Consider the following 144,179-nt stretch of genomic DNA (forward strand, 5'->3'; position numbering starts at 1 on the left):
TCCCTGGGACCCGTTCAGTTTATTTGACGTTTTTGCATTGGCCTGGCGTTGAGCTTTGGGTCCCCCGGTGACCGTGTACTATGTGATGTCATTTCACGTGAACTGGCACGGGGGGGTCCCAGAGACCCGTGCTGCGATCGAACGTGTTTGGACAGGCTAATACAAAATGTATATAAACTAACCAAGTCCCCATGACACGAAGGACAATACAAGGGTTTTAAACAGCTTGGTTGGGATAGGGTCTAGAACACATGTAGAAGACCTCATCCTGCTAATTATTTCACTGATGGCACTGTCTTCTGACATCATTTCAAATGATGACATCATAGCTGCAGGCCCAAGAAGGGAGATCCTTGGGGGTGTGAGTGCCTATATGATACCGGCTTTAAAAGAACCATGTTTTCTTGAAGAAGAAGCAGCTTCTTTGCATTTAAGGGTTAATGAGTTATTATGAAGATAGTTATTGACCGAGAGATTTTTGCCGTAGTTAGTTTTTTATAGCTGAAGGGAAATACTCTACTTTCCAACTTGAAATGTGTTTCTTGATTGTTGTGTTGTTGCATATGGATCACTCTGATTCTTTCACTTTTATTAATTAAATTTATCCGACTGTATTAGTAACTTGAAACATTCACAAAGGTTTTATCCTTGTTTTTGTGATGGTATTCTGTGTCAAAGGTGCAGCATCCTTAAGAGGCTGGCCATCTGAGTGTCTAGCTCTCATTAGATAACTGACACTGAAAGATTCAGCTTTCAGCCTGTAGAGAATATGTGGGCCGTGCTTTTTACATATTCTATAAATCACCCTTGCTGGTGTTGCAATATTGTTTTATCACATTTGACACGTAGATGGCTGGTGAGGTAGTGACAGCACACTCTCCCTAAAAAGTACTTTTCCGCCTCTAGTCTGTCTTACTGAAGATGTAAATCTTGGTCACAAATATATACACTAGTGTTATTTAAAAAAAGGCTAAATCATTTCCTAAACCAGCAGCGCAGAGTTTTCAGCAATCTGTCTATCTCTCTATCCATCCATCCATCCATCCATCCATCTATCTGTCTATCTATCTATCATACCCACGCCCTGGCATCTTTCTCCCCTCTAGTCTGGATCAACGCTACATTTTCAGGATAATTTACATCATTCCGCGCGTCCCTCACCTTCCGCTCTGTGTTGCCGTTCTCAAACCATATTCTCTTCAGGGAAACGACAACAAACGTCGAGCTAGCAAGCTACACGCTGAAAAGTTGTTGAAGAAAAATTGGATCATGCGACAAGGCAGGCCTGCTTGGTTCTTCAATCGGGGAATGATTGTAAAGATGAACAAAAAAATATGTTTACAGCATTTACTATCTAACTGGGATGTTTTGGGACCGTTTGGGAGGGATTGCTATGGACGAAGTACAGATGGAGATACACTGTAAGAGCAAATTACGTTTAACCATGTATCCAGCCATGTATCTCACCTAAGCAACCTCCCATGTGTCAGTGTGTTCCTAAAGACGTCACTCCTTATTAAGTATGACTTCGATTAGATCCTGCTCTGTGCTCTGTAATGATACCTGGGGGAATGTATGAGGTGTATGAAATACAAAGTGATACAGAGACAGGGCAGGGAAGACAAAGGCACAGCAAGGAAGATGACGGAAGAATAAGGAGGAAAAGAATGCCTGAACAATGAATGTACAAAAGGGAACAGAATGTGCTCCCACTAATACTTTGAGTGTGTGCGTGTGTGTGTGTGTGTGTGTGCGTGTGTGTGTGTGTGTGTGTGTGTGTGTGTGTGTGTGTGTGTGTGTGTGTGTGTCAACACTGGTGTTAGCTATATGCAGCTATTTCTTTGTGTCTCGGGGCCTTTTTAAAATGATTCATGTTCCAGGCTTTAGAAGCAATATTCACTGTACCCTTAGCTTTCATCTGTTGTCTTCTCCTTCCTCATTCACCACTGGCTTTGAATGAAAAAGCTCCCTTGGTTCCCATAATGGAAGGCTCAAACCTAGCCAAACCATATTTGTTGGGGGTGATACAAATACTGTACATTTATCATCACAGTAAAAAAACACATGCCAATGTAGTAGCTTATTTAAAATGATCAATGAAGACTCGAGTCCAGAGACATTATTCTTTTTATGACCTAGGTGTTTTCATTAATTTCTCCTTCCCGTGTAGTCTGTTTGAAATACTTACTATGTGTTAGCTCTATGCCATATAATTCTATTCTACTACTAGCAAAAGTGTTACTTCCTTTTATGCAGCCCTTGTGTTACAACAAATCCTCCAAACCATACGATAATATAGGTTGTTTATTTCTACCCTCTAATATGACCCATAGGAGCATTTCATAAATTAACGCGCTTCGCAGTGGCAGGAAAAACGACCCCCAGTAGCGTTTTCCGTCCTCATATCTAAATGTTAGAGTTTAAAATGCTTCGTTAATGTCACAGCTTTGTTAGGTTTAGGAAAAGATTGTGGTTTGGGTTCAAATCAATACATTTACATTCTTTACATACTTTGAACAGACAATAACGTATTATATTATCTTATTTTTTTTACCAGCAGAGTAGAAAGACATTCAAATACTGAATCCCAAAAAAATTGTTGGACAAATTGTATCTGGTGGTCGCATTAGAGAATACAGTGAATACATCAATATGCTTAAAAAGTACTATTTTTTTGCCTATAAAATCACCATCCATATGCATGGTTTTATCAGTTTAACATGTGAGCTGAAAGACTATGATTCATAATGACTATAAATGTGGTTATTCTGTGTTTCACTTTTGTAAGTGCTGTATCCCTTCACTTGACAACCAGTGGAATGCATCAATATGATTCCTCTTGGGTAGTCACTGATAGGGGCTGCAGCTACATTATTTCCGTGTGTTTTTCAGAGCCAAATGCCTAAATTGCTATGCTTAGGGAGCTACAGGCACTGTGTCAGACATGGATTTGGTTTAATGTGTCACGAATGGCTTCATTTCATTCTCAGTCCCTTTTCAGAAAGTTGGAGTCTTCTCAAAAATTGAATTATTGAAAGGCATGAGCTTGTCACATCCAACCCATGAAGAAGGAATAGGAATAACTTTGAGTGCTGTGCTGTATCGAATGGACTGGGATTTGGAATTCAAGTCAATTCAATTTAACTATAAATTTGAGCCGACTCTGGAATGTATAGAGCAAACTCTTTACCCACTGTGTATCTATCAGTTTGGTCATTCATCAGAGGAAAAAAAGAGGATGCATGTGGTTCATTTTGACAGGATTAAATGGGATTCAAATTTTAATTCCCCCTTTTGACGTTTGTGTATTTAGATTTCAAATCTAGTATAATCAGAGTATGGGTTGTATTTTCTAGTACTGACTATGCGAGACTTAATTCAAGGTAATGACACTTGCCTTGTCTTGTATGGCAATTTTATTGTATTTGGTACAGCACCATCAACAAGAAAACTTTTTTATGCAATACTTTGGTTTGTGACCAAATACCTGCAAAACTAATGACATTCCCATCAGCCTTTGCTGTACTCTGCTTACTGCTAATGAGCAAATGTAAGTATGCTAACAAACTAATCTGCTATACCTGCTAAATATCAGGATGTTAGCATTGTCATTGGGACCATTTAGTTACAGTAGGGTGGCCAGACGTCCCCGGTTTCCGGGGACAGTCCCCAGTTTCGCTGAACTGTCCCCGGCTGTGACTGACAGACCCGAAATTGGAATGAAAGAAAGAAAACATTGACCAAACGTATAGTCGCGCACCCTACACGCGCAGGCTCAAGACAGCTAGAGCAAGCGCTGCTCAGAGCTCATCTTCGGTAAAGTTAGAAAGATATTCACAGATTCGAACTTCCGGGATCAATTACTCTACAGTGAAATGTTATTAAATCACAAACGACGCATCTTTCCTACCGTAGTAAGGTTAACAATGGGCTACAAACTCATTTTCATCAAAACGAGCCGTCCTCCAACCAGGGGAAATAACATTGGTCTCTACGAGCAGCCGGCGGTGAGACGGCTGTAAGACGAGTGTTTAGGGACCGTCTACAAACTACAACACTTAAAAGAGAGAGGCTACAACAAACATATTTATTAACTTAATGATTAAATAAGGTGTCTCCAAACTTACCTCAATTATAACTTGTCTCCTGTTAGTTGTACTACAGCACTTACTTACTTGAATAAGCATATTCATAATTTTGGGGAATATTTTTTGCCAAAAACATTTAATATTTTAATAATTAAGTACAGTTGTGTCTCTAAACTTACCTCACACATAATTTGTGTTCTGTTGGTTGTACTACATCACTTACTTTTCAAAAATAGGCATATGCATAATTTTGGGGAATATTTTTTGTCATAAACATTTTTTTAATATATGTCATAATTATAAAGAGGCATGTCTCAAAAACTACCCCCCCCCCCCGCTGGTTGTCTGAATTTCTTTTCAAAGTGCACCAGATTGATGCATTTAAACATTAAAATAGACAAAGTTTTCTTACAGGGAACCATGCCCATGGACCCCCCTAGGGGGGCTTGTGCCCCAGTGCAGCTCTAGGCCTAGTGACGCCCCTGGGGCAGTGTCCCCGTTTTAAGTTTACAAAGATAAAAACATTACCTGTTTTGGAGGTATTTATGCTTCTGAGCTGAAAATGTCTCAGGATTTTGTCTCAGAAATCTGGTCACGTTAAGTTACAGCCTCGGGGCACACATATATTAAGGTTCATTCCTCGGCACAGAAGGTCCAGGGTTTGAGTCTGACTTCCCTCTCTCTCTTTCATGTCTGAGCTGTCCTATCATTAAAGGCGGAAATGCCCAACAAAACATAAATTATGCATTGGATCAAATGTTTACTCGTGCCATAACCTGCACACAAAAACTGCATACACATCTTCAATTAACTTCAAAAAGCCTTTTAATCCATGATAGATTCTTAGACTTGTCGACCTTGTCAACACAACCATAGTCTATATCCACTTCTAGGATTGCTCCGTTGCCACAGGAAATTCCATCGGATTTCACTCATACCGGCAGGATGTCCATTAGCTTCTGCTTTCTTTGTGTTGGCATTTTAAACTCCGGTGGATTTACGAGGACTATGGTTAACTGCTCCTCAGATCTCTGCAGGGTAAATCCAGACAGCTAGCTAGACTATCTGTCCAATCTGAGTTTTCTGTTGCACGACTAAAACAACTTTTGAACATACACGTTCTGCCAAAACAAGTTCCTTCCCGAGGCTTTTTTGCAGCAGCACCGCAGCTCTGTCCGGGGCTTAGCTCCGCCCATGATGATTGTGATTGGTTTAAAGAAATGCCAATAAACCAGAGCACGTTTTTCTCCCATCCCGGAATGCTGTGTGGACTAGCCAGACCCTCCTCTGCAGCGCTGTAGAGGAAGGTCTTCAGCTTCAGCTCACTTGATGGACTACATTGAAAAACAGGCATACGGCGGAAACACATTCAAGTATTACAAATTTAGATTTACCACTGAAGATGCTAATTACAATTTCATGTGATTGTTTTACTCAAGGAGGGTCAAAGTGGGCAATGTGTGTGTGTGTGTGTGTGTGTGTGTGTGTGTGTGTGTGTGTGTGTGTGTGTTATGGTGTTAGCTCTAAATACAACAAGTAAGTAAGTAACTCTACACAAACAATGATATGGGTGTTTTCAGAACATTATTCACAATACAGCAGTGACCTCCATCAATCTTTGCCTTTAATTCCACTGTTTTCAATCTTACATTTACATAAATATGATCAACCATTAAGTGTCACTTTCATTTTCCAAAAGATGACCAAACAAAAAAGTTACAGCAATTTAACCACGTTCTGGAATCTCCAATTTAAACATTTCAGTGGCCTCTTTTAATGAAACCTGACAATCCTGTTGGTTTATATGAACTCTGATATACAGTAATGTTATGGTTTACATGATGTTTGTAGGAATTCATATGCTGACCAAGGTCTTGTGTGAACAGTATATACCACCACTTTGGCCTAGACTGAACTATATAATTATAATAAATACCAACTTTTAGATGGATCATCATGAAATCTGGTACACACAATTATGTTTCCCTTAAGAGTAATTGTGACAACTTTGGTTAGCATCTAGCGTCATCATCAGGTCAAAATCTCAGTTTGTCCAATATTTAGTTAAACTAAGAATGTCTTAGTGTGACATCCCCAAAACAAACTGGGATAGTCCCAAATAAGAAGCAGTTTTCTAGAATCCTGTCCCGTTTGTCCTAAATTTTAGACTGAGTTCTGATCAGTTATAGCCTAATAAACATTAAATACTGATCGTTATGAACATTATGAAACATTATTTTGAGTTTGTCCACTTACGGACACTGTTATGTCGGTAACCTACATGAATTATAGATAATGTAGTTTTCTTTGGTTGTGTACAGTGGTGCCGCAAATTGATGAACAACTATGCATAGCGGTGACACATAGCTATGATGTTGAATTAAAAACTTTTACGGAGGGAAATTAAACCATCCATCGCTGGGATGGAGCACCAGAGTCCCGGGACCTGGTGAACATCCAGCGCAATAACATTACTACAGGTGGAACGGGAAGGGATCCAAAGAATGCAAGTCCGTAAAAAATAATTTGGCACGTTGCACGGAGGTGATCGGCAGGCGTCACACTGTTAAACACAGTCATTGTGTTTTTTTTCCTAAGTGTTAAAAATAATAATAATAATAATTGTGTTGACTTTTACCCATTCTCATCTGGTCACCCCAGTGTGTGCATGTTTGCATACTGACATTAGAATTTAGCTTGCTGTGCAAAATTACAGCCTCACAGAGCTGCTAGCATGACAGTTGACTCTTGTTTCCACCATACATTAAAAATAATGGACGAAGCTTCCAGTTCTAAAAAGGGAAGCCAATGCAGAAGGGCCTTAAACCTGCATTTTATCTAATTTCCAGCAGGGGGTGACTCCACTGGTTGCAAAAAGAAGCCCGTTTCTATAGAATAGGAAAATGGCCCTACTTCTCACTTGATTTGTTTTAACTTGATTTATTACCCCAATCTATTTACAAATGAGTTTATGGCCTCAATCACTACTTTGAAGTTTCCTTCAATACAGCATGATGTTCATTTTGTAAATTATGGTCCCACTTATTTAAAAATTGACGATAAAGGCTTAGCAATGTGTACCCATGGCACTGTGTACATTAAAATAGCTATGAACTTGTTTTTGGGTGTTGTCTATGTCAGTGGTTCCCTTACTTACTTACAGTGGTTCCCTACTTATGTCTAAGAAAAGCTGATCCCCCCCTCCTGAAACCGAAGTGGAGGTAACTCCCGAGATATAGCCTTACCTTCTTTTTTGATACAGAGGAGTTATCTGCACTTTTACGTTTCTCCGCCATGTTGGCAGAGAAACGTAAAACGTCATCAGGTCAGCTAGCAGCTGACCTGATGACAGCAAGGGCCACAGGTTAAGAGGTCCCGGAGGTTTGGCCTACTAAGTAGCCTGCCTACAATTTTAAGCAAGAACAAAAATATATAGTTTTTATACCGACTTTTGTATACATTATATATTTTAGTGTATTATCATAATTTGTTTAATGTGCAAATATTTTTATTTACCTCAACCTCAAACCAGATGAAGACTTGCGCCCCCCAACTGATCTTTGCTGCCCCCCTGAGGGGTCCCCGGACCCCAGGTTGGGAACCACTGGTCTATGTCATCCTCTAAAACTTTGACCCTCTCACTGTGTGTGTTCATCAAAGTTCATTGGATAATTTTGGTCACCTAAACTTGTTTTGTTCAGCGCTATGCCAAGCTAGCTAGCTAGCTACTGCTAGCATTAGCTAGTAACTTAAGGGACCGATTTTTTTGTACTGCCATACGTGAAGATGAATGGCGGCAGAACCAGGAGGTCCTCGTTTACCTGCCGTTAATCTCCACTGGATGACTTGCTTCAGAAGGGTTGAAAATCGGCAATTTCCCCCTTTAGTGTTTAGCTTAGCGCAGTGCCATTGCAACCATAAACAACAATGGCTTGGCTGCGGCATCCTCCCCAGCTCCACCCTCCAAAAATCATCGCATCAGGTTTAAAAAAAAACAACAACAAGATGGCAACGCCCGTATCGTCAAACTCTAGGCTTCAAAATGGCAGTCCACAAACCAATGGGTGACATCCCGGATGTTACATCCACTATTTCTTTTTAATTTTTTTTTTTTTTTACAGCCTATGGTTTTCACACAACCAACACTATTATCAGTCCTTCCAGAAAAGAGTTTTATTGTGATTGTTGCGGGCAAAATTCCTTGATTATGCGGCACGTTTTCTTAAAAAAATGATGCGATGGAATATGCGGGATATTTATGCAATTTTATGCGATGAATTTGCAGGAACTTGCAAAAACTGCGGTTTCATCATGGCTTCATCGCGGGGTTTGCAGCTTTTCGATGATGTTCACGTCGCGTAATTACGTCACTACATAACGTTCCCATGGCAACAGGGAAAAATGGCTGATCTTGAGTGAAGTAAACGCAACATTTTTCAACTTTCTGCTAAGATATATGTGACTTTTTTGCAACGAAAATGTGGGGATTATGAAATCATGTAAGCCCCGCATATTTTGCGCGGAAATCTGCAATTTATGCGCGAAAGTGTGGCGTATTTGAAAAAGTGCGGCCCCCGCATAAATATGCGGACTTTGGCTGATTATGCATTGAATTATGCGATCACTTCGGTTTTTCTGGAGGGACTGACTATTGGTCAAACACTGGCTGTCTCTGTGTGTGAAAGTGATATAAGAGAAACAGGCTGAAAGCTTTCTGAGTTGAACAACACTGAGCGTTAAGCTTTAGTGAACAGCGTTAATCATGCCATGGCTGCATACCTCTATTATTCAACTACCATGTTTAATGTAACTAATGAAGTAGAAGAGAGAACGCTGTGCAATTAATTGTAGCTCTTTTAAATGTACATTAAATGTCACAACACACTAATCATTCTTTTAATGGAATTTTTCTGCAAGAAAGTTTCTGTCCTCCAAGTCCTTCCAAGCAAATACAGAAACAGGATAAAGATGTTAGATTAGGTAACACAAAAACTCTGGCATTCAAGCACATCAACAGATTGACAAGCACAAGGCAAGTTTGGGACTTTTTTTTATTTCCTTTGCTAGTGGCATCTGCCACGATATTTAGCACCTTACTTGGTGTTATATTTCAAACTTTTCCCAGATACAACTTATTGCCACACTCTTCTCTCCTGCTGTTGTACAGCGCCTTTCCATGGGCAGCTCCCATTAGCCAGCTCTCCATTAGTGCATGTATAGGTACTGAGCATGTGTGTGTAATTCAGGCCTGTGTGTAATCACAACAGAGTGAAAACATTTTAATTTCCCCTTGCGGGATTAATAAAGTATACATCATTATTACGTTGAATCCATTTCAGAATCTTATTATATGCTGTTTCCTCTTTTTGTTTTCCTATGCTGAAAGCTAAAATCCTACTGAATCCCTAAGAAAGGTCTATGTTAACACAGTCTGGCTTAACGGATGTACATTGGATGTACATTGCGGGGATAAAGCCTGACATCCAGTGCGTGAGAGACAGATGTCAGGCTAAAACACAAATTAAAAAAAGCCACAAATCTTTGATCCATTGCGTTGATAACTGGGATTTTAACTGTATAAACTTTGTCTGTAGGCTACAGCACAACAAAGTAGTAAATAACAACAAAAAAACATAATTAAAACAGACAAAAAAGGAACCATTTTATTACGTAGCCTATTTACTTTTATCAGCGCAGTGCCCGACTGTTCGGAAAGGTGGTGGTATTGCTGCTTGCAGCTTTTTTGAGAACTGGACATACAAACAACTTCACACTTGACAAGGTGTGTCCTTGGGATCTGAGCAATACACATCAGCACATAGTCTAGCAATGCTAGAGTCTAAAGTCGCATTTCCATTACATGGTACCTGCTCGACTCGCCTCGACTCTACTCGCCTTTTTTGGTTTTCCATTATGAAAAAAAGTACCTGGTACCTGCTAACAGGTACTTTTTTCAGTACCACCTCAGTCGAGGTTCCAAGCGAGCTGAGGCGAGCCGAAAAGGTGACGTGAAAGCGACAGACGGGGGTGTCCTGAACAAACCCGCTATTTTTAAATAGTTTAGCCAGCTGTGTTTTTTTTCGCTGCCTCCAGCTTCATTTGAAACTAAATGTGTCTTCTGGCTGTGGCAACAACACACCTTCCACGTTCTGTGTGTGTGTGTCGCGTTAAGGTCATGACAGTTTCCTGCGGCGCCGCTTGTTTTACAGTTCTGCGGAGGCTCCAGGCAGAGCTTTCGCTGTAGCCTACGTACACACACACATGGCCGGCTCGACGCACGCACCAGCGCACAAGTATAAACATCAGGCCACTTACATAGGCTACGGCGAAAGCTCTGCGTCAAACCTCCACAGAACTGTAAAACAAGCTCAAGTGACCTGATGTTTATACTTGTGCGCTGGTGTTTGCGTCGAGCCAGCATATAACGACCAGCCACGCTGAGGCGGTACTAAAATCTGCAATGGAAAACGGACGCAGAGTGTGTCGAGTCGAGTCGAGGCGAGTAGAGTCGACCAGGTAACATGTAATGGAAAAACGCCATAAGCGCCATTTGGGTGTAAAAGATGACACTAACTTTTTTTTATTGTTTAAATGGAGTCAAAGCCCCATGCAATTAGTATGGAAAAGCCCCAGATTTAGTAAATAGTGTGACTTAAGGCATAGATCTTCAACAAGGGGTCTGGGACCCCTGGGGGGGTCCTCAGAGTCACTGCAGGGTGGCCACCAAATTATTGTCAATTTTTAAAAGTTTTTTCAAAAATGAAAATGTACCGTTTATGTGGACTGTTTAATCATTTAGTTAAACATATCCTACCTTTATCTCGTCAGCACCTCTTCATAAACAACATGTCTAAGAAAGCGGTCATGACAAAGCATGTTTTATGGGAAGATGTTGTTCATATGGGTTTAGGGCGATGCGAGGAATGATGAGCAGCATTGACACCAACCACAGATGTTGCAACCAAGAGATGTGGCAGGATCTGATCGATAATATACCTTGACCATGGGGAGCCATAACAGACAGGGCAGAGGGTAAATAGAAATTCAGGTGGGTACACATAGTTACCCTCAGACTCTGCTGTGTCCACAGTGTTGCAAACATGCTCCTCTCCTGGAATTTTTTTTCTCCAAATTTCAGTTGGCATATCCAGCAATCATGTAACATTGGTAGCAGTAGAAAGTGAACCGCAATCAATGAACTTGCTACGGATGTGGCAACCCCACTTCCGCTGCTGTACAGAGCCTTGTACAACCACGTGCTGCGTGTGACATTTGTTGTGCATGAGTCCATGAGTCCAAAAAAAATTTTATTAAAGAAAAGGTACTTTCACAGTTTATCAATGTTGCGTGTTTGGGTACCCAGCAAGGTCCGCCAATTGTGAAGTAGATCAGATTTCAGAGATCAGACTTGCGAGATAATTAAAAGACAACAAACACACACACGCACAAACACACGCAGAGGTTTCTCGATTTATAGTTAGACGATAGTAGCACAAATATCCAGTAAAAATTACCAAATCAACAAAATCTGCAAGTTGGGCAGGCAAAACGCTCCGCTTTTGAAATGCTCCTAGTGTGGTGTGACGCATGGCAAAAGACGGAACAAAAGTGCAGCACACTCTTCATAACATGCATTAGGGCACAGTATGTGTTTTGTAGGTGTCCAGCATTTTTGCATCACCCCATAGCCACCAATAGCCTACTAGTGATGGCCAAATGACGCTTCATGAAGCGTCATTTGGCCGTCACTAGTTAATACACAAATGTGTGTGTAAAATGGAAGAAAATAGACTTGAAGCCCAAATAGTCGCCTATGTACACAGTTGTATTGATTAAAATAGAAGTGTATCTGCTCCCTTACACCCATGTGAGACAGACAAAATGTGTGTGAAGCCCCTCCTGTGTAGACAGTGTCAATCTAAACATTTCAAGGCCTGATCCTATCACAACTTTCCATTTGGCTCTGCAGTTGTAAGACATTTTTGACACTTTAGGCGTCGTCAAAGCAGGCGGACAGCCTGGCGTACAGAGACAGAAGCTGGGAAAAAAAGATTTGTTTGATCACGCTGCATGTGGAAACATTGCTTGTCTGCAGACAGCAACTACTCCGCAAAAGTGGTAAAGGAGTGTTCAAACTACTTGGGATTTCTATTCAGTGTTTGTCTACACAGTCTGACAACCTGACACAAAACTTCCTAGACTACCGTGTTCATTTGACTTTTATTTCCAATACTTCTTTCCCTGTCTGACTCTCTACACAAATATACAAACTGTATCATATGTATAAATTGAAATTTCAGAAAAACAAGGACACCTACTGTTCCATACTCAGTTGTTTGTCACTAGTAGAAAACCTGATTCATTACACAGACCCATTTCATTCAATTTAAAACTCCATCCACTGAGAAATTTTATTTTAACATTTCTTAAACTTATTTTCTCTCATATTTTCTCCTGATTTTGAATTAATACACAAAGGAACTTATTGTCTTACTGGGTTAATTGTCACATAGTCTCGCTTTGCCAGACCTTCTTCCACAGCGCTGCGGAAGAGGGTCTGGCTAGTCCACACAGCATTCCGGGATGGGAGAAAAACGTGCTCTGGTTTATTGGCATTTCTTTAAACCAATCACAATCGTCATGGGCGGCGCTAAGTGCCGGACAGAGCCGCGGTGCCGCTGCAAAATAGACTTGGGAAGGAACTTGTTTTGGTGGATCATGTGTACGTTCAAAAGTTGTTTTAGTCGTGCAACAGAAAACTCGGATAGTCTAGCTAGCTATCTGGATTTACCCTGCAGAGATCTGAGGAGCAGTTAACCGTAGTCCTCATAAATCCACCGGAGTTTAAAATTCCAACACAAAGAAAGCGGAAGCTAATGGACATCCTGCCAAAAAGAGTGAAATCCGGCAAAATTTTCGGCGACGGAAGCAAACGGAAACGGAGCGATCCCGGAAGTGGAACGTTGTGGATATAGACTAATTGTCACAATAAGCAATGTAACACCTAGTTATAAAAATGATGGTTTCCACCCTCACATTTTAAATCAAAGGATAAAGGTGTATCCTGCTATTGGGGTAAATCTGGTAAACAGCAGCGTGTGCAGCTGTGACTTCATATCGACTGTAGCATGGCAGGGCGACAGTGTTAGGCTTTAAATTGGATTAGATTTATTTTTGTCCATTTTAGAACTGAACCTTCTCACCAAGCTTTTGGTTTTCGCTCAGAACAGAATGGCTGACTAGAGCTGCAAAGATTAATCGATTAGTTATCAACTAGTAATTAATCGTGGAATATTTTGATAATCGATTCATCGGTTTGAATTATGTTTTATGAAAAATAGTTAAAAAAAATCTTATTCCAGCTTCTTAAATGTGAATATCATCTAGTTTCTTCACTCCTTTGTGACAGTAAACTGAATATCTTTGAGTTGTGGACAAAGAAGACATTTGACGACGTCATCTTGGTCTTTAGGGAACACTGATCAACATTTTTCACCATTTTCTAGTATTTTATACATCAAACAAGTTATCGATAGATTAATTGACTATGAACATAATTAATAGTTGCAGCTCTATGGCTGACTGATGATGTGTAGAAGAGAACCTGGAGCCCCTCTACTAGTGTTCTTCCATACTATGCACAAATGCGTACTGCATACTATCTGTTGTAATTTCATCTTTATTCATCATCATTCATGATGTTCAGCTAATTATCTCAAAAACTATGCTCAAAGAAAAATTCGGAAAGAGGAGCAGGGGGTCATCATAATCCTGCATCTTGTCCCCCAAGACACCCATCCTATTTGATTAATCAGTTAAATAATGAATGAATGAATGGATACATTATTTATTTATTTATTTTCACATGTAGTCACTTAATTACAAGTTAACTAAAATCTTTTTTCCTTGTCAAATCAAGAATGTTAAAGGTATTTATAATGTGTAAGATAATGTGTGTAGCTATTAAAACATTAATTGAAATTTAAAAACACATACAATAAAATCATGAAAATAATAAAAAGAAGAGCTAGCAGAAATAAAGTAAAAGACACAATATTGAAACAATACAAACCATCTCACTATTAATATGCAGGAATTGGAAGTGTTTCCATGGCAGCAAAAAAAAGCAGCGCTGACTTGGTTGCTAGTTAGGAACATTGTGTGTGTGTGTGTGTGTGTGTCAGGCTGTACAGTGTGTGAGATAAACTGCCTATGCATGACAGAGGGAGGGGTGAAATAGTTTGTCAGTAAGTGTAAACACTAATAATCTGCATATTTGTGTGTGAGTGTATTCAACAAGGATTGACAAAGTGCATTATCACCTGACAGTACTTATGCCTTCTAAAATAACTAGTGTTCCTTTTTTAAAGTTGAGTAAGTAATTACCCTGGAGTTCCAGTGGTTTAAAAATGGATTTATACTAGGACTGTCAAAAGATTATTTATTTTTTAATTGCAATTAATCGCTGAATTTCTATAGTTAATCGCATGTTTTATCACACGATTAAAATTCTATTATTATGCATTTCAGAACTGTTTTTAAGTACATATTAACAATGGAAAGCAATTCTTACCAGTGTATCTTGATTGGGAATCAAATGAATGCAAAGAAAGTGACTGTATGAACTTGATTTTAAGATTTGTATTTGTTTATTATTTATTTATTAATTTACTGTAAACAAAAGAAAAATGTGTGAATCTAGTCACACATTTGAATCTAGAGTCAATATAGTGTGCAGTAACTCCTAAATTATTTTGATTATTCACTGACGTCCAGTGATCACCTTGCATCACTTTGCAGCAGTTCCAGTTAGGCTGCTTTCTCCGTGTCGTACAGGCTGTGTATGCGTGAAACTACTGTCCCCCTCGACGGCAATGAGACGTGTCAGAACATGCCAACCGTAGTACGTCCATAAAACCCGAGTCTTCTACGATGCTGACAGGTCTGCAGTTAGTTGCCACCCATTTTGCAAGAGCTGTAGTAATTTTTTGGGATTTGGTTTCATCCGCAGGTCGGCAAGTAGCACTCTCCAAAATAGTGCTTTGCCTGAGCCTGCTAGCATCAACCTGAGTCACGTTAACTGTACTACTATGCTTCGGTGATATTTTAATTCGGCTTTACACAATGTCCATATGGCTTTCGACCTTTCGACCGGGAGTTTTGGAAAATAAAAAGTGCCATTCAGAATGTCGTTGCTGCTGTCTTTCTCCATCATGCCTGCAGCCTGCAGCAGCAGGATGTGTTGTTACGAGGAAGTATGGCAAAGTGCGACAAAGGGTCAAAATAGTAGCCTGTTAGGCACAACGTGAAGCTGAGTGAAGTGAAAATAAATTAATAAATGGCGGCATGCGATTAAAATAAATTAACGCGTCATGCTCGGCCCTTAATCGCATCGCGTTAATGCCCTAATTTATACGTGACGCATGGCCTGCATGTCAGCTGCGCCATTGCTACTGGTCAGCTACATGTGAAGGCTCCATAGCTACACTGTTACCCCTTATACCATAGTCCGGGTGAATACTTGATTCTGATTGGCTGCAGGGTGTCCATAAAAAAGTGATGTAGGACACCTACTAAAGGAGTTCTGGTGAAACTGACTGTTTACCTGAAGAAAGAAAAATTGTAAATAAAACAGAGAAACGGCACAAGGAGATAACACCAGGAGAATTGAATCAAATAGAAGACGAAAAAGATGAGATCAACACACAAAAAATATGAAATGGGCAGTAACTACACTCAGATATTTTAGTGTTCAAAAAGAAATGGACTCCAGCTTTGAGAAATACACCGCCGATGCTCTGAATGAGAGCCTGCGGTTGTTTTATGCCGCTGTCCAGTCAACCAAGGCAGGGGGAGAGTACAGCATTTCAAGCCTAAGGAGTCTGAGAGCCAGTATCAACCATCATTTAACAGAATTCAATATTATAACTGAAACCAGATTCATGACCAGTAATGCAGACAAATAAATCTTAACTCCACGCTGCACAATTAAACAAATATTAATCGCATTCAGGATTTTGGCTTCCCATGATTTTTGGCTTCCCACGATTTTGGCTTGATATGATTGAATAAACATGATCGCCTACGACAAGAGTGTCAAACTCAATTTTACTATGGGTCACATGTGTATAGTTTATTGACATGCTTTTATTTATAAAAAGTCAAATATCTTTGACTGTATTATTTCATTCTCATATAGCTTTCTCACTTACAGTTTGGGCCTCATAAAGCCCTAAAAAAAGTTGGAAAAAAAGTCCTGAGTCATTATAGAAAAAAGCGACAAAATAGCAATAGCAAAATAGCAACAAAATAGGCGTTAAAACAACAAAAATGCCAGAAAAGGTGTAAAAATTGACCAAAAAAAAGCCAAAAACGTTGGAAAAAGCGACAAAAACAAGGTGGGCCAAAATGTGATGAAGCTGTGAGGGGCCAGATTTGGCCCTTGGGCCTTAAATTTGAGTGATGCCAGTGATATTGATACTTAGCACAGCGGCTTGAAGTGGCTTTGAGTGAAAAGGTGGAGGGAACAAACAGCTCTGTGAGGGAGTAGTGTAAATTCTCATCGTTCCACTCTGCTCACATGCGCTGATGGAAACAACAACAATTGTGTCCAATATCAGGCAACCTGAAAAAGTACCTGCAGTGATGGCAAATGAGTGGAATGTGAGTTGAAAGTGATTGACCCCACTTAACTCTGGTGAATCAGGATGATAGCCATGATAGCCAGGATTGTAGCCATCTCACCTCTTAATCATTAAGAGCCGTCAGCCTTTCTAGCCTTTAGTTATACACTTTTGACCTGAATGACTTTTTTGCTGACAACACTGGGAAGATTTTGTGTCTTTCAGTCAAGCTTCTCTTCACAACTCTCAACTTTTCATCTTTTGCTGAGCTTTGTTAGGGATTTTTAAACTGTCAGCATCCTGCATGTACCTCCTACATATTTAATATTCCTCTTTGGAGGAAAAATCCATTTTCCCTCATTGACAATTATTAAAATGGGCACCAATTTTGTTGAGCCAGGTCATTTTCAGTGTTATTTAACTAAAATGGATGGAGTCTCTGTCTGTCTATATGTATGCGTCTACGTAACATACTGGACATAATTAGGGCAGTGTCGGCTGTGAAGTTGTTTGCATGAGCGGTTCTTGAGCATCAATCAGCCCATTCCAAACAGGCAAGTTTTCAATGGGCACTGCACTAGTTAAAAATGACAATGCTCCACTTCTGAATTGTTCCTGATGTGATATGACCCACGGTGGAGGACAGAACAAAACCACGGCCTAGCCGGAATGCGGCGCATCTATACCTGGTGGGATCTCGGTGTTACTGAACATAAATATACCCTTCCCTTTAGAGGACAGACAAAGAATTGCTTCAGATGGAAACATTTTGACACTAACGCCAGGAACACACCGGATGCTGAAGCACCGTGAGTAGCCATGAAGCGTAGAGTCCTGCCTGATCACGCCCCTGGCTGTTTATACCAGATGCGCAGTTCTACGTGCCGGTCACAAAGTGATCCTTCTCCTCTCCACTCTACAAAACGTCTCTCTCTCTCTCTCTCTCTCTCTCTCTCTCTCTCTCTCTCCCAGTGAGTGTTTTTTTGTGTGAGTGTGTCTGTGTCCGTCTCTCTCTCCGTGTGCCTAATCGCTTGTCTTGCTATAGACGCAGCTAAGAAGTCAAGACAGCCAAAATCACCATAAACCTGGGTGTTTTATTGTGAAATTTGGTTTATTTTGTAAAGTATCCGGCTGCACTGTGGCCTTCCTGTATGTGATTACCTGCCTGGCTTGACACATTTGCGATCGTGCGAGGGCAGGCACGGCTGCTCCGCGCCTGATCACAGCCGGTGTGGCCGGACAGATTGAATAACATGGGCACCGAAATGAAATAGCTCCGCTTTGCGGCTATTAACGGCGCTTGAGCACGCGGTGTGTTTCTGCCGCAAGCGTCAATTGTTCCCAGGGTTAATGATTCTTTGCTGTGTCATTTAACTTGTATGTTAGTAGTCTTGTATATGTGGACAGAGAGGAAGTTAGTTTTACGTTGGTTACAACCTTTGTGGCAATTGTGCTTGCATTATCTCTCTTCATAGCAACAATCTGATTGTACTTAATACGTAATACTACATTCCACTATGGAGATAGATAGCCAATCTGTTTAACCTCCTGAGACCCACGCTTTTTTTTTGGTATGCGTTTTAAATATGTCTAGCTATTTGGGATTAGTGGGACCTGATAAGTATAAAAACTAAGCTATGTCTTTGAACAAGTGAGATATATATATATAAAAGAAAAAATATAAAGATGTCCTCATAGGCAATGGGTTTATTTTACTGTATAACACAATAAAGTCACCAGTGTGTAAAACTGTTTATTTCAATGCCTAACCATGGCTGTGCAAAACCATTTTAAACAGTTTAACAAAAGGTTGCCAGTTCCAAACCCCTGGTGAGATGGCACAAAAACTTGGCCTAATCACAGCTGGCCAGGCAACCCAAACACACACATTTCATTTCAACATTCATGGGGACATGTATTAAGTAGAGGGTCCTCCCTAAGAGATTTCTTAGCATTGAACACTTATTTTCCTGCATTCTGATGAATTGTCATGCACCTATTTCTACCCTTTTCTGCATCAATTTATGGTGAACATGTCTTTATTTATGCAAAGGTAAACACAGGTGACAATTCAAAATATAAATACACAATAGAATAAAATGCAGTAAGGCTCTCAGGCATTCTGTATTGCTTCCAAATATGTATTCTCTTGTAGATTAACTTTTATCATTTATCTCTGCTGAGTCAACCTACACACATGTAGGCATGATTTACGCTTCTCTCCCCTTTTGTATCTTCTGTTTGGGGAAGAAACCTCTTTAAATGTGCATGTGGCACTTATTTACCTTAATGGTTAATTAATTAATGTATAAAGCCCTGGACTGTAATAGCTTAGATGTGTTTCAGCATGATTTCTGCTAATGTTCATAACTTTCTGCACATTTAAAATATAAATTATCCCATATGTGTTCTCTTAAAGGTGCAATATGTAATACTGACAGCTAGTGTTTAAAATAGTTACTGCAGTCCAAATTCAAAATACTGGAGAGAGTCGTCTCCCCCGCCCCTCCTCCCCAGACTCGAAGTTCACGGATGTTGCCAGGTTTAGAACACTGCATCAATGTTGCTAGACACTAGTCTTACATAGCCAGACATTATTCCACAGCACAGCGGAGTAGTTAACGTTAGATGCTGGATATGTTGACAGTCATAAAAGCCCATGCTCACACGGTGCTCTGTATCCGACTGACAACCACCATATCTCGGTTTAAAATGACGGCAACAGCCGCTAACACCACCACTACCTCGCCGTCCTCTCTACCCGACTGACAGACACTGCTAAAAACAGTGCAAACTCACGGTCCTCTCTACCGATTTACAGCCACCCTTTCTTGGATTAAAATTACTCACCGTTTGTTGGCTACGGCCGCTAACAGGCTACATGTTGTAAACTTGCCTGGTCCTCTAGTAACGTTAGCAGTTAAGGCATGACCAGTCGGGATCACTTCACTGGCTGTGGCTCAATTGTTTTGCAAGTAACTAACTCGAGTAACGTAACTCTATTAAATTCAATGTGAGCACACAAATTTTGAAATGACTACAAATGCCCGTCCCTAGCAACATTTGCCGTAATAAATTAGCATGAAGCTAATGCTTACCTGTACAGGAGGAAATTAACCAAGTCTGCGTCCTTTTGGGCTCTAAGCTGTCTCCATCTTTCAAATACATGTCCAATATTTACCCGGGGTTTGTTACGTCTCTGGTCATGCAACTGTTAGAAACATGCCTACCTTTTTTAGGTCGGGTAGAATCTATCTCCATTGATGCCGTTGTTTGTAGCGTGCTGGGTTTGTGTTTTTACAGACCATCTGGCAACCTGGCCCTGGCTGTCAGAATGGGCAGTTGATACCAACACACAGGCCAAAACACAAACAGACATTCCTTCACGGACCAGAAAATTTCAAAGGAGAAAATACTGGCTTTAGCATTGTTACATAGTATTTCAGCTTAGCATGTTACCTTAATATCTGATGACATATTGTGGTCATTTTTGGATTTAATACAGTAAATATATTACATATTGCACCTTTAAGTTTTGGAGAGTTGTATATTTTGAGAAAAAAAAATTATTCTCATAATATTATGAGAATAAAGTCACTATTTCAATATTTCAAGAAAAAATCCACCTACCTGAAACTGCATTTGGCCATCACTAGCAATATTGGATTCATTAGACACAGAGGGAGACCTTTGGGTCCTAGACCATTGGCAAAACGCACAACCACTTGCCCAAATGTAATTACACATCGGTCTTATGGGAGCTCCTTAAAATCCCTAGTGTGAAATTTGCCATTATGAAAGTATAAGTTGAGTGTATCATTGAGGAGGTATGTGGTTTTCTTCTCATTTATCATAATTTTGGAATTAAATAATACTATATTATTATATTATTACTCACCCCCTCTGGAGTTGAGTTGTAATATATAATATCTCATGCTTGCCAATTTATAAAAAATATAATTCAATTAAGTATGGCATACTTATAGACTTCAACTTAAAGGAATACGCCACCGTTTGTTGAAATAGGGCTTATCATGGTCTCTCCTAGATGTACATAGGTGGGCAAACACATTTTTTGTCTCAGTGCATGCATTGTCTTAGTCCGGCAACGCCGTCGCTAGCTTAGCTGAGCATAGTGAATGGAATCCTTTGTTGCAGGTTAGCATGTCGTGAGTAAAAGTGAGCCAACAACAACAACAAAAAAAAAACCTAATTGCTTTTCTTGGCCTGTGTATTCACGAGTACAAATAGCAATGCAGATTGAAGACTAGGCGATTTTCTAGGCAGATATTTACTTGGGACTATATTGGGGCGAAGCACAGCCGAGGCACTAATACTTGGGCGCAGAGATATCACGCAACACCTGAAAACCGCCAACTTCCGTCAACATACCGCTGTGACCTGCACCGAGTATCTTCGCTTTTGGATTGTGTTGAGTTTCAGAAGTTACAGCTACAGTTACAGCAAACATGGTAATTACCTCCATAGCAAAAGGTTGTGAGAACAAGCAAAGGACATACACGAATGTCATGTTTCACAGAATTCCATTCAATGTGGAACGGAGAAATCAATGGCTAGCTACTCTGGGTATCTTTACTTAAACACCTCTCGACAAAATTAACCAGTATCGTGTTTGCACTATTTTGCACCAGAGGACTACGTTGAAAAAATGCAACATGCGCCCAGAAAGACGGTAGTACGTCTCAAGGTTACGGTCGTCCCATCCATTTTCAAAGCACAGGCAAAACAAAGTGCACCTGTAAGTTGTCTTTCATTACTCTTCCTTATGTGAATCTGTGTCTTTATTCAGGTGTAAAATGAGAAGCTGAGAATCTGAGAAGCTGTATGTAGAGTATGGTTCAAATTGCCTCCTCTAGTATAACCTCGAGTTCAACCTGTTTAGCATGAACAACCAGACTGAAAAAGTCGCTGTTATCGTTACCTGTGAAATGAAATGACTGAGGGCTAGCTATATTTCTCTCACTGAGTTAGGCTGGTTCTGTTGACTCAGGAGTTGTAGTATACCTACCAGGTTTTTTTTTTATTTTACCTTTATTTTACCAGGGAAAAATCACATTGAGATTAAAATCTCTTTTACAAGTGAGCCCTGCCAAGAAGGCAGCACATAAAAATTTAACATACAACAAACAACACACAGACAAGGATGGACAGCAACAATAAATAAGAAATAAAAACTGAAAATCACATTTTAAAACAAGCGCAAACATGTTGATATATTTGATGTAGGCAGGACTTGAATTCAGTATGTGAAATAAAAACCTGCAATTTTAGCTGATTTTGTAACTCATTCCATGAAGCACTGTAACAAAAAAGCATTTTTTCCGAACTCTGTTTTAGTTTGTGGAACATCATACATTATGTATCTACTTGATCTTAGATTATGTTCAGATCTACTAGATGTAAAGAGTGTAGTTAAATATGAAGGAGTATGTCCAGTTATTGACAGTGTTGGGGAGTAACGGAATACATGTACCGGTGTTACGTATTCAGAATACAAATTATGAGTAACTGTATTCCGTTACAGTTACAATTTAAATAGTTGGTATTTAGAATACAGTTACATTGTTGAAATCAATGGATTACATGACGATACTTGTCTGTTTCACGAGTTTATTCACTCTCGCATTTCCCAGAAGCCCCAATATGAAAACGAAAAAGTGAGCTATTTGCGTGATCACTGATAGAGGTAGAGATGGAGCCGGAACCGGCACAACAGAGCCAGGGCAGGAATGCGTTTCTATCTTGGAAATTCAAACAGCATTTAACATTAAATAAAGAGAAGGGAGAACGAAATATAACTGTGCAGTGCAACCTCTGCTTGCCAGCAACCAACTTCCTTTCAGCATCCAAATTCCTCCACCTCCAACCTGAAGAAGCATCTTAAAGTAAGTTTTTTTTTTTTTTATTAGCCAAGGGTAGTCGTCTGCTGTAGTTTTACTGGTCACCTTGCTATTTTGTAGTTGACATGCAACTTTACATTCTCCTACGTGCTGATTTACTATCCCCAGAGCCGTTGAAAGACTAGCCCCGTTTGACATGCTAGCTAAAATTAGCTCGTGGTAGCTTAGACTGCAGTTAGATTTTTGTAGTATGCAGTTCGGGACTACAAATACAACAATCTATCTGCTTGTTTAGGTACACATTCAGCCAGTTGGAACAGAAGAACACACCAGAATAGGCCTGTTTAGTAGGCTGTATGTGATGGCCGCATTCCTACACTTATAAAATGCAATTCAATGTGGAAGTAATCTAAGTATTCAGAATACGTTACTCAGATTGAGTAACGTAATGGAATACGTTACAGATTACATTTTTGGGCATGTATTCTGTATTCTGTAACGGAATACGTTTTGAAAGTATTTTTCCCAACACTGGTTATTGATTTATAGACAAAGGTCAACCAATGTTTGAGCCTTCTTGTGTTGAGTGAGGGCCAACCTACCATTTCATATAATACACAGTGATGGGTAGAGTACTTTGCATGGGTTATAAATCTCAGTGCTGAATGATACACAGAATCCAAAGATTTCAACAGGGACGTTGTGGAGTGTCTGTAAAACACATCTCCATAGTCTAAAATTGGCAAGAAGGTAGATTCAACCAACTTTTTCAAGTGTGTAGTCTACGTGATATGCAGGTATTGAGAATGGAGAGATGTTGTCACGACACAGCGCCCCGCCCCCTTCCGCCATTTTGGGAGGATACCCGCCAGCATGGCCAGCACGCGTTCAATGTAAATAATCAGTACTTTTAGCGTGTATAGAGCCAGCATATTTCCACATGTAAATGGGTGAATTAAGGGTTTATTTCAACCAAACCAGAGTGGTGATCGTTGGAACAGTGGAAAGACGAACCAAGACAGCTTTTTTGAAGTTTAATTTTTTTTCTGTCCACTTTGAATGAAGTGTTTTTTCCGATGATAAAAGCACTGAACAGTCTGTTTATGTAAAGTTTCTATTATATATCCTGTCCTATCAGAGAAGGTGAGTCAGTTGACTGAGTAGTAAATGAGCACTGGTATTAACTCTCGAGACTGTAGGCAGCTACCCAGCTAATGCAGTGACTCTGAATTATAGCTGGAACCCTTTTCTTCCTACATGAAACACTGATAGTGTCCGGTCTCTAATTTCATAATGCCTAATTAGTCCTGTGATACTACCTTCAACTTGCTCTAATTAATGGCAAAGACTATCTAATATGACATTGCTTTCCTGTGCTTTTGAATCCTGTTCCTGTATGTTTTGCCCTCTGAATTTAATTTTTTTTGCCTTCATTGAGTAACAATTTTCATTTATTGTGATATTCATCAATCAGGGTGAGCTGAGTGATGTACAGCAAGAGCTACCAGAACCTGAGGAATCCTTTTGCCTTTTTGCGGGTTTACCACAATCAACCCCCCAGAAATCCCAAACTGCCATGTTCAAGGTTGCATTGCCTTTGCAGCTGACAAGTTCTGCACAGATAGCAACATGCACTAAGCCATGTTTTGCCCTTGCACCCACATGGACACACCAGTCAGTAGGCTAATGAACCCTTTCTCATGTTATAGTTACATGTACTGTACGAATGCAAAAATTCCTAAATAACATGAAATCTATTTGTTTTGCAGGACACAGTGTCTTTGTCCACCACCGGTCCAAGAAAGAGTATAACCTTTGATGTGAGTGCCCAAGTTGCGTGATATCTATGATCCATGATGGAAGTTATGAAATGGTTACAGTTATTGTCATTCTGTTGGCATTTACGTGGAACACGTTCAAATGCAGCCATAGAGCAGTCAAATGATTGTCAGTTTACTCTAAGTCTGTTTTATGTGAGGTGACTAACACATTTTACTCAAACACTGGAATGCAAATTTGAGTAATAACAAAATATTTCAATGTGGATTTGTAAACAACAGGAACCACACCATATTGATCCTGCTGAAATGGACATCAGCTCAACATCTGCCTTTGATGTCAGCATGACATCAGAGCCGGCTACTGACCCAGCGGACATCAGTTTTGTTCTTCTGTCATGCCCCTCCACCTCTACCACAGGAAGCTCAGTAAGCCTGTCTGGACCACACGGAGGATGGAAGGAAAGGAAGTGGATGGTAAACGAGTCCAAACTAATGGAACTCTTTCAAAATTGTACAATTTGCGGAGTAGCAATGTGAGAGCTCAACCACAACATAAAAAAAATTGCCAGCAGAATACATGGAAATGCAACAATGGACACACTGGGGAATGGGAGTCATGTCCCAATACTATATAATATAATATAATATATAGTGTTGGGAAGGATACTTTCAAAACGTATTCCGTTACAGAATACAGAAAACATGCCCACAAATGTAATTTGTAACGTATTCCGTTACGTTACTCAATCTAACGTATTCTGAATACTTGGATTACTTCCACATTGAATTCCATTTTATAAGTGTAGGAATCACATGCAGCTTTAGTAAAAGGCCTATTCTGTTGTGTTCTTCTGTTCTAACTGGCTGAATGTGTACCTGAACAAGCAGATAGATTTTTGTATTTGTAGTCCTGAACTGCATACTATAAAAATCTAACCGCAGTCTTGCTACCACGAGCTAATTTTAGCTAACGTTAGCTAACATGTCAAACGGGGCTAGTCGGTCTTTCAGCGGCTCTGTGTCTAGTAAATCAGCACATAGGAGAATGTAAAGTTGCACGTCAACTATAAAACAGCAAGGTGACCAGTAAAACTACAGCAGACAACTACTCTTGGCTAATTAAAAAAAATAACTTACTTTACTTCTTCAGGTTGGAGGTGGAATAATTTGGACGCTGAAAGGAGGTTGGTTGCTATATTTATAGCTTATATTTCATTCTCCCTGTTCTTTCTTTAATGTGAAATGCTGTTTGAATTTCCAAGATAGAAACGCATTCCTGCCCTGGCTCTGTTGTGCCGGTTCAGGCTCCATCGCTACCTCTATCAGTGATCACGCAAATAGTTCATTTTTTCATTTTCATAATGGGGCTTCTGGGAAATGCATGGAGTTGCCATAATCTATTCAGAGAGTGAATAAACTCGTGAAATAAAGAAGTATCGTCATGTAATCCATTGATTTCAACAATGTAACTGTATTCTAAATACCAACTATTTAAATTGTAACTGTAACGGAATACAGTTACTCATAATTTGTATTCTGAATACGTAACGCCGGTACATGTATTCCGTTACTCCCCAACACTGACTCGGGGAATGACTCAAAATAACCTCCTTTCAGCAGCAGCCACACTTCTCACAGGTGCAACATACACAGACATTGCTGACTGGGCTGGGCTATTGAATCTTCAGCTACCCCACAAAACCACATTATACAACAAACAGTCAAGCTATCTCATTTCTGTCATCAGCGAAGCCTACAAGAAGCAGGAAAGAATCATCAAAGCCAGACTCATCTGCCAGACTCTGGATGGTGAGGGTGTGCACGTCTGTGGGGATGGGAGGAGCGACAGCCCAGGCCATTCCTGCAAATACACCACATATTCATTCATGGATGACTCTACCAACCAGATTGTTGTGTTCGATTTGATTCAGGTAAACAAACAAACAAAAACAGTCAATAATGGACACAAACCTTCATTAAATATTGTCTAAAATGTCATCATCTGTAACCTTGTCCCCCTTAGGTCACCCAAGCCAAAAATTCTGTCGCCATGGAACCGATGGGTTTCAAAAAAGGCCTGGATAAGCTTTTAGATGACAGGATTGAGGTGAAAGTGGTGACCACAGACAGACATCCCTCCATCAGGAAGATGATGTGAGAGGACTATCCTTACATCACACACCAGTTTGACCCATGGCATGTAGCAAAATGTGAGTCTATTAGTCTAACATCATGAACAACCCCTAACACTTATTCTGCTTTGTTGTCTGTGATCTGTGTTTGACAGGTACCATAGGAGAAAAACCTTTTGTATGCACATTGTCTGCACTTTCATTCTAACATTTTTTTGTTTTAATTCAGGAATAAAAAAGAAATTGGTTATGTATAAAAATAGCTATAGTAAAAAAAAAATAAAATAGTTATTATTCATGCCGGTATGTTGACGTAGGTTGGGAGTTTTCAGGTGTCGTGTGATATCTCTGCGCCCAAGTAGCAGTGCTTCGGCTGTACTTCCACCCAATATAGTCCCAAGTAAATATCTGCCTAGAAAATTGCCTAGTCTTCAATCTGCATTGCTATTTGTACTCGTTGTGAATACGCAGACCACAAGAAGTAATTAGGTTGTTTTTTTGTTGTTGTTGTTGGCTCACTTTTACTCACGACATGCTAACCGGCAACAAAGGATTCCATTCACTATGCTCAGCTAAGCTAGCGCCGGCATTGCCAGACTAAGACAATGCTTGCACTGAGACAAAAAAATGTGTTTGCCCACCTATCTACATCTAGGGGAGACCGTGATAAGCCCTATTTCAACAAACGGTGGCATATTCCTTTAACGTGTATAAAGAGGAGGGAGATGTTGGACTTGTCTCAAGGGGTAATACTGTCTACAGAGAGAATGGCATAATTTTCTCTAATATAACGTAATACATAAAAATATGTCATGTCAGACATGGGAGAAAGGCATGCTTGAGCAGAAAGGATTCCAATGGTACCCATCATAGATACATTTAGTTGAAGTTTTGGGATCACCCAGTTTGTTTTGTTGACTATAGAGCATAAATGGGTGAAGGAACTTGTTTTGGTGGAATACTTGCACCCCGCAAAAGAAAACGCCATATACAATATTAAATTAAGTTAACTGTTCACACAATACAGTAATGGGAGCTATTTAAATTAGCTGTATACATGGTTAAATGTAATTTACTCTTACCAGTGTATCACTGTGTGTACTTTGTCCATTACATTTCCCGCTTCACACTCGGCTGCGAACCGATCCAGTGAGTCAGAATAATATAAATTAGTATCCCTAATACATTGATCGTAAAGTTGAATATGGCCTTAATATAAAAACAGCTGAATGCAGAGCTGCATATAAATGTATGTATATATGTATGTATGTATGTATGTATGTACAGATGCTGCAGCTATTTATACTCCAAGAGAGTGGGGTGAAATTAATGCAGTGGATATAGTGGTGACAAATGTCATTGAGAACAACAATGGCTGCAGGGAGAGCACATCAAAGCATTCTGAGGTAATGGGAGGAGTTTTGAAACTATTTTACTGCACTGAATCAATGTTTATTTGCTAAATCAAACAGGAAATAAGAGAGAGGAGATCGGACAGATATAATGTATGTAGGGTATCTCCAGTCTTAGCCTTTGTGCCTGTGCTGACTGGTATTCTCTGACCTAGTTTGTCACACCCAAACACAAAGAGATCCATCATCATCCCAATGCCCAATACATCTTAACAAGGCTACAAAATGACTACCACCCTGTTGTACTTACCCTTGTGGCAATTACATGTTTAATTAAGTACTCCCATTTAGCATTTCACTCCTACAACATTGTTTGACCCATGATGGACAATGTAAAAAGAAAAGAGCAGCAGAACCAGATATAGGCCTTTTTATTCCACACATTCTAATTCCTTTTCAAAATCTGCTGCCTACACTACATACAATGCAACTTGATCACCAAAAGTTAGATACAGATTCATCAATGATGCCTTTGCACCTCCACATGTAGTTAGGACTTTGACTTTCAGTAGTGATTGCCAAATGAAGGTTCGTGAACCATTTTCTTTATTTTCTGCGCCCACTAGATTAAGCTTTTGGTTTAAAGAAAAAGGCTTAAGGAATGGCAATTCAATGTGCTTTCAACCCTTTGTTGAACAGAGAGCACCATCTCTAACTTTCTGTAGACCCCAGATACTGCAGTCACACATCACAATCAACCATCATTTTAAACACAAGGACTCCCCAGCTGTACTGCTTGTACACATACTGTATGTATGTGTATGAGTTGTGTACCCAACACAACTCCAACATCATAATTTACATCATCACCTGGAGCCTCATTTACAACCATTGTGTACGCACAAAAAAGTGCGTATGCCACTTTCTAGGCATAAACTGGGATTTATAGGAAATAAAACTAGACGAGGAAGTGTTTGTACTATGAAACTTTGACTCATGCATACGCACATTATGCAGGCAGAGGGAAACAGCGACTATGCAGGCAATATAGTGAAATAAATAAAATATGTTCTATTCACAATTTCCCTTACTGATTTGGACGCCATATAATTTCCCAAATGTAATCGTTTGTCTGCACTCATATTGCAATAAGGGTTGTTGACGAATTTCCTTTTGTAAATCAAAAGCATTTTAATTTCATCAATGTCCAAATTATCTGTGATGCAAATCTGATTCTGATTACCTAATGTAGCTTGATGGCCTGGCTCCACACATGAGCCATTTCTACTAAGACACATCGGTGTAGAGAACAGACTTGAAGCTGGAGCTGTGCATGATGGTTGACTACTTGGTGGTTGGCCCAAGTAGTGATGGCCAAATGAAGCTTTGTGAACCGTTTTCTTTATTTTCTGAGCCCACTAGATGGCGCTCTGAGTTCAACAAAGCACACTGAATTGCTTGAGCCTTTTCTTTAAACCAAGATCCCCATCTAGTGGCCTCAGAAAATAAAGAAAATGGTTCACAAAGGCCCAAGACAAAGAAAATCATCAATGACCCCACCCACCCTAACAATGGCATCTTCCTCCAACTGTGGTGAGGGAAAAGTATCCTGAAGACCAGACAGAGAATTACAGAAGGAGCTTATTTCCTCAGGTCATCAAAATTGCCTTGGGCCTGCACGTTGGCCCTTTAGGTCAGAACAGGGAAAATGCCGTACACCTGCATTTACTTGAATAATAAATGGAGCATTCTTGCTGCCCTAATGCCATGGGTGCCTGCCACAAGTACTGTACATCTGTATATACACTGCATCTGGCCATGAATATTTCAATACATATTGTGTCACACAATTTTGTGTTGTCTATCACTTACCTTCTGTACATACTGTATTTGCTATTTTATAATGGTTTTTTTTCCTATGTTGTGATTATTCTAATCTTCTATTGTGACTTTACATGTATATGTTTGCTCCTTGTACTTAGCATAATCAGAGGAGAAACTTAGCATTTCCATGCACAGTGTACTGGCAGGATTGTGTCAGGATGTTTTTCACTAACTGCAGCATTTTTGTTATCCATAAAAAGTTGCTAAACTAGTTTCTGTGGCAATGTGGTGCATATTTGATTGAGTCAGTTGGATGAGGCACTCAAACATTGTTTGATTGGATTAGGCTGGGAACCAATAATTAGACCAACGAGTCTTGAAAATAATATACATCACACACTCAGCAAGCCAAATTTTTGCAGCAGTGGACTCAAAAATTGTGTGCTTTGTCACCAGCTTGAGATACTAATGATTCCTGTGGGCATATTTAAATGCGGCAGCAGTAGAGAGAAAAAATAAAGTGATGTCTTGTGATGGTGGCTTTAATCCCAGGAGAAGAGGCAATCATACGTCTGTGAGACATTTGGTGACAATGTGGTTGTAAAGAGAAATAAAAACACCTTTGATAATCATAACCAAACTCTGTGTTGGATATGATGAAACCGTCTTGTAAGCATGATGCAGTCCCTTCCCTGTCACAGTTGAAGTGGAGACAGTGAAAGCCAAGGTGACAGTGACAGATTTAATCTGCAGCCAGCCGCTAACTGGCTTTTATCTAAATACTCAGGGGTCCTGTGATGAAACAGGCCTCAATGTTCTCCCCGGTATCAGTCGTCTCTCCACCCTTTGTGCTTCTCTTCGCACCCATTTTTAACCTTAACCTTTTACTTATGCTCTTTTCCTTCTACCTGTTTACTCCATTCTCACACTGCAGCTTTCCTTTCTTCCTCCTTTCCTCCCCCCCGTTTGACTGCAGTCCTTTTTTATCATTAGTCTTGTTTGTCTCACTTTGTCATATCTTCCCTTTTCTTTTCCCTCTCATTTTTCCCGTTTTCACCTTGTATTCATCCTTTGCTTCTTCCTTTCTTCTTGTTTAACTTTCCTCCTTCCTCATCACTTCACCTTCCTTCTCTTTCCCCTTCCCACTTTCCTACATTGTTCATCGTCTTTCCCCATCTCCTAACCCTCTCCTTTTGGTCGTCTCTGCTTCCTCTCACTTTCTCCTCTTTTTATGCACAAAGACAAAATGCACATAAAAACAGGCATATGGAAACTCACTTATTGTCTCATCCTCCCTACCTCCTCTTCTCTTTTTCAGTCACATCCCTTTCATCCTTCCTCTTTCCCCTCTCATGCCTGTCTTCCCTCATTCTCAGCGTTATCTCTCATTCCTCCTCCCTGTTGCTCCCCTCCTTCCAGTTAGGCTCCAGCAGACTTGATCAAACAGCCTCCCAACTCTTTCACCATTCTGAGCTGTCACTCCCCCACTATCACCACTCCGCACCACTCCTCAGGCACGGAGTTTGTACGAGTGAGTTGGGACATGATGATGATTTAATGACACAACATGATTGGACGCTGTGCACATCCACTTAATTTTGTTTGTGTGTGTGTGTGTGTGTGTGTGTGTGTGTGTGTGTGTGTGTGTGTGTGTGTGTGTGTGTTTGTGTGTGTGTGTGTGTGTGTGTGTGTGAGTAAATGAGTATGTATGTGGTCGCCAGTGTGAGTGAGTGAGATCCTTCCTGACATTTCAGCAAAGGTTAATGGAGAACTGCTTCACACCTTCTCTCTGCACATCAGACAGAGAGAGTGGGAGGGGGAGAAAGTAGCTAGAAAGAGATAATGCAGGAGATGCAAAGACTACAAGAAAGATTACAGTAAAAAGAAAGAAAATCAAATGTAAACTTCAATGTGAGTGTAAATACACAGCCCATTAGATTTCTTCTGGTGGCAACCCAACATATCACACATACAGGCTCCTTATGCTGCAGAGAAGGCACACATGCAACCTTACAACTTAATATTTGCAGACACAAATTATTTGAGTTTTAATCATCATATTTAAAATACATGGCTCAGTTGTGAAATTTTGGTAGAAAAAAGAAACAAGACTTGTTGCAATCAAAAACCGTTAGCTTTCATTTATTGATGCAGTAGTCTAGCCTGGGTAAACCCTGACGAACTTCTGGCAAATTTGAGATTTGCTCTGCAAGTCAGTCTGGCGAAGAGCCCATTCAAACCCATTTCCAATGTCTCCGAAATCGAGGCACCAATCACAACCGCTGAGGTGGGCTTTACACCAATCACAACCGTTGAGGCGGGCTTTACGTGACGACGATAGCGCAGTGACGGCGAGCAGGTTTTTGTTTACATTCAACATGACGGCTACCAAAGAGCAGCGTCACCCGGATCGTTGGTCTGATTGGTTGGACTATCCAAAGCACCCAGAGGCATTTGAGCGGTGTCCGTTGGTGACACCCCTTTGGAAATTAACTGTCAATGAACCTTTCCCAGACCCACTCTCAGTTACAACTAAGAAGGGTCTGTTGTCAACCAGACTAGCAGTAGTCTATATCCACCCATACTTGAGTAAAAGTACAAGTTCTCTATCAAAAAAGTGACTTGAGTAGAAGTTAAAGTGCTCTTTAAGCACCACACTTAAGTAGAATTACTAAAATATTCAAAAAATGTTGTACTTAAGTAGTTTATTTTAAAATGTACGACTCAAGTACTGAAAGTAAAAGTACAAGTATTGTGTTATGTAGCTATTAAAGAAAGCAGTCAAAAGTTTGAATATCATATTGTTTATATAATGTCAAATGTTTAGCCTAAAGGACATTCACAATTCCTTTGGCTGTAGCCAAAAGAATTAACAAATATTAAATATATTATGAACATCCTCTCCAGCACAGTAATGATTAAAGCCCCAAAAAACGTATCACACACTAGCTAGTAACATGTGTGATGAACAGTGGAACGTTAGCAAGCTAGCAAAATACAGATAAACTAGCAGCTTCACATCACAGGATAAAACGGTTAACATTCAGTACTCATTGCAGACTGAAATAACTCAGGAATAGCTTAACAATAGCTAAATAGAAAGAGTACAAACTTACATCGTCTCTGACTTCTGAACAGGCGACTGTAATGAAAATCTTGGGGATTTCTTACGTAATTAGCGTATGTAACTAACGTAGCCATAACTACACACACACTGTAACCTGCACAGTCTCCGTAGCATGACAAATTAAAAACAGTAACGAGTAACGATGCAGCACATAAATAATTTATCGGAGCAAAAGTATTAAACTCATCGAAAATATGTACTCAAGTAAAAGTGGAAGTAGGAGAAAAAATAATTCTCCAGTAGAGTACAGATATAGCCTTTTAGTACTTAAGTACAGTAGTGAAGTAGTTCTACTTCGTTACTATAAATCTCTGTCGATATATTGCTAGACAATCCTATAATGATACATCACGATATCTGTCCAACTATGAATACAAAATGCCAGTGAAAAGGTTAAGTGCAGGTTTTCTTTCTTTATTCTAGTGCTTTAGTGCAAATCCAACCTGTGTATGCAAACCTGTATACAAATCCGTGATATTTAATCAAGGTGCTATGTTGCTATTCTTACGTTAAAGCTTATATATCAAATGTAATGACCAATTTTCATTTTTATACAAGTCACATTCCCAGTCATTATATTTTCAACATTAGGCTTCATTCACAACCTCTTCATTAAAATAAAATAGGTGATATAGAAACAAATCAGATTTTTAATACTTTATGAGCATGCATGATCAATAACTTACCTGATAAGAGGGTAGCGCAGATAGCAGGCTGCTGCTCGAGAAACCTGGAGAGTATCTTGTAGGCGCTGTTCCAGTGGACAACAACATCAGTAATGAGCTTGTGTTGTGGAAGCTGCAGCATTTTCTGGTTTCTCTTCAGCGCATCCGTGGATATGCTGCTTCTGTGGAAGAAGCCGGAAATCCTCCGAACTTTGGCAAGCAATCAAGCAACAGCTGTCAGTTTTAATGCACGCTGTGAATTATGTGCGCAAAACACCTTGTGTTCATTTCCAGTCAGCTCAACGGCTACAGCCATATTCGAAGCATTGTTTTTTCTGTAAGCCTTCTCTATCACCTCTGCGATATGAGCACCAGTGTAACGGTAGGGTTCCACACAGCGAAACACCAAGCGAATTTCGGCCAGTGAAATATTGCCTCTGGGGTGTGGTCGCGAAAATAACATGCCAGACCGCAATAGAACATCGGCTGCTAGGCAGCTAGCAGAGAGGGTTGAAGCTAGGTAGCATAGGTAGCTAGCAGGTAGCTTGCTAGCAAGCTATCATTGCTATCGTAGCTTGTGAAATCTGTGTTGATACAAGCGTCAATGTTCGCCAACAAAACATGTAATCAAACAAATGCACAAGTAGCCTAGCTGCCTGGCTAGGCTTACAATGAAATCCAATGTCCAAACATGCTAGCAATTAGCCTGCCGGCTAGCTGAAAAGTTTCAGTGTTTAAACTAACTAACATAATGTTCGTGTAGAAACATTTTAATCACATACAAATTTTCATGATACAGTGGTGATAATCTCCGCCATCTTGGTCAGACTTTTTTTGTAACTCCCGCCTCCAAACACAAACACGCGGACCTGATTGGTTCTCAAGTGGTCCTCATTTGAATAAAGTTAAACTTTCGTCAACTTTGTTTCGCTTGCCTCAGCGATTCGCTCTCATCTATCCCAATCAGGGTGATTTTCGTCTCCATTCATCCTCAATGAGAGCGAAGCGAAATTTCGCTGTGTGGAACCCTACCGTAAGTCTCATGCATTGCCCTTGTTTGCAGCACGTAGGAGTGCATTTCCCACTCATCGTTATCAATAAAATGGGCAGTGATTGTCACCTAGGACTCCGTGGGGCGTGAGGTCCAACCATCACAGGTGAGCGCAACCCTCTCTGCAGACCGGAGTGCTTTCTCAACCTTACCTCTCATCTCGTCATAAAGAGTTGGAATAGCTTTTTCACTGAAATATTTTCTTAGTTCCAGTGTTTGCAGCATATGGCGAAAACCTTAATTTTCTATCATGCTGTATGGAAGAAGGTCCTTGCAAATAAATACAGCAATTGACTTCGTAATACTGGCAGGAAATTTAACTTTAAACATTGCATTCACAGCTGCAGGTTGATTCACAACTTTAGCATAGCCCCTTTATCGATGAGATCAAGGTGGTGGCGTTGCAAGTGGCTTTGCATGTTCGTGGTATTACCCATGTAGTTTACTTTTACCAGGCAGTTCTTGCATATCGCGTACTCTTTGTCTAGTTTGTTTGTCCCGTTAAGCCGAAGTGGGTCCAGACTTTGGACTTAAACGTGGCGGGGGCATCTCCTATGTTATTTTCTTCACCCTGCTGTCTGCCATGTTGAAAACCTTTTTCTCTTTGGCTAGTTAACGTTAATGTTCAAGTTTCCCTTATTCATGTGTTGCGCTCCACCTTGTGGAGCCATGAAGTAGTGACGCTGGGAGCAAGAAAATCTATTTAGAGCACATTATTTTATAAATTAAAATATCAATATTTGGCGCCAGCGTGTCAATTCTCGTATCGCTATTATACAGACACAGGAAAACATCCATCAGCACCTTCCACCTGTGGCACTCAATGACACAGCAAATTCAATCGCTTTGCAGCACCATCACCAACACAAGAAATCACACTGGCAAACATCAATAATAGGTAAGAAAGAAAATATCTTATCTTATAAATATCTTATGAGTGAACAGTCATATTGAATATTTTATATACGGGGTGAAGTTTTCCTATTGTTGCTGTGGTCAAAGAGTTTATGAATGCCTTTACATGGCCTGGAACCAGAAAATATGAAAATAACGTTAGCAGAGCGATATTGTTCTGCGCCGCAAGGCGGGGGTGTCGGCTTCCGGTGGGGAGCCCGCCTCTGTGTCGCCTTGAACCCGGGTGAACGGGGTGTAGCGAGAGACCGGCACCTTGAGTTTCCCGGGCTGGGAGAGAGCCCGTTTGGACGGCGGTTCCTGGGTGTAGACATCTCCACTCCAGAGGCCGCGAGAAGGGGCTGGAAGCTCAGCCGGGAGCGCTATGCCTCTCTGGTCCGCCGCCTTCTTTCTGATGTCCCGCAGGTCCAGGAAGCTGAAGCGGTGCCCCTGGCCGTTCCGGAGATGGGGAGAGCCGCAGTGGGAGTCGATCCCTATCTCGTGGTCCAATTCTCCCAGAGGGGAGGAGGGAAAACCGGTGAGAGAACCGTCGAGGACATCCTCTTCCAGCAGATCCAGGGTGTCGACGGTGTCTCGTCGGTCTGCCCAACTGCCGTCCCCCTGTCCGGCGACCTCGCAAGCCAGAAAAGTTTCCGCCCACCGTTGAAGCTCTTTAGGTGGCAGGCGGGCACAGAAGTGGCAGGAGGCTTCGGCGGTGAGTGCCTTGCTGGCGTGAGTGGCAACGAGGCAGGTCTCACAGCAGGGGGGTGGAGATCCGGTGGCAGGATGTAGCCGGTCCGGCAGTTAGGGCAGAGGCGAACGCTGCTGGAGATGGAGGTGGAGGTCTTCATACTGCACGCTTGAATAAAAAGTGGGAGATGAACAACGGGTCCGCTCTGTTTATATACAGTATCTGCGGACGTAATTGAGAAAGAAATCTTCACGACTGCGCATGCGCGAAGGGATAAACCAAATAGCGTAGCTTAGAGGGCGAAGCCTATACGAAATAGAACAGAGTGTACTGCATGTTGTTGTAGTTATCTATCCATAGACATAGAACCAACCAACAGATTGGTGTGTCGTCTCTGGTGAAACAATCTATCTGCGTCACGTCAGTTGAAATTCCCATATCATCATATCAATATTTTACACCCAACAGCTGCATGCCCGGATTATCCGTAAGGGCACTTGGGCCAGTGCCGAGGGGCACCAACCATTCACCTATTTTCCTACACTTTGCACTTTGTGCAATAAATCCATATTCTTAGATCTCATATTGATAGTCTTTTGTCCATATCTTATTCATTTTCGGTCCTTTTATTGTCGTTAGCTGTGATGCTAAAGCAGTTTTAGCTTTCCCATGATGCTTTTGAAAGTTTTTGAGTTGCTTTCAGGGCCCGTGAAATAAAGTCGGAAAAATACATATTTGACCGACCCACAATACTGCAATATATAGTATTGATTTTGGCTTTTTGAATTGATAGACGTTTTGAATTGAGACATTTGAATATAGTGCTCACTGCTGATATGCCTACATGTATGTAGTTGGATAAGTTAGTAAATTACATTTGAGAAATCCCCTTGATTATGTCTGATATTTTTGCCAGGAGGACAGCACGGGTAAAGGGGGTGGTAGACGGGAGGTAGACAGCACAAAGTTGTTTCCAAATAATAGATTCACAGCTGGATTCAGATTTCATAAAATGCTTTTGACCCTAACCATATAGTGAATTCAGGTAGAGTGGGACATCAGGTTGAGTGGGACACTTTTTGTTAATTTTGTAAGCCAATCACAACAATTGTTACTGTGTTGTAGCTGAATGTCTATTGGATATGAAATAAAGGTTGTGATTGTGACATCACAGATGTGGTCCGGTTGTTATTTTTCAAATTGCTTGACTCCTGGGACCGCACCGTAAGCCACCTGGCAAGTGTTCTGTCACTTATGATGTAACAATAAAACGTTTTCTTTTACATACATTTATACTGTCTGTGTATTAGAGATTAATAACAATGAGCATCTAACTGTATAAAATATTTGTGAAAATTAGATTCACAGCACTGTCCCACTCAACCTGACAGTATTAGGTTGAGTGGGACAGTGCATTTCAGGTTGAGTGGGACAGTTTTAGGGCTAATGCTAGCAAACACAGTGCAGCCATTTCATGAACAAGAAGATAACATTTTAAAGTTATAAGTAATAATAATGTGTCTGAATATAACATTTTTATAAAATGTATATGGCACCCATACAGAGAGGAGAGGGACAGAGAGAGAGAGAAGAAAGGAGTGACAGGGCAATACAGAAAAGGAAAAGACAGCAAAGTAGGAAAGGAAGAAAACCAGTGGAGTGAAGAGAGAATGGCAGGGGCTATTGAAGAATATGAGCAGGAGGTGACTGAAGGACACAAACCAAAATTAAGGTTTTTAGCCAGGGCATGGAACATCCCAAAATCAACACTGCAAAGGCGAGTGAAAGGGCTAGTGAGTGGCTACCGCCATGCCTCAGGTAAGAGCCCCCTGCTCTCAGCTCAGGCTGAGAGTGAATTGGCTAGCCTTGTTAAACTGTTAGCTGAAAGGGGGTTCTCCCTGGAACGCAGTGATATACGGCGTATTGCGTTCCAATACGCCAAAATTAATGGCATCCCTGGTTTTTCTGCGGAAAAGCAAAAAGCCGGTCACTACTGGTTTGAGGGGTTCATGAAAAGGAATCCAAACCTGAGCCTCCGCAAGCCAGAATCACTCTCAGCAGCAAGGGCCTCTGGGATGAATCTCACAGTAGTTGAGCAATGGTTTCAGACCTACACGTCACTCCTCCACCGCCTACAGATCCAGGAGATGCCATCTCACCTGTGGAACTGCGATGAATCCGGACTGCAGGACCATTTCATCTCAAAAAAGGTTGTTGGGGTGACTGGCAAGTCCTGCTTCCAGGTAACATCAGGGGAAAAAGGAGAAACGACAACAGTCCTGGCTGGGTTCAATGCGGTTGGGACTTACACCCCCACAATGGTAATTTTTAAGGGAAAGAGGCTCAGGGCAGAGTGGCTGAAGGAACGACCAGAAAAAGCAATTATCCGCGTGTCAGATAATGGCTGGATAAACTCCCAGCTGTTTCTGGAGTGGGGCCAGCGGTTTGTCCAGCAGCTGCCTAAGGAGGATCCAAGACCCCATGTCCTGCTCTTAGATGGCCACTACAGCCATGTCTTCAATCTGGAATTCTTGGAGCTCATGAAGAAAAATAATATCCATGTAGTGAGCTATCCTGCCCACACCACCCACGCCCTCCAGCCAGCAGACAGATCGCTGTTTTGAAGCCTGAAACACCACTGGCAGGAACTGGGATGCAAGTGGACAAGGAAGACAGTCGGGAAGAAGCTTCCAAAACAATTCTTTTTTTCTATGTTCAGCCCCGCGTGGAAGAAGGCCGCCACTGTTGAGAATGCCCAAGCAGGTTTGACTCTTTTATTAATAATTAGTTGTCTTTAATTATTTGTATAAAAAGATTAGCAGTAATTGGATCATTGTTCTTATTTACATTGCATCATTACATTATACATATTACTCTTCTACAGGTTTCCTCAGGGATGTTCCCTGTCTCCATGGAAGTCATTCCAACTAACCTTTTCAAGGGTGATTGAGGAAACATCAGAAACCCTTCTTTTGTCAGAGGAGGACATTTTATTTTGCTGTGGAAGAAGTGGTGGTAAACAGCCAGCCTGATGAGCATACCTCCACCCTCACAACTGGGCCAGCCCCCCAGGTCTCCACCCTCACAACTGGGCCAGCCCCCCATGCCTCCACCCTCACAACTGGGCCACCCTCTCTACCCAGCACTTCAACAGCTGAGTGGGCTTCCATTGTAAGGTTCTTATTGAAGACCTTATTGAAGTACCTACAAGAGAGAGGGGAAAGAAGAGGATGATGGTGAGGCCACCCAGCTACCACCTAACAAGCCAGGAACACTTCAACTTTGTCCAGGCCAAAGCAGACAAAAAGAAACCAAAAACAACCAAAGTGCGTACGCCTGCTGGTGTCCGCCCCCAAAAAGCTGCCGTTCCTCCCCTGCAAACAGTTCAGGGAAGTGCCCCCTGTACTGGTTGCAAGGGGGTCTATGGGGATGCAAGCGACCCAAAGGCCAATGAGGAATGGGTGGCTTGCTGCCACTGCCAACGGTGGTATCATGAGTCCTGCGGAGAGCACAACGGACTTATGGATAACGATGACTTCATCTGTCTTGGATGTGTTCACTGAAGTTGTTAAAAGGTGGTAAAAGGATGTAGGCTTAATGAAAGTTCCATTAATTGAATGTAGAGTGAAGTTTACAATGTTTGCATTAGTTCCAGAAATGCATTTTTTTTAAATCCTTCCAAGTATTAATTAATTGAAGGTCTCAGTTGTTGTATTTTGCGCTTCATAATGCGCCACACATTTTCAATGCATGTATTCTGGTTTTATTTCGTTTTACGTCCCAACTTCATTGGAGTTGTATTTCTCATGTTCATTTTAACCATAAAATAGTGTCTCACTTTCCCTAACAAAGTGTCCCACTCAACCTGATTGCTTCATGTTTGCTGAAGAGGGTGTCAGATGGTGTTTAAAGATGAATAGTTTGTTAATAAATACATAAATTGGGAAAATTTCACCATAGTGGCCTTCATTACAATCTATTTAAACAAAACACATACAATTTTAATACATTCTAACTGATTTAGGTTGTTTAAAATGCAATTTACCAAAAAGTGTCCCACTTTACCTGACTTCACCCTATTCAATGGAAAAACATACCAAGGCACAACAGATTATTTCTTTTTAACAGAGATTTTATTTCAAAGTTATAAATTCTTAAATTGTATAATTTTGTCTGTAAATGTACCATACAAACTGTTTATATACTGTCACTCACAAATACAAAGTTTAGGACTTGGACATGGGACTTGCTGGTCTTGACTTTGTACTCCATATATATGGTGCTAAAACAGTCTCAACAAGAGTTTGTAACTTGTAAAACACAATTCACAAATGAATACAGAGTGATTTGTATCTGCAAATACAATTCACAAATGAATGCAGTGATTTGTATCAGCAAATGTGTATCTGTGTCTGTGCATCTAATTTGTAACTCGTATTTCATCATTTGTAAATGAACTTAGTACTTTTCAATGTAAATATACGTGTAAATCTCCTTCTACGTGTGTGGGTACTTTTGAGACTGTTTTTCCGCGGCGTTTGTGGTCAGAAGCAATTTGTAACTCAGGTGACGATCCCAGCACTCTCCAGTAGATGGCGGTAATGCAACTCTTATGGATTCCAACTGCTGTTAAAATAAATTAAAGCTGTGAAGAAGCCTAGCTACACTGTTCGCAAAATCTACTTGATCCTTCGGGTAAGTTGATATTATAAGGACTTTGTCGTCAGATAAATTGTATTCATGTTTTCAGCATCATCGTTGCAGTGCATTTAGCTACAATTCGCTTTGCGTTGTTATGGCGGCAGTGACAGTTCGCTACTTTTTAGAGTATGCTAACATTCACGTTCTTGTACAGCTTGAACAGCGATGCTAACTTAGCTAGCTAGCTAGCTCGTTAAAGTGTAGTGTATATATCTATGGTTAAAGTCAGCCGTGTAACATGGGCTTGCTTGGTCTTTGTATGGCAGTCTGAAATATTATTAAGCGCAAAGATACATTAGCGTTGCTATTATTTAGTACAGTTGATCATATTGTGTTTTATGTTTCACGTTTAATCCCGTTTATTCATTGTTGGTAACAGGGTAGCCAAAGTGTGTGCTGGTTGGTATATTATAGCTGACGTGACAGCAGTATGATAGTTAGTCGGTCAGTTGGATTGTAGTTGTGAGCGGCACCTTTTCTTCAGTGTGCGTAAATGAGAATAGTAAGTATATCTGCTGCATCGTGATATTGTATTTATTTATTAAACCAGCTGTTATTTCTGCTATTTGATGTGGACGAGAGTTAGGAGTTAAAGGGATTGCTATGCGACCATTGTGCTAATTATATCCACGTTCGTACATGCTAGTTTATCGCCTTCGGCTCACCCGACTCGGTACGTCGGGTCTAAACATGTAACATCGTGTTTAAACATGTTTATACTTTTACTACTTGTTGTTAGGATTGTTCAATACTTTTGTGGTTGAGTAAAATAAGAAGTAAGTAACTTAACAGATGGGTGAAAATGTCTGAGAATCCCATATAATAAGCGTTTGAATCCTTTTTCTCTGCTTACATTATTGGAGTTTGAGATATATAGCCATATTCCGACTATTGTTTATATTATGTTTGGTAATGTATATTACTGCTTAAGGCGGAATGAGTGTATACATACAGTATGTTTCCTTTATTCATTTGTATTATGTTTCTCTTTTTATAGGAACCACATATACTCAAACTCAAACAAGAAAGAGGAAGAAATAAACAGAATAAGAACCATCTCTCAGCTCTTCATTTCATACTCTGGAATATTTGCCTTAAGTGGTGTTCTGGCCGACATACCTGAGTGAACCTGGTGATAAACCCAGAACTAGCACCTTCACTACACTGCTCCTTTATTCAAGACTAAATGTATGTGCAGTTGTACACCGTGATAAAAAATGATAGCCTAGTTCAATCTAACACTGAATCTGCTGTGTTTTACTGATCTGACTGACCACTGATGAGGTGTACTTGGACCCACCAGACTCTCCTCAAAGTATGAGAAACCATCCGGAGGAAGTTATTGCTGGTGTCATACTTCTCAACTGCTCAGTAACTAAAGTATCAACTGCTACTGTGAGGACTGTACTGTGTCAAAGGGACTCGTTTCACAAAGTAAGTAATAGAATTACGGACGGATAAAAAGAAGTTTATGCTTACTGTCACTATTACCTGTCTTAAAGGATTACATTTTTATAGTCAGGATGTTAAATGGACTTAGTGTTTGACCCTTCTACATGCATGAAATCAGACCTATCACCTGTTTAAACAGTGCAATTACAGTATTCGTGAAAAAACATGTTATATAACGCTTAAGGAGCCTTACTACTAAACTTAAAAATGACCAAACCCTGCATAGAAATAAAGCACTTTATTCATAGTCAATGAAATGGAAATATAAAGTGTGTATACATAATGCACAGAGTAGTACATGTTAACTGTCCAGATCATGTCCTCAACCAGACTAAAGTGTTTCTTTTCTACTGAGGATGTCAGCTGGTAATGTAGGCTCTCAGGTCACAGAAGTCATCCTGTGGATACTGAATCTTTCCTGATGCTGCTGTGTTGTCTTCAGACCATCATCACTTGGCAGAAGTATGGCACCTGTCCCACAATACCTTCATACTGTGAGGAGAGTCTTGTCGGTCCAGGTAAACCTCATCAAACAGGTGTTCAGGACAGCATCTGATCAGTCAGATCTGTAAAACATGGCAGATTCAGTGATTAAACTATCAGTGTACAACTGCACATACATTTTGTCTTACAGGAGAAACATGTATTTAACCCAGTGTGTGGCAAGTACTGTACTAATAAAGATGGTTACAATATGTTGAGCAAATGTTACATTTAAATTCTTTATAGTTTAACTTACAACATCATCGATTGATTCCTTAGATCATCTAGTTTCATATGATAACCTACCAAAAATATTCACTAGCTTTACAACTGGGCCCACTAACAGTTTTAGCAGCGCTTTATATTTCAGACTGCAAATTCCTGACTTTAATGAGCTAAGTTAGCATCGCTATTTGCCGTTAGCACGCTCTAAAAAGTAGCAAACTGTCGCTGCCACCATAACAACACAAAGCAAATTGTAAATGCTCTGCAACAACGATGCTGAAAACATAAATGTAATTTATCTGACGACAAAGTCTATGTTGCAAACCGTCTCTCTGAAACATTTGACAACAAATTTGACGTCACCTGAGTTACAAATTGCTTCTGACCACAAATGGCGTGGAAAAACAGTCTCAAAAGTACCCACACACATAGAAGGAGATTTACACGTATATTTACATTGAAAAATACTAAGTTAATCTACGAATGATGAAATACGAGTTACAAATTAGATGCACAGACACAGATACACATCTGTGTCTGTGCGGATACAAATCACTCTGCATTAATTTGTGAATTGTGTTTCACAAGTCACAAATTAGAGACACAGATACAACACAGATTTACGAATACAAATCGCTGTGCATTCATTTGTGAATTTGGTCTTATGAGACCATACCATAGTACTGATGGTCCAATGAAGCTTTGTGAATCATTTTCTTTATTTTAAGGCTAAAGGAATGGCAATTCAGTGTGCTTTTAACCCTTACAGCAGAGAGTGCCATCTTCATATGGCCATCACTTCTTGATAGTCAAGACTTGACACTTACTAGTGACCAGTGTTTGGGAGTAACTAGTTACATGTAATAGCATTACGTAATTTAATTTCAGAATAAAGGTAACTGTACGGATTACAGTAAAAATGTCGATAATTACATTGGGGGTTACATCTAAATATTTTCTGTAAAAAGCATGGCTATATGTTGAAAAATATAATTTTGTTTGCTTGTTCCACAGCTATCAACCAATTTCTTTATTTTTAAGCATCAGGGTTCTCATTTATAAAACTGTGCGTAGGATCCTTACTAAAAGTGTACGTACACCCAAAAGCCCAAAATGGCGTACGCCAAAAAACATACAGATTTATAAAACTGTGCGTACCGTAATTCCTCAAATAAAAACCGGTAGTCAATTAAAAGCCGGCCTCTGATAGTGGCCAGGGGCATGGTCAACACGGGCAAATAAAGTGTGGATAATCTCCTAAGTGCCTTTCATATAATATTAAGTAAAAATAAAATTCAAGTTCATCGTAATGTACATTTCTACCAATTTAATTTAACAGATTCAACAATATATTCATGCTTTTTTCCACACTTTGTTTTTCTGGATTATGGTACTCATGTAAAGTATTATTGTCCTACCGGTATTTTAGTCAATGCGGCTGTATGTGTTACTCAGCCAAGTGTAGTTTGTAGTAATGTACAGGTGCCAATAGATGGCAGTAGCTACATTGGATGTAACACAGGTCTCATTTAGTGCTAGCAGAGAATGACGGGCTCTGGTGCTAGTGACGGACTTTTCAACAACAAAACGAAAAGAGTTTTAAAGTATGCTGAGGAAAACTCGGATGAAAAAGCTGCGAGAAAATTCTACATTGACCCCAGGAGAATCCGAGCACAGCTAGCTAGCTGGAGGTGGGAGGAAAAAAGTTAGCCTGGAGCTAGAAACAAATAGCTACCGTCTGTAACGTACACTGGCTCAGTTGGTTCATGAAGCCAGCGTAGAGAGAGTGGGAGTCTGTGGTGCACCCAACGGCAATCCTCTGCATGTAGTGCCATATGTCCAGGCGTATCAGCATAAGGTCCCACGTCCTGAACAGTCTGGGCAATTGTGTGGATCCGCAGCAGTCTCGGTCCACATAAGGCACCTCAGGAGGCAGCACCCCAGCGTCCCTGTAGCGGCTGATGAGGCCACCAATCAGTGGCCCGAGGCCATAGCCTTCACTGGCCGTCGGCACGGACATGATCACCTGCCTGTGCTCATTGCCAATGTTGGTGGCCCATGATGCTGTGGAGTGGTGTGCCAGCTTCTTCACAATCTTCTTAGTTGAGTCCATTTTCAGGACTCGCCCGATAAGGGAGGTGGTGCTCGACCACTTAAAGAGGGCCTTTGAGATCCACTGCTGGTCTAGGACTGGCAAAGCTGGTATCCAGCCAGCAGGAAGACAAACTGCTCTCTATGAAATAGAATAGAAAGAAGAGATGCAGTGTAAGGTTCCTGTTTTATATATTTATGTGAAATGTCTGAGAGTATCTTTGTATTTATTGTTTTCTGCGCATTGCATCAGCTGTGTTTATGTAATCTGTATATGTCGTTTTACTACTATTATTGTTATTACTACTATCTCACAAAAAAATGTAATGTTGTATCTACAGGCATGTCAATAACATTTCATTTCAATCAAACTGAATTGTATCTCATGTGTTGCTATCGCCTCCTCCACATGCTCTGCTGCCATGACCAGGTCCCTGTCATCCATGGCACACGGTGGCTCCAATCCACACGACACTGCTGCTGGGACTGATGGACGGACGTGCTCCGATGAGCCTCGTGCTGGCACTGCTGGAATGGCTAGAGAAGACAATAATGATTGAGTTAAAAAAATAAATAAATATATATATATGTATCTGTATTCATGTTACTTTTGGCATCACACACCTTTAACTACATCAGACTTACCCGGCTGAAACCTGTTGGCAGAAGAAGAGACAAGTCTTCTGACCGACATGTCAAGGCTCCTTTGGCTCAGACTCTTTCCCACCAGCAATGCACGCATTGACGTGACCGGCACACGCATGGTGGAAGGGGCACCACTAGTGGATGGCAATGGGGACCAACTGGTTGATGCTGCAGCAGAGGCTGAGGCACCGCCCGTTGCAGCTTTATGGAGATAGCCTCCCGGCCCTCAGGGAACATCTCCATGTAGCGTCGGAAGGCTTTCTTGTTGACGCTGTTGGTCAGGGTGTCCTTCACCTCACCCCTCTCACTCTACCTGATTATGGAAGCCACCAGGTACTCACCATACCTAAGAGCATTCTCCAGGACCCACCTGAATGTCTGCCCCCTGAAAACACCGACCTGGAGCTTATGCAGACCCAGCACACAGACCTCATCTTCTGCGTCGAGGCCTTGCTCAGCTACAGCTTGCTTGGCCGACTCCAACACCTCATCTGGTGGAAGAGGACGCGACCATGGCTGGGCCCTGCTCTTCACCCGACCAGCATCATGGGAGTCATTTAAATTGACTGTCCCATCAGCCCTCTTTCTAAACTTTGGCTCCATATCTGTCAGTAAGGAAGACTAAAACCTCATGTTTATCTGAGCACCTATCAGCAGATTAGCCTAATGATACAGCTTAGAGACTATTAAAAGTCCAGATAGCGCTAAGGCTATATATGAACCACCCAATATCAATGCAGGTAGGCTAGCTACTTCAGCATATCAGGTAGCCAACATTACAGGGGAAAAAAAGAGAATGACACTGTACCGAGATTCCCACACACACACACATACCTATAGAGTGATGCTATTATATAGTAATAAAGGCTTTGCTAATAAAAGTCCACCAAAAGTGACGATGACTAAAGATAGAAAAATAGCGCGAGCTTCAAGCGACGACTCTGATTACGTCCCGTTAAGGTAGCCGCTGCAGGCTAATTTAACACTTATTTCTACCTGGCTTGTCCTAGCAGTGATTTATCATCAATGGTAGGCTAATGCTAACGTTTTGCCAAAAAAACAATAACAAAAAAACAATAACTTTCACTCAGTCAAGCTTTATGAATGAAGCAGAGTTCAGTCTGTCAGTGATCAATCGTTTTCAAGTGGGGGAGGGGACCCTTCCGTAACTTTGAACTTTTGAACATGACACTTACAATACAGTAAAAAAAAACGTAAACAAACTTACCAACAAAGTCGGAATCTTCCTCCGCAGAAATGAAACTTGCCGAAAACAAAACTGCAAAATACTCGCTGAGGTAAATAACCGTAGCGTACCTGTGCAGATAGTACAGGTCCAATTCGGAGCTAGCGCCACTACAGGGGGTGAGGGCGGGACGTACCCCATGGCAACGGTTCTCTGATTGGCTCATGCTTGACCTGGCTCTTGGATATGCGGACCGCTCAGGGACTGGCTGTTGCCAGGCTGTCACCGGCTGCAAAGCCGGTCTACGGAAAGGCATTCCACTCCCTATTAAGCCCCATTGTACCGAATTTGGTTGCAGTTCCACCGGAGTTCCACTCTCCACATAAAATGAAGGGGACTCTAGCTAGACGGCTAAATTTGTCTCTTTCGCCTGATTGTCGTTGAGAAATCTCAGATTTGATTGTAGTTTTGGCAAGTTCAACATGGATTATAGGTTGAAAGTTGAATGAACGAGTATTTATGTCCTTTTGATTTCTTATATGTTGAGTCGTTGATGCCCATAACACGCTAGCATTCTGCTAATGAATGCTGATTGGTCAGTGAAGGACTGATTACGATCGGAGATCCCGCTTGACGGCATCCGAAGCAGAACCAGAATGTCAGAGTGAATATTTCGGCGTGGTCTTTAAAACATTAGCAAACCTCTTTCTAGCACGTGTATTAACAGGGAGAGGCTTAATCTGTCAGCTGTGTTGTCGATACCTCGAGAGAAAAAAGGAAGCGACTCAGAGATTGCCGTAAAGCAGTATCTCTGGCCGTATATGTGTATGACGTCACTGACATTTTAAAAGGCTTTTTAGAACAAAAAAGCCACTTTAAAAAAATCTAACACCCAGCAGTGTGTATTTTCTTAGCCTCCCCTTTCGAATGCAACATTCAAATTACTAGACAAAAAATTATATCCTGAGAAAAGTGGATTTTGAGGGGTATAGCTCCATAGAGTCCCATTCATTCTGCACTGGCCTGGGAGCGCCCCCTATATGGAACTCTGGTGGAACTGCAACAAGTTCAGAAGCCAGAAGTAACGAGAGAGTGCAACTTCTTCCCTTATTAGAAATTCTTTTCCGGCTGTCACTGGGGTAACGTTCCAGGGGGAAACGCGCCTCTTCATTGGCCATTTCTAGGTAGCTATTCAAGCTGTCATTCACTGGCCGTTGCTCGACACACAGCAGGCCGTACGCGTCAACGAGGCCATGGAAGCTCTTGCAATTATTGAGAAAATTACGGAAAGACTAACAATGCAGTCGTTAAACTCAATAAAAACAATGTATCTGCAAACCCAAATACTCACACAAAGACTAAAATCAACCGTAAAAATGCTTTGTCATGACCCCACGCAAAAGACATGACAAAAGACGGGAAGCAAAGGCTGAAGGAAATGCAAGACTAAGAATGACTACAACACTAGAAATGATAATTCAGGGACAGTGGTAGTCAGTTTAGTCAGTGGTGAATGTGTATGCATGGATGAGTGTGAGGTATGCTGTCAGAGATTTACGCTGGACAGCGTAAAAACAAACAAAGATGAGCGGGAGAGGTGCTGGACTGAGAGCACCTCTAGGGAAATCACAGATGCACAACCGATAATGAAACACTACTGAGTGAATTTGCTCTGAAAATAAAGAAAATGGTTCACAAAGCTTAATTTGGCCATCACTATTAACCACCTAAACCTGGTAAAAGGTATGAGGTACTCATCCATAGCCAGTGAATTACCTACTGTAGTTGGTGATTGACATACCAACGAGGCTTGAAAATGTGCACATGGTGATTCGGAGGAGATGTCACAGTTGAAAGTGTGAAGTAACTTAATTTTCTAAAATGTCTGCCTACAGTGCCAACAAGAGCTCTACTCAAATATTACAGGGTAAGAAATAACTACTCAACTTCACAAGTCACTGTTGATCTCGGAAACAATGATAGACAACACAGTCTTATCACAACGCCCACTCATATGCTTGTTCCAGAGCTTTCGACCACCTGCTTTATTTTTAAGCATCATTTGTGCTTTTTTTGTTATGCAAATCTTCTGGAAGTCTACTTTTTAAGAGTACGTGTTCCACGTTGATTTTAAAACACATGCCTCGTGTGAGGCTTGAACTCACGACCTTCAGATTATGAGACTGACGCGCTGCCTACTGCGCCAACGAGGCCACGGAAGCTGCTGCAATTATTGAAAAAATTACGGAAAGACTAACAATGCGGTCTTTAAACTCAATAAAAACAATGTATCTGCAAACCCAAATACTCACACAAAGGCTAAAATCAACCTTAGATGCTTTGTCATGACCCCACGAAAAAGCCATGACAAAAGACAGGGTACAAAGGTTGAAGGAAACGCAGGACTAAGAATATAACCACAACAAAAGAAATGATAATTCAGTGACTGTGGTAGTCAGTTTAGTCACTGGTGAATGTGTGTGCATGGATGAGCATGAGGTGAAAGAGATTTACACTGGACAGCATTAACCAAACAAAGATGAGCGGGGGAATTGCTGTACTGAGAGCTCCTCTAGGGCAATCACAGATGCACAGCCAATAATGAAACACTACTGAATGAATGGTGGTGTAGTGGTAATGTTTCCAAATACAAGTTCAGCCATAGACAGACACATTTTCCATTCTTAGTCATACCGTGACTTGCAAAACCATGACTTTGTCCCACCTCTACTAGAACTCAGTCCTTAAATTGACTTTTCTGTCAAACAATGGAGCTTGGTTTAAACAGATTTTCTGGTTAATTCTATAAAACAATGAATACATAAGTGAAACTACTAAAACAACAACCTTGACCTGACTTCCTCCAAGTTTGGAGTGAAACAGCAAAATTCTTTAAATTACATACATGTTGAAGTAATTAGCACCTGACCAGGAGGAAGAGTTTTTAAATCCAGATTATTGGAAAGATTTGGCCATGAATGTAGTATTCTCCTATGTACCTACAAAATCCTCTTGGTTGCTTTCAACAGTCCGTCTTTCAACTTCATTGTTAACCTGATGCACCAGATGGTTTGTTAACGCAGAACCATCTTAGAAGCTGTGAACTGTTTGGAAAAATGCTGGCACTAACAATTGTGTTGGACGGTGCTAAGCGCTGGACAGAGCAAGGGTGCCTCTGCAAAATAGCCTCGGGAAGGAACTTGTTTTGGTAGAACATGTGTACGTTCAAAAGATGTTTTAGTTGTGCAACAGAAAATTCAGATTGGACAGATAGTCGGCAATCGGCAGTAGTTTCGGCGAGCTAACCATGACAGTATTGTCGCCCACAATCAACTTCTGCTGCTAAAAGCAGTCAACCTGCAGTGATGTTTGAAATGGAGAAACGTGGATGTGTTAGCTGTCGTGGTTAGCTCGCTGAAACTACTGCCGAAGTTGCTGGCTGGCTACGCAACGTTAGCTAATTCCGCTAGCATACGTACAGGCTAACTATAGCCAGTTAGCTTTGTGTGTAACGTAACAAAAACCCACCCATCTCGTAGGAGCGAAGCTCAACATTTCATTCAATACAATTATGGTACAAAAGGAGCACTAACGCCACATGGCTTATGTAGAGAACGTGGACGCAGATATAGGAAACTCCGAAGGCAGTCGTAATATTTACCTAGCCGTCCAGGCTAACGCTGTTGCGCTAACGTTAGCAAAATGTTGGCGTAGCGTTAGCTAGCTGTCTAAACTTGTGAAAAGCCAAACAGCATCCCCGTCCAAGTAATAAATAAATACTAGGCAAATATTTTGTTACTGGAGCTAGTAGGCTACCATCAAAACGTGAGATATCTCGTCGGGGGATTTCAAAAACACCTCTTCCTCATCCCAGTCAGTCACCATAGTTCTAGTACTAGGCTGAGGCACGTCTCCCCAACATGACGTCATCACCGAATTGCGTTAAAAAACCCACTAATACCAAAAACGACAAAAACTGGCCTTTAACACTATTTGGAGACATTTTTAACAATGATATACATATGTTGAGTGCTTTATGTATCCATTAATCAACAGTGGTGGTTAACCTGCAACATGGGCTTTAATGCTTAAGAAGATCCCAGAGGCTGAGTTGAAGAAAGACACATACAGGGAGGGGGTTGAGCGGGGGGGGGGGGTGGTGGTGACGAGGGAGGAATGCAGCTGAAGAGGTAGCGAGAGTTAAGGGGAGACAGGTATAAAATAGAGGCAGGAAGAGGGACTTTTAAGAGAAGTGATGACCAACAGGTAATGATGGCCAAAGGAAGCTTTATGAAGCCCACTCTGTTCAACAAAGAGTTTAAACCACACTGATTTGCCATTCCTTGAGCCTTTTTCTTTAAACCAAAAGCGTCATCTGGTGGACTCATAAAATTTGAAAACTGGTTCACGGAGCTTTATGAAGCTTCATTTGGCCATCACTAGTGAGAAAGTTCATGAGAGGAAAGAAAAACTATAAAGGAACAAAAATACAGAAATACAGAAATGGTTTAAGAGAGACTTCAACCAAGAATTGAAGAGAGGAAAGAGATAAGTAGAACCTGAGTGAAAGAATAAATACAATTGTTTTTTGTGCTCTAAGCCCTTCAGGCGAATTAGAGCCAGGCATGGGCGTAAATCTGATCTAACAGTAGGGGGGGACAATAAACATAACATTTCTGAAGTGCAATTTTTGAAGAGGACACAAATAATACAGCCACAATTATATAATTATTAAATTATATTATTATTTTTAAGTTGTTTATAATCATGCCACAAAAATACCTTAAAATATAATGACTTATTTTGAAAAAGTGTCACCATATAAAAGAAATACAATGCTTTTGTACACTTGTTAAATTAGCTGATCATAATGTAAATTAGTGAGCCACTGGTAAAGCTCATCTGCTAACCCTGACAGACACACACCTCCAAAAATATGAACTGAGCTCAACACACTTACCTGAGACTCTACACCTGACTGTCCCTGGTCTCCCTGTTCCTTACCTGAGACTCTACACCTGACTGTCCCTGGTCTCCCTGAGACTCTACACCTGACTGTCCCTGGTCTCCCTGTTCCTCAGTTCTTTGTCTCCTTTGCCTGTGACATAATGACGTTAGTATTTCCATAAGCACCCATTCTTATGAAGATGTTACCAAATTGTCTTGATATGAGGACTTAATGTACTTACTTGGCGTTTTGGTGTAAGCCTACTGAAAAAGGATCTTATGTCTGTTTTTCTTTTCTCTGTTATTTTTAACAACAACACAAATCTTTAACGTCAGCTGTCTAAATATGAGTTAGGTTCATAGGTTCACCACGTGGTCACATTATAATTATAAAATGATCTTGCGTCCGCCACATAAATATTAGGTTTCTTCTGGGACAGAGGATATATATTTAACTGATCAGCCACTTAACTTCATATTGAGCAAAACACAACTGTAGATCTTCAATATTAACACTAATATCAGTTCACACACATAACGTTAGGCTTATCGCCGTCGTAACGTTAGTTGTAGTGGGTGCATTTCTATCCAACAAGCTGTAAGCTAGGTAACGTTACATTATATTACACTAACATAGCAAACTTTTTTGTCATGACTAATTTATTAATTAAAAACACTACTGTTTCAATTGTTTCAAACAGGATTGTGTTTCAATTATTAATTACTCAGCATCATTTCTATTTGAGAAAAGAACCCGATGAACATGCGATGTTTAATGTGAATAAAATAGCCTTGAACCGCCTACTTACTACATACCTGTCACTACCCGATGGACTGTGAGTCTAGCGCAGATCCTACAGCATGCAGTGGATCAAACCACTGTGAGGCAAGGGAGGGGGGACTCAAAATGTTTCTAAACTTAAAAAGCATTTTTGGGGGTTTGTATTGTTTTTCTGCTTACACAGATATTTTAAGTATACATGATTATGTTATTTACAATACACAGCATTGTTTCAATGATATTTCTAGGGGGGGGGGACAACCCTTGAGTGGGGGGGGGGGGACCCCCCTGGGATTTACACCCTTGGAGCCAGGCCTTGTGCAGAGAAACCTGACTGCCTCTCTTTGATCTTCCCTCTAATCAGATTGGAGCTCAGGGTTTAGGGAAAATACATAATATTGTATTGCCTCTTTGCTCTTTGAAAACTGTGTGTGTGTGTGTGTGTGTGTGTGTGTGTGTGTGTGTGTGTGCAGCGTTGTTTTCTGGTGAATAATTGGAAAGGCCGCAGAACTATAACTGGCCCCAAAGGCATTTAAAATAAGTCTTAAATAAATGTGTATGTTAGACAGTGTAGAAACTCAGTGTTCGCACAAAGACAGACATCCAATGTATCAGATTTATAAAAGGTGTGCATATGCACATTACAGAACAGGGTCCACACAATCATTTGGTAAATTATCACTTATGAGACAATAAGATTATGACTATAAATGCAAAGTTTAAATTGTTTGAGATGTCTGTGTTATGACAACTTGACATTACCCAAGCTGTGTTAAGCGAGACAACATAACCTGTCAATGTCTTTGTTATGACAACTTGCTATTAACCCTAGACAACCTATCATGACAATATTCATTACATAATTATAATAGTCTCATGACAGCCAATGTAAAAGCCAAACACTTATGACAGTTCAATGTAATGTTATGTTTTCTTGCTTAATGTCCAGTTGCCATAGCACAGACATTTCAAACAAAGCAGACTTTGCATTAAAAGTGTCATAATTTACTGAATGACACTTAATGACAACAGTCATAAATAATCATAAAGACTCCTTCGTGTTCATGACAGGTGTCATGTCATGGTAAAAAATATCATACACAATCAGTGATTTCTTTTAATCCCTTAAATAGCTTTACTGTATTTTACTACATTGCAGTGTGTATCTGCAGTATGCACAAGGTGTGTTCAATCTCACACATCTACAAGTTGATGTGTGGGAAGATGTGTTTGCACGTATTTATTTTTAATTTTTTTACATCTGGTTTCATACTGACTCTCAAGTTAGGTTGGCTGCTACAATCTGAGGAAAACAAGAGGAGTGTTATTTATACAGTTCTCTATATTACTTAGACAAAATGTCCAAAATCTTGTGGCCCTATGAAGTCTTATTATTATTTATCATATAGTGTTGTTTATTGTTATTTTAAGGAAGTATTATTCTGCTGTAGATATAGTGTGACTTCTACAATCAAACAAAGCAAGGCAACAAACAGGGCAGCAAAAAAGGAAGTGACTTGTTTGGCTGCATGCTGCAGGAGTTTTGGAAATGTAAACACTAAGTCCCCATGTACTTTAAGAGGAAGCTGAGGTAGAACTGCAGTATCTGTCTCACTGTGCTTGTAACGGTTGTGCAAATTTGACCAGAGTTTCAACTTTGGTGTGACTTAAAGATTGTTATTCTGTGATGAACTATTGCTTCAGTTGAACACCTTGACGATCACCAACTTTAATTCCAAGTGTTCGACATGTGACGTACTTGTATTACACCATTTCACTTTTCAGTTCTCTCCGTCCCTCCTAGAAAGGGTCTGTTCACCGCCCCAAGAGCTATAACTGATGATGCAAGCCCAGGCCAAATGATGGCAAGACTCATTACAGCCACAAGACCTTTAATCACTCTGTGAGATTAAAAACTCAGAAAGCACAGAGACTTAGCTTGAACTTTACAACAAGGCAAATGCAATGTGAACCGAATTTATATAACCCTGTGCATTCAGGAAGTTCCCAGACCCCTTCAGTGTTTTCTGTTTTGAAATATTAAATTTGTTTACGTTAATGTTTTTCCTCACCAATCTACACTCAATACCCAGTACTGAAAAAGTGAAAACAGGATTTTACAATGTTTTGCAGATTTATTATGAAGAAGAAACCTGAAATGTCACATTCATATCACACAGGACGGAAATGCATTCAGTTTGTTAGGCCTCAAAAATGCACACAGTGCATTTTGGTGAGAAACACTGAATGTAAACAACACTGTCTTTATAAGACAATATATTAGATAACTTTAGTTAATTCCAATTATTTGTGTATTTTTGTCAGAGCACAAGTCAGCTGAACATGCCAAAATATGCAAGAATACAATTCAACATATGTACAGAATAAAGTCTCCGTAATGAATAACAGAAGATTCCTTGGATTTGAATTAGGCACTCCTCTTCAATGACAACTGCTTTAAACCCAACACAGCTATAATTGTCTCTGTCTCTATATAATTGTCTCAATCTTCCTTTTAATTTTTACGAAAGTGCATCTTTCTCTCAAAATAAAGCTTTAACATACAATATATTTAAAACAAATGCAGTGTTTTTCCTTGAACCCTACAGCTCAAGATCTCGGAGCAGTTATGAATGTAAACAGTCGGCTTTTTTTCAGGTTTAGCAAAGAATGGGATTTATGCTTGAGTAACAGAGAGAGAGCGAAAGCAAAGAATATGATTAAAGAAAATCTTCATGAGAAAAGGTTTATCGACCAAAATGTTTCTTTTATTATCACACATGGAGCCCTCCTCATTAGCATATAAAGAGATGAAAACATAGAATAGGTTCATATTTCCGAGTGTGTGTGTGTGTGTGTGTGTGTGTGTGTGTGTGTGTGTGTGTGTGTGATTAAATACCAACCACTCCTAAACACCATCTCAGAGCAAGGCTATAGGTGCCGACTATTTTTCATATTTGGCAACGCAGGACACACACAGGCTGGATGTAAAAGGGCTTCATCAGCTTGGGATGTTTAAAAAAGAGGGCTTAAACGGCTAGCAAAGTACTGTGCTCTGTCTGCTATCATAGGCAGCCGCCATATATGGCGAAGACGCTGTTACTTATACCCATAAGAACAGAGGGGTATGCTTAAAGGGATATTTCACCGTTGGAAAGATGAATATATCTTTAAATTGGGTCACCTATGTAGTAGAAATGTGAAATTTTAGAAATTGGTGGCTTCTACGCCGAGAAAAGCCAGAAAATGTGTTTTTGGCTCATGTGGATGAAAGACACCAAATCCCAGAATGCACTTGCTTTGCTGCTTTAGCGTCTACTCCCAAGCCATGCCTACCGTTACAAACAGACAGTGAGACAGTCAACTCAACTTTAGTGTGTTTTATTGTAATTTCAACCATATACACAAAACGTTTCACCGTGGCTCAATTGGTTACACAATTAAAATATATGAAAACGACATACAAAACAGGCTACATTTAGTGCACACACGATATGCTCCGTAAAATTCAGCTAACACATAGCTAGCTACTAGCATTAGCGCTTGGTGGGCTGTATCACCGAGTATACAAATTTGCGTGTAATGTAGAATGTGACTGTTAAATGCCGACCAAACTCCACCAGCAGTTAGCAGTTAGTTGGATACAAGCACCCCCATTTCTGCACCAGGCAGTCCGTGTTAACACGGCTCACCTCCACTAGCTAGTCTTACCCGGCGACAGAACAGCCAGCCTGGTAGCTAGCTGGATAGTCCGATACAGCAATTGTTTCCACAACAACAAAAACACAGCAGTCTCTAAACTCACGTTGGGAGTTTAGTTTAAGTTGGATGTAGTCCAGTTTGTTGTCTAATGAGCGGACACTTGCAAACAGGATTGATGGAACAGGTGGCCGGCTAACGTTAGTTTTCCACCCGCAAACTCGTTCAACATCCCCCGTTGATGATGTCCCTTTACCGGCCAGAGGCATCGAGCAACACTGCTCTCCATAGCAGGCGGGCGAAGCTGTGTCGAGTATTCCGTCTGTAATAAAGTGTCCTGCATATTCTCCGCTCTGTACCAATATATCCCGTTGGTACACGTGTGCGATAGTTTGAATGCACATAATTGTTGTTCTAAAATTTCCTTCGGGATGAATAAATCTGTTTCTGCTGAGAAGCTAAGCGATGATTCAAGATGGCTGACACTCGTTTTTACCTCGGCAATCTCCGGAAAAAGCCCGGAGTCCAACCCCCTATGGGCTATGCGGAAGTACTGGCTGTAGTCCTTTGCCTCTGGAAAAATTTATACTGATGACTTAAAATGACGATTTTTGCGTCATCGGTATACATTTTTCCAGACCCACAATACAGAGATCTCCCCTCTCACGGGGACATGAGGGAGGGAAGCACGGTCATTCAAAAATACTACCGTGTTTCTACTGATACAAAGCTTAATGCTAAATCGGTGAAGTATCCCTTTAATATTATGAAGACCTGCTGTATGCCAATGGACCTTGATTTTATTTATGTATTCTATAATATTTATGTCCCTGTAAATTATTCTTTTTAAGTGGACTTAAATTGTTAAAGAGTGTGTGTGTGTGTGTGTGTGTGTGTGTGTGTGTGTGTGTGTGTGTGTGTGTGTGTACATGGCATTTAGAACCATAAGAGTTTATTCATTCAATGTAACTATTTCTGTGGATTGTCATCAGAGCAAGGCAAACATAATTTGTCGTAATAATGTCCTGGAAGTTGGAATTGTGTTTGTATCTTATAAATTGTAGCAAATCACCGATTGTCCAGAATAAATAGAGAGTATAGAAATGAGAATAACTTAAAAACTAAAAACTAAAAATCTGTATAAAATCTTTAAGAGTGGTAACAGTATCTATTAGAGCAGAGCTTGGTGTGTCTAGTTCAAACATTTGGAAATATTGAGCTCCATAGGGTTTAATGGAGTTGATCATGTACTCCTCACTTTACACATTTTGCTTTGCTGGGGGACTACGGGGATAGGACGCGGGGGACGCGCGACCGTAACGGGATGGCGGAGGTTGGGTTTAGGAAAAACACTACAGGGAAAGGACGCCTCACACGCCGGGAGACGGCCACTGGGGATGTGCGTTAACGGGACGGCTGTGATTAGGAAGACTCCCAGGCTCTCCAACTATGATTTAAATATTTCATATTTCAACAGCGAACACTATCTTTGTGAACATCCATTTTTATTAAGTCAATTTATGTCACACTAAAAGTATTGTGCAGTTCCCAGTAGAAAGGACAACAGAAAACTAAATGGCATTCCTTCTCTATATCATTGAGATGGCATTTGGCCAATCTACCCCTCTTCTCCCAGAGTGACATACGGTCCAGTAGGAGACATACCAGATCTCATCTTGGCATATACAGTGTCATGATTGTGAGTTCTGTTGTGTTCTTTTTCCTGTTTTATTTTGAAGTCTGTCTTGTCTCCCTTATCTTGTCTAGATTACTTCCTGTCTAGTGTTTCCCGCCTTTTTTGATTGTTCTCCTAGCCCTAATGTGTTTCACCTGTTCCCAGCCTAGTGTCACCTGTTGCTTGTTTCCTAATTTACTTTGTGTACTTAATCTGTTTTCTCCTTTGTGTCTTGTGGGAGCATTACTTCTGTTTTGTCGTTCTGTGTGCAGCATGTGTTGCTGCCTACTGGTTTTGTCTGGAACTATATCTTGTAAGTTTTTTTGCTCTGGCAGTCGCCTGGACGCTCTTTGTTGTAAATTTTGTGTCGTTAAATTCTGAGCTGCATTTGGGTCCAAGCCTCACCTCTTTATCCACCTGAGGATCGTGACATACAGATTTTTTTTTATTTAAATATTTGACACTGATCCTTATGTCAGGAAGCAATCCAATGAAATGAAAGAATTGATATGATGGAAGACCATCGACATGAACTTGTGGTGTGAGTAAATGGTAAGCTAAATGTCATTTTGGATGTTTAGATACTAATAACTTGAGAGAGAGAAAAGTGCTTGTGTAGCAACATCTAAGGAAACATTTTAAATAGCTTTTTTTTTAAACATTTTTAGATTTTTTTTATATATATATATATATATATATATATATATATATATATATATATATGTGTATATATATATATATATATATGTGTATATATATATAGTGTATATATATATATGTGATATATATATATATGTATATATATATATGTGTATATATATATATGTGTGTATATATATGTGTATATATATGTGTATATATATATGTGTATATATATGTGTGTATATATATGTGTATATATATGTGTGTATATATATGTGTGTGTATATATATGTGTGTATATATATGTGTATATATATGTGTATATATATGTGTGTATATATATGTGTATATATATGTGTATATGTATGTATGTGTATATGTATGTATGTGATATGTATATATATATATATATATATATGTGTATATGTATATGTATATATATATATATATGTGTGTATGTATGTATGTATGTATGTATATGTATATATATGTATATATATATATATATATATATGTGTAGTTCTGCAGTCAGGCTAGTTTTTAACGCAATATCATGCTATTGACATGTGACTTTTTTGAAGGCTAACATTAGTGTTTTTAATTTTGCTTTGTTTTCTGCATGGATGTTTACAGGAAAATGGACACAAGGACATTTCATGGTAGAAAGGAGCTATCCTACGGAGTCAAACCAACAACAGATTTTGTAGTGAGGACCGTGAGCTTGAGGGAAGTGATAGTGATGAAGAACGGACGCCAGAAAGGTTTGCGAGGCAGAAAAAAAATGCTGTGCGTTTTTAAAGCCTTCTCATATGCAGCACCTTCTAAATTAAAGGCCTGTTTAAATCTTATATACAGTAACTCCTGAAAAAAAATAGGATTACAGAAAGGGAAGATGTTGGATGGAGGAAGGCAAATCAATCAGCATCGTAATTTGCAATTAAAGGTGCACTATGAGTTCCTGCATGGTTCAGCGCGATTTCAATTTTGTCTCAAATCGTAGGCATCTCTCCTTGATTTCTCCCTCTTTTTGTTTTCGCAAGGTTAAATCCTGCCTCATCCACATATATAAATTAATGTTTAAACTGCAGCATCCATTTGCAAGACTCTCTGAAACACAGTAAAAGACAATAGGATGCTAGTCAATATCTATTGCACAGTATTTTCTTGTGCCAGAACATTATGAGCAGTGCACAATACCAAACCATAGTAAGATGAACAATACATACCTCCACATACTCATTGCGCAGATGTTTCACTCTCTGAATTTCTGTCAAATGGTACCCGATACAGTTGTTTCATACAGATTTGTTTTTTCTTGAGGATTCAACCGAATGTTGACAGAGACTCGTTGGAATATTATTGAAAATATGGTCATCATTGATGATACTGGCTTGGATTTCTCGCAGCCTGATACAATTATTGGTCAAAACCATGTTCATAATGGCGGCCTCTTGTGCACGAGTGAACATAAGGCCCCTTCCACCTTGGTGTCCTCGACCCTCAATCCTATGTAAAAAAAGATGTATGAAAAAAAATACACATGCAGCCTACTGTCAAATGTCACAGTACACAATATTGATAAGTACAGCAAGCTTCAGTTTCAATGTACTGTGTGGTTAGTTTACCCGTTTTCTCGATGAAATGTCCGAATTACTGACGCAACACTATTTCTGCTAAGATTTGGCTGAACTCTTTGTTCAGCTTCCATCAGTGTCAGTCCATGGTCAAATTTGGTCCTCGTCTTCTTTGTTCAGGTTCTATCAACTCTTCAAGTCCTTCTCTTCCTCTACCTCCTTTTCCTCTTCCTAGGCCTCTTCCTTCTTCTCCTCTGCCTCTACCTGGGCCTCCTCCTCTACCTCCTTCTCCTCTTCCTCCATCTCCACTATGAGCTCCCCCTCTCATTCTCACTCTTCTTCTTCTTCTTCTTCTTCTAGCTCCTTCCATTTTAGTTGAAGACAGGTGAACTCACCTGCTGCCTTTTATAGCACACCTGAGTGCTGCGTTTTCAAATTAGCACGTGTGCTTCCACACCTGGTGGATGTGATTATCCAATTTGTTCATTAGTGTGGTCATTGGCAACCCGAGGCTTTGTAATGACACTTATCGGTGTCTAAGGTGTGCAAATGTGTGTAGAGTCTTACAAATCACTGTGCAATGTTTTGCAAAACGGGTGAAGCAGACATTGTGTGTAATGTTCAAATCTGTGGAGGTGTTTTGCTCATTGGAGTAGAATTTAGCAAATTGTGTGGCCATTTTTATTTTAGTGTGTAAACAATTGTAAAAAACTGTAAGAGTGCCTCACAGGTTGGCACTCTAGTGGACACAAACAAATGACTATGCACTATGCCATCGGGGGACACGAAGCAGCAACCTCATTGCATCATTGTATACTACCTTCAGCCTCTGCATACTCTTTTTCTTCTAATCAGACCACAGTTGAGCAGTATATACCGGTGTGATGTAGGTTCTAAACAGAGAGCACTTCACAAAGTCAGAGCACATAGAAAACCTTCTTACAAGCATGTTAATGTGGCAGTACGAGTGAGAATGACGCGAGTGACCGATGACACTCGAGAAACTGATACTTCCGACAAATGACCGGGCCAGAATGGAACCTTGATCCCTGGGGGGGTAGAGCCCGGAGTGAAGCTACAGTCTGGGTAAGTTGGTTCAACTGTTCTTGTTGACGCTTCATCAGATCATCGGCTCACTTACAGTAGGTTCTGGTGGGGAGACCCGAGGGCTAGATTGAATACGACCCTGCACACCACACTAAAGGCCAAAAGCTGAGGGCAGCGAGCAGCTACGTCCTGGCACACCACCCGGCAAACCCCCACGCTCCCACCGCATGGCTTCAGCGCGGCATTCCATCATAGCTATCGTAGGATCCCGACGAACAAGTTGTTTAAGCTCACGGCGAAGAGAGCAGTCAAGGACATGTTCGATGAATTGGTCCCGGAGCAGCACATCAGCATTGGGCATACCATCTGGGGCTTGCTGTTTAACGCGGGCCATTAAAGACATGAGAGCTAAAGAAAACTCCTGCAACGTTTCACCCTCAAGCTGTCGCCGGGAGAAGAAAACCTGTTGCAAGGTAATGTAGGACTGATCACACTCATGAAGCTCATTCAAGATGGCAAGGACTTTAACAGGGTCCTTTCAGTCAGCACTAGAGCGGAACTTAATTTCTTCTTTCGCCTGTCCCTCCAAATGATCAAAGATGAAAAGCCTGTTCAGCAGCCGTTACGGGCCGGGCACGCATACATGCCTCAACCTCCTCGGCCCATTCGACTATTCCCAAACCCGTCCTACCGTTAAACATCGGGCCCCTGCGGTCCCTAGGACTCTGTTACAGCGGGGGCAGGGGATGGTGTACCGCGGAATGGGACGCACCACCACCGGGGTCCGAAGAAGCGGCACGCTCCTGACGGAGTCGCCCATTGTCCGCCTGAAGCTGTGAAATGAGTTCTTCTAGCTGCTGCACCTCCTCGTCCATGATAGATGAGGAAGCTGAACCGAAAGGGTGAGGTTTTCCCCTCCCTCTTACCTGTGCACGGGAGTGCGCACCAGTACACCTGGGGCTCATCCCCTTTGACTGGGAGAGGTGGGGGCTCCATTTAAGTGTGTGTGTGTGTGTTCCATTCGTTTTCAGTCTTCTCCTGCTGGGTGCTTGTGGAGACACGTCCAGGTTGGCGTGCTGTACGTTTTTGCCGCTGCCCGAGGTCGTCAGTTTGGTGCGGTGTGAGCCGACCCTATCTTGGCTGTGGATGTCCCCACGTAGGTAGATGTACATCTAGGCTGCTGGCGTTGGGTGTCTCGTGTGGGCCGCTGTGTGCGTGGGTGCCTCCGCCGGGGTCTGAGGGTGGCGTGTCCTGTAAATCGCTGGACCAGGCCGCAGCCTCATACATGCTGCTGCGGGGCTATTGTGGTGCCACAACTAATTAAAGGGCCAGTACTCCCCGGCGCATTCTTCTCCCGCTGATGCTGTTCTGGAGACTGCAGACCTGCCAACATGTACGCATTTTTCATACTCGGCACACATTTTGACCCTTAAGTAGGCCTGTACGATTTGGCCGCTGAGCCACAGCGTGTAAGTGGAGTGAAAAGCTTTCGGGCCAGAGTACTCATAACATTTCGTCAAGGTTGGCAGGTCTGAGACTGGTAAAAAAGTGTTCTGGAGACTTGTACAAAAGTGTTCTGGGTACTGGTACAAAATTGGCTCTGTAAAGATTTGTATTAACTGTTGTATGTGGGTTTTTGTTTCTTTTCATTCTGGTTGATTTGTTGTTTTCTCATTATGCATGCTCGATTGAATTGTTTTGTTTATTTTCCTAATATCATTACCTATTCCTTTTTTAACAGAAGATGGAACCATTTTAGCATTTATAATAAATAAAATTGTATATTTTATAATTACTTTATTGTCTCTGGCCCCCCTTATTTTGGATAAACGGATCTGTGTGCTTGAGAGGTCTTGGGCCTATCCCAAGTGGCGTTGTCGGAAAGTTTAGCTCCTCGAGTGTCATAGGTCACTCACGTCATTCTCACTCGTACTGCCACATTAGCTTGAGAATAAATTTTACAGTGCTGTCGATAGAGGTCTTTAGATTGATCTTAACAAGCCACTTAACCTAACCACATCCGAACTGGAGCAGTTCTTTGCCACTGTCTTGTACATGTCCTTGTTTGGATTGCTAGCAACATGCATGTTTTGGTGCCCTGCAAGCAGAATTTCTCAAGTAGCAGATGCACTGTCTCTACACAGATGTGAATAAATCAAGCGATTCCTGCATTTCAATGATAATGATGATCAACCAGTTCGATCTCATGACAATTTTGATGAGCTATTCAAGATCCGGCCTCTGATTACTCATCTAGTCTCTAAAATGAATGTCATACCCATGTTAGAGAAGCTGAGTGTTGATGAGCAAGTGGTCCCATTTAAGGGACGCAATCGCTTTGAACAATATCTGCCCAAGAAGCCTATAAAATGGGGGTGTAAGGTTATGGTCCTGGCTGGCTCTGATGGTATTCCACACAACATTGACGTGTACACTGGGAAAGTAGTGCAGCCCCCCCCCCCCCAGGTGGTAGATGTAGGAGCCAGTGGGAATGTTGTCCTCCACCCCGCTCAACCAGTGCCACAACACAAAAACTACAAGCTGTACTTTAACAACTGGTTCACCAGTGTCCCACTACAACTTGAGCTAGCTCGTCAAGGGGTGTCACTGTCTTGGCACGGTTCACTCCAACAAATTACCAGGCAGCAGCTGTGTTTCTAATGCTGAGCTGAAAAGATCGGGGCGTGGGTCTTTTCAAGAAAAGACAGCCATTGTTGGCGATACCACTTTGCATGCCGTCAAGTGGTATGACAACCGCTCATTGACCGTACTGAGCGATTACGTTGGAGCACACCCACTCACTCATGTTCGATGGGACAGAAGAATTAAGGCGGTCATTGATGTCCCCTCTCCGCCTGTATGTAAAAGTGTAAATGAGAAAAAGACGCTCTGGGTTGTTTGCATTGCTTTAAACCAATCATAATCGTCTTGGGTGGGGCTAAGTTCCGGACGCAGCGACAATGGCTCTGCAAAATAGCCTTGGGAAGGAACATGTTTTGGTGGAACATGTTCTAAGGTTGTTTTAGTCGTGCACCAGAAAACTGAGATTTGACAGTCTAGCTAGCTGCAGAGATCTGCAGTTAACCATAGTCCTCATAGATCGACACCCCGCAAAAAGTTAAGACAATACAGTAACATGAGCTATTTAAATTAGCTGGATACATGGTTGAACATAATTGTAACTGAACCAGTGTATCATCGTGTGTATTTTGTCCATAGCAATCCCGACCAATCGGTCCCAAAACGTAGAGAATAAATGCCGTAAACACATTCTTTGTAAATCTTTACAATCATTCCCCAAAAGAACCAAGCAGGCCTGGCTTGTTGCATCATCAAAATTTTCTTAAACTTTCAGCTCGAAGTTTGTTGTCGTTTCCCATAGTGAAGAGATTTTGAGAACGGCAACACAGAGCGCAAGGTGAGGGGCAAAGCCTGACATCCGGTGTGTGAGCCCGAGCAGGATGTCAGGCTTTATCCTGGAAATGTACTTATGCTGATCCAGAGTCCAGACAAATTTTTTGCTAACAGCAAGTCATCATGTCAGAGACTTAGCAATTCATATCCATGACACTGTAGCTGTGAACTAGTTTTTTGGTGTTTTCGTCTTAAACTTTGACCCTTTCACTCTGTGTTTTCACTTCATCCAAGTTAATGGAAAATGTTGGTCCCCACTAGCGTTAGCTGGTAACTTAAGGGAAAGTTTGCAGATTTTTTTGTACTGCCGTACATGCAGATGAATGGCGCCAATACCCCGGGTGTTCACGTTCACCTGCCGGTAAATCTCCTCTGGATGACTCGCTTCAGAAGGGTTGAAAATCGGCTACTTTCCCTCTAAAGGGTTTAGCACAGCACCATTGCAACCTTAAATAACACTGGCTTGGTGGCGTCATCCTCCCCAGCTCCACCCTCTCATCAAAAATCACCACATCCGGTTTTTAAAAACAACAAGATGGCGACGGTGGCCTATACAGAAGCACTAGATCAAATTTCTTGTGCAATGATGCTACTAGACTAATCCAAGTCATTTTCATTCTGAATATTCTTCTGCCTTGTTAATATTGTCTGCTACATCCCCTTCCATCTGCCTATCCATCTGTTGTGATTTGATAAAATTATGAGAGATGCTCTACAAGCATATTTCCTGCCTTCAACTATGATACATTATCTCTTTGCCAAGCCCTCTGATTATCCAAGGTGAGACAGTTGGGCCTCAGATGCTACACAGAACACTGAAGACGTTGCACCACCTGTCTCATATTGCCTTTCCTCTTCCTCATTCCCTTTATACTTTTCTAAATTTGTGTAAAAAGTCACCAAACATCTCAGCTAAGGTTAATTGAAAAAGAGAATGCCTGGGCTAAGCAGAGTTTTCTCTGTCTTCATGCCAGCATCTCATTATGAGGTTTCATCCTTCTGAAGTGTTTTCTGACAAGCTCACCCTGAAATCTTGGCTTTTCTACTTTTATATAAATTGATAAATAAAGATAAAAGTTTATTGTCCACTAAACCACATGCAATTGAAATCTGTCCTCAGTAGACAGAGTTTACATCAACATGGGACCTATAAAAGGGAAATTTATTGAGAATAAACATGAAAATACTAAAACACTTCATAAAACCACAGAATACAAGACATCAAACATTCAGAGACCAACGTTTGAGACTGTGGTCGAGCTGCTGCTGGTGGTGGGAGTTAAAATATCTCCTCTGATGGGAGGGGTGTCTGTGGGCCAACATAGATTTCTTGGTCAAATCTTTGTCTGATGATCCTGCGGTGGTATTTTTCCTAGAGGTACCTCTAGGACAGCTTATTTCTACGCCTAACATTGTTGTTGCATGGCACCAAGTTAAATCTCTGTCTCAGATCTATGTAGCTGGTCCCAAAGCTTCTTAACCTTGTAAGCAGTCCTCGTCATTTCCTAAAGTTTCCAAGTTTGAATTAACTGACATGCTCGACTGCCTCCCTCTTCAAAATAACAGAAGGGGTTAACAGAAGTCCCGCCGTAAAAGATACCTATGATGTAAGTTTTGATATACAGTTCAACGTCAAAATTCTTATAACTCATAATGCTGGGGGTTCCACGCCAGAGGCTGTCTGGTGCTCTGACTCTGATTTGTCGTTAAACCAAAATATAGGGTTTTGGATGTACTGATACTGGAATGGTGGCGTCTTTGAAACAGGAAACCAACGCCAAATCATCTGCATTCTCGTGAGACTAAACGCTGACGTGACGCTAAATGTAATTCATATTGCTGTTATATTTGATTTCTTTGTCCACAGGAAAAACAAGAGGGGGTTAAAGCACATCCTTTTGGTATATCTTGAATAATCACTGCACACCTTCTGGGGGCTTTAGAAACTTGAGAGGACAAGGCTGGATTGTATTGAAGGCTATGAAGGAGGGGATGAGACTAGTGCAGAGATTATCACATTTGTTATTAAAACCATGTTTATTAAATCAGGAAGAAAAACTTTTTTATTCTAAATTGCAGAAAAACATGTTTGTATTCCCTACTCTCATTACACTTCACTATCTCCCACAATATACACTTGGCTATTTTCTTCTGTTCTCATCATCTTTTCAAGAAAGTTAGAGTTTCTCAGCCGATGCTCTCTATTGTTCTTCAATGAATGCAAATTTTACAATTCCGAGCCTCTCCTGGGAAGTGGAAATGGCCTCCGAAAATTACTTTGCACACCTCACTGACTGTCAGACAGAGATGAGGGAGGAGGAAAGATGGAGGAGAGAGATAAAATAGAGAGGGAGGTAGGGGTCAGTGGAAAAGAAGGGGAGATGGAGGGAAGGGTAGGGAAAGGGGGGGGAAAAAAAAAAGACAATGACTGAAGCAGAGGTAGCTTGCGTACTAATGCCATATGCTCTTTAGCCCTACCTGACCCTTCCTCCAGACCTTCTAACCGGAGAGCAGAACGTGTTGGCCTGCTGATTAGAATTGCTTTTGGGATGCTCTGAAGTTACAACCACTGGGTCAGCTAATAAGAGGACAGGGCAGGAGGGTCAAAAGTGTTTTGAGGGCTATTGACTGTGTTTGATTGCTGCAGTCTACAGTGTTGTAAAGGTAACAAGTAAGGGAAAAAAATGAAGTGTACCAAAAGTATTCACACCATTGGAAGCTAGGTTTTATCCAGCAAATAATTATGAATGCATCTTGTGAAAGCTATTTAGACAATATTTAGAATCATCCCTCTAGTACCACTGTTAAGATCCAGGTGTGAGTAATTTAATTCATTCATTGACCTGAAAGTCAACCCAAGGTTCTAGTTTTGAGCCAGCTGGTTTTGGTTTGACATTGCAATGATGTGAGCACATAAAAGAACTCTACATGACATACCTATGTCCTGTCATCATCCCGATACTTGTAATTGATTGGTTAGTAGACGGCTTCCACGTCCTTTCGTATCCTCTCTCTAGTGTCAGTTTTTCCAACTGACTGCTGCTCTCCCCGTGCTACTGAGGGGAAAAAAAGGGATTCCACGTCAATTACGCAGCACTCAAAACACGTCTTTCTTCCTCCGCACTCATCTCTCGCAGCTGTCCACAATCCCTCTTAATCACTCCCAGTGCTTTGCGACCCGCCTAGCCTGGCAGCATGCAGAACAGCCATTCGGAAGATAGTGCAACGACGCTAAGCACGGAGCTATTCCTCATAAGCGTTTCCCTGCTGCTATAGTCTCGCATTGCCAGACCTACCTCCACAGTGCTGCGGAGGAGGGTCTGGCTAGTCCACACAGCACTTCGAGATGGGGAAAAAAAAAGTGCTCTGGCTTATTGCCATTTCTTTAAACCAATCACAATCATCTATGGCGGCGCTAAGCACCGTACGGAGCAACGGCGCCTCTGCAAAATAGCCTTGGGAAGGAACTTGTTTTGGTGGAACATGTGTACGTTCAAAGGTTGTTTTAGTCGTGCAACAGAAAACTCAGGTTGGAGTTTACAGTTTTTCTTGATTGTTTACAGACATTTTACACTTACTACAGACAGTACATACATAAGTGCGTTGTAAAATATTTGAGGATATTGTTTTTATACTACACACAAATACCCGGTAACAAATATATTTTTTTTTTCCCACAAAAACAATGTACACAGTGTACATCCCAACCAAAACAAAGTTACACATACAGTGGTCGATATACAAAACAACAGTATACAGTTACAGTAAAAAAAAAAACTGCTGCATTCTCACTTCTGTTTCGGTCTGGCCACAGCACCTCATCCAAATCACAAGCAATGTTTTCCCTGGCCAAGCAGCGGGGGAAATATCGCCTAGCATGGTGAATCCAGCCATGAAAAGCATCAACTGCTATATCTCCACATGCGTCTTCCATAGCTTGGAGGAGGGTTATACGCGTTTGTGGACTTTCCATCTCCAGGCAGAAAAAAAAATTCCAAAACAGAAGAGCTTACCTGTTGCCCTTTTATGCTTAAGCTCTGATTGCTAATTGTAAAACTGTGTGACAGGTGTTTTCCCATGTGATGGGTCAGTGTGCATATTTGAATGGCAGTGTGTTACTTGTTAAAACAAGACATTTTCTTCATGAAAATTGTGCCAAATGCAGAGACTTGTGTGTAGTGTTTTGAAAAAAGTGTGTTTTAGAACTGCAATTTGAGTGTAAAGCAGGAATTGTGCTTGTAGTTTAGCAGATTTGGTTCAGGGGGTTGGTGCATGAGTTACATGTTGTGGTCATTGTGTCTCAAGTACCAGTATTTGTGTGTAAGCAATCGAGAAACTGTAAAATGCCAACACAAAGGCAACAGATATCCGGCCTAAATGAGTGAAATCCGGCGGAATTTCCATCGGCAACGGAGCAATCCTGGAAGTGGAACGTTGTGAGACTACTGCTCCTATAACATAACAATAGCCTGCCAGAACTTAAACATGCTGTGTTGGTATGTAGACATGCTGTGTTGGTATGTAGGCACAGTTCATTTGTAGGGTAGCCAACAAATGTGGCACTAATATAGATTGTATTTCATGTTTATACATAGCCTACTGATAGAAAAAAATTGTTACATTGCTGTAGTGGAAGGCCTATAACTGACAGCAAATGTGAGTTTTTTTCACTGTCAAAAGGAAGTCTATAATAATCTCAATGACCACATTTATCTGAGATTGAATTACAGACATCATCTGGACAGAGCCCAGGTTTGCGACCCATTTTATTTCCCCTGAGAGCCATTTATTGGTTTACGTTTTGAAAATCTCGAAATCTGTGCTGTGGTTTTGGAAACCTTTTATCCTGGAGCCAAAATTAACTCAGCCTTTTATTTATGGAGCCTATTAAAAATAAATACGTTACGTTACGCTTGGTTTCAAACTTGAAAACTCCAGGGAATGGGGCTCTTTCCTGTAACTGCCATCTCTGAGTTATTGCTCCTAACCTTTATAATTTTCCTGCTACTTTATTTTTTGTTCTTTCATTTAAGTATTTGTTTTGTTTTTTCCTTTCAGTTCTATTTATTGTATTTATTTTTTGTCTGTAGCTTCAATACACAACCTTTGGTCAGTGTCATTCATGGGTGAATATACACTACGTCTGTAGTGTGTAGTGTTAAGTTGAATGCCTGTATGTGTTGTTTTTCAAGAAAACGTGACATAAAATAGAATGTTTACCTTCATAATGACATGGTTTTAAAATGGCACCTCATTAATGTGAAACTTCTTTACTCAAGTTGACATATGTTCAATTTTATTTGTCACATAAAACCAAAAAAACAATTCTAGTGAAATGTAATCTTGTCAGCTCCTTTATCTTGTGTGGACCGTGGCAGGCGGCAACCAAGGGGAAAAACTGGTAGAGCTGGCTGGTCTGGTCAAAAATCTCATCCGGTCTCAAGCAGCCAGAGACCAGCAGATGAACAAGGACTTTTGTCTCCTGTTGAGAACAGCATGCATTATATTATGATGTCACTGACTTTGGCTGAGTGAGATTGAAAGAAACTGAGGGCAGTAATTATCAATGATAGCATAATTATTTTTTCCTATTCATAATTTGCTCTTTTTAGTGCTGCTCTGGAAACTCTCGTGGCAGTACACAGCCTTTGTTCTCTGTCATCTTTAATTTATGAGAGCTGCAATTATTTATCCGTTTTTTTTATACATCATACTGCAGTACAAATTATATTTTCGCGAAGTTGTCTATTTACAGAGCAGATCTTCAGAGACTGGTGACAATAGACATGCACGTGTGTATGTGTGTGTGTTTTTCATTTGTTGTCCATAGAAATTGACATTTTTCAATCTTTTGTAAACTTTTTAGAAATGCCATTATATCTGAGTGGACCAGCATGAGCTGATTCTCACTGCAGCTATGATATAAAACTTACTCTCATGCTGTTTAATATTTAACACTTACTCTTTTCTTTTCTAGAATCTTTACTTGAATGGAAATAAGTCTTAACTTGAGTCAGACTACTTGATCAGTCTCCTATGGTGAGGCTGCCCCCCCCCCCCTCATGTTCATGTCCTATGTTTGTTTTTAAACTCACAAAGTGGCTTTTATATTTTCATTTCCATCACATCTATTTACAGAAAACTTCTCTGAAGAGACAACAAGAACATTGTTTAGGTCGCAAGGGGCTCACGGCTGTGGTCTGGTGACAATTTTAAACATAGCACAATTAGAACAGAACAAAACTCCATTATTCCCCTGCTCTACTCTGGTATTTCTTAGCATAGAAATAAAACTTTTAAGTACTTGAGTGCATAATGTATCCACCATGATGGGGAAGCAAACTATTCAAATATTCTTACATATGGAAACACATTGTTTCTAGCTTTTGTTTAAACTATATTAACTTTTAAAGCTGCAGTGTGTGGTGCGGTTTTGCAATGCATACAATCAGCACCCCATCTTGACAGAAAAAAAAACAGAAATGTAGAAATTTTTGCTTTATTTATTAAAAAAGAAAAACTGAAATATCACATGGTCATAAGTATTCAGACCCTTTGCTCAGTGTTGAGTAGAAGCACCCTTTTGAGCTAGTACAGCCATGAGTCTTCTTGGGAATGATGCAAGTTGCAACAAGTTTTTCCACACCTGGATTTGGGGATCCTCTGCCATTCTTCCTTGCAGATCCTCTCCAGTTCCGTCAGGTTGGATGGTGAATGTTGGTAGACAGCCATTTTCAGGTCTCTTCAGAAATGCTCAATTGGGTTTAGGTCAAGGCTCTGGCTGGGCCAGTCAAGAATGGTCACAGAGTTGTTCCGAAGCCACTCCTTTGTTATTTTAGCTGTGTGCTTAGGGTCATTGTCCTGTTGGAAAGTAAACTTTCGGCCCAGTCTGAGGTCCTGAGCACTCTGGATGAGGTTTTCTTCCAGGATATCTCTGTACTTGGCCACATTCATCTTTCCTTCAATTGCAACCAGTCATCCTGTCCCTGCAGCTGAAAAACAGCCCCATAGCATGATGCTGCCACCACCATGTTTCACTGTTGGGATTGTATTGGGCAGGTGATGAGCAGTGTCTGGTTTTCTCCACACATACTGCTTAGAATTAACACCAAAAAGTTCAATCTTGGTCTCATCAGACCAGAGAATCTTATTTCTCATAGTCTGGGAGTCCTTCATGTGTTTTTTTGGCAAACTCTATGCGAGCTTTCATATGTCTTGCACTGAGGAGAGGCTTCCGTCGGGCCACTCTGCCATAAAGCCCCGACTGGTGGAGGGCTGCAGTGATAGTTAACTTTGTGGAACTTTCTCCCATCTCCCTACTGCATCTCTGGAGCTCAGCCACAGTGATCTTTGGGTTCTTCTTTACCTCTCTCACCAAGGATCTTCTCCCACGATTGCTCAGTTTGGCTGGACGGCCAGGTCTAGGAAAAGTTCTGGTCGTCCCAAACTTTTTCCATTTAAGGATTATGGAGGCCACTGTGCTCTTAGGAACCTTGAGTGCTGCAGAAATTCTTTTGTAACCTTGGCCAGATCTGTGCCTTGCCACAATTCTGTCTCTGAGCTCCTTGGGCAGTTCCTTCGACCTCATGATTCTCATTTGCTCTGACATGCACTGTGAGCTGTAAGGTCTTATATAGACAGGTGTGTGCCTTTCCTAATCAAGTCCAATCAGTTTAATTAAACACAGCAGGACTCCAATGAAGGAGTAGAACCATCTCAAGGAGGATCAGAAGAAATGGACAGCATGTGAGTTAAATATGAGTGTCACAGCAAAGGGTCTGAATACTTATGACCATGTGATATTTCAGTTTTTCTTTTTTAATAAATTTGCAAAAATTTCTACATTTCTGTTTTTTTCTGTCAAGATGGGGTGCTGAGTGTACATTAATGAGAAATGAACTTTTTTGATTTTAGCACATGGCTGCAATGAAACAAAGAGTGAAAAATGTAAAGGGGTCTGAATACTTTCCGTACCCACTGTACTTTAATGATCCCCAAGAGGAAATTACATTTTTACTCTCTGTTGTTATTACACACAGGCCCGAAATACACACACACACACACACGGACCTTATTCATGCACTAATGGAAAGATGTCAGAGTGAGTTGGGGGTTCGGTGCCTTGCCTAAGGGCATCTTCAGCAGTGCCCAGGAGGTGAACTGGCACCTCTCCAGCTACCAGTGCCACACACATATTTTGGTCTGTACAGGGACTTGAACTGGCGACCCAAGCCAAGTCCCTACGGACTGAGCTACTTCTGTCCTATTATATATGCAGGCTGCTCTCATGAACCATTCACACATATAGCTACAAAAAGGAATTCACTGTAAAGTGTTTGAATTCCACGTATTTATTACTGTATGCAGCCCATTGACTGCCGCTGTATAAGAGCGTGAAGATCCGCATAGGGAGGAGGTCGGGGTGGTTGAAAGGGTCCTAAAACACAAGACTTTCAAGCAGGGGGGCGGAGTACGTGTCTCGGAAGAAGTTAACCTCATGGTACCCGGCTCACAGTAACCTTTTCTTGGCTAAATTTAACTGTAAAGACCGCTAAAGTTAACCGTACCTCTGAGAACACATTAACAGGGTTTAAACCAGAGTGCACCATTGCAACAATGGTCCCCTTGAAAGATAAAATTTAACTTAATACAACCTTCCTGTGCCTAAGTGTCAATCAAGGCAGGTTCAACACTGATAGTGGGCTTCTCATTTTAACATTTTATAAGTTGTATCAACATTTATTAAATGAGTTAACCACTCTTTTTTTGCCGTTTTATTCATTCATTTGCTAATCAAGTCCAAAAACAAAATACATTACATACAGCACAGTTAATCATTAGTTACGGAAGCATATTCCCCTCTCAAAGGCATGAGCTCCTTCCTGTGAAATAATTCTAGTCAAAACACAACAGAGGGCTCAGCCCAGTTAACTTTAAAAGAAACAATGAAAGTACCTTGGAATGAACTGTGCTTAATTACATACACAGCATATGCTATATAAATATACCATATACATAGCATATAGCCTGAAAAGGGTCAAATTAACAAACAAAACAAAAATGAACAAAATAAGCAAAACAAAGACACCAGCAACAACAACAAAAAAGAAAGATATTATACAAAATCATAATGTTGCACATCATTTTTTTTTTTATTTCTCTCCTAACCTCCCATGGGTCTTTATCGAAATTTCACTATGCCAAAACATGTCATGTGTGTTTGTACAAACAGATGTATTTTATAAGGTAAAAATAAAGAAATAAGAGTTAGTAAGTTAGCCACTCTTCAAAATAAAAGTGTTGTCCCAATAAAGTGCATGCCAACGGGTCACTGTACAAAAGATAATTTGTTAGAAAAAGAGTCGCCCCTCTGTACTTCTTTTATAGCCTGTTAGCAAACTCCTGAATGGATGCTGGACTCCTTCTAAGTTACATAGGTAGTGATGTCCACATGAAGCTTTATGAAGCATATTCTTTATTTTCTGAGCCCACTAGATGGTGCTCTTGGAGAGAAAGGCTCAAGGAATGGCAATTCAGGGTGGTTTTAACCCTTTGTTGAACAGAGAGCGCCGTCTAGTTGGCTCAGAAAATGAAGACAATGTTTCATGAAGCTTCCTAAAATTACTATAAGCAGACAGTCCATTTAATATAATTCCCCAAATGTTAAAATTAGAATTAAAAAGTAGTTTCAATTTCAATTTCTGCATCAAGCATCACTATTCAATGAAGCAAAACTGAGAAAGAAGGCTAGTATGGTAAAATGAGGTTGTAACGTGCGTCATAGTGCAACTTGCTACAGAAGCACATTTGTGTTAAGCCTGCAATTAAAAATCCATTTAAAAATGCAAGCATGCCAACTCGGTCGGGACTCGGAAAATGGAAAAGGGAGTGGGCTCTGATTGCTTTAAACTGCGATCACAACAGAAGATTTCCACACACTGTATTGAACACCGTCCCCCTGGTATGTAGTGGTCTCATCTGTATGTGTATGGGGCCATTTAACAAATAAGGTAATTTAGTAAGATAGGATACAATGGTACTCATGGTGCATGTCATCTGTTCTGCTATATTACAACAGTGGTGGCCATCAACCCCTCTATATCTGGAAGAGATGACGTTTTTGTGATGAGCAGAGAGGGGGTATGAGTTTAATGATTAATTTGACTATTTTGGTGAGCTGTGTTTTATAAACTCTCATAACAGATGTGTTTTTGTTGAAACCATGCGTCTGTTTCCCATCAGTGTGAGTATGGATGATGTGCGCAAGGCATCAGTATGTACGTTTGTTGTTGTTTCCCGAGGAGCACGGAGTGAGAAAGCGCAACACACATTATCCTGGAAATAAATTGTCATCGATCCAGACTAATATGTACTTCATGTAAATAGTCGTTTCTCGGGAAGAGGAGACCATTACCCCTATTTTCCACCAGGTGTGTCTGTGCTGCATTCTGGATGAGCCACGGCCCCCGCGAGCAATCACAGGCATTCAAGTCAATGCTTGATTTTCCACCTGCCGCGCCATGGTGCATCCCAGAAGCGGCTCTCCGCTCCGCTCTGCTCTGCTAAAGATACGTGCCAGGTCTTTTTTCACACGAGATGCGGGCCATTTGGACAGCCGGGCAGAAAATGAAACCGTATCTTATATGTCTCCTCTACAACGTGGTGTCGTAGAGGAGAAGAGAGATTCATCTTGGAGGTGGAAAAACAATAGACATCACAGATCATTTTTATCAGGACAACACCAGAAAAGAGAAGGCATGGAGTTTAACTGTAGGAGTGCTTGGAGTGGAAGGTAGCTATACCTTAATAAACACGTGATTGTTCTGTAAAGTCTTGTAGAGACATTATAATCTGCTGGTCGGGAAGCAAGACGGAACAAAACCGAAACACAGCACAGTCGTGCCCAGGGGAAAATTAGGATTAGTGTACCAGTATCCGGCTCCTGTAGGCAGAGGTTAAAGTGAACGATCCCGAATGGCGTTTCTTGCATCTTCCATTATGGCCATCATGCAAATGCATCAATTCGGCTGCGGAGGAGAGTACAAACGTTAATCGGCGCTTCTCCTGGCAAATAAAGGGGGGTGTTTCTGTGAAAAACAACACTAAAACCCATCTATTTGGTTTTCTATATTGGTTTATTTATCATTATGACAATATAGATATGTGCAGAACAGGTATTAAGGAAAAGTCAGGTTGGGAGGGAAACATAGCAATAACAATGACGGAAAAATTTACATTTTTGAATCCAGTGTTGGGAAGGATACTTTCAAAACGTATTCCGTTACAGAGTACAGAATACATGCCCAAAAATGTAATTTGTAACGTATTCCGTATTCTAAGCTACCATGAGCTAATTTTAGCTAACGTTAGCTAACATGTCAAACGGGGCTAGTAAATCAGCATGTAGGAGAATGTAAAGTCGCATGTCAACTATAAAATAGCAAGGTGACCAGTAAAACTACAGCAGACGACTACCCTTGGCTAAAAATAACTTACTTTAAGATGCTTCTTCAGGTTGGAGGTGGAGTAATTTGGACGCTGAAAGGAAGTTGGTTGCTGGCAAGCAGAAGTTGCACTGCAGTGCACAGTTATATTTCGTTCTCCCTTCTCTTTATTTAATGTGAAATACTGTTTGAATTTCCAAGATAGAAACGCATTCCTGCCCTGGCTCTGTTGTGCCAGTTCTTGCTCCATCTCTACCTCTATCAGTGATCACGCAAATAGCTAATTTTTTCGTTTTCATATTGGGGCTTCTGGGAAATGCATGGAGTTGCGAGAGTGAATAAACCCGTGAAACAGAAGTATCGTCATGTAATCCATTGATTTCAACAATGTAACTGTATTCTAAATACCAACTATTTAAATTGTTGGAATTGGAATACAGTTACTCATAATTTGTATTCTGAATACGTAACGCCGGTACATGTATTCCGTTACTCCCCAACACTGTTTGAATCACAATGTTAAATGACGTGGGCTAAGGCGGTTCTAGTGTTAAGTGGACACATAGAGAACAGAAAACCGGTTAACACAGGAGGTTAGTAAGGGCAAATCCTGCAATTGCCTTCGTTTATTGTACATGTAAGTGAATTACAGGGCATGATGAGGACAACTTATCTTGTCATTATTCACATCACACCTTAAACCTCTGGTACATACTGTAAATCACTATGTGAGGCCGTTTCTCTGCGGAATCTGTTTTATGTCACGCTGCTTCATTGAAGAAGGGACAAAACAGTTAACTGATATCACAAAAATTCAAACTCCAGCAAATGTAAAGTTTTGCTGGAGGACTGATTCAACCCCTCATTAAGTAGTAATTACAATGAAAACATATTCAGGGATGACTTTTGACTTCAGTGATTGCACAGGTGCCTCTGTGAAAGTGTCTGAGAGTTTCTGTACTTGCAGGTGGCTAATTACCCCTCTCAGAGTCTCTCTCTCTTCTGTCCATTAAGTTGTTCTTTTCTCTCTCTTTTTAGTCCCATCTCATTAAGAGGTGTTCAAACTGTTTGAGTGAGAAGGAAAGTAAGATGAGGATTGTAAAGCTAATCTTCCTGACTCATTATCTAGAAGACGACTCTACTATTACTTTTGTTCGTTCTCGTGTACCTGTGTGTGAGTGTGTGTCAGAGTGTCAGTGTCAATGAGGTACACGCTCAAACACATAAAGTACATTCCCAAACATCTGAACACACACACACACACACACACACACACACACACTATAGTAAACAAACCCTTCCAGATCTAGGCGGGAGCAGCTGGGAACTTTATTGGGGCTCTTACGACTCAGCAGGATTTGCATATGAAAGCCTCCTAAGTAGTTCAACTAGCTTCATCAATCAAGAGACAACTGTGTGTGTGTGTGGGGGTGGGTGTTTGATGATCGTATCCTGAAACTATCTATCTATCTATCTGGCATTACTTGTCTGTGTACTGTGTCTGTGTAAATATAGCGTGTGGTTTGATGTGTGTGTGTGTGTGTGTGTTTGTGTGTGTGTGTGTGTGTGTGTGTGTGTGTGTGTGTGTGTGTGTGTCAAAGTTCAGTGTGCCATTTTAACATTGACCCAGTCAATATATTCAGATTGGAAAATGCGCTCTAATCAGCCATATCAGAGGGGGTGGCGGGTAAACGCTGTATCGTTGACACGTTTACAGCAAGGTTGAGCTTTAATTATTGGATGGATTAGCATGCAGTGCTAATAAGCATGCTTTTGCATTCCATCACAGTGAACATTAGTTAATAGTTGTTTTGCATTATTCAAAGTATGTAGCATGAAATTGTTTAAGACATGTGCTTGGGCTGTCACTAATCTGTATGTTGTGTAAATCATTACAGGCTTAAAACGTCCTGTACTGATTGCTGTATTTGAAAAAGATGCAATGGCTGTAGGCAACGAGACTGTGGTCACATCTAGCTTCTGTCTAGCTATATAGAAAATAAAGGTAGTGTCTAAGATGCATTGAATGTACAAAATGTAAACTATTGTTTTTGTGTCTTTGTGTGTGTGTGTGTGTGTAATCAATAAGGTGAATCCAGATTAAAGTCTTCATTAATTACCATTTCTGCATGTCAAAAGTCTCACAGTAACCTCTTCTTGGCTAAAGTTAACTGTAAAGACCACTAAACCTAACTGTCAATTGGCCGGCCTTAGCTCTTCGCAATTTCGTAGGATATCATACCAATTGTTGTGCATACGTTTTTGTGTGATATCATAAGAACCTGTTCATAAGAATGCGTTGACTAGTTTACCTGGCAGCATGTTTTCCTGCCAGCATCCAAGACCATTTTTAGACCTTCCTCCACAGCGCTGCGAAGGAGGGTCTGGCGAATCCACACAGCATTCCGGGATGGGAGAAAAAAACGTGCTCTGGTTTATTGGCATTTCTTTAGACCAATCACAATGCAAAATAGTCTTGGGAAGGAACTTGTTTTAGTGGAACGTGTACGTTCAAAAGTTGTTTTAGTCGTGCAACAGAAAACTCAGATTGGACAGCTAGCTGTCTGGGTTTACCCTGCAGAGATCTGAGAGTCCTCGTAAATTGACCAAAGTTTAGAATTCCAAAACAAAGAAAGCGGAAGGGCCGAAAAGAAGTACATGCGGTGAAATTTCTGGCAGTAACGGAGCAGTCCCGGAAGTGCAAGGTCGTGGATATAGACCACTGAATAAGACAGAAGTAACTACCATAACATTTTTACTAGCCTCCATGCTACTAAAAACAGTAAGGCATACTTTTTTACTGGTAAAGGGAAAGATGTCTATCGCTATATCTATAGGCAGCACCAAAAGTGGTGAACCAACCAAACAATATTGCCATCCCCAAACCATGATGCCAGCATGGCTGAAACATCTACATAATCTCAAGAAGAACATTAAACTGTCCTTAGTCTTTTATAAATTCAGTTTCTATCATGAGTTTGGCTGCTCTAGTAATGTATCATGACATTTGAAGGCATCTTGAAAATAAGTACCAAGGAACCAATTAACAAGTCAAAAAGAAACAAATTCCTTCGCTGCTTGCATTTGTAACATGGGGAAAGAGACATTCAGCTGACATCTTATCAATTTATGGTGTGTTAAAAGGCTAAGACCTTTCATATACCAGTTATGCTATTTAGGAAATAAAATCAGTTTTCCGCATTTGCATTTATTTAAGTAAAATTGCAGACTGTGACTTTAAAGGATTGACTCAGTTAAGCTCTTCAGTTGTTGACACTTTGGGCCATAATTAACTCACACTGTCAGATAACTATGCTATATGTGTGTGTGTGTGTGTGTGTGTGTGTGTGTGTGTTAGTTTCACCACCATGACATTAAGCCCTTAGTCAAATGTGTCAAGTTGAATCTTATTTGGATGTCATGTTTTCATAAAGTTTAATGTGTGTATAGAGCCTTATTTAAAAAATAAATAGGCGAGAAAATAGGCCCATTAAATGGAAAATGCTTCCTTAAACAGAATCTCCTTACTTTGAAGAAATAAGCCAGTTAAGTGTGATGACGCATCAATTCCTTTGTCACTAAAAGGCAGTAGCACTTAAGGAGATCAGTGCAGCATCACGAATATTCAGCAAGGAGTGGGATGACTCACAATTCATTTTGTTTTAGATTTTGAGGTCAGAATTCAATTTTATTTTCACATCTAAGAAAATGTTCTCTATGCAATGTGGAACATGTTTAGGTCATTTTGAATGTGCTGTGCTTGTAGGAGAATTTAAGGGTAATATTGGCAACACTTAGTATGTGTCTATGATTTCCTTGTGGTTGCAGAGGTTGAAGTGGTTCAAGCCGCCTTATTAGGCAAGACTTTTGATGGCGCCATGCTGTAAAAAATAAAACCAAATTTGGTAGTCAAGGTAGTGTTTCATTTATGTTCATAGCGGAGGACGTGTTAGGTTAGGGAAAGATTGTGGTTTGGTTAAATGGTAAAACGATCTTTAAGTCGGTTTTGACATTTTTTTTCATATTTAACCAAGATGCAATCTTTCCCAAACACTAATCAAGTGCTTTGACCATAACCACTGGTTATGGCCAAATGGAGCTTCATGAAGCTTTGTGAACCATTGTCTTTATTTTCTGAGCCCACTAGATGGCGCTCTTGGTTTTAAGAGAAAGGCCTAAGGCATTGCAATTCAGTGTATTCTCAACCCTTTGTTGAACAGAGAGCGCCATCTAGTGGGCTCAGAAAATAAAGAAAATGATTCACGAAGCTTCATTTGGCCATCACTAAGTTGAAAGCACACTGAATTGCCATTTCTTGAGCCTTTTTCTTTAAACCAAAAGTGCCATTTAGAGGGCTCAGAAAAGCTTCATGAAGCTTCATTTGGCCATCACTACATCACCATAAATAACATGAATCATGCTGTATTTACTATGAGCGTATATTTAGGGAAAACAAACATTTTGCTTTTGATAATAACTTAAAAAGGTTTCATCATTATGTTGATTTAAAAAAATCTGAATAGCTTTACATTTCTTTTAAAACGTATTAGCTGTTGAAGATTAACAGTATATAAACTCCACTATTTTTAGGAGACAGGGTTGATAGGTGACACTGCAGAAGCTGAATCTATATCAAGCTCATGTGACGCTGGACTTCATCTGACTCTGTAGTTCCTGTGGAAGAAGACACAAGGATGATTCATCAACAAGAATGACTAAACATCATTAGATTGCATACACTAAGTAATACATTTATGGTGTCTTGAAAGGGGTAGAAGCCTCATTTAGTCGTCTTTGTCTTAAATATATGGTGTAATTAGTGTAAACTAATGAGTAGGCATGGTGGAGGTGGTTGGAAGCATCTATCTCACATGAGTGCTATTGTAATGCTAAGACCACATTCATCATGAACCCCCTTGATTTCAATTCCAACTCCCTTTTATGTAAAGAAAACAATGATGTTAAAAGTGCTTTTTCTCTTGACATTTCAATCATTTCATCATCTATCATCCCTAAGTGTAAAAACAGTGCCCTCTTCCTGTTTTGTGCTTTAAAGAAATCTCCATCAATCAATCATCATGCAGTGCGGAGCAGCGTTAATTTCGCTGATGAAGACTATGACGAAAAATATTCGTCAACGAACCTTTTTCACGAAAACTAAATAAAAAATAAATAAAAAGTCAGATATGATGACAAAGACTGTGACAAAATATAACAGACACTTTAGTCAACAAATAAAAATGAGACGAAAATGTTAGGGAGGGACGAATGGAGAACAGATCCAATCAGAACCATTCTTTTTTGTGGGACAAGTTGGGAAGAAATCCAATCAGAGCGAATCTTTGAGGGTAGGTTGATTCATGCGGAAGCAGCAGAGCCATTTTAAAAAGCCGCGGAAAATGCAGGCGCAACAGCTAAACAAACGCAACAGCAGTTACATAGGAGGACGAGTTTGCAGAACTTTGCACAGTTTCGAGGACGTTTTCACAACAGTAAGGTTGTTTACATTATACTTAGTTGTGTTTAGTTGCACAGTCTTAGTTACACAGCTTTGGCTGATTTCAGTTGACTTCGCTCGTTAGCAACATGCTGACGTTTTGCAGTGCACCCAGGCAATGACATGTCTCATGAACAACAGAAATGTCTGAGCTAGTTCTAAGGACGGACCGTTAAATCTGTGTCTGTATTGCATATTCAAACCTTAATACCATTCCATAACAGACTGATGGATACTTCCAATGACCAAAAATTCTGGAGAAACATTTAGTCAACTAAATCCACTGTAGATTTAGTCGACTAAAATCTGCTAATATTTGGTCTACTAAAACTAGACTAAGACTAAAACTCTTATGATATTTAGTCGACTAAAACTAGACTAAGACTAAAAGATTTCAGATGACTAAAATAAGACTAAAACTAAATGGTGTGTTATTCAAAAGAAATCAGAATTTGCTGTCAAAATTAACACTGGTGTGGAGAGCAACAGAGGCTGTCAGTCTCCTTGCCGAAAGACCTTTTTGATTACAGCAATTACCGCCCTCAAAATACATGCGGAAATAAATTATTAGTTTTACATGACTACTGAAAAGAACAGACAGCGCAGCACCTCGAAATAGGGCATGTAGTATAGAAGATCAAAGGATGTGAGCGTGCACAGTGTATTATGCTCCACTGACACCTTTATTAGACCATTTTGATCCTCATCAGGTCAAACAGGATGAAGCTCCTTCTGTGAATCAAAACATTGGTTTATGGTAACATTAAGGAAATTAGGCTAAGGAGCTACTCTACTTTTTCGCCTGGTGAAATATGAGCATGCAGATGAAGCTACGAGGTTGGTTACAAAGACACTCTTTGAGTCTCTGTGAGCAACATAAGCATTGCAACCAAGGTGGGACTTAGTATGAGTTCTGATAATGGCCCGATCAGACCGTATTTAAATATAACATTCCAATGGAATTGCTGCAATTACTGGATTTACTGTTGGAGGCAAAGTAAATCCATGTCTGGAGATGTCTAAAAGGACACAGCTATTGTTGCTTGTTCGCTGTTTTACACCACACCGCTTCATTTAAACCTGAGAACCCAAAAACATTACGGTACGGTGGCCCTGAAGTGCAAATCACAACAGCAAATAGAAAAACGCAACAGCAAATCATAAAACAACGGAAAATAGGAAAACAAAATGGCAAATAGGAAAACACGACAGCAAATAGGAAAACACGACAGCAAATGTGAAAACACTTCAACAAATCACAAAGAACAATGGCAAATAGGAAAACACGACAGCAAATAGGAAAACACTTCAACAAATATGAAAACACGACAGCAAATATGAAAACACGACAGCAAATAGGAAAACACGACAGCAAATATGAAAACTCGACAGCAAAAATGAAAACTTCAACAAATTATAAAGCATGACAGCAAATAGGAAAACACGACAGCAAGTATGAAAACACTTCAACAATTTATAAAACACAACGTCATTAACTTCTACTGAAAAAGGTAGGGCCTATCTAGCAGAAGACGGACCCTCCTGATTGGACAGACGGACTGTCTGTCTTTTAACAGGAAGGAAAGGTGAAAAACACGGAAAAGCGCCTACTTTTAACAGACAGACAGAGTCCGTCTGTCCAATCAGGAGGGTCCGTCCTCTGCTAGATAGGCCCTACCTTTTCCGGTAGAAGTTAATGCCGTTGTGTTTTATGATTTGTTGAAGTGTTTTCCTATTTGCCGTTTTGTTTTCCTATTTGCCGTTGTGTTTTATGATTTGTTGAAGTGTTTTCCTATTTGCTGTCGTGTTTTCATATTTGCTGTCGTGTTTTATGATTTGCTGTTGCGTTTTTCTATTTGCTGTTGTGATTTGCACTTCAGGGCCACTGTACATTTGGTAGTGACGGCCAAATGAAGCTTCATGAAGCTTCGTGAGCCATTTTATTTATTTTCTGAGCCCACTAGATGGCACTCTCTGTTCAACAAACGATTGAAAGCACACTGAATTGCCATTCCTTGAGCCTTTTTCTTTAGACCAAAAGCGCAATCTAGTGGACTCAGAAAATAAAGAAAATGGTTCAGCCATCACTATGAATTAGTATGAAGTTCAAACTTGTCATGAGCATTAATGAAAGTTCAATAACAAGAGATGAATTGAAAGCGAATAACAATGTTTATTGAGGGTAAAAACAGCAATGGGCTTTGGTGTGTGTGAGGGACCATGCAGTAAGGCACATGGAGTCACAGTTTCAAAAGAAGGGGTTTTATTTACCCAAAAATACCAAGAATTATTAAACAACAAAAGTGAAGATAAGTTCTGGGCCCATAAGAGGTCAACTAAACAGAACGTAACAAAAGTACTTCACAGAATGTAACTAAAGTACTTAACAGAACGTAAATAAAGTACTTAACAGAACATAACTAAAGTGCTTAACAGAAGGTACCTAAAGTACTTAAAGCTTTAGTGCGTAACTTTTAGATATTAATGAATGTCCGTTACATTTAAGCCATCGCCAAATGAGTTGCTACAAAGCTAATTAAGACTATCAGCGCCGCAAAACTCTCTCTGTATTTCTTAGTATGGCTATGTTCAGAAGATTGTGTCGTCAGGCAACTTTAGCGCAGAAACTCAAGTGAATATAATTACCTCTTCTGAAGAGTTCATCATGTTTTTTTTAAACAGAGGAGGTAGAAAGATCCTGGCTCCTGCAGAAGTAGCATCACCTATCCTAAAAACGTGGCCTGAGTACTGCTGAGGGCAGAGATCACATTTAGAAGCTCTTCCCACGAGGTTATGAATAAACCAGGATTTAGACATGCATGATTATCGGGTGTTGAAAAGAGAGGATGTAGAGGGCCAGTTGCATCTTAGGTATTTCAAAATAGAACGATATGGACAGAAATAAGAGCGAAAATAATAATGTAGTCAAGTAGCCACATCTCAGAAATCTGAACAGAAATGCATGGTCAAGAAGAGCATCTACCTACGATGAAAAATAAACCATTACGTAAAACTGCATCATGTGAAGAACAGAAAGGGTAACAGGAATGTCTACTGTCAGAGACTGGAAGGGAGACCTTGGCCTTTTAGTAACTATTGTTTTTTGAAGAATTTTAACAGACTAGGGTATCCACCATCTAACTGCGAATATATGGGCGCTTTAATTTTCTTACATCTTGCAACATTGGCAAATGAGAGCACAAACAGATGAGATGAGAATAAGATGAGGCAGCATGCAAACTGAGAAACAGAATAAGGCAAAGATCCTCCAGAAGAAGAAGCCTGACTCTTTCTCTATATATGTATATATAATATTTTGCGAACTGTAAGATTCGGACTGTGATTTAGGACAAGATTGGATTAATGTATGAGTGCACAACTGTTGGAGTTGGGATGGTATCTGGGTACAGTCTTGTAGGTCTGAAAATTAAAATGAGACAAAGAATCTGTTACAACATTCATGGGATCTTGGTCGAGCTGTGATGCTAAAGTTGTGAGTGATAACCAAGTGGGACATTTTATGAACAGCATACTATCAGGGGAGGGAGAGCAACCTTTGTTTATGAAGCTGGCTTCATTAAATATCACAACACGGAAATGCGTTTGCGATGCCAAAACTGATTCCAGACCTAGCATGCCATGACAACAGGGCAAACCTGAGATGGCTAACCATCTGCAAATCAGATGGCGCGGCATCTGCATAGAATTGGAGAGAATCAGAGATATAGACAATATCATCATAGAAAAATGAAAATTCAATTGGGACCAAAATCTTTAATCTTAACCTCCCTTATCTACTGACACTGTGTCGAGATAGTTGGGCACTGAGGAGGCAAGCTCAAGTAAACAGGAGATGACAGAGTGGCATTGGAGAACTTTGTGATCAGCTTGAACAGGCATAGTGGGAGGCAGGTTAGGAGTCTATTAAATACAGAACAAATCCCAAATAGAGTGAATATTTAACATTTGCCAAAGCTTGATAAGTATGAAGATGCTACATGCTTCAGCTCTAATGACCGGGCTGAATCTCCCTCTGCAGTCGGGAAGGAAAGAAAAACTTTTAGTGTAACTTCGCCTTATGTCAGACTTTCTGACAAGTTTTGCATTGGGGTGACTCTGCCTTCATTAGTCCGGTTGCATAAGGGTGAGTCACACTTCCACAGTCCTTTGCTCGTACAGAATCTCTATGAATATGAAGTGTTTGAATCTGAGTGTTTATATTTTCTGTAAATTGCTATCTTTGCTATTTTAAGATTTCACTTGATAACTTATGCAGTGTGCTGGCTGAATTGTCCCCACTGAATGTGTTTCTGTGGTGAGTGTATAGCCTCTTATCAGCAGGAGAAGCACTTGTGTCTGTGGGGGCATGTGTGTGTGTCACTGTGTTTGTGAATGGGGTGTGAAATATTGCATGAATATGAAAATTGCTCCCATAAATAGGCTTTACTTTAAGTTCTGTGAAACTTTAATTTCGACCCCCCGTGGCATATGAATCTAATCTCCACATCTTCCCCGGGGAACTCTCTCCGTGACGCTTGCTCTCTGTCTTTGCGCTATTTTTGTTTTTCTGTCTCTGTTTCTTTTCTCTGTTCATCCATCTTGTCTGTAACTCGACCTTTTCCCTCCTTTTTAAGTTTTGTCGGCATAAATAAGCTGCACAAAGATCAAACAAACACACACGCACACACACACACGCATGCACACAAACACACACACACACACACACACACACATACACACACATACACACACACACACACACACACACACACACACACACACACAGGTGTAATAAAGATGTACCAGCCACAAATACCGAAGGAGAGAAAAGTCCAAAGTCGGAAATCAATCCACTTTCACCTTATAAACAGGAACTGGTCTAAGGTGTGTAGGTGACTTTGTGTGTGTGTGTGTGTGTGTGTGAGTGCTCTTGAGAGTCAGTGTATAAGAGGAGTGGCCTATCAATATCAATATCAATAGCGAATCCAATCCATGAGAATGGGTGATGGAGGGTAAAGTCAGCAAGAGAGAGAGAGAGAGTATTGAGAAAAAGCAGAAAAAGAAATTAGATAGAATTCTGAGTAGCTTCAAATGATCACATCCACAACAATAATATCTGACTGGGCAAAGCTGACTGCTGAACTTTTTTGAGGAACACAGCAAAAGGGGAATAAGAAAGAAAGCGAAAAATGGTAAAGAGGGAACTAGAGAGAGACACAGAAAGAGAGAGATGTGGTCACATATAGATTATTATAGCACTCAGTGAACACAAATCTCTTCCAGTGCAGTAGAAACACACACCATATTTTATGTTGGTCTAACGTTAGACCAGCATCAAGAAGAGAAAAAAATGTCTTGCCTAGCAATTTCAATCAACCAACAAAAATGAATATGTCTAATTCTTATGTTTAAAAAACTATTGAAGTAAGAAATTGCAATTTACAAAATGAAAGTGAGAAATTAAAGTGAGAAAGTAAAAGTTTTTTTTAATGTTTTAAACATGTTTGCTGATATCATGTGTATAATAATTTAAGGAATTAAATAAATTAAAACAAAACAATATTACAGAATTGATTTTTGGCATATTTTCTTAATATTCCCCATTCGCAGGGGATAAGCAAAGCCTGCTTTTACTTGAATATTCTGACATATCTATACCCCGAGAGTTGGGTACCCGGAGGCGCACGGAGGACAGCCAGGGCGAGGCCGACGCACAGCACTTGGGTCGGGGTTCCAGACTAGATTGGTCATGAAAGGAGGAGTCCGCAGCTCCCAGAGATCCCATATCCATCTTCACGAAAGAGGGACATAAATGCGCACGGGAAACAAAAACCTTGAAAAATGATATACGAACCCCCAGAAAAACGCAGACAAGTTGATTTGCACAGGACTAATATTATCACAGGACCCAGGCGGCCCACACCCACCGTGATTGGTCAGACACATTCCCTGCAGACAGTCCTCTTAAAATATGCATGCATTCTATGATATGAGTTGCCTAGTGTTCTGTGTTCATGTGATCGTTTTGGATCCTTCAAGAGGGGTCCCAAGACTTATCTGTTGATCTTACACTTAAATAATTCATTCATTCTTAGAGTTATAATTTGTATATTTATGGTATTTTTATTATTGATATTTGATATTGTATTGCCATTATTGTTATTAATATTTTGCTTAATATTGGCTGCTTAGCAACTTTAAAAACAGTTTACTGTTATTTTTAACTATTGTAAGATTCATATTTGTCAATGTAAGCTTAAGCAGTTAGGTTACCTGACAGCCAAAATGCTTGTTGTCGTTACGACGTGAGGCAGACACACACGCACACACACACAGCATCCATCCCTTCCTGAGAGTCCCTGTTAATTTGCCAACTCCTTACCACGTCGTCAACTACTCTCTCTTCCATCTTTTCCTCACTCGCTCCCATGGCCCTGTCATGGTCACTTTCCTCCTCCTCGGCTTCGTCCCTGTCATGATGATGTTTCTGCTTCTCTGTATAGCCAGCCACCTCTCCTCCTTCCTACTTCAGGTAATGGTGATGTTGAAGCAGCTACTACAGCCCCAAACATGTCAGAAATGTTGGCACATTTTGAGGAATCCGCCTGTAGATTCTTAATCTTTTTCTCCCGTAATTTCTCTGTACCTTCCTTGCGCTTTGGTGGTCGTTTATCCATTTTAACGTGGATGCTAAACTTCCAGCATAACTATTACAGCTTGTGTCTCAAGGCCGGGAGGCGTGGCAATAGTGGAATTCGTAAATGTGCGGCCCGGAGTGGGGAAGGGGGTTCCTGGATTTGATTGGGTCAGGCCAGTGCCAATAAAGAAAATTAACCAATGGGCCGCTGTGAGTTCTTTATGTAAATATATTAAAAAAAGGCCCAAAAGTGCGGTGGCCCACAGGGAAAATGCCCTGTTTGCCAGATGGCCAGTCCAGCCCTGGTGTTCAGTAAAATATGGTAGGTTCATTTGCTGGAGAATTTTTACTTTACAAATCACAGACATGGCCGATTCGCACAGGATTAAGATCAGAGACAACCTCCGCATTTATTACAAATTACTAAACGTCCCCAGGTAATATTAGTCCCGTGCAAATAGGGCTCATGTGTGAAATATTGTGAAGAAATGGCTTGAAATTGGGCTAAGGCAGGCATTAAAGCAGTATGATCCTGTGAATAAATATTATAAAATCCACAAAAGCTCTTCCCTCATAATGTGTGTAAGACACCGACACAATGCTAAATGACAAAGAGACTAATTGGCAACAAGAACAAAAAACACCCGTTCATGAGACAGATGGGAAAGAAATTGGACAGAGCTGTCGGGTAGCTGGAGAAACATTATATTTTGAGTACAACTGACCTCAACAGCATTTGTTACATTCAAGTTGACTGGTCGAGGGGGAAAAACAATAACAGAGGAGAAAAAGATTGGAGAAGAAACGGCTCACCTCCAAAGACACACAATCCTTCAGTTCAAATTAAAGATCAGAGCTGCAATAGAAGAAATATAGGTGTTATTATCATCACTCTCTGCGCGCGCGCGCGTGTGTGTGTGTGCGTGTGTGTGTGTGTGTGTGTGTGTGTGTGTGTGTGTGTGTGTGTGTGTGTGTGTGTGTGTGTGTGTGTGTGTGTGGGGTTCGGAGTGTTGATATCACTCTCCATAGTCTCTTTTGTTTCTCCTTCACTCTCGTTCTCTTTATCGCTCTTTTGTTCTTTATCAGTTGCTGTCTGCGGGGAAACCTGAAACCTCTCTTTCTCGTTGCTCTCTATCCCCCCACACTCCCTCTCTCCTTCTGTCTACCTGTTGTACATTTATTTCATTTTCAACAGGCGTGTTATTGCTTGACAATATTGAACCATAAATATAGCCTTTTCTTCAAAAATCTCCTAACATAAGGTTTGGTGAGAAAAAAGTGAGCAAAAAGAAATATCTCAAAACCTCTGTACATAGAAACAAAAATATATGCACAGTTATATAGTATAGAGTACACGTTTGCCTATTATGTGTATGTGTAGTCTGGCTCACTTGGAAGTTGAATGCCGTCTTTTCTGTTCTATTTTGTTCAAATATTTTGTTTGCACTTTGCTTACCTGATATCGACACTCTTCCCGAGGTTTCTCCCTTTCTTGTTTTATGAAGGGTGAGCCCTCTAAAGATACCGGATCTTCTGCCTTGACTGGCCTAGCAACAGTTTGTTTGTCTTGTCGTACCAACCGTAGCGACACTGCACGTTCATGAGCTTCTCTCTCGTGTCTCTTACAATATACATGGCAAACTCTTGAACTCCCCGTTTCATTGTCTAAGATATTCACTAACGTTAAACATTGTGTTTTTGTTGTTCCTGATCGTTTACATGCTTATCTTAAGAAACAATGGATGTATTTAGAGAACCAAGGAGATGTAATCATTATGTCGTGCTACTAGCTAACGCTAGCTACTAAGGTTAGCCTGCAGTTTTGTGAACAGAGCTTCTCTTAGTACATCCATGGTTTCATCCCTCATCCACGTTACAGGCTTTAATGCATACATCCCTTGGATGTATCATTAAATAATACCATTGATGTATTAACAGAACACATGGTGAATTACAGCCATTAGCTATATCCGTTATTACAGCTCCAGGACCTCCGGAAAACAGTTAGATAAGCCTGCGCAGTGCAGGGCGACATGGGCGGGCACAGTCACAGTGAATGTTAACATTTTTTAAAACATGACGTTTTAAACAAGGACCTCTTAAAGGAGAATTCCGGCCAAGTTTTACGTTAATCTTAATCGCTATAGCTACACGAGTACTTTCGATAGAAAGAAAAAAAATGACCCAAATCAGTGCAGGCAACACGGAGTAGCTGCAGCTACGTGTACAAGCGTCCCCTGAGCTAAAACGGCAGTTGTCGGGGCAAGTTTTAGAGTGCCTTTGTGCCTCTTAACAGACACAAAATGTAATTAATATGTCTGTGCCACATGAACAGGGCCCTTACGTGTCAACAAGATGCGTTTTAAACTCAGACATTGTTTAAATTCACCTATCCTGGAATTCACCTACCTCCTTGTATCGATCCTGCCGGTAGCTAGCTTGCCCTGCTAGCTGATAACCATTATTCGGGTCGGGTTTTTTCTATCGAAAGTACTTGCGTAGCTATAGCGATCAAGATTAACGTAAAAATTGTTTAAAAAGTGTTCGGGCTGGTAAGTTGATGTACCCCAAAATAAAATTATCCGCTGAAATATATATATATTCGCCATGCAAAGTGTATGAGAAAAGTCTTTCTGGGCCAGAGAGGGGCAGTTCCACCATTAGCCTCTAAGCCCATGGTTGCTTTAAGACATGGCGCTGTTCCTGGGAGTGTTCACATGTGGAGGCGCCAACAGTTTTGTTGTCATAACTTAGAATTCCTTATGGGGGCGACAGAAACTACGCACTATAGCTTGAAAGAACACTGAATTGCCATTCCTTAAGCTTTTTTCTTTAAACCAAGAGCGCCAACTAGTGGGCTCAGAAAATAAAGAAAATGTTTCATGAAGCTTCATTTGGCCATCATTACCTGAAACTGAAGCAGCTAATGGAATTCAGCTTTACTAGAATAGGATCTGGGTGGTCAGGGTACTGGTATTGTGCATTCTCGTTCACTGCCACACTGTCATGGCTTACTGACACAAAGCCATATTTAATATCATTAGTAATACCTGTGCTTTTCCAAGTCAAGTCTAACTGTCTGCTGTTCCTATCATTTTTCCGTGTGCGCACACACTCTATTTGAAAAAAATACTAACCAATCAATACTCGATTGATAATGGTGTCACCGTTGTTAGAAGATCCGGTGGAGCTCGGTACGCGGAAAGAGAGAGGTGTGCTCATAAAAGTTAAAACATTTAGAAACCGACAACCCCGTTAACATTCCTTGATGGGTATTTTTATGAAAGATATAGAATTTCAGCGGAGGGAATTACGTATAGGCTATTTTGTCTACTTATTGAGCCGTGCTCATTAAAGTTACTTTTTGCTGATTGACTTAGCAATGTCTGTGCCTGCAGGAACAAGTTCGAGAAGAATTCTTGTTGTGTGTTCAAGCAAGATTCAGCTTGATTTTTAGAAGTAAAATGCTAGATTTGGATTACTTCCTTGGCAACAGTGGCATCACATCACCTAAACATCCCACTGGAACTCAGCAGTCTACAGGAGTTGATCAACACCCTTAGCTTGCCTGTTCAGATATTATTGCCACTGTGGGGAAGCATAGCTGGCCATGCCTGCAAATTGATGCAGATGATCTTAAAAGTCTCCTTTCCAATGCACTTTATTTTGAAGATTTAGCCAAGCTGTATGGTGTTTCAAGAACACTTAACAGGTGGATGAAAGAACATGGCCTCTCTGTTGGTGGACGCTATTCCAAAATATCTGATGATCGTGCTGTGAGGTCCATTGTGAGGGTATTGACTGGATCTCTATGGAAATAATGGAATTAGATTTTTTTAGGTAACTTTGAAAGACAAAAAAATTTTTCACTACTCAAAAGGGGAAGACACTGAAGAAACCATATGAATTGCCTTCATGTTTAGCTGCAAGTTATCCAATCCAAATTTATTTATAAAGCACATTTAAAAATAACAGTTGACCAAAGTGCTGTACAATCAGAGAACAAAAACATAAAAAGAACACAGTAAACATAAAAAGAACAAAAAGACAACAGATTAACAATAAAATGACAATAATATAGAAAGGCAACTATTGTGTTAAAGTCTAATAAAAATGTTTTAAGTAGGGATTTTAAAACGGGTTCTAAAAAATTTAATGATCCTGACCTGTCAAAAATTCTTTCCTCAATGCACCAGTTGAGGGCCATGTAGCCGACTACATGCAGCTGACTGCGAGTGAAGGCTCACAGCTAGTGGTATCAAGGAAGTCCTGAATCCACCCAGGCAAGGAACTCCTGAGACAAGGCTTAGAGCTGCTTCCTTTAACTCCCAACTAGGAGCTCTTTTCCACTCCCCATGGACACAGACAAGGGTATATGTTACATGATAAAGTTCTTCCTCAAATGGTTCTGCTGGGTCCATCTTTGGTTGGTTTGTACTGTCAGGTTGGAGGATTGGACCCAAGTGCAGGAAGGCGAGGAGTGAGCAGCAGTTTTAATAAATAATAATTTAATGAAACACAAAGAGACTTACAAGCGTGTAAGCAGCAGAAAATAATCCAAAAGAAACAGGAACACGGAAGGAATGGGGCAAAAGCCAGGAGCACAAAAACACAGTAACACACAGGACAGCACTCTTCACAAAAGACAGTGACGAATGACGACAAACCAGCAACAGACACAGAAAGCACACAGACGGACAGGTGACACAAGGGCTGAGGAACAGGTGAAAAACATCAGGGCGGGGCAGACAATCAAACAGGCGGGAAAAACACAAGGCAGGAAGTAAAACAAGACATGACATGGGAGAAACAGAGAGACTAAAAAATAAAACCGGAAACTAAGCATGAAACATAGACACAAGGTAAAACAGAAGACAGAAACATGAGACGTAAAACAGCAAGGGAACAGAGAATAAATCAACACAATAAAACAGGAAAAAACACCTGACAATTGTCGCCTTCCATTTCCGCCTGTTGAAAAATTATGAAAGTTATCGGAAATATTTCAAAGCAGGTTGAAACTATAATTATATTACAACATGCATATGAGTTTTTTTTTAATTTTTATACCGGCTGCTTTGTATAGAAGCCATCCTCCTGGGATAGTTTCCATCTTCGGAAACACAGATTTAAACAAGCTGGAGACGTAAAATTCACCTTGCTGGAGAGTGAAGATGAACCAGTTTAGCAATGCTAACATTGCATCCTCCAGACTATAATCCTTCAGCACTGACAGCCTGCAGTCTAACAGGTTGTTTTGTATGGTCTTTGACGTACCTTTATAAACGGTGGTCTTAAGGTGCTCCTTGTCGAGGGATACAACAAAATCCACCAGTCCCCTAAAAATGCCAGGATTGTTTGAGGTGTCAGTCTCGTCATGTCGACGCAAGGACAGCTCAAAAGCCCAACAGTCGATTATTTTGGATAAGATGTGCCGGTTTTTATCTACCTCCTTGTTGTGTTTTAGTCTAGTAGCCAGCCCATAGAGCCCCATTGTGAACCCGGAAATATTGAGTCTGGGTCCCCAGCATACAGAAACTGCCGGATGCTAATTTCTGATTTTCTTTTTTTTAAATTCAGACTTCTTGTGGTTTGATAAGGAAAGGATTAAAAACAGTTGATATTCAGTGTTATTGCTGCTTTCTCAAGTTGTTGTGGAGGATTATTTAACCATTTGACTCTAGGGTTAAGTACTTTCAAAACAAAGACAGATGGTTTGATCGGGACGAAATGTCGGGAAAGAAGTGTCTATTTGCACCAGGCAGTGGCAAAGATGGTGACTTTAAAATATCTGGGTCCAAAGGAATCGCTACTCTGCTAATTAAGAGCGAGGAGCTCGGAGACACAGTCATACATGAGACTTTGGCAAACATTATTGCTACTGATGGTGCTTCATCAGCTTCTGTGCTATGTCACAAATCTTGCTACAGCTCATATACTTCTGGTGAGGCCCTCTTGGTTAGCCTTGCGTCTGGCGAGCTGACCCGGGGTCAGTTTTAACTCTTGCATCTGGCGGAGTTTTAACTGGGTCCTCATTGGATCTTGTGACTTGCGGACCAACCTGGGCAGCCCTTCTGCCATTTGGGCGTTGCCCTAGCGACTTGCGGGGCCTGTCTTGTATGTATATACTGTATATTTGTACATAGTTCGTTGATCACACATGGTGAAGGGGTTAGGTGATGTCATCTCATTGGGTGTCTTAAAGAGCTACCCCATTAATATGTATTGTACAGTTGCAGGATCCAAGTTATGTCAAATACCCGCATTGCTTTTTCCTCCAGAAATGCATAACATTCAGCCTCATTCAACAAAGATTCATCGTTTATACAAAAAGCATTTTTGAATCTTCAAAAGTGACAGTGGGGGATTCAGATTCACTACACCCTGAAAACAATGCATCAACATTCACAAGAGCACTCATGATTCTGAAATGTAAGATTATTGTTTACCATAAAAATAATCTAAAATTATGCCTGAAAGTAATCAAAATTTGCCTAAATAAATGAAGATATGTAATAAAATTAGCTCTTTGAAATCTTAAATGCCAGAAATGAAATCAGCATCTTCTAAAACCTCTCGCATATTGTAGAAATTGGCCATACAGTGCAAAATATGTGGTCAAAATGGACGATTAAGCTAATAATGCTAATTATGCAAATTGCTAAACATATGCAAATTAGCATCCAGCAGTTTATGTATACTTGGGACCCATACTTCACATTTCTGCAATAAAACTTTGGTGTACTCAACATTTCCGGGTTCACCTAGTTGGCTACTAGACTATTTCCTCACTGCAACCCTGTGGCTGTCGTCCAGCTGCATAGAGATGTTAACTCTTCCCAATATAGCTAGCTTAACTGAATTATCCATGTGTGCTCTGATGTTCTCATGTTTCCTTACTTTTTCAGACAGGTGCTTCATATCCCCCACTCCGGTAACTGTCCATGCTGGATATGTCCCCATTGTTTTAAAAAGTAAGCATGGAAAGCAAAATAAGGCATTATCATGATCGCGTCCAGCTAGCCAGGCATTTCTAGTTTACCAGCTACGAGAGAAGCCTGGCATGCACTGCTTCCCTTTATCGCTAGCCTGCTGTCTGACAGAGATGTCAAGTTGATCTGGGACCAGCTCTTTCACAAGAATTTATCTGCCAAAGTTCTCCTCACAAACCGATCTCGGAGGAGAGATTGTACCGAGTTAGGGTTGGGTCTTGTGGGATTAATTTCGTTCGCCATTGTCATACAGTAAAAATGGCGCCCAAAGTAGGGTGACCAGATTTCCCGGAACTAAAACCGGGACACTTTGCGCGTGACCGTAGTGCTCATGCACGCACGCTTTTTAACGTGAACATGTGCCAGCCCAGGTCAGACATAGACACAGACAGTAACTTCATTATTTTGATCGTAGGCTCCCCATCTAATAATAAAAAAGAATGTAAAATTAACAAAATTGCAGCAGCAGCCTTTTTCAGTTTAGTGCAAGATTTATGTTGAAACTTTTTCTAAAAAAGATTTTTTGAAGTGTTATTTATTCCAATAACACCAAAATAATTCTAATGATTTATTGAAAATGTTGAGGATTAAAAAAATTTCCTGCATTCAGGTGAATTTGTATGCACATATTACTACCTTTTTCTGAATCAATGTATGCTGCAAATATCTTTATGTAAAGAGAAGCATAGATTACAATCCAAATATAAAACATAATGGGATATATTGCAGTAAGGCTCTCAGGCATTCTGTATTGCTTTCAATTATATATTCTCCTTTGGATCGACTTTTCTAATTATATCTGAGTCAGCACACATGGACCCTATAGGCATCATTTACTCCTCCCTCCTGTTTTGCGTCTTTTGTTGGGGAAGTAACCTCCTTAAATGCGCATATGACAATTATTCACCTCAATGATACATGAATTTGTATTTAATTTATTAATAAACCCCTGGACTGTAATATTTCAGATGTGTTTGAGCAAGATTTCTGCTCATATCCAAAACTTTGTGCACATATACAAAATACAATATATCTGTGTTCGCTGTGATTTGGAGGAGTCGTGATATATTTTGAGAAAAGTAAAGTTTTTTTGAGAAAAATAAAGTTATAATAGGCTATTACAAGAATAAAGTCACTATATTTCAGAAAATAAGCTATACCTGCACTGCTGTGCTTTACGTGATTGCTCTGCTGATACGGTAGATCTCAGACCTTCTGACAGGCACAGAGCCCCGTTTGGGTCTCTGAATGAGACAAACCGAAACTACTGCTGCAGAAATACACGGAGCACAAACAGGACACATCTGCTGCAGCATGTTGACAGCTGAGCTCAGCTATAAACCTGAAGCTGCCCTGCATTTTACAGCGAGAGTGGACACTAAGCGACGCACAGGTCTGTTTCAGATCTCCGTGTGTTTGAGTCTGACCCATAGACTTGAAACGTCACGTCACAGGAACTTCAAACTAAATCATTAGTATTGCGCTCCTAAACTTTGTGTTAATGGCATCAATATATTAACATTTGGCTATTATTCCTCCGAAAACTTCACCTTTCACAGCTTTCCTCACGTAAATACGGTTGCTAGGTGATAGCAACAAATACAGCATGGTAGCTGCCCGTTCTATTCGCCTCTGAAAAATAAACTGGACAAAGTTACATTCAGCGCTACTATTTGGGGCTGAAGCCCCGGCAAAATCGGCTCACGCCGCTCGTGGTGTAAACCGGGACATTTTAGCGTCCCGACAGGCTTTTGTCGGGACTCGGGACACAGAATTCAAAATCGGGACTGTCCCGGTCAAACGTCTGGTCACCCTAGCCCTAAGACCCGTCTGGACTTTAGTAGTGGCTCGTGCTTGGGGCAATAAAAAAATCGCCCATATCGGCCTTTTCATGTTCATCAGCTTGTTTCTTGTGTATAAAGAAACAAGTATACGTGGAAAACTCACCGTTCATTCTCTAAAATATTCACTAACTTTAAACATTGTGTTTTACGATGTTTCTCATCGTTTAATGCTTATCTAAATAAACGATGGATGCATTAAGAGAACCAAGGAGATGTAATCATTATGTCGTGCTACTAGCTACTGCTAACGATAGCCCTCGCAGTTTGGGTAAAGAGACGTTAGTAACGTTACATCCACGTTACAGGCTTTACAGCATACAACCCTCGGAAGTATTATTCACCCTTTGCAAACACGTGACCACAGGGACAGGGGACAGTCCCGATTCTGAGTTGCGTGTCCCGAGCCCCGACGCTAAAATGTCCCGGTTTACACCAACCACTATGAAATTGTCCCAGTTGTCAGCAATTAGGCCTACATAGCCGACATGGTCTTATTATAGCCCGATCATTAACTAAACCCATGTATAAAGACTAATAAAGTGTCCAGCATATGATTTTAACAATGTGTGTGTGTGTGTGTGTGTGTGTGTGTGTGTGTGTGTGTGTGTGTGTGTGTGTGTGTCAGTCAATCGTAGCGGTCTGCTTCTACATAATCTGTGCATTTGTAAACATTGTCGCAATGCCTCTTCTTATCTGTCTCTTTTTAACCAGTCCCTCCATGTCCGCTGGAAAGTCAGCGGACGAGCGCTGGGTGATGGAAATGTTCGCGCATTTCAAAAGCAGGGAGATTCCGTTAAAAAAATGTAGGGCTCCTTTGTCAGTTCGCCATGTGTCTACCGGGCACAAATGCTCCTGTTGAGCGGATCTTTTCGCTCACGAACAACACATGGATTGACGAGAGGAACCGTATGACCATTCCCCCTTAAAGACCCTACTCGTCACACGGGCCAATTTTGATGACACCTGTGCACAATTTCACAGTCGGCTTTCAGCCAACAAATTGATTCTTGAGCAAATATATGGAATTAATGTTTCCAATAGGGATGCTATCTATCAAATGAGATTTGTGTGTGTGTGTGTGTGTGTGTGTGTGTGTGTGTGTGTGTTGTACTGGTAACACTTTACAGTAAGGGTGCATGAATGATCATGAATTCATGCATGCATTTATTGATGTAGGCCTATGTATTATTATGCATTATGTAATTAATGATTTATGTGTTACTGCATTACTTAATATCCCATGAATCATCAGGAATTGACGTAAGCTTTTCGTAGACATAAGTAGTGGGGGCGCCAAGGAAAAAAGGTTGGGAACCACTGCTTTAGTTGATGTGTTGTTTATGCATGAGGTCATGAATGAGAGGCTGTGAACTCATGTCAATTCCTGATGATTCATAAGATATAAAGGAATTAAGTAATGCACAAATCATGAATTAATTCATGCATGAATTCATAATTCATGTACCCTTACCGTAAAGTGTTACCTAACTTTAGTTTAAGCCTGTGGCAGCAGTTTCAAATAATTAGTTTAGTGCCATGAAATGAAAAATACCTTTTCACAAAGTTTTTTACAAGTTTAGTGGGTGCATTTTCCAAAAGAATGCTTTAATTCTGAAAATGAAAGTTGGTCCCACACTAAACTCACTCAATGTCTTTTAATATTATTTCTTAGATAATGTAGGCTACATACCAAGAAAATGAATGAATATTAACTGAGATACCCCATTATGTTGTGAGCAGTAGGCCTACGTGGGCTGTTGGCAAAATTGTGTCTAATCTGTCTGTGTCTATGTCTGACCTGGGCTGGCACATGTTCATGTTAAAAAGCGCGTGTGCACGAGCACTACGGTCACATGCCAAGTGTCCCGGTTTTAGTTCCGGGACCCTAGCCAATCACTGGAAGCACAAGCTAAACAGTGTAGTAGACGAGCGGAAAGTTTCATTAGTTTAAATCAGTTTAAAATAAATAACACTAAATAAACTATAATAATAATAATAATACTATCTTCTTCTTTATCGCTTCTTCTATTGAACTAGTTGTCGTGCCGTTATCGGTCGAGGTAGGGCATCTGGTAGGTGCTCACAAAGACCGGTATTTGGAGAAGTTGGAGATCACAGGATTGGATACCGACCCTTACCTTCTTCCTCCCTCCGTTTTCACGGACCTCATTAAATCGCAGAGTCTGCCCGACTTCAGTCCACACGATCTGTACCACTATGTGGTAAACGGGGTATCCCCATACACTGGTGCTGATCTCAAAGCTTTTAAAAGTCTGGATGCTTACCAGTTCTTTGTAGCTGACTGGGGTACAGGTACGCAATGCTACGCTCACTATGAGGTACCTCATAATGGCAAAGGTAAGACATCAGTCTAGGGTTTATTTTGTATTTTTTTTTAGATACATTTTTTATTAGCACCATTTATCATTCAGACATACAGAACAAATTCCACAATATGTGCCAGGTGACATCAGGGGCCTGTTTCACAAAACCAAGATAAGGGATTAAGCCGGGATTTCCCCGTTATCCTGGATGAATTTAGCCTTGACTCGGTTTCACGAAAGTGGAGGCACATAAATGGAGATTTATTCTGTGCAGCTAGTCTGCTCCCGACCAGGCTAACAGCCAGGATTTATTTAATCCTGGAGCTTTTTCTGATCACCCAGCAGTGGTTTTACCCTATTGTTATCAGCCTGGATTAAAATACAACAGGTGCATATTGCTGTTCATTTAAGTACTGTTATTATTTAAAGTTGTGACCATTATTTTTTTTTTATAATTATTCATATATCATTGTTACTGTTATATTGCTGTATGAAGACTGCTGTTCATATTGTTGTTAGAAGTTTGATGAATATATTATGGCAGTTGTTGAGATAATTAAAAAAGACTGATCAATTTCAAATGTGTTTTAAATGAAGTCTGTTACTAAGGGTAATACATATAATGCTGTACATTTCTATAGTTGACCAATGCACCTTGAATTATTTTAGTTGATTCATTTTTTTTAATTCTTTAACAATAATGATCATGTTTGTTCCGCTTCCATGTGCATTGTATTTGGCATTCTTAGCGCACAATTTGTGTTGTCCAGTAAACTGAGACTATAATTTGGTAGGATTGTACATTTTACAATGTACAAGAACATATCCTAATTGTACAATCCTCCTAAATTATAGTCTTAGTTCACTGGACCAGTAACGATCTACTGATGTAGGCTACTGTACATTCATTTAACAACAGGGAGAGGACACCTCAATGGTTTTTGACCTTATATTTTGCTGGAGGGGAAATAACTGATGAATATACTCTGTTCCATTCATGTTTACAGTGTGCATGGAATGTATCACTTAATTATCTTTATAGTTTCTAGATTTTAGAGTCCAATTTCTTCAGTGTCTTTATTTTCTATGTTCATATATACAGTGGGGCAAACAAGTATTTAGTCAGCCACCAATTGTGCAAGTTCTCCCACTTAAAAAGATGAGAGAGGCCTATAATTTTCATCATAGGTACACTTCAACTATGAGAGACAAAATGAGGGGAAAAAAATCCAGAAAATCACATTGTAGGATTTCTAATGAATTTATTTGCAAATTCCTCGGTAAAATAAGTATTTGGTCACCTACAAACAAGCAAGATTTCTGGCTCTCACAGACCTGTAACTTCTTCTTTAAGAGGCTCCTCTGTCCTCCTCTCGTTACCTGTATTAATGGAACCTGTTTGAACTTGTTATCAGTATAAAAGACACCTGTCCACAACCTCAAACAATCACACTCCAAACTCCACTATGGCCAAGACCAAAGAGTTGTCAAAGGACACCAGAAACAAAATTGTAGACCTGCACCAGGCTGGGAAGACTGAATCTGCAATAGGTAAGCAGCTTGGTGTGAAGAAATCAACAGTGGGAGAAATTATAAGAAAATGGAAGACATACAAGACCACTAATAATCTCCCTCGATCCGGGGCTCCACGCAAGATCTCACCCCGTGGGGTCAAAATGATCACAAGAACGGTGAGCAAATATCCCAGAACCACACGGGAGGACCCAGTGAATGACCTGCAGAGAGCTGGGACCAAAGTAACAAAGGCTACCATCAGTAACACACTACGCCGCCAGGGACTCAAATCCTGCAGTGCCAGATGTGTCCCCCTGCTTAAGCCAGTACATGTCCAGGCCCGTCTGGAGTTTAGTAGAGAGCATTTGGATGATCCAGAAGAGGATTGGGAGAATGTCATATGGTCAGATTAAACCAAAATAGAACTTTTTGGTAAAAACTCAACTCGTCATGTTTGGAGGGGAAAGAATGCTGAGTTGCATCCAAAGAACACCATACCATACCACACCATACTTACGAAGGAGTGGCTTTGTAAGAAACATTTCAAGGTCCTGGAGTGGCCTAGCCAGTCTCCAGATCTCAACCCCATAGAAAATCTTTGGAGGGAGTTGAAAGTCCGTGTTGCCCAGTGACAGCCCCAAAACATCACTGCTCTAGAGGAGATCTGCATGGAGGAATGGGCCAAAATACCAGTAACAGTGTGTGAAAACCTTGTGAAGACTTACAGAAAACGTTTGACCTCTGTCATTGCCAACAAAGGGTATATAACAAAGTACTGAGATGAACTTTTGTTATTGACCAAATACTTTACCTTCCTCCATAATTTGCAAATAAATTCATTAAAAATCCTACAATGAGATTTTCTGGATTTTTTTTTTTTCTCATTTTGTCTCTCATAGTTGAAGTGTACCTATGATGAAAATTACAGGCCTCTCATCTTTTTAAGTGGGTGAACAATTGGTGGCTGACTAAATACTTTTTTGCCCCACTGTACAAGGGAGCAAGGCATATAATATGTAGAGAAGGAAACTCGTCCTCTATAAAAATTTTAAAAAACAAAACGCGAGAAAAAGCGGCAGAAAATAGCAGACAGACTGAATGATAGTCTAAAAATATACATTTATGATCTACTGCTCTTAACTGAAACCATTCAATGAGTTACTGTCATTTGCAAAAATGAACAGTTGTACACTTTGCATTAAAAGCGAGCAGTGGAAGTTAATATGACTTAGGAAATTTATATTTTAGCCCATGAGAGAGAGGGAGGAACAGAGTGAAAGAGATATTTACGCATCATATTCTAGCGTTGTAGAAAATTGATCTTCATGGTAAATTTCCTGAGTAACATTATCTTCTGCTTACTTTTAAGGCAAAGAGTACAACTGTTAATTTGTGCAAATGATTAGTAGCCTAATCATTGAATGGAATGATTATGACGGCTTCAATTCAGAGCAGTGGTCAGTTAATGTATATATTTAGGCTATTTACGCATTCAGTCGGTCCGTGATCGTCTGCCACGCTTTCTCTCGCTGTTTCATTACAGCGGCCGTGTTTCTTTTCTTTTTATACAAATAATGTGTTTCACATCATCATACTTCCACAAGAAGCTGCTGCTCACTCTGTATAAAGTATGTACAATGTGTATTCTCCATTTTAGCATCAGTAAATCTGTGATTGACCTCGCGGTCTTTTGAGGAAAGCCGTGGACGCGCATCTATCTGAATTACTTCAGCCTGGCTCAACCTAGTCGCTCCGCCTCAGCCTGGCTTGGCCTTCGTGAAACGCACCAAGCCAGGATGCACAGATTAGACTAGGTCAAGCCTCGCTTTATCAGTTATCCTGGATTTATATATTCTGCTTTTGTGAAACAGGCCCCAGATGATGCACAGAACTGAGAAACACAAATTGAACAAGAATAAAAACCCTCCCCCCACCCTCTGCGGTCTCGAGGAAAAAACAAAACAAACAAACAAACAGAAATCACACCTTGCCTAGTCACTCTCCTCTAGTTCTTGTGGCGCTGAAGTCATTAGGTCTGATATTTGTGCTGCTGTGCTTTTCCATAGGTTGATAGTCGATGATTTGGCTTTGTTAATCCTTGCTGTAGAGAGCTCAAGCATAACTATATCTAGAAAATATGCCAACCACTGTTTTATACAAAGCGAGTGGGGGGGGACCAGCGTTGAGCTATCCTTTTCTTGGTTGCAGTTGAGCCGGCTAGACAAATTCTCCTCTGTCTCCCAAGCAGGTGTAATTTAGAGTCGTCATTAAGTAACAAAACAATTTGGTCAGTAGGAATTCAACATCCTATCACATCAGATATTATTCATGTTGTTTTATTCCAGAACTCATGCACCTGTTCGCACTCTCAGACCATATGCAGGAAAGTTCCAGTTTGTTCAGGTTGACAGAATGTGCAATAGGGAGTGGGAATGACTTTAGAGACGTATCTCTTCTGGGGAGTCCAATATGTCCTATGACATATGTTGAAGTGGATATACTGGTGATTAGGGTTCTTGGAACAATGGAAAATGTTGTCCCAAACTGTCTCCCAATTAATTGCGTTCCCCTCAGGGCTCAGTTCCCGCTCCCATTTCTTTACTATTGGGAGTTCTCCTATGGATACTTGCATCCGTTTAGCATACATTTTTGACACAAATCCTCTCACAGGAAAATCAACAAACCATTTAATGACTGGGTTTCCCCATGGCACTCCATAACATTTTAGAGCTGATCTCAAGCAAAGATAGAAGTAGAAGGATGTCCTGGGGACCTCAAAACTAGCTCTCAGGTCTTCAAAACTCAACATACCATTTTCATTAAATAGCTGGTCTAAAGTATAAATACCTCTGTCACTCCACTGCTTACAAGCAAAGGGATTGTTACCAGACATTAAGTGTGCATTGTGCCATATTGGGGTATTCAAATGCCACTTATTGGTGTAGCGTAGTTGCTCCTCCACCTGTTTAAAGTTGATCAACGTGTTGGTGATAATAGGGCCATAGGCTAGTGATGGCCAAATGAAGCTTCATGAAGCTTTGTGAACCATTTTCTTTATTTTCTGAGGCCACTAGATGGGGATCTTGGTTTTAAAAAAAAGGCTCAAGGAATGGCAATTCAGTGTGCTTTGTTGAACTCAGAGTGCCATCTAGTCGGCTCAGAAAATAAAGAAAACGGTACACAAAGCTTCATTTGGCCATCACTACTATAGGCTAGCATACACTTTTTTGGACACACACCTGGAAAGGCAGGATCTTGCAGTCTTAGACTTCCAATGAGGTTTTGCTCTATTTCTCTCCATGGAACTGTAGATGAGGGGTCCATCCATACTCTAAGGACCCGTAGCTACAAGGCTCTTTGATACATTTTAAAGTTGGGGAGGGCTAGGCCTCCCGTGTTTGTGGTACGTTGCAGGGTAGAGTATTTAAGCCTAGGTTGTTTATTATTGCAAATATACTGCCGAATTAAGGTGTCAAGTTTCTTCCAGAAATGTATCGGTGGGGTTAAGGGCATCATTGTACTTAAGAAATTCATCAGTGATGCCAGTAGCGCAGACCAATTGGCCAGATCCCTTTGAACACTACTTAATATAGCTTCATAGTTGTCCTGGACAACTCGCTGTAGTGCTGCTTGTATGGTGAGGCCCAAATATGTAATTTTGCTTTGGGTTGGTATTGTAACATTAATGGCTGATGTCACATGCCTGTTGTTCAATAAAAGAAGATTCAATTTATTCCAGTTAATTTTATAGCCAGAGATTGAGCCAAATTCATTGAAGATCTTAAGAATTTTTGGAATAGAGTCCTCAAGATCAGTGATGTACAACAAAATATCATCTGCAAATAATGATATTGAGCTGCTATTGGATTTAATCTGGACATGACAGATTTTATTTTGCCTTATAGCTTGGGATATAGGCTACAGTTTTGAACAATGTATGATAATACTTATTTATCAAGACAAGGCCAATTTTTAACTATCAGAATATTTAGCCTAATATATGTTTCCTGTGAAAACTGAGTGTATGAAATTGATTGAAGATTGGACGACCGATGATTATTAAAGACATAACGTGTTGCATAATTGAAAATGAATTTGCATTAAAAGAAACACAAGTTTAGGAACAGTATAGGCTAAATAACCATGAACAGGTTTAAGTCATGACACAATGTCACAATGATCACAGATGTAATGCTCTGCACCATTGGTGCAGGCCTCATGGGACCAGTGGAGGCAGAACAGGCACTGCACCCACACTTCCCCAGGCATGACGGAACTACAGGCCTCGCCAAACACCACACATTCCTCCTCCTGGGAACCTGCATTTGCGGTGGCAGGGGTGACTGCAGCAAAGGTGGCGGTGGCAGGAGCGACTGCAGCAAAGTGGTTGCAGGGATGGAGAAGAGTTGCTTCTTTGGACGACAGCGCTTCATGCCCTAGCAACTGCTGCTGGGGTGGACTGCACGGGCTACTGCAGCAGAGGCGGCGGCAGCAGGGATGGAGAAAAGTCGCTTCTTTGGTGCTTTGGAGGACTTCTTCAGAAGACACTGATCCTGTTCCTTCTCCAAAGCCGCCTTGACTGGGGTGTCCATAAGGATCGCAGTTGTCCTGAATGGGTAAATAGGACATTGGCAATAATTATCTTGATTTTTATAGGCCTAAGTGTTTGTATCATGTTTTAATGTAATGATAAAACTTGGAATTCACTTGCCTCCTTCTCCTTCCTAGGACTAGTCTTAGGAAAGGGACGGACTGCCTCCGGGCTGAATTCTTGGGCAGCTTCAAGGATGTCTGCAAATGGAAGGATGAACTTTTTTTAAAGAACTGGTTAATCTTAAATGTAACATTCATTCATGCATTTATTCATTTATTTATTTATGTATCCATCCATCCATCCATCCATCCACCCATCCACCCATCCATTTAATGTACCTGGAGTTTCAGAGGGTTCTGGCACCTGGTCCGCATTGTGTGATGGGGTAGGAGGTGGGGGAGGAGGACGGTCGGTCACGAATGACGGGGAAAAGGCATTCTTTTCAAAGATCTTAGGATTCAGGGGGCAGAGCCCAGTTTGATATTGTTTCTGCCAGGGGTAGTGTTGCTGCCACCAGGGAGGGGACGTCATACATGGTCATATGCTGGCCTGGAAGGTTTTTCATCCACAGGTCTGCAGCTGTGTTGACGTAGTGTTTGAGTGGACCAAACACACTTCGATCCAGGGACTGGAGGCGGTGGGAACAGTGAGGTTAAATGAAATGTTAACTTTCAAATTAACTTAAGCACATGTTTATAGTTAGACTAGTATTTATTTATTTATTTATTTATGGATGTATTGTATTTATTTATTTATCTATCTATTTATTTATTAACATGAGTTTCATGAAAATACCCGTCTCGTCCATATTCCAAATATCCTTCGCCGTTAATTTGTGTGGCGGTCCAGGACCTTCTGCAAATTGAGGTAGAAGGACTTCACATTGTTCTCATTGAAACTGGTTGCATGCGGCATGTCGGTGGCTTGGGGGCAGCAGATGGACAGGGAAGTGGCACGCTGGAGAAATGATGTGAGCCAGTCCTTCCTTGCCATCTCCTTCTTCTCCCAGGAGGCAGGACATTTGCAGCGAAATCTTGCTGCAAGTTGATAGATAGATACTTTATCGATCCCCAAGGGGAAATTCAAGGTTGGTATGCAAGCCTGCATACCTGAGGTCATTGTGTGTGTTTTCTATTCATATTTAACTGTATATAGTTCTGTATTTATTTGTATTCATATTTAACTGTATATAGTTCTGTATTTATTGGTGTTCATGTGTGAATGTAGGATGTAGTTTAATTTTGTGTTTCCCTGTTTTCTTCACACTGACCTCTTTAGGGCTCAAGTTAATTGCAGCTGCTCTTTTAAGATATGCCTGTAGCTTGCTCTCCTGCTCCAGGTTAAATGCACTATTATTTGGGTTCAAGTAGCCTGGGGGCCTAACTTGCATTTGGGTTGTCTCAGCTCTCCTCTTCACGTAGTGTGATAGGGTGACATGGTTGAGGGCATGTATTTCAGCTGCACACCTAATGCTGACCTCCATAGACACTACAGGCCCTTTCATATACCTCTGGCTCAACAAGCTTCATATGGTTAAATAACTATTAAGCATCAAAAACACATCTTATACATTACAAATGTTTTCATTATTTATTGTAAAACACTTTTTATTCAATGCTTAAACACATAGTGATTTGAGATTGAGATTAACAGCGGTTTTCCTATGACCATTGTAGCGGGACGGTTTAAACACTTGTTTCAATCATCCCGACAGCGCCTCCTGCCAGTTAAACCTGTTTTGCCCTTAAACTAAAAAACTCTAATATTGCACACTTAATGGTGTGTTGCAGATTTCCAGCTTAACTCCAAAACGGCATGATGTCAAGAAGAAATCTTTTTGCGGGTTTGGTAGGCATTGCGTGCTGTACGTGCTGACGAAATGTGACGTACATGATGTGAGTGGTTTTCAAGGAAATCGCAATGTTTCATTCGTCCCGCGTTTCAATCGTCCCGGCTCTCCCCTACAAGTAACTGGGAAATTCATCTAACCTTGTAAAAAATGCTCACTGCAAATCCTGGAGTACTTGGAGGGCTGCCAGTCCTTTCGGCTGATAGAAGCAACCCATCGCTGCCTTCTCTCCCCATCAAACGGTATCCGATAAAAAGATATATTGGCTTTACCGTGTCTATTTGCACAGCCCACCGCACAAGAAATAACCATTTTATTATATGAGCGAACATGTACGCGTTTGGCTTGCAGTCCGTCTACAGCATAGCTCTTCCGCCGTCCGTTATGGCGTTCATAATTCGTGCGAGTAGAGCGTGACGTCACGTGCAAAGGATGAATAATAAGATAATACAAATGATGAATTACAGCCATATAGCCATTATTATAGCTACAGGATCAGCTGAAATATAGCTGACGTTGCAATTCCACCATTGGTTGCATCAAGGTATGGCGCTGTTCCTGGGGGATTGGTTACGAGTATGAATTTTGACCCCGGCTGTGTCTCATTCGGCATTCTTCCCGTCAGTACACTGCTAATGTGCACTGACCACTTACTGCTGTAGTGCCCACTTTCGATGGTTAGTATTGTGACAAAAGGAATATGTTAAAACACTTACCGGAAATGATGAGTGGGATGAGCGTGACAAACGCAACACATGGCAGCTGATTGGACGAACGCGTCATGTTGGTCTGGCGGCTCGTTCGGGATACAATCTCATATTTTACGAAAATAGTTCACCGAAACGTGTTTCTTAAAACATTTTAAGCGCGAAACAGGCCATACAGTTGCTCAATCTGTCTGTTTTTTTCATCGACAAAGGTCAGTTTAAAAGATTTTCGTCAGATTTTGAGAGGCGGCGAGCCAAGCTGACCGCTCCTCATTTGCATACAGTAGCCTGGATTCAACTTGTCGACTTCCCTGGTCCCTCCCCTGCCGCTTTGTAGTCAAGATGGCGCCTGTTTAGTCCGTGTAGGGTCCATCGATCGTTCCACACTGAACTTTTTGACCGTTTTTAGGGGGTCATCCGGTTATTTTCAGTGCACTGACTTTCTGCGTTATCTACACTATATACTTAAAACTAAGCGTTTCAAGTGTGCAGGCAGTTTGAGACACAGCCCCTGTTTTTACGCCTGAGCTGACTTCAATTAGAGGAGCAATCAAACTGTCCACTCAGGGGTCACACGGTTCTGCTCTGTTTATTCCGTCCGTTTGGAACATGCTAACTCTTCTGGTAAACATGTGGGTTAATTACAAGTGTAGCACGAAGATGCCAGTAAAGTTTACGAAGTCCTAATTAACTACATACCTATGCATGCATCCAGGGGTTACTTAACTTTTATTAGTTTGGTGTGGTGTGGTCGTTGCTATTAGCAGCTTCGGTCTGCTGGCCGTTTCAAAAAGTAACTTCAATGTTAAGACTAATCTAATCTTTAATAGTTGCTTCTTGACATAATGCCATGGATTGGTGTAGCTAACGTTAGCGGTTAGCAGCATAGGTAAAGTCTATCAAAGTCTGTTTTGAGGGTGGCTGCAATCGGCAGCCTCTGAGAAGTGCCTCTGCGCCCACGACCCACGGTCGTACTTGAATGTAGCCCCTTAGTCTCGCATTGCCAGACCTATCTCCACAGCGCTGTGTCATCTGTTACAGTATAGAGCATGGCTTGTGCTTAAAAACTTCTTTTTTTCACTCGCACATAGGAAATTTGTGTGTCCGTCGCTCAGACTCTGTGAAACCTCAATGTTGGAAATAATATTAAAAATAATTCTCCAGCTACAAAACTTTTTTACAACCTCAAATTATTTATGACCCTTATTGAGCCCATAATTAGAGCCTGTACATGCCAATAGTCCACACAGGTGTTTTCCCTTATGTTGCCTATTTAGAACTCTGCTCAGGACTGTGCACTTAAACTGCACACCTTCTGTTGGTTTTTTAGTACCTGTTAGGGCAGAGCAGCTTACACAGTTATCATTCTTATTAGTACATAGAATACAGCAGGAACAGCAGCAATAATAGCACAACTACAACTGCAATCCTCTTCTTCATGTTGCATTTGTTGGGTCCCCACATGACAGATGGGTGAGTCACTGCATTATAAATTTTAAGCTAGGGTCCTTACCTGAAAAGGTCTAAGCACTTACGCCCTAAACAATTTATATGACTGGGGGTTACTGAGGTGGAGGAATAAAGTTTCTGTGTGGTGTGTGGTGGAAATGTGAGGAAAGTGCAGCCTGGTGGTTGAAATATGGCTGCCACTGTCCCTGCTCCATTAGCAGTGCCCTTCGGCTAGCTTTAACACTAAGAACAGCTATGAATCAACACCATACACACACTTTGGCTCTGAAACACAAGCACACAAATATATGAGGTCATGATTGGGTCAGTCAGATGGATGTGGTTGTGTATAGCATTAAGATAAACATTTTTTAACCATAAATTAAACAACCGTGGATTCTTGATAGGTTTAAATTGTTTCTGATTATGAATGTAAAAAAGCGCTAGTCAATGGTATAGAATACATTCTATGTAAGAATAATAAAAAAGAGTGACATCAATGTCAGTGTTGCTCGATGACAAACTGACAGGTTTATGGAAATATATTCACAACTATACCAGGATTTATATTGCTTTTTTTAATCTGCAGCTCTGTTTCTCTACTTTGACATTTTTCCTAAATGGATGATGAGTAGTAATGTTCAAATGAAGCTTCATGAACCATTAGTTATACAGTATTTGTTAACCCAACTAGATGACGCTCTTGGCTCTTGGTTTATTTCAATTCAATTTTATTTATAGTATCAAATCATAACAATAGTTATCTCAAGGCACTTTATAGATAGAGTAGGTCTATACCACACTCTATAATTTACAAAGACCCAACAATTTCCTATGAGCAAGCATTTGGTGCAACAGTGGCGAGGAAAAACTTCCTTTTAGGCAAAAACCTCGGACAGACACAGGCTCTTTATGGGCGGCATTTGTCACTGTCGGTTTGGACACACACTGATACAGATATAGAGAAATATTATTCCTAATGATAGCGGTTGGAATGATGAACAGTGACAGTTATAGTAACAATAAAGATAGTGGAACTATGACTAGAAATAATAGTTGTGGCAGTTCAGGTGTGATGCGGGACAGAGCAGGGCATTGCGGGGCATAGTAGGGCACAGCAGGGCGTGCCCTACTATGCCCTCAAAAAGGTTGACACCTATCCTTAATGACCCTTCTGCCTCTATCTCTTTGAGATTCTTTTATCATATTATAAGTACATGAAGACTGCAGTTATATTCACACTCATCAGTGCTTGTCCTCCCCAGTACTCCTGTTTTCTCCCATATGTGATCCATTCAAAGAGACACATTATTCACCCCCTTATTGTTTTTCAATCAGCCATCTGATTGGTGTTTTTAATTTACCAAGGTAATAACATCATCTCCCTTGCCAATGTGTGCTTGAAGACATAAGGCAAGCTCTTGACAGCACTCCCTCAAGTAGTGTAGCACGTACATTACTGCTGACCTTTTTTTACAAACTATGCTTAAGTGTTTGAGATTGTTTGTAGTTCAGTATTTCCACCATTTTCTGTGTAGCCTTTGGTTTCACACACAATAAAATTACAGTAAATTAAAAAGGGGCGGGACTTTTGAATACAAAAACAAATGTTCAACACAGTCTCACTCCCAGCGTGTCAAAAACTGATGCTTGGTCAGGTGCCTTTGGCGTTAGTTACGGCCGCAAAAAGTCTCTAGTGTCTCAGTCAGACGCAGAGTGCTTTCAACGAATTCCAATCCCATCCGCGGCGATATTTGACGCTCTGGGTAGGGACCGATTTGGCATCATTTTTCAACGTGCAGGGTAAAACCACTTAGTTAGGGTTCAGGAAAAATTGTGGGTGGGGTTTTCAAAATGTACGTTTCTGTGACACGCTGGACTAGAACAGGACACAAACCCCGGTCTCCCGGCGTGTGAGGCGTCCTTTTCGGCTGTCTCACGGCGTGTGAGGCGTCCTTTCCCCGTAGTCGCGTCCCGCCTCCCAACATATGAGGCGTCCTTTTCGGCCGTCTCCCGTAGGTGGTAGCTCAAGCTTGACGTGCTTTGGTGATTTTAATTCGGCTTTACACAACGTGCATATGGCTTTCGACTTGTCTATGAGCCGTCCGGGAGTTTTGGAAAATAAAAAGCGCCATTCCGGATTTCATTGCTGCTGTCTTTCTCCATCATGCCTGCAGCCTGCAGCAGCAGGATATGTTACGAGGAAGTGGCAGCTTGATGATAAGTAACGGTGCTGCAAAGGGTCAAAATAGTAGCCTGTTAGGCACGACGCAAAGCCTAGTAAAGTGTAAAATAAATGAATAAATGCCGGCATGCGATTAATGCGATTTAAAGATACGACCGAAAACCAAACACCGTCTTGTGTGGGTTCATAACATCATTACACAGCTCGGTAAATTTTACCACAGACAGCTACAATCATTTTTTTCCTCCATTTCTGATTCATCATCAGGTAGTGATGGCTAAATGAAGCTTTGTGAACCGTTTTCTTTATTTTCTGAGCCCACTAGATGGCACTCTGAGTTCAATAAAGCACACTGAATTGCCATTCCTTGAGCCTTTTCTTTAAACCAAGATCCCCATCTAGTGGCCTCAGAAAATAATGAAAATGGTTCACAAAGCTTCATGAAGCTTCATTTGGCCATCAGTAACGTCAGGATGTCAGGAGAATCTCAACGCTGACAGGCTTTCGTGACACCGCTGTTCCATACGCCAATTGCGTCAGGCAAAGCAAATGGCACGAATTACACAATTGCTCAGCGCATGACTTTGTATGTAATTGTGATGCACAAATCCAATTTGCTTTGCGTATGGTGTGGACAAATCAAAAGGATGAGAGCTCGCTAGGGCGATGTCCCCCTTTGGCTAAATGTCTGAAGGCAAAATAACTCTTGTTTGAAGTTATCTTCTTTACATGAATGACATTAGAACATTTATGTGCGTTTATGCTAACTAGCTCGCTAACTATAAAAAGAAGAAACTCACTGACAATTTCCCAAACTGTGCACAGACTGTCCACCCACCTACATTTCTCCTGTGTGTGTGTGTGTGTGTGTGTGTGTGTGTGTGTGTGTGTATGTGTGTGTGTGTGTGTGTGTGTGTGTGTGTGTGAGTGAGTATGCTTGTTAGTGTATGTGCAACTCAGTGTGCACACCTACACAGGCTGTGTGACTGCATGTGTGTGTGTACATGTTCTACCAGGAAGAGAACATTTGTACAGATGGTGTGTTGGTGGATGGTGCTGCTGCTACTCTGGATAATTATCATAAATCACAGATAATCCATCAATCATCATTCATCAACATGTTTTCATGAGAGGAGATAGAAATGGAAGAAATGTGTAACTAGAAGGTTCTGTAAGGGGAAGCAGCACATACTGGCATGTAATTAAGTAATCTATAGTTTTATTGCATTTTTAGGAATCATTTAGCCTGCATATCAAAAAGTCAATAAATGAAAAGGTAAAACAATAAGAATCTGAATACAAAACAATGTCATATATGAGGCTGGGGATGTTGTAATACCATGATTGCCTCTTCAGATGTTTTACTCATTAATTTCTGCCTTGTTTCTAGGGAACAAAATGAAATAAAAACTACAGTTTCCAAAACAAAATGGCCTCCAAATCTCTACGCAAATTCCAAACAAAAACAAAATATGGCCAAACTGGAGCTAACATTTAGTGAGAATACAGTGCTAATACAATAATAATGAAGCAAAAAGGTGGTCAAACAGTATTACAGTAGTACCTCTACAAAAAATAAGAAAGCAAAACAAAACTCATTACACTGCCATTTAGCAAGTAAAAGGCAGAAAGAAAAATAACAGAAGAATGAAAAGAAGAAAATATAAATTTAAGTTATTGCTCACTTTAAAAACTCCCTACTGTGAGGCGTTCCTCTAGCCCAGTAAGAGTGTTCGCCCCATGTTGGCTGAGTCCTGCAGCGACGCAGGGTTCGACCTGCAGCCCTTTGCTGCATGTCATCCCCCATCTCTCTACCCCTTTCATGTCTATCCACTTTCAAATAAAGGGAAAAAAATAATCTTAAAAAAAGTCAATCCGGCCAATCTTTAATTGGCTGTCAGAGATTTTAGGAGACATCATCAGATCAACCCTTGGAATGTTTGGCGTTATTTTGTCACTTATTGGGCGCAGTAGGCTAGTTGGAACCGGTTACCTCCAGGATCTGTGCTAGGCTAAGCTAGCGCTGGGGGCATCAGACAGAGTTACAATACGCACGGAGATGAGAAGGGTATGTATCGACTTGTCTAACTCTGGGGGTTACGGTGAATAAGCTAAAGTCCCAATAAGTCGGCGTGTTCCTTTAACACACACAGGGTCTCTTTGAAATTCTGATGGGTTATTTAATTCATGCAGCATAATGACATTCATACAGTTATTTCCATTTGCACTGTCATTTTTCTATGAGGAATGCTGCCAATGCTAAAAAGCCATGGGAACAAAAAGTTTTTAGAGTTTTCGTGCATCCTGAAGTCCTGAAACAAGTGTTCGTAAAATGAAAATTTTCACACAAAAACCAAGATTGACGACTTTCTGTCGAATGGAAAGAAATTCTAAAAAATGCTCCATGGACTTCAAGATGAGACCTATGTTCCCTCAAAATTTGGTATATTAACTTCTCATTTTTTTCCGAATCATGGAGCTCGTTAGGGGGCGCTACAGAGCCCCCTGGCAACACCTGAGCCCAATCACTACAGAACTTTGCAATTGAGTTTTCGTGCATTCTAACCCCCTCAAAAATGCGACGAAGGACTCGGAAAAATAATAATAATAATAACTAGAGGGGTGGGTAAGATTCAAAGATTGTGGTTTGGGTTAAAACACTGGTCCTCTTATGTAGTACTCCCAGGACACAAGTACCCGTTTCCTGGGTGAAAGTCTTGTGTTTTCCCTGTAACTTCTATCAGGACACAAACTCCGCCGCTTGAAAGCCCTTGAAAGGTTTATGTGGTTTAATTTTCAGAAAACACCATATATTTGTTGTACTGCACATTGCCGCAGCTCCTCTTTTCACCCCGTGTGTTGAGTTTCATGTTTTAGCTACAGAGTGAGACATCTGACTTCTGTTTAAAAAAGTAATTGTGTGCACATCCCACCTTCTGGCAGGTGCAGGACAGTGAGAAATACTAAAGTGAAAAGTAATGTCCGCAACACTGCTTATTAGCTCCCATATTTGTTTCAAATTGGTTTATTAGGATAAACCCCTTGAGATGTATCATCTCGTTTTTGAGGGGGTCCCAAGATTTAATTTAATAAAAAGACAACGTTTCAACCCTGCTGGGTTTTCTTCAGGCAAATGGTGGACACATTTCATAAAGGGATATATGTAGGCCTATCCCTTTATCAAATGTGTCCACCATTTGCCTGAAGAAGACCCAGCAGGGTTGAAACGTTGCCTTTTTTATTAAATGTGGGAGCTTATAAGCAGTGTTGCGGACATTACATTTTTTTCACTTTAGCATCTCACTTCTGTACCATCTTTGTTGGGTGTCGCACATGCGCAGTAAGTACTGCTAGCTAGGCAGTTGCAGAGCATGAGGTCGTGCCATGCTAGCAGCTAGGCGAGCATTATAACGCGTGTAACAAAGTGACGCACGTTCGTTACGGAAGTAAAGGCTGGACTACAATAGAGCTGTTTGGAGAAGTTTGTGAACAGTGTTTTACAACACAATAAAGGAAAGGGGAAAAGCCCAAAAGCATAATATGAGCACTTTCAGCACTCAAAATAACCTCTTACATTTACATACAAAAGGTCATGAAAATAACCCATATGTCCTGTTTGTTTAAATTCATTATTTCTTAAAAATATCTGAATCAGTCTTAGAGTATGGTTTGTAGTCTGTTACAAACACATCAGTATCACTTCACTGTTATACATTGTTACAATAAGATTGTACATGCAATTATTAGCTGCCAGGAGAACATGTATCTCTTTCTTGGCGTGTATAATCAAGATTGGTTTCAGTTACCTCATGTGTATGATGAACAGCAGTCATGTCTGAACAGGAGACATGACTGCCAGGAAGTCAGATGGATAGCTTGGTAAGCCTGCTTACTGTAGTTTTTCAACTAGGAAACATGGCAGATCTCTGTTTAGAGGACCCTTTCAGAAATCTGTTCCCTGACAAATACCCTGGCCTTCCTCAACGTCCTTTGGAGAGGAATCCAAACTAAATAAATTATTTATTAATTGAAATATTGTTTTTTATAATAATCTGGGGTAAATATAAAAATAGGGAGGAGCAGGTTTGCGTCAGGGGTAGGACAGGGCTCCGAAGGTTTTTGTGACCACCAACTACTGTTTTTTTAATGGCTTTGGTACTATTATCGCAACTATGTGGTACAATTTCACAACTCTTAGTACAACACTCCAAACTCATCACACTTGTAACACTTCTTGTCTTTCATTCAAAACTTGCCACTGTACATTCATTGGATTGTAAACATCTCTCACCACACAACCATTGCTACAAATATAAGCTTTTTTTGTGAAATGTCCTGAGAATCACCAAAACATAATGAGATCCTTTCAGTTTAGTCTAACTACCAGTGAATCCAGTAACAAACAAATGCAATGCCTTACAAAGATACATAATAGCTACAAGTGTATGCACTATACAGGATTTACCCTATTATACTTTATTGACAGGAATTGATAGGTCAAACAGCAAACAGCCATCCACAAATAGTCTATAAACAAAGCATCAGGCTGTCTTTGAGATTTCACATGAACAACGCTTAAAGTTACTCAGGCTACCGATGAATACCATAATTCCTCCGTTCAATTAGGCTTAAGCGATGCACCCCAAGCTTCCATCCTTAAAGGAACACTTAGGGGGTCCTTAAACGACTTATTGGGACTTTAGCTTATTTACCGTATCCCCCAGAGTTAGATAAGTCCATGAACGTGACTGGTGATCATGGCTGACTTTGAGGAATTGTCAGAGGATTTTTACTTGGTATCAAACCAAGATTCAGAACCATACCGTTTTGAGCCAGAATACACAGACGAGGAGTTACAAATTTTGGAAGCTGATAGACAAGATGCAGAACAGACTGAGGTCGAGGGGAGAATCAGAACGAATATGGACTGGTGGTGTAAATGTGGAACATGCTAACCTATGTCAACAGAAACCGAGTGCCTTTGTTGTAGTGAATGGGACCAGGTATTGCCATCGATGGCAAGGCTTGATGACAATGAAAATCTTTGCATCACTACCACGGAAGATTACTCTGCCCTAATACACCCAGCAGTTGTCGATTTTTTTCACCGTTGTGAATAGATCAACTGGAAGAAACGCCCCATGCCGAGTGACCCTAATGGACAGCTGTCCACCAAGTAAGTGATTTTGTAATAATCATGATGCATACATAGTTCAGTGCAATTGTAGTATAGCCATATAGTTGGTCTATACACGTAAACACGAAATATGCACACATGCCATCTGACATAGCACCCTTCAAATAGGCTTTCCTGTTTACTTGTAGCCTAGCTATTCATACAAAGTTTTCTGTGCTCTTCAATACAGGTTGGTGTCCTACCGTAGTCTGGCTATCACTAGACCAAGCTCAGTCTGTTAAGATTGAACATTAGTCTGGGGAGTCTGCTCTGTATTTTCTACTGCACAAGAGGCGTGATCAACGGGCATAGTTCAAATGAGTCTTTACGCAATTGGATAGTCCTTCAACCAATCAGACCAACGATCCGGGTGACGTAGCAGCGGCATCAACGGTTGCTGTGCTTCGTTGGCCGCTATGTCGAATGTAAACAAGAAGCTGCCTGGTCGCTTCTCTATCGTCATCGTGTTAAACCCGCAAATAGCGCGCCAGGTGGATACGCCAGTTTGTGATTGGTCCCCGCAAAATTGTAACAGAAGCAGGATAGATAAACGTAGAGGTTTCCAGCCTAAGCTGCAAGGCGAAATCAAATCGCCGGCAGATCAGGCTGGGTTTGCCCAGTCTAGTCCTACCGCATAGTTTTGGAGTGGGCCCTAAAGGGAGAAACTTTAGGTAGAAGCAATCGTAAACCATTGCCATCATGTGTGGTTGGTGCCATTCAAAGAAAATATCCCTCAGAGACTGCTGTCTATGTGGGATTTCAAGAGGCGGAGGAGGCAATTGAAATGTTGTAACTGTAAGTGCCAACACCAATCATACATAAAGTAATTAAGCTATACTCTTTATCATACACAATTGTCGACACAATTCATAAACTGGTGATATTCAAATCTATGACAAGAATAAAAGTTGCATATTTTGTTGTGTTGGTATTACTGTACATGTTGCATAGACTATATCTGTGAATAAATATATGTGAACGTAACATAAAAGAGCAACCTACGAATATCAGAGTAGTACTTGTAAGGGAATTATATGATTGTATTGTCCCTGACTACATTAGTCTGTATACACTTTGCATATTCTACTCAGCCTGTCTGATACTTTGAAACTGGTCTGTAAAACTGCACTGCCTTACAGTTTCTTCTCTGCTCACACAGGTTCCATCCTTTGACCTCTTACAAGACAGCAGAGCTTTATTTCATCTTGAAACTATGTGAAACCTTGATTTGCTTTTTATTTATTGTAATATGTTCAAGTTCAAATACATTCTTGCAACATCTAAACTTACTGTATGTCATATGGTGTATGGTATGGTATAACATATGGTGTGTAGTAAGTATGAGATTGAACACCTTTTACTGTACAACTTGTAGGCCTACACAAGGCAGATTAGCACAGGAGAGATAAGACAACAAGAGAAATCACAAACTGAGAAATATTGTTATTTATTTTACAATAGCTGGACAACAATAACAAAAACAATATACAACAATAATAACAAAAAAGGCACTTTGGGTGGCAGTGATGACAGAGTGAAAAACAGGCCTATGGGATGTTAGGTGGGTGGGGTGGGTGACCATTTATTTATAACCATATCATACCATTATGAGTCTGGACCTGTGAACCTTGATGTGTGTCTGGCAATGACATCCTCCTTCCTGGGTTTTGAAACTCTGGCAATGTTAGCAGCCAAACGGGGAACTTTGAAATGAGATAAGGGGTCTTGGTATTTCACCGATGGATCCAGCCTTCTCTGAATGACTGCATCCATCATGTCGTTATTGAAAGTCTGTGTTGTTTCCTGGTAGACAGGTCTGGCAATCCATTGTTTGTGTCTTTGGAGGCCTGAAATGAAAACCAGCATGACTGAGGAGTTTGGTCTGTTTTGATCTGATTCTGATCTAAAGGCTATATTATTTCATGCCAGTTATACCAGCAAAAGTGTTATGTTGTAAAAGATAAATATGGTAATTTATATATTTAGGTGATAAATTACATACAGATCATTACTGACATGTAACAAAATAGATGTCCTAAGGTGATGTGTGCAAGCCAGCAGTGACATTCCACTGTGCATTATACCTGCTTATAATATGCACATGAGAAATAAATTAGACTTTGCCTTTGCAATATGTGTGTGTGTGTGTGTGTGTGTGTGTGTGTGTGTGTGTGTGTGTATATAATGTATGATTGTGTACCTTTGGATCTCCTTTTGATGAGCTACAGCTCCACCACATGTGATTGCTCACACTCTTTATCCAAGGAGCAAGGTCCATGCAGTTCTCTACTGGCCAATTATCTAAGAACCAGCCTGATTTTCCACAGACTGAGAGCCAGAGTAGGGCTACGTCTTTAAGTCACTGCATGCACCTCCGCTGTCCTAGCAACGCGTCATAACAATCATAACAACAATGGAGGACTACATACCAATACCTTTGCTCCTGGCTTTACTTCATTCACGCTATGGACAGAGGATACGTTGAAGAAGAAAGGCAATTATCTCGCATGTTTTGACTGTTACTATTATAATTTTTTGCTGGCTTGTGTAAGATTTGGTGTTAAAAATGTGACCGATGACCGGTCTGGCCCTAAAAAAGGCCAGACCTAATCTGACTCCAATTTTAAGGTCACTACACCTCACACCCTCAAATCTTAAGTGTTCGTTGACTGGTAGATCAGAAATAAAACTCAGGATTCGTTCAGTTAGAATTATAACAAACTTTAGTGAAGAATGATATTGCAAATACAAGTATGTGTACACGGATCAGATATTACAAGACAAGTCTATATCTCCTAACACACCGACAGAGTCTCGCCAAGCATCTGATGCTGCTATGTTAAAAAGTATTTTTATCCATTTCTGTCCCATCTTCTGGTGGTGCTGTCATCAGTTTTGGATGTAGTCCAGATCCTCCCGGCTCCATTCGTCCCTACCACGATGTAGCGCAATGTATGAAATGTTACCTTGATTCTCACACTCCCAGGCCGAAAACAGATATTTGTTACTCTTGGGATATTTTACGGTTGCTTTCTATTTATCAAATATATACACTGGTTACAAAATGTTTTACGATGTTCATATTATTGAATACCTGTGTATTTTCTTTATCTTCTGCAGACTTAGGGCGCGCGTGAGAGCCAAGGACATTTCACAACCTGTGCCATTCTTCTCCGCTTGCGAATAACTGACCATTGTTCCCTGCTCCCCCCCGATCTAAGAGTTCTTTGATTAGCTCAAATTATCTTCCCAATGTCCTGGTACTCCTTTTTCAAATTATATCTGCCAGATGGCTTTTCTCACAGTCAGGAAGCAGACACAATGGCCAGTTATGATTCCAAAAGCTTCTACATACTTTATTGACAAGATTATAAGTAATGAAATGAATTTTGTGTGTTTGGGTGTGTGTGTGTGCGTGGGAGGGGGGGGGTGATTGGTGTGTGTCGTGGACGTAATACTGTACAATACCATAGCCTACCTGTAAACAAACCAAATGATACAGGATTTTACCCTTGCAGATTGTATTATGGCTGAGGGTGAAGGTGGAGGAGGACACGTATTGTTTGGGCATACCACCGATCCCACTATTGGTGGGACACAGTTGTGCCGGATTTCACCCCTACACAGTTCGTTCGAAACTTTCGAATGTTCCGGGAGTCTTTTGAATACATATGCGATCAGGTCAGGCATGTCATGGGCAGAATGAATACCATTTACCGTATGTCTCGTCCAGTGAACAAACGTGTAGCAATTGCTCTCTGGAAGTTGGCTTCCATCAGCATTGAGTATAGGACCATTAGCCACCTTTTTGGGGTAGGTCTCAGCACAGTGTTTAACTGTGTTCAGGATTTCCGAGACTCGGTCATAAGGGTCTTGCTCCCTGAACACATCACCACTCCAGATGCTGCTAAGATGGTTGAAATTGCCACCTTATTCCATAACCGCTGGAGAATACCATAGTGTGTTGGTGCAATAGATGGAAGCCACATCCCAATCATTGCACCCGAAGAGTATCCCAGTGACTATTTTAACAGGAAAGGGTGGCACTCGATTATATTGCAAGGAGTTGTGGATGGCAGAGGCCTGTTTTAGGAAGTGTGTGTGGGCTATGCAGGGAGTGTGCATGATGCAAGAGTGCTAAGGCAATCACTTTTACTTGGACAAAACAAAATGATCATCTCTGGCATTAATGTTGGACACTACACTTATGAAGCTCTTCTCTGACACTAGAAGACACCTGGACAACGCACCTACAATTGCAGATTGAGCAGTGCGCGTTCGGTTGTAGAGATGGCTTTTGGAAGGTTAAACGGGCATTGGAGATGTCTCCTCAAAAGAAACGACTGCAAGCTGGAGCTCAGCAAGAAAATGACGTTGACCTGCTGTGTGCTTCATAATATTTTTGAAGAGCACGGTGACAATTTCATTGAAGAGCGTTGAAGAGCAGTTAAACATTCAACCTCCAGGTCAGGCATTAGCTGAGCATGGTGAGCCAGAAGGGGCAGATATTAGAGCAGCCTTAATGAACTATTTCAGTAGAGAGGAGTGATTGTTTGTATACATCATTACGGCCAGTTACCTGTTTTGTGTTGTGGTACATGTATCTGTTGATTATCCCTGTAATTTTGGATAGGTAGCTAATGTGGAATACATTCATCAAATTATATCTTTTAACTGGTTGTGCCTGTGTGTGATGTGCCAAATGAGGTTTGTTTGCATGGCACGTTCATATATTTTTTACATCTTTTCAATTAATATCCAGTCTGGTATTGTGTTATCCGACGAGGGAAAGGTGAGACTTTTGGTAAATATATAAACATTTGTTTATTGGCATAGACAATCAAAAAAATAAATAACATGTTCATGTGTGACAGAGCATAGTTGTTGTAATATAAATACATCTTGTACCTGTGCACTACTAGTGCAAGTCCACACATTACTGCAGATAAGCTACAGTTTGTTTTATATTGGCTGCCATCATATAATCTAACAATTTATCTGTAAACAATGCACCTGCATGTAGACCATAGCCTACCTATGGTTTCAATAGGACATACTGACCTTTCATTTAAAGAGACTAGGTTAAATGCTTGTTGGACTATATGTAAGCTATGAGGCTATGTAAAATATGTAAATATTAAGGAAACGCTTAATACATAGCACAAAATATCTTACCTCGTCTGGCTTGCCGTGATGACATGGAGGCAGATGGCATCCCCTTCCTCACCAGTGACAGACAACTCTATAAACAACCAAAACAGGGAAGAGTGTTTGAAAGCACAGACTTAAATAAGTCCAACACACTTATTACAATTTCAGCTTTTTGTAATGCAGTCACAGTAAATACCCTCTCATGAAAACGTTAAAGTTTAGCTACTGTAACCAAGGTAACCAAGTAGGCTAAGTTGAGTAGCGGTAGTTTGCTACACTTTGCTTGTCGTCACCTAACTAATGTTAACCATGCGAATATAACATTGAAACAAGACCTAGCTGGCTACACAGTTAAAACATATATGATTGACATTGAAACATATGAAATATAAGACCAACCTGATAAATTGGAATTTTCTGCCTCTTCATTCACCACAGCCTCTAACAAGGCTGTGGCAGAGTTTAGTGCCCCGGCGGTTTGGCATGCCGGTTGGTCACCAAGTATGGAGTCCAGGACGTTGAAATGTGGGGATCTTCTTTGCCGTCTGTTACCACTTTGCCCAAGCTCCTTTTTTTGCTCCCGGTAATCTTTTTTTAATTTTTTAATTTTGTTTATCAGCTGGTCTACACTCCTCTGGTAACCCGCTATAGACATTTAATTCTGTAGCTTTTCAAAGATGGGTTTTGTCCGCACAGTTACATCCAATTTACACTGAATTTCTGTGAAGGACCACAAAGCCAGTAGACAGTTCGTTTCCTCCAGAGACCACGGTTGTTTTTGTTTTCCGTCCATGCCCAAAGCTAATGTTAACAGCTGACCAGTGTTTTAAAACAAAAATGTACGTAACCGGTTCTTATCTCTAGACCAGCGCAAAGTTGGTGCTGAGTTGGAACCTGTTTTTTTGGCCCAGAGCCAGGTTTATTTGTGTGGAAAAGCAAAGAACCGGTTGGATTTTTGGCACTGACTCCGAACCAGCACCAGAACTTGAACTTGAACTTTAAATTCATTTAATAGTGCTTTGATATGTGACTAGGTTTATTATTACGGTTTGTTGCACAGCATTACAATGATCAAATCAAAATGTGGCTATTAAATAATCAGAAGAACTATGACAACCCTTTTGTATAAGGGCCAGCAGTCAAGAATTGAACAACTTTGTTGCAGCTTCTAACAATGACTACATTTACTGTTGAATCCTACAGATCACCATGGACTAGTTTCTCTCAGCCTTGAGAGAAAGGGGTGTTCCTGAGGAGAACCTGGCAAGAATGGCAGAGGACAAGGTGAAGTAGCTACACAATCTATGTCAATATTCAAAGTCATTGCCTGCTCATGCTAAATTGACAAATTAAGAGGTATTTTGGTCCAATTTGGTTGTTGTAAGTCTGTAGAATCATAAATATGATCCATCTGGACATTGATAATGGCATAATACCTGTATTTACCTACACAAGATGGACATAAAATGATTTATATGACCTAAGTTAATACTGGTAACTACTAAATTGCAGCAACGGTTGGACACACGCCCTTGCTGTTAAAAACAGATAAACAAAAACAGCTATGACCAGTGTACATTACATTCTCACTCACAGAAATAAAGAGAAACTCAAAACACTCATTACTCAAATATATGTAGCCGTGTAGTTCATTCATTTAAATATAATTTTCTACTAGTGTGAGATAGTTCTCAAAGTTGTCTAATGTGTTCTTTGTTTTCTTTTAAGTGTAACATTGTTGTGAAATAAGTAAAATGTGAAGCAAATTTTAAGTGAGCTGCATAGTAACATGTTGATTTTGGTCACAAGGTTGCAATAATGACTCATGTCACTAGAATAAAATGAGTATTTTTCCTTCCAAAATGTTCCTTCAGTGTTTTCTAAATAGAAAGGCTCTGATATAGGCAGAGGAGGATAGAGTAGCCAAAAATTGTACTCAAGTAAAAGTATTGTTACTTTAGGACAATATTACTCAAGTAAAAGTAAAAAGCATTTGCATTAAAAGTAGAATTTATCTAAAACGTTACTCAAGTAAATCTAACTGAGTAAATGTAACTTGTTACTACCACCTCTGGATATAGGGGAGAAAAGTGTTCTCTAGAGTCAAATGTTTATACATAGAAGTCAATCTCTCTGTGAATAGCCCTTTCAGAGCCTTCTTTTTCTGAGTGTGATGGTTACCAGTAGGTGATTATGACATTATATCTGCTTTTGTGTTTTAGCTCTCTCCTGCTCAAACAATCTACTGGAGGCTTTCTTCAACTATATCAGCGCAACTGAGAATTATGTGCTAACTGAGGCAATTAGCAACTTCAAAGGGGCAGATATGGATGAACTCCTTAGCATACTCAGCAGTCACAACTGCTGTGTACTCCCAACTGAAGAAAATCTGCCAAGTCTGGTGGAGGAAATAGCCCACGAAGAGATGGTACAAGAACCAGCATTTATCATAAAGTGTTGGAAGCCAATTCTCAGGTCTATTGGACAATCCATGAGTACCGAAGGACTGAAGAAGATTCTGGATGATCTCAAACCCAAGGCTAGAAACATTACCAAAACCATCAAGTTCCCAGAATCTATTTCACTGGAAGAACAAACTACCTCAAATCATCTCTTGAGGTTTGTAAGAGAAAGAGATGAGAAGGAGCTTGGCCTATTCCTCAGGTACTGCACAGGGTCTGACTTGTTCCTAACTAAGACCATTAAAGTCACATTCACAGCAGAACAGCCACATTTTGCAAGGGCGCCTTTGACTCACACCTGTAGTTGTTCTTTGGAACTGGCATCTAACTACAAAGACTTTTAGAAACAGAATTCATCTCTGTGTTGAAGAGTGGAGTGTGGGTAATGGATTTGGATTTTGTTTGCTTAGACAGCAAATGAAAACTGCACACACACACACACACACACACACGCGAACACACACACACACACACACACACACACATACACACATTCTGAAGTTTAGCAGCGTCATCTTTTATAAAATCCACAAGTTCTACATGTGGAGGGCAGATGCATTGTCGTAGTAGAAGGAGGTAGATTTTTCTTTTCAGTTTTATGATCTCTTTAAAATTCAAATATGACAGCTGAAGGCACTGTGGAAGAAAAAAAAAATCACACTTGAGTTAATATTTATTTACAAAAAATAGAAATGTGACAATGTATTCTTGGACAAGTTGTATGTAAAAACTGGCCAACTGTTTGTGGTTGATGTTTTTCCATTGTTGTTCAAATTAAACCTAAACATAGTTCATAAATTACAGTGTAATGCTATGCAGATCTTCAAACCTGGAAGAGTTTATATTGCCTGTACTGTTCTGTACTGTATGTTGTCAGCGTCAAATGTGCTATATATACATTTTTCTAACCACACTTAAAGGAATATTTGACTTAAGTAGAACCAGTTTCAGCAATCTTACCTGAAAAACTCAAACTCTTACCAGGAAAACTTGTAGTTTGTAGATTTGATTTGAAATACATTTTTTGTGACCCCAGTCCTGTTTCTTTTCTGACCACACCTCGTATGTTGGCCTATATGCATTTCATTTATATGCCAATTTTGAGAAATGATTTTGTTTTGCTTAATTTGATTTAGAATAGCGCAGTGTCCCCCCCCCAAAAAAAAGGACCCTGCACTTTCCTGGGTCCAAGTTTCAACTGTTTGTAATTTTCACAGTCTTTTTTAAACTGTGTTAATGTGTTGACTAAGATTTTGTTAGTCGATTAGTCAGTTCTAAAGCTTTATTATCATGCTGAATTAGTAATTTCCTGGAAGATTATAAGGACGTCTCTGTTAAGCATGATATTTAAAGAGGTCCTTTTGAATTATTGCATGTGGACAACTCAAACTTTACAGATCAGTCGTTGAAATCAACTAATCAGTTAGTCGATCAATTCTATGTCTATTAGTTAGCTAAGAATGTCTTTAGTCGAGGACAGCCCTACGTTACACTGATTTTCAACATTTTCATAGCATGGACCCTACATTTGTTACACTTAAGGGGAACAGACCCTCATTTTATGTAAATTTGTCTCTTGGACCCAAATCTGAGAATATTTTTATTAAACCTATATATGATTTTTTCCAGAATTCCATGACTGGAAAACCCTAAAGTGCCCTTGCTTGTCCCAAGACCCAACATTATCAACCTGGCCTACTACACAGAAATTACATTATCTTAGTAAAACATTTCAACACAGCATCAACTGATGGCCAATGATACTTTTGGAGAGGCCTCATTGCTGGAAATGCCATCATCATCATCATTATTAGAACCATGGACAGTGCATCTGTCTGTATGCTACAACAACATCAGTGATGAAGCTCTGGCAGGAGTGCTGTTATTAAAGGCCTCAGGTCTTTGTAAAGTCGTATTGCATCTGTAGCGTTATGACACTGTGCTATGTTGTTCTCTTCCATCTCCATCAAACAGAGCTCATTAATAGTAATAATTATTATTCTCCCCAAAACAAGTTTCCTTTTTATTCATTATTTTTATTTTTAAGAACTATAGAAAAAAAATTCTTTTTTGCAACAACTCATGTGTTATGTTGCACATTCACCAGCGTTTTTTTGTTGTTGTGGTGCGCGTAGGCTACTCCTGATTTCTGTCATCTCATCTCTTATATGCAGTGGTGTAACGAGCCAACACTGGGCCCCTATGTAGGATTATCAAGGCGGGCCACCCTACTACAGCACGTGATGACGGCGCAATGTCCACGAGTAGGCTACCATGAATAGGACAGGATAGGATCATAGAGACACAGCAATTCCTGTTTTTCACCTTTATGAGGCAAAAAAAACAAAAAACTGGCTGGTAAAAAGTCTGGTGATCAAAAAAGTTAACTTCATGCCCTGGTCGCAGGGAATGTCTGTTTTCCACCGACAAATGTCCTCTTGGAGAACAATCCCCACTCTTTCATACTGTAGTGGATGCACATAATCTTGTGCGTGATAGAGCTCAGGTACCTTGTACATCAGACATGGTTTTCCATGATAATTAGGGTGTCCGTTTCCACCTGCTCGAATGCGATGGTTGTCCCACATTGTCACAATGGTGTGTAGCTCGTTCTGCAACACAAAAACATGAGGATTTCAATACGTATGATGACTTCTTTTGAAAATGAATACATGGAAGAAGCCAACCTTAGCCGCCTTACACTGTATATATTTATTATATATCATTATAGCACCATAATGGGGAAATGCAGTTGTTTTATGCTATGGTGGAGTTAATTCAATTCAATTCAATTCAGTTTTATTTATAGTATCAAATCATAACAAGAGTTATCTCGAGACACTTTACAGACAGAGTAAGACAAAGCCCCAACAATTACAATAATTCCCTCAAGAGCAAGCATTAGTGGTAGCTATTGCGACAGTGGCGAGGAAAAACTCCCTTTCGGGAAGAAACCTCGGACAGACCCAGACTCTTGGTAGGCGGTGTCTGACGATGCTGGTTGGGGGTGTGATGAACAGTGGCAGAAATAGTCACAATAAAGATAATGGAACAGTGACTACAATGGTAGTCGTAGTAGTTCATGTCATAGTAGGGCACAGCAGGGCGTTACGGGGTGTAATGTGGGACAGCACAGCATGGGTGGACGCGGTAGGACGCAGCCAGACACTGCAGGGAATCGCAGAGCATAGCAGGGTGTAGTAGGTCCACAGCGACAGCTGCACCCAAAAACCAGGTCTTGGTGCCACCCTAATCCAAGGCGATATTCTGGGTGAAGAAGAAACATAAGGACTCCGGGGAGTAAACTCCCCAGAGCTAGGTGTTAGTTATTAGCAGAATAATACTGTGCTCCAGCTTCCCGCACTCAGCCATAGTAGCCTTCATAATGAAGACAAGAGTATTGACCCCAGGACAAAAAAGCCTACATATTGATGCCAAATAGGCAACTAGAAGAAGAAATATGTAGCTACAGAGACAAAAAAAAAAAGTCCAGAGAGCTCAGAAGTTTAGACACATGTTATGAGGGTGCTCTTTGGTGGGGGACACAAACATTCATAAAAGAAGAGGAAACCAAAACCTAGAAACAATCCAAAGAATATTTGTGGTGATCAAATCAAATTATTATTGCAGAGAGAAACTTATTACATATACCAAATGCAGGCTACAGTATATCCAGGACTCAATGAGGAAACTGATTTCAGTCCTTTTTTATAGTTCTTCTTGTATTTGTGGTCTGATGCCTGTGTTGCTCTAGAGATGTTGTTGCTTGTACATTGATTCATCATTATTGTTTTGTCTATCTATTTATTTTTTCCACATTTTTTCATCATATATCTTTTCTTACATTTTTAAGAGCCATCTACTGGTGAGACCTTGTACTTTTACCTGTGAGTTCATTGTCTACATGCTCGGGTGTGTGTAATTAACCTGTCTACTTAAGGGGAATCTGTGTGCTGTGGGTTACACCCTGAAGAAGGCTGTTGTGCCACTACGCATGAGATGTATCCCAGCTCTACTTTTATGTACTAGTATGTTTTTAACCATTGTATGTTTTGACTGTTCCTTATTTCCTTCATTCCTTCTTTATTTTTTCCTCCCTGCCTCCTCCTTCCTTCTTTCCTTCCTTCCCTCTTTCTTTCCTCCCTGCTTCCTGTTCTCTTTCCTTCCTTCTTTCCTTCTTCCCTTCTTTCCTTTCTTCCTTCCTTCTTCCCTTCCTCTGTCCTTTTTTCCTTCCTGATGATATAATCATCTTAATAAAGACTATTTACATTTTTTGCCAGAGTGCTTTTAGTTTCCTCTTCTTTTTAGAAATATGTAGCTACATTTGACTCCAAGTAGCTAGTCATCAATTGGATATGGAGGGAAAGGAAAACAAGTGAACACTAAACAGTAGTCTATATCAAACCCTGGACAGCTCCACTTCAGCTTCATCATTTAGTTACATCTGTGGTTCAAATACTGAATACAAAATCCCAGGTAGGCCTATGTGAACCCAGTATTAAGCTCTATGTTAACATAGTGTAGTTCTATGTTAAAAATAATAATAATGAAAGCATAATGTTTATGTCAGTGGTTGATAGAGAAACAGAGCAGGGACCCCCTTATAGTTAAAATAAAATTATGTTGCATTTTAAGTGTGATCTATAATAACAAGTGCACACCAGGATATCAGGATTGATACTCCTTTAATAGGATAGATATCTTTAAACTGTCAATCAAAGGCACATTCATAAATGTAATCATGTGTGATTCATCAGCATTTTAATTGATTTATCCTTAGTTGTGACACAGCTTGTAAAGTTGGATTTGATATGAGCGACAAGGTGTGTATTTCATGTTTGTCTCATTGACAGATGGAGCCTACAGACAGGTATACAGACAAGTGGAGCAGGCAGCAAATTGATATTAAAGCTGGTTCATATCAAAACAACATGAAATACAGCCCTGAGATGTAGGCTACTATATTGAAGATATGGACAGTGGAAGTCTCCAGTTGCCTGGAACTCCAGGAAGACGTCCCTCTGCAATTTCTGCCTGTGTTAGACCTTGATTGTAGTACATCCTGATGCATTGATCAATAATGTGATCTGCCATTTTCACTTCCCTGGGACACACCTGGACCAGATAGTGGCAGCAGCTCTTAAAGGCTGAAATCAGGACGATCACATTAACCAGCATCACACTTGAAAATTATCCCACAAAAACAAAGTAATGCTGTGCCACAAACCATAATAATAAACACGACACATATCAAAGCACTATTAAATGAATTAATAAACGTTTAATTACGTTTCACATTACATTGCTAAGTTAACTTTAGCCTCCATTTACGTTACCTTAGCTGAAGCAGCCGGATATATAAGAGTTTGTCAGCCTCCCATCTGCTAACCGGTAGCCCCTAAACAAACCCAGTCAACTAACAAAGTGTACAAATGGATCGCACAACTTACCGGTAGGCTACAGCTACAGCCAGTGGCACTACAGAATTCAAGACGAACACATTATTAATTAATTCGTTATCTCGATAAAACGATCTTTGTTATGTCGAGATAACGAAATAATTAATTCGTTATCTCGAGAAAACAAACTTTGTTATATCGAGATAATTAATTAATAAGTCGTTATCACGAGATAAGTGCATAAAAAAAAAAAAATTCATGGCCATTCTCGGCTTCCGTACAATATCATTATTTGCAGATGATATTTTATTGTACATCTCTGATCTTGAGGACTCTATTCCAAAAATTCTTAAAATCTTCAACGAATTTGCCTCAATCTAATCTTCTTCTATTGAACAACAGGCATGTGACATGAGCTATTAGTGGTAAAATACCAACCCAAAGCAAAATTAAATATTTGGGAATCATCATACATGCATCACTACAGCAAGTGGTCCAGGACAACTATGAAACTATGTTAAGTAATGTTCAAAGGGATCTAGCCAGGTGGACCGCGCTGCCGGTGTCACTGCAGTCCAGGATTGCTGTTGTTAAAATGAACATAGCTCCCCGTGTGAATTTATTAAGTTCAATGATCCCCTTACCCCCACCAATACATTTCTGGAAGCAACTTCATACTTTAATTCGGCAGTATATTTGGAACAATAAGCAACCTAGGATAAAATACTCTACCTTACAACGTACCACAAACACTGGAGGCCTGGCCCTCCCCAACTTTAAAATGTATCACAAGGCCTTTCAGCTACAGGCCCTCAGAGTGTGGATGGCCCTCTCATCTACAGTTCCATGGAGAGGAATAGAGCAAAACCTCATTGGAAGTCTAACACTGCAAGACCTGGCCTTTGCAGGTGTATGCTAACCTATGGCCCCATTATCACCAACACATTGGCCAACTTTAAACAGGTAGAGCACCTGCGCAACACCAATAAGTGGCACTTCAATACCCCAATATGTCACAATACACACTTGCAGTGGAGGGATAGAGGTATTTATACTCTAGACCAGTTATTCAATGAGAAAGGTATGTTGAGTTTTGAAGACCCGAGAGCTAGTTTTGAGGTCTCTGAGCAGTATGAACAATCATGTCAATGAAACCGAAATTAGCTCTTAGTATATCCATCGTTTAAACGCAGCTATTCTATCTGTAGCTAGTCTGTGTTACAACTCCCATTATGTGAGTTATCTGCCAGGGAAATCATGACACATATGATTACGTTTATGTTACAAGGTAGACAATCCTTTTTCATCATTGACGCGAGGAAAAGTATCCTAGACGTCATTCTAGCACAACCATGCTATAGTTTGTCAAGCAACTATAAAACTTTGAATTTACACAAATAGGCAGAATTACCTTTTGAGAAGAAAACAGGCAACTTTGGCGTCCCTTTTTAAAATCCTTGCTCCTTATGAGCTCTTTCCATCTTGGAAAAGCCACTCCAATAGTAACTTTGGTCTTGTTGCTTTGTCTGTTGTATTTGCCTGTTTAATTCTCTTTTTAAGTTCCTTGGCGACTCCGTTATCTTCTCCCCCTCCGTGGCATTCGTCACAGTGCCACTGAGTTTAAAAGCGTGAAAGGCGGAGAGTATGTCCCTCTTTGGCTAATGTATTTTAAAGATGGAGGCACAACATGCCGTCATTCGAGCGAGTCTCTCGTATGTATTCTGAATGATTCTGAATGGCAGATTCTACGCGTACAAGAATACTTTGATTAGTTGGTGGAAGCAATTAAACATGAATGAGCACATATTTGTGAAAGAACAAAGTTTTTTTTTTGCTAAGAATCAACTCAAAAAACTACACAATGGAGCTTTAAGATCAGCCCTAAAATGTTATGGAGTGCCATGGGGAAACAGTCTTGAGGTGCACCTAGTCATTAAATGTTTTTTGATTTCCCTGTGAGAGGATTAGTGTCCAAGATCTATACTAAGCTGTTGCAAGTATCCATAGAAGAACTCCCAATAGTAAAGAAATGGGAACGACAGCTGAGCCCTGAGGGGAACACAATTAATTGGGAGGCAGTTTGGGACAACATTTTCCACTGTACCAAGAACCCAAATCACCAGTATATCCACTTTAACTTATGCCATAGGACATATTGGACTCTTCAGAAGAGATACGTCTCGAAAGCCACAACGTTTTGTTAGTCTACATTAAATGTACTGCAGGGGCTCAATTTTTGTGAGTTTTTGAGTATGTTAAGCCCCTTAAAAAGGCGATTGATTTGCCGTAATATTAATAATTACAATTCCTTCGGTTTCAATAGGGCCTTTGCCGCTGTCGGCGCTCGGGCACTAATAATAGTAATAATAATAATCTCTACAAAAAAATAGGGTTCCACAGCCCTTGCTTTGCAACCGCGGTTCCCACCCCTCGGGCTTGGACCCCTAATGAAAAGAAGAAAATAGAAATTTAAGTTATTGCTCACTTTAAAAACTCCATCCGGTCAATATGGCCAATCTTTAATTGGCTGTCAGAGATTTTAGGAGACATCAAATTATCTTTGAGCACATGGAATGCTGGAGCGAGTTTATCTTTTCCCCTTGGCTGTCTAATTAGTTTACTAATTACTCAGTGTCTCATACCATTTGCCAGAATGGTCTAGTACCAAAACGTTGCCATTAAATTTATCTTTGCAAGTTAGACAGTGTGCGGGAGTTTCTTTGCAACTTTTGACCTACCAGTCCCTCTCCTAGGCACGTGTCTCATGTAATAGATGTGCAGTATTTTCTGTTCTGTCTAATTAGTTTGACAGCCCTGATCATCTTGCTTTTTACTGGTGTCTTAAGTAGTCTGACTAGCATGGCACCCTGTGCTATTACACTGAATTATGATTGCCCTTTTTAACACCCACAAGGAAACAGAACCTTCTCTTTTTTTTAACCGCCTTCCCACTGGATTGTGCCGTATATTAGAATAAGATATCAATCAACTTTCTATAGATACCAAGGCTATAAATACTGCTACACGCACACAGAGACCCACGTTTTATACCTATTATTTATCATTTCACTCTCACTGATTCTCTGTGTGAAAGAAGCAATAGAGGAAGTGAGTTAGAAAGGAAAAAGTAAGTGCTGGAGTCTCCGGGTGAGCTGTTCAAAATTGGCACGGCTTGTGACGTCACAAGCCGAAACGAGCTGGCTAACCACAACCGTTAGCTCGTAGCTAACGCTAGCATGCTACCTTGTTCTCAAGAGCAAAGCACTCCTACAACACACACAAGTTCACCATAATCTACAAAAGAACTACTTACATGTGCGCCCTCATTTAGAAGTCTCCCAGCTAATCCTGCCTTGTACCGAAGTTGGAGAAACAGCCTTTCTTTTACTGTCTATGGAGCTAGCTAGTTGACATGATCTACATCTGAGCTACTGCGCATGTGCGAGTGCAATCAAAGATAGTACAGAAGAAGAAGAAGAAAAGAGGTCTCACTCTGTAGCTAAAACAGAGACCAGGTGAAAAGAAGATCTGCAGCAGTGAGAGAGAGTAGTGCAGTACAACAAAAATATGGTGATTTTTGAAAATTAAACCATGTAAACCTATTCTGGTACAACCTTAAAATACAATTATGAACCTGAAAATGAGTATAATATGGGCGCTTTAATGTGTTTCCTGGATATGGATGTGCAATAGGCAACTAGATGTGTTTGTTCACCATATCAGATGATCAAATGTAAATGTGTTTCTTACTTTGAACCTGTAATTTCACATGAAGAACTCCAAAGTTTCAGTAACTTAAAGCCCCCCTCCAGCAGTGTTACTTCCTGTTTAACAGTAAACGTTCCTTCTCTAACAAAGAATGGGTGTATGGATAATAGTCAGACGTAATCCAGAACCATGGTAACCACAATGCAGCTACAGCATTTTGGACAGACAAAGATAAACAGCTATATGGCACTTAGTTTGAGGAATTTACTGTTTATTTGAGGACAAATGGGACAACAATTAGCACAACACAGACTTCTCCTGGCGAGGTGGCCATCTATGGAGTTATATTCCTATCTTTATTCAAGAGCGCATTATTTCAATTTGAGAGCATTTCTCACTAATATTACGTTCAAATGTTGCAACCAATAGAATGCCAGCTGTAGTGTTGACCAATGAAATGATCCCTGCCCCGTTGAGGGTGCGTTCGTTTTATGTTAGAACTCTGTAACCATGGATCTGTAACCCAAGTTTATTTACCCCCGCCGTCCATCGCTTTATTATTAGTATATGTCAATAATGTGCACAGAATGGTCGACGCTCTTTCACCTGCACCCATCAGGAAACGGGAGAAAGCTTTAAAGTGGGACATATCAAGTTATGTACACAACTATGAGGGTGAGTAACATAAATTAAGCACATAGCATATGGCGCTAGCCATAGCTAGCCTAGCTTGATGTCCGTAAACAAATAGCTTTTCTTTATACAGGTAGTTTAGCTAGCTAGATTGAACGACATATGACAGACAGTATGTGTGTATTTACAACTGGTATTTAATGACCCCACTTTGTATTTTTTCCTCGTTTGGTTAACCATGTTCCTGGGGATTTGGCTAATTTCAGACATGCTGGAGGCAATAGTAAAACCTAAACTGTAATATAACTGAAAAACAAAAGAAACTGGATTGTTTGTATCAGTTTTTACATCACTGTTGTATGTTTTTCAGATATTGTTCTAAATTCTTATTACATTATTTTAACAATAATAACATTCATATATATTTGTATAGAAAGTTGTAAATACAATTTCATTCCTATAATAAAACACTATTTAAAATAACAGTTATTTATTTTTACCCTAATGAAATCAATACAAAGCAAACTGAACAGAAAAAAAACAAGTATTTTGTCTCAGTTTCCCTTCTTCCAGGTGGGGCTGAAGTACCCCTGTTGAGCTGCATCACAGCTGCACCGTGTGCATGGACCAGTGTTGTACAACCACACTACTGTGTTGTTCCAGTCAGTACATTACTCCAAACGCAAAATCCCATTGGTTCCCCCTGTACTCACCTGTGTGCAGAGGGCAGGCAGTAGTGGCACAAACCAAGAACGTTGGCAAGTCTGATAATCATGTTACATACACTTATCATTTCTTTATCTTGCTTAAATTCACAGGGTGCACAACAAGGTCCGGGAGAGAAATAAATAAAGCTATGTACACCTTATATCTTATGTGTTGATGTCTATGAATTTGTCTTAAATAGGAGCACACTATACAAAGACAACAGTGGAGAGTTGCTGGATCTGTCTGTCCTCAAAGTGCCAGAGATCTACAAGGACTTCACCCCTGTTTCTGCACCATCACCGGCATAATCCAAGTGATAAAAGAGAGAATAAACTATTGTATTCTCTGCTTACATGAATAGGTGCCTGTAATGTCTGCCCACATATACAATCAATTCAATAAATGTTAAGTATCACTGATATTTCTTAAATCATTGTAATTTTTCAGAGCAATAAGATAGATTATTAAAGCCATGTTCATATTTGCAACAAATTAAAACCCGTATCAAGGCAAATAGGTTTTTCATGTTCTGTAATCTTTATAAAAAAAAAACAGTACAATTAAATTTACCAGAGTGGACACTTGCAGGTTGTTGAACGGCTTTAATTTACCTTGTCAAAACAATGAGTAATTCATAACAAACTGCACAATATTTGACACAAAACCTAAAAAGCGTATGGTTCATACTCCTGTGAAGCAGTACACTTTGCCTGTAGGATTTACTGTAGCAGGAACATTGATATTGGCAAACAGATGACCCAGGTACAGGTGAGTTTGTGAGCAGGGTTATGATATGAACTAAAATAAAGATAAGATAAGCCTAGTTTTCACAGGAGGGATAATTCAGGTATTGCAACACAAGTTAAGAATAATTGAATTAAATAGGAGGTATATACAACTAGTAGAAGATAAATTAACTATACAAGAGCAATTAAGGTAAAGTTATGAGGTAGTAGCAAGCTAAAGTGACGTATAATCAATAGCAGTGAGTCAAGTCAACAGTGTACACCAGAATAATACAGTCAGGTCCATAAATATTGGGACATCGACACAATTCTAATCTTTTTGGCTCTATACACCACCACAATGGAGTTGAAATGAAACGAACAAGATGTGCTTTAACTGCAGACTTTCAGCTTTAATTTGAGGGTATTTACATCCAAATCAGGTGAACGGTGTAGGAATTACAACAGTTTGTATATGTGCCTCCCACTTTTTAAGGGACCAAAAGTAATGGGACAGATTAACAATCATAAATCAAACTTTCACTTTTCAATACTTGGTTGCAAATCCTTTGCAATCAATTCCAGCCTGAAGTCTGGAACGCATAGACATCACCAGACGCTGGGTTTCATCCCTGGTGATGCTCTGCCAGGCCTCTACTGCAACTGTCTTCAGTTCCTGCTTGTTCTTGGGGCATTTTCCCTTCAGTTTTGTCTTCAGCAAGTGAAATGCATGCTCAATCGGATTCAGGTCAGGTGATTGACTTGGCCATTGCATAACATTCCACTTCTTTCCCTTAAAAGACTCTTTGGTTGCTTTCGCAGTATGCTTCGGGTCATTGTCCATCTGCACTGTGAAGCGCCGTCCAATGAGTTCTGAAGCATTTGGCTGAATATGAGCAGATAATATTGCCCGAAACACTTCAGAATTCATCCTGCTGCTTTTGTCAGCAGTCACATCATCAATAAATACAAGAGAACCAGTTCCATTGGCAGCCATACATGCCCACGCCATGACACTACCACCACCATACTTCACTGATGAGGTGGTATGCTTTGGATCATGAGCAGTTCCTTTCCTTCTCCATACTCTTCTCTTCCCATCACTCTGGTACAAGTTGATCTTTGTCTCATCTGTCCATAGGATGTTGTTCCAGAAATGTGAAGGCTTTTTTTAGATGTTGTTTGGCAAACTCTAATCTGGCCTTCCTGTTTTTGAGGCTCACCAATGGTTTACATCTTGTAGTGAACCCTCTGTATTCACTCTGGTGAAGTCTTCTCTGATTGTTGACTTTGACACACATACACCTACCTCCTGGAGAGTGTTCTTGATCTGGCCAACTGTTGTGAAGGGTGTTTTCTTCACCAGGGAAAGTATTCTTCGGTCATCCACCACAGTTGTTTTCCGTGGTCTTCCGGGTCTTTTGGTGTTGCTGAGCTCACCGGTGCGTTCTTTCTTTTTAAGAATGTTCCAAACAGTTGATTTGGCCACACCTAATGTTTTTGCTATCTCTCTGATGGGTTTGTTTAGATTTTTCAGCCTAATGATGGCTTGCTTCACTGATAGTGACAGCTCTTTGGATCTCATATTGAGAGTTGACGGCAACAGATTCCAAATGCAAATAGCACACTTGAAATGAACTCTGGACCTTTTATCTGCTCCTTGTAAATGGGATAATGACGGAATAACACACACCTGGCCATGGAACAGCTGAGCAGCCAATTGTCCCATTACTTTTGGTCCCTTAAAAAGTGGGAGGCACATATACAAACTGTTGTAATTCCTACACCGTTCACCTGATTTGGATGTAAATACCCTCAAATTAAAGCTGAAAGTCTGCAATTAAAGCACATCTTGTTCGTTTCATTTCAACTCCATTGGGGTGGTGTATAGAGCCAAAAAGATTAGAATTGTGTCGATGTCCCAATATTTATGGACCTGACTGTATATACTGTGATTAAGTAATGATTTTTAGTGTTGTCTGTAGCCTACTAATATAACAAAACAGAAAAATAATATAGTGTATGATGCAGTATGAAGAACAACCGAGTCCCATATGACCCCAAGAGACTTTAAGTGCAGCTGTTGATGATGTTGCGGATGGTTGTAGTCTGTAGCCAGCCATACAGTAGGTAGACTTCTAGCTTTCATGGGTTGGTGATAAGACACTGTGCTGCTATGATGCAGCATTGGTCGAGCCCTTCAGCCTCAACTGGAAGAAAAGAAAAGAAAACAAAATGCTTGTTTTTTTTTCTGTTCAGTTTGCTTTGTATTCATAAAAAAAAAAAATGCTATTTAAGGAGCAAATCATTTCTAGATCTGTTTTTATTATAGTGATACAATTGTACTTAACATTACAATGTTTTATACAGACTGATATGAATCCATCATTTTCAAACTAATGTTATATGAAGGAATGAAGACTAAATTCTGATGAACAACACACAACAGTGATGCAAAAACGGACACAAACAATCCAGTTTCTGGTGTTCTTTCAGTTATATTACAGTTTAGGTTTTACTATTGGCTCTAACATGAAATTAGCTAAATCCCCAGGAACAAGGTTAAGCAAACGAGGAAAAAATACAAAGTGGGGTCATTAAATACACACATACTGTCCGTCATATGTTGTTCAATCTAGCTAAACTATAAAGAAAATCTATTTGTTTACGGACATCAAGCTAGGCTATATGCTAGCATGTCTGAAATTAGCCAAATCCCCAGGAACATGGTTAACCAAACGAGGAAAAAATACAAAGTGGGGTCATTAAATACCAGTTGTCAATACACACATACTGTCCGTCATATGTCGTTCAATCTAGCTAGCTAAACTACCGGTATAAAGAAAAGCTATTTGTTTACGGACATCAAGCTAGTCTAGCTATGGCTAGCGCCATATGCTATGTGCTTAATTTATGTTACTCACCCTCATAGTTGTGTACATAACTTGATATGTCCCACTTCAAAGCTTTCTCCCGTTTCCTGATGGGTGCAGGTGAAAGAGCGTCGACCATTCTGTGCACATTATTGACATATACTAATAATAAAGCGATGGACGGCGGGGGTAAATAAACTTGGGTTACAGATCCATGGTTACAGAGGAGCCCTCCGCAACGGATGTTCTAACATAAAACGAACGCACCCTCAACGGGGCAGGGATCATTTCATTGGTCAACACTACAGCTGGCATTCTATTGGTTGCTGAATTTTGATAGGGTTGTCACACAAACAATCCGAGAGCGCAGGAAAAATCAGAGAGGAGAAGATTTGCAAGTGCGCAAAATCAGCCTGAGTCCAAGCACAAAGTTTGAGCACAAGCACAGCAAATCCAAGCACGAGCAGACTATTTCAGTTTGAGAGCAAGGTTTTGAGGGAAATTATTTCAACATCTGAATGTAATATTAGTGAGAAATGCTCTCAAATTGAAATAATGCGCTCTTGAATAAAGATAGGAATATAACTCCATAGCCGTCCAGCTGTGTCTTGTACACCAAGAAGCCGCACCGTATGCATTTCAAATGGCAGCGGTTCGGCAGCATGTCTATCCCACCTGCGGTATGTTGTGGACGGCGAGGCGGTAAAGAAGAGAGCAAGACATTGTGTGTTGCGCTGTTTGCTGCGTTGATTGCATCTATTCACCATCCATCCATCCATCCATCTTCGTCCGCTTATCCTGGGTCGGGTCGGGTTCTCACCCTATCTCTAAGGGAGACGCCAGCCACCCTCCTGAGGAAACCCATTTCGGCCGCTTGTACCCTGGTTCTTGTTCTTTCGGTCTATTCACAGCACACACAAATGCCATTATGAAAATAAAACAACACACTAAACTAAGGTGGAGGAAACTAAAAAATAAACTGAATAACCTCAGTTAGCTAATTCCATATGTTAAGCTAGGTAAGTAAACCCATTTTAGCAACAAGCTTTTTTTTTTAATCTTTAAGCACAAAATTAAGTTATTTGTCAAAATATATTTGGCGAACAATATGGTTTGTCAACATTGTCAGGAAATGACTCAGCAAATATGATATATCATAAAAATGCCAAAACATATTGGAGGGGGTCTTTAAAGTCTGCTTCCAGGCTGTACGGCACACCAAGTCCCTAAAGAGCATGTTCTGTTTAAATAAAAAGATACAAAGTTACAGGACTACCGACACGTTTATTAATGACAGGTTTATTAACAACACGTTTTACCTGAAAAAACTGTGCTTCATTCCATCATTTTGATTTCATTTAACCTCAGGAAATAAGCTGCACTGGAAATGTTAACACAAGTCCAGTTGTGAACATGTGTGGTCTCAGCTAGGGATGATGGAGTTTGCTGGTGGATGTTCCATTTAAACTCTTGCCCTTAATGCAACTTTAAGATAGATAATAACTTTTACTTTAATCTATCAATAAGTCAAATGTAGCTAAAGTAGAGTACATATTGACCCGGGTCACATTTAGCAGGATAGAGAGAGAAAGAGAGATATATAGATAACAGTAACATATGAGGTCAGTGGCATTTTGCTGCAGAGGAGAAGCAGCAGCAGCAGCAGCAACAGCATCAGTAGCACTTATTGACTGCTTTTGATGTATGAACAGTCCAGGGAATTTGTTCTCCGGCCGTCCCCAGAGGAGGGAAGTCACTGACACGTTTGCAATGATCGCATCCTCCGAGGTGACCTGGCAAAGAGATGACGACCTGCAGTACACTCTGAGAGAGAAAGATCCATCTGAAAATCTGTCAAACACGTACACACATTGCTAAGCGTGGCCACCACAGTCCATCGCCAGCCCTTTTATTAATTCTCTAGTGTCTAGTCTGCTTTATAGCTGCTGCTGAGGTCCAGCAATCAATAGAAATCTATATAACTGAGTGAGGCAGCAATAATTAAAGGTCACTGTTAAAGGATTATCTCCAAATTGTGTTTATTGTCCAATTGTTGGGCTTGGATTTTTGACGTTTTGCAATGCATTGTTGGTGCCTATTCAACAAGCAAATTACAGAGATCTAGTACTGACAATGGCCCTCTATTCAAATAATTATAATAATTGTATATTGTGGTCTATTTTGGAAGAATGTTTTGTTCTAACCACGTTTATCCTTCTTTGAGTCAATTAAACAGTAATTAATCAGAGTTAAAAACCAAATCAACTTAATAAATTGTATGTGCTATGTTTATTTATTTATATATTGTACAATCAATTGATCCAGGCAATAGTAGGTATTAGCTTTCTTTCAGAGAAACTTAAGTATTTCTGTCCTCCAGACCAAAAGAAAAATCTCTGACATTGAACTGTGCTCCGTGCAACCACTCCCTCACCTCGGACATATATATAAATCAATTGCCAGTGGCGTGGAGAGTTTGGAGTTACAATTTGCAAAGATATTGAGAGAATGTACGTGTGCAACCTGGAGTAGTAGTAGGCTAGTACTTTACAGTGTTGAACAGTTTTGCCATGTTAGGGGCAAATTGACTTCCTCCCTACCACTTATTCCCACCATTGATGTATTTAGAGAACTGGATACCAGTTAACTAGAAGGGCACTCGGAGAGTGCAGACCTCTGCCAAGGCCATGCCCTATCTAGCAATGTTAACGAAAGTGAAAAATTATTTGTGTATTCACCCTGTGACGTTTACATGGGTTCTTCCTTGGCCCATGATGCACCCTTCTACCAAGTTTCATGAAAGTTGAGTTTGTGTAGCAGGGTTGGCTCAGTTGGTAAAGCAGGTGCACATATACGGTATACAGAGGTTTATTCCTCGACGCAAAGGTCCAGGGTTCAAGTCTGACCTGTGACAATTTCCTGCATGTGTTTCCACTTTTTCACCTAGCTGTCCTGTCCATTAAAGGTGGAAAAGCCCCCCCCAAAAAAAGAAAATTGAGTTTATAGTTTTTCTGTAATTCTGCTACCAAACAAAAAATGTAACTACACCAAAAACATGCTTTAGCGAAGGTAAATACGACGGCCCATTCATTCCAATGACAGTTGACGTCTCTATAAGTTTGTTTTCTGGCAGTCTGTACTATTGTGCTCTCTCAGATCCTTCATTCCTTTAAGTTAAATGAAGTCCTTCTATCAATCCCTGAGGTAAATGCTGTGTCTGTAATATTAGGTTGCACTTTTGAGGTCAGGAGGCCATGATACTTTCTTAAGAATCATGTCTGCTGTTAATGGTTGCCAGGGAAACAGTGATTTGGACAATTAGAAATGTATCAATAGAATAGAGAGAGTGTCTTCATATTGTCTGTCAGTCTTGGTCTCTCTGGCCTTGGTCACACTGTTCCTGACATTAATGATTTATACAGTTTGTACAGGCAGGGTTTGTGCCTTGACCTCTCCTTGCTTGGTCAACTCACTCACTCTAAAAGGCTGTTTACTGTATTTACTTTCCAAAGACAGAAAGTATTTCTTAGTATATGTAGCATGCATGAAACTTGGCTTTAGACAGCTCCATCTGTTTTCACTGCTGTTTTAGCTCAGAGATAGAAAAGACAAATAAGTAATGTTTAGAATTTCTTTTGGCTTTGGATTTATTTGCATCACAGGGTTTATCAGCTAAGAGGCACTTTCCTCAGGCACAAGGCTTGAAAAGCTTTTCTTTCACCTTTGCCCTTTTGCTTTTGTGTTAACTCCCCGTGAGCCTGACTTTTTCATGCAGTGCATCCTGTGCACCTACACACTATATGACTTCCAAAGTCATCAGATTGCTGTGCTGATCACAGTACACAACTGTCCTCTTATAATGGGGCACCTTAAAGTTATTTTTTATATTATGTCTAGTAATGTCATCCACTTGCACTGATATCCTATATTAATACAGTGTACATGCTGTCTGCAATATAATGCACCAATACACACAGAGACTGAGTGTTCTATAGGAAGAACCTCTCTGCCTCTCTCAGTGGCGGCTGGCCAATAGAGGGCGCTAGGGCACCGCCCCCCTTAAGCCACAAAAAAATAAAAATAAAATAAAAATAAAAATATATTAAAACAACAAACAAAAATAATAATAATAATAATAATGATAAAAACATCAGTATGTCAATATTTGTGTTTGAAATATGGAATGTACCCAGTAATATGTGTAAAATATGATAGAAAATCATATTCGCAACCTTTCCTCTGCCTGTCTGAACGCCTCATCAGCTCTGGGGCGATAGAGAAAGCGCCCCCAGGAGGCGGGTCTATGTAGCAGTTAAGCCAATTGCTAATTTAAGATATGAATGTATGACATAAAATTTAGCCAATCAGCGTTCTTAAATCGAATCCAAGAAGGGCGATTATTGTATCGCCCCAAGCTCGCCCCTGATAAAATAAGGACCGGTCTCCAGGGGCGCCATTTTTACTAGACGACAATGGCGAGCGCGAACGTTCCTCCTCCAAGACCCAACCGTTTGAGAGGAGAACTTTGTCGGAGAAAGTTCGGGTGAAAGAGCTGGGCCCAGATCAACCTGACCTCTCAATCAGACAGCAGGCTAGCGAGAAAGGGAAGCAGTATATGCGCGGCTTCTCCCGTAGCTGGTACACCAGGAAAGCTTGGCTAGCTGGGTGCACTCATGCTAATGCTTTATTTTGACGGCCACAGGATTGCGGTGAGGAAACATAATGAAGAGGTGGATAAAAACAGGCACATTCTATCCAAAATTATCGATTGTGTGAAGTTTTGTGAGGCTTTTGAGTTGGCCTTGCGTGGGCATGAGGAGACTGACTCCTCGGACAACCCCGGCATTTTCCGGGGCTTGGTGGATTTTGTTGCCTCCCTTGACAGTGTGCTGGAGGAGCACCTGAAGACAGCTACCGTTTTTAAGGGCACGTCAAAGACGATACAGAACGAGCTGTTGGACTGCATGCTGTCAGTGCTTAAGGATTACATCCTGGAGGAAGTAAAGAGTGCTGATTTTATCGCCATTCAAGCCGACGAGACGACTGACGTTTCCACCCACTGCCAGCTGGTGCTTGTGCTACGCTACATCGATGCTAACAGTAACATCCAAGAGCGGTTTTTCGATTTCATTACGATCCAGAACGCAACCGTCGTTACAGCGCTGCTGGAGAGGCTCAACACCATACTCTCACATGGACAAAATGCCAAACTTATTGCCCAGGCTTACGACGGAGCAAGTGTGATGAGGGGAGCCACAGGGCGGAGTGCAACATAAAATAGTGGATGTATACGAAAATGCACATCACAATTATATTTGTTTTAGTATTTTAAAAGGAAAGAGAAGACACAATCAGACTTATAAAAATAATAATGCAGGAAAGTATTACACAGTTTGTAATAACAGGCTTATTCAGGTGTCCACCAGGTCAATTTCTAGAAGAGGCCTAGTTGTTATTGAAGATTAACTTTATTGTTATTCAGACTATTACTTACATAGAACAAGTGCACAGCAGATGTTGCATCCCTCTCACAAATGTAATAGAAAAAGGCTTAAAAACGTAATAACATAAGTTAATGATGTACATCACAGGTTAAAAGCAGTTACTAGACATAGTTTGTGTGTGTGTGTGTGTGTGTGTGTGTATATATATATATATA

At 40.4% G+C, this 144,179-nt stretch overlaps 1 non-coding gene across 1 annotated transcript; it reads right to left on the minus strand.

Moving 5' to 3' along the window:
* Positions 1-49,009: 49,009 nt before the first annotated feature.
* Positions 49,010-49,082, minus strand: trnam-cau (transfer RNA methionine (anticodon CAU)). Its single transcript has one exon. It is a non-coding gene; the product is annotated as a tRNA-Met (tRNA).
* Between the last annotated feature and the right edge of the window lie 95,097 nt (positions 49,083-144,179).

The sequence above is a fragment of the Sander vitreus genome, chromosome 10 (assembly GCF_031162955.1).
Source record: "Sander vitreus isolate 19-12246 chromosome 10, sanVit1, whole genome shotgun sequence".
Taxonomy (NCBI): Eukaryota; Metazoa; Chordata; class Actinopteri; order Perciformes; family Percidae; genus Sander; species Sander vitreus.